Source organism: Dendrobates tinctorius, unplaced genomic scaffold (assembly GCF_039654945.1).
Source record: "Dendrobates tinctorius isolate UK_male_01 unplaced genomic scaffold, ASM3965494v1 ptg000129l, whole genome shotgun sequence".
Lineage (NCBI taxonomy): Eukaryota > Metazoa > Chordata > Amphibia > Anura > Dendrobatidae > Dendrobates > Dendrobates tinctorius.
Window position 1 is genome coordinate 50,836,796 of NW_027361797.1, and position 144,179 is coordinate 50,980,974.

General features: G+C 43.7%; 2 protein-coding genes across 3 annotated transcripts; both read left to right on the plus strand.

Annotated features, from left to right (window-relative positions):
• The first annotated feature begins 4,696 nt into the window (after positions 1-4,696).
• Positions 4,697-78,053, plus strand: LOC141047817 (cytochrome P450 2K1-like). Of its 2 annotated transcripts, XM_073543140.1 has the most exons (9): positions 4,697-4,919; positions 8,652-8,814; positions 26,747-26,896; positions 27,234-27,394; positions 60,478-60,651; positions 66,148-66,289; positions 75,274-75,461; positions 75,622-75,763; positions 77,523-78,053. In XM_073543140.1, the coding sequence occupies exons 1-9, from the start codon at positions 4,725-4,727 to the stop codon at positions 77,708-77,710; spliced, it is 1,503 nt and encodes a 500-aa protein (XP_073399241.1). In that variant the 5' UTR covers positions 4,697-4,724; the 3' UTR covers positions 77,711-78,053. The 2 variants fall into 2 exon arrangements, with proteins under 2 accessions (XP_073399241.1, XP_073399243.1); XM_073543142.1 differs by lacking the exon at positions 60,478-60,651.
• A 33,743-nt stretch (positions 78,054-111,796) lies between these two features.
• On the plus strand, positions 111,797-129,362 carry LOC141047818 (cytochrome P450 2K4-like). Its single transcript, XM_073543143.1, has 9 exons — positions 111,797-112,119; positions 118,799-118,961; positions 121,142-121,291; positions 122,003-122,163; positions 124,182-124,355; positions 126,221-126,362; positions 127,583-127,770; positions 127,957-128,098; positions 128,882-129,362. Exons 1-9 carry the CDS (start codon positions 111,880-111,882, stop codon positions 129,067-129,069), a joined length of 1,548 nt encoding a protein of 515 aa, XP_073399244.1. The 5' UTR covers positions 111,797-111,879; the 3' UTR covers positions 129,070-129,362.
• Positions 129,363-144,179: the final 14,817 nt, after the last annotated feature.

Consider the following 144,179-nt stretch of genomic DNA (forward strand, 5'->3'; position numbering starts at 1 on the left):
GAACCATCTTTCTTGGCCACAAAAAAAACCCAGCACCTAAAGTGACGAGGATGGTCTAATATGACCCTTCTCCAACGACTCCTTAATATAGGATCGCATAGCATCATGTTCGGGTACAGATAAGTTAAAAAGCCGACCCTTGGGAAATTTACACCCAGGCATCAACTCAATTGCCCAGTCATAACTCCTATGAGAGGGCAAAGACGCAGACTTACTCTCACTAAATACATCAGAGAATTCAGCCAGATAATCAGGAATATCATGAGACTGAGGAGAGGTGGAGAAAACAGGAGCGTCCCTAAGAACACACTGACAACCCCAACTCACCACAGACACAGATTTCCAATCCAAAACTGGGTTATGAGTTTGCAACCAGGGGAACCCCAGAACAATAGTGTCATGCAAATTATGCAGCACCAAAAATTTACAATTTTCCTGGTGGTCAGGGGCAACTCGCATTATCACCTGGGTCCAAAACTGAGGTTTATTCTCCGCCAACGGAGTGGCATCAATAACCCTCAAAGGAATAGGCGTCTGCAGAGGCGTCATGGACAAACCACAACATTTAGCAAAGTCCAAATCCATCAGATTCAGATCTGCTCCTGAATCCACAAAAGCCTTAGTGGAAAATGTGGACAAGGAGCAGATCAGAGTAATTGCCAAAAGAAACTTAGGCTGTACACTGCCCACAGCAAATGTGTGTGCAAAACGTTTCTCTCATTTAGGGCAGACAGAAATAGTATGAGAGGCGTCTCCACAGAAAAAACACAGCTTATTACGCCTTCTAAACTCCCGATGTTGCGCCCTAGACAAAACCCCATCACATTGCATAGGTTCAGACATTTGTTCAAAAGGTGGCAGCGCCTCCCGTGTATTTTTACGTTCACGTAAACGCCGATCAACTTGAATGGCTAATACCATAGAGCCATCCAGACCAGAGGGAACAGGAAATCCCACCATAACATCTTTTACGGTCTCTGAAAAACCTTTCCGAAAGAGGGCTGCGAATGCACTATCATTCCATGTAGTAAGGACCGCCCACATTCGGAATATAACTCTGCAGGATCCTGACCCTGGTTTAATGCCAACAGAGTTCTCTCAGCTTGATCAACGGAATTAGGTTCATCATACAACAACCCCAAGGCCTGAAAAAATGCATCCACATTAGTCAGAATAGGATTTTCAGGTGTCAGAGAAAACGCCCAATCCTGGGGATCGCCGCGCAGCAAGGAGATGACAATTTTAACCTGCTGCGCAGAGCTTCCCGATGAGTTAGGATTCAAGGCAAGAAATAATTTACAATTATTCTTAAAATTCAAAAATTTAGACCGATCCCCAGAAAACACATCAAGAGTGGGGATTTTGGGTTCAACAGCATGTGATTGAGCGAGATAGGTGGAAATTCCCTGCACTTCAGCAGCGAGCTGCTCCACACGATCAGACAATTGCTTAATCTCCATTAAGGAAAAAAATCCTCCTCCGGCCCCAGAGAAAAAGAGGAAAAAATGCATAGAAAAAAAATTCTGACACTTTTTTTTTCCTGCTTTTGAGTACCCTAAAATCTGCGGGATGGCTGGTGATTCTGTTATGAATGGGCAGCCGAGGAGGAAATAAAAAAAACAATACAAGCTAAGTCTCAGAAAACCTAAGAGGTTGGTAACTATGCAGACTGCAGACCCCTGATCCTAACACGCAACTAGCAGCAGTCGTGGAGCGTTCCTACGGTGGTCCTAGACGCCTCGTCACAACCGGAGAACTAAATAAGCCTAAAGCAGGAAAAGAGGAAAAACTAACTGCCCCAGAGCAGACCCCAAAGGAGAGACAGCCCCACACATGTATTGACGGTGAAAAAAGATGAAAACACAAACAAAGGCAGGAAAATAGGCTGAGCAAACGATGGGGCCAAACTAACTTGAAAGGACAGGAAAGGAAAGACACTGTCTGCAGTCTGCCAAAAACCCCTACAAAATGTCCAACACAACTGATAGCAAAATTAATCCTGAAGTCACTAGACTTCTCCCACTATATCAGCACTCTGAAATATTCTGAGACAGAGCAAAAAGAGGCCAATCTAATAAGGGACAAAAGAAAGGCAATTTGGCAAATAAGAGTGGAAATTCAGCACAGCCCAGCCGGGCTGGCTGACCACACAAAAAACTGAAAAGACCAACAAGAGCAAGTGTGAACATTAGCAAAAATCAAATTTATCTTAAGAAGACTGGAACAGAGCTGAGTCCTAGACCTGAGAAACAGACTGAATCACCAGCACTAGGATAGGGCGTCGGCTGTCTTATATTCAGTCTGACCCTCCAGAGATCCAATCACTATCTTCCTCACCAGGTGGCAGATTACTACCACTTAAACCAACCTCACTACCTCCTGTCACCACCAGAGGGAGAACGGAAGGGGAACTCTCAACTGGTGGAGCAGAAAATGAGCTCATAACACCCTGGTATTTGACTCAGCTTGGACCCTGATCTGCTGTTTATCTCTTCTCTTTGGTATATCTGCTCCTGACCAGTACTGACCCATTTGACTTGCTTCTGACTCTGTGTTTGCTTATTCCTTTGGTAGTGCGCTACAGTCTAATATCATAGAATCATAGAATGGTAGAGTTGGAAGGGACCTCCTGGGCCATCTGGTCCAACCCTCTGCTCAAAGCAGGATTCACTAAATCATCCCAGACAGATGTCTGTCCAGCCTCTGTTTGAAGACTTTTATTGAAGGAGAACTCACCACCTCTTGTGGCAGCTTGTTCCACTCATTGATCACCCCAACTGTCAAGAAGATTTTTCTAATATCTGTTCTGTCTCCTCCCATTCAGTTTCATCCCATTGCTTCTAGTCTTTCCTTGTGCAAATGAGAATAACACAGTATTCCAGATGAGATCTGACTAAAGAGGAGTAGAGGGCAATAGTGACTTCACGTGATCTAGACTGTATGCTTCTGGTAATACATCCTAGAATTGTATCTGCCTTTTTTGCTGCTGCATCACACTGTTGGCTCATGTTCTGTCTGTGATCTATTAGTATACCCAAGTCTTTTTCACATGTGCTGTTGCTTAGCCCTATTCCTCCCATTCTGTATATGCTTTTTTCATTTTTATTGCCCAGATGTAGTACTTTTCATTTTTCCCTGTTAAAAACCATTCTTCCAACTGGATGTGCAGCCAGTTACGACCACCCTTTGGGTCCGATTGCTAAGCCAGTTATGAATACACCTAACAGTTGCCTTGTCCATTCCATACTTCTATACAGTCATTTTTTCAATAAGGATTGCGTGAGATACTTTTGTACAGGAGGGATTCAAGAAAAAATGTTCCCATTATAAGAAAATGGGTTTCCCATAGTGTTTGCCTATGCATTTAAAGCAAGGCCTGCCTTGCCACAAAGTTACACGCACCCCAATAACCCTTTGAACTGACGTAGTGTATGGCCACATGAAACCAAAGTTCATATTATGCTTATTTTTTTTACTCCCATACAGTTTGCCCATGACGTGAATGCAAAGTCTGCCCTGCCACAAACTTACACGCACCTCAATGACACTTGGATCAGACGTCCTGGATGGCCACATGAACCCAAAGTTCCCATTATTAGAAAATTTGCACTCCCACACTGTTTGCCTATGCATTGAATGCAAGGCCTGCATTACCGAGTATGCTCGCTCATCACTATGTGCTACCTGCTGGATAGCAGGGTGAAAAGTCGCTTCATGCAACAATGCAGTGTGCCATCAAGATGTAGCAGAGCTAGACCTGTCACTGGCCTAATGGATTTTTATCTTCTCAGCAGATAATTAAGGAATATTGTAGTTTATTATTTTAATTCTGTTACAGGAGACAGTGGTTTCTGTGGACTGGGCATTTCCAGGGACAGTGTTTGGCAAAGGCTATATGAGAACCAAACACAAACCGGCTATAGGAATATAATAAAACTCTTTTTATCACACATATAAACAGTAATATATAAGACTACAAACAACATCATAACAACCCCCTGTTGCCACGACATCTTCATCATCCCAGGCTCCCCCCCTACAGTCCTCCTGAATAAAAGACAATACAGATAATATTGTAGATGAGGAGCAACCTTAACTAATATTGGACTTATTATAAAGTCATGTCCTACGTGAAAAAATCTGGCACCATTTTTGCAATGAGGTCCCCTTTCTTCAATGTAGACCACAATTTGGAGTTGCAACTTCTAGGCTTCCATAGATGTAATTGTCAGATGTGTCCAAAAATGGAAAATCTTTTCATCCTCTTGCCCACTAAGTTCTGTTTAGCTGATTACATTGGTAATTTTTTAAAACTTTAATACACAAAATCTAATGCAAAAGACTCGAGCACAATAGATATAAAGTTCATCCTTCTATAACTGCAAATAGATTCATCCAAACATTGGTATGTGAACTTTACACCATGGCACTGGTACAGCTGCAGAACAGATAAGATAAAAAATTGCAAATCATATTCCTTTATCCTACTATGCAATGTCACGCTATAACACACCTTGGCCAACATTCATTTGGATGAAATGTATAATACAATGTATATAAAAACAAGCCAATATTGTCCGACCAAGGTAAATGGCAAAGGGCCAATCAGTTTATTAAAGGTTATTTGTGCCCTAGTAAAGATTAACACATGTAGAAAAAAAGCTCAGGTGTATAAATATTAGGACAGGAGCACAAACAGAACAGACTCTTACCAGTACTTCGTTATGGCTTTTATTGCCTACTTCTTGTCTAGAGCCGATGTGTTGGTATACTTTTCAATTTTCATTGCACTATTCATCTATTGGATAAATGGAATTAAGAAGAGCGCAGCAAAGATGCCCCCTGGACCTATGCCTCTGCCGGTCATTGGAAATCTCCACCTGCTGGACCTGAATAGACCCCATGAATCTCTGATGCAGGTAGGATACTGCACTTATTGTATAGTCAAGGAGTGTTCAACAGTATTTAGCTGGGGGCAAAGGAATTGGAGGTGGTTGCCGAATGAGACAGATATGAATGGATTCATGATGGGCATTAAAGGTCTGGAGGTCTTGTCCTTTGCTGCATCATACACAAACCATTTATGTGAATTGGCGCTGTGTAACTCTTCATTTCCTCTGTGTAGCGAGGCAGAGAAATGGAATACTTTCAGATTTCCTTGAAATAATAGCTAATCATCACTGGAGTTTCCTGCATCTGGACACTTTGTGTTCAACTCATTGTCAAGGGACCATCTAATAAAATAGGAATTGTTCAAATCAAGAACGTCTTGAAAGCTGTAGACCTGTCATGTTGCTGGAGATACATGCCATTATGTTCTACAATCAAGGTTTTCACTGTGTTAATTTACTAAGTTAGTGCCTCGTTCCTTTAATGAAACAATAGAAGAAGAAAAAATGGATTAATGAAAATACCATAGCATTTAATGTATAACCAAATGTAACTCCAATAACATTTCCAAGAGCCACAACTTGTAACGACATGTCATGGTTGAGGCGCTAATATTGGTGGTTGTACTTTGCAAATGACGCAGAAAATTTGGTGGTTGCAGAGTAATATCACAGGGCTCCCTAGGGCTAGACAATGGTGAGCGGGGTGCCAATTTTCCATTGTGTATCTTGGGTGGCAACCTCCACGGGAAGATAGGGCTATTGAGAGGGCTTTGCTTGACCTATTCAGTCTTGGCACTTGGCACAATATTGGATATTAAAACCACTTGGTCATTAAATATTTGGATAACTTGGGAACTTTAATGGTATTTTTTACATTTAAAGCGAACCTGGTCAGCTGTTTTGGCTGCTACAAGATGCGGCCATCGCCTTTCAGGGCTTATCTACAGCATTCTATACTGCTGTAGATAAGCCTCCAATCTGACCTGCAAGATAAGAAAAATAAGTTTTTTTATACTCACCCGGGGGTGGGGCGGTCCGCTGCAGTCCGGTTCAATGGGTGTTGCAGGTCTGGCTCTGGTGCCTCCCATCTTCTTGCAATACCGCCCTCCTGTTTGATTCATAGCTCCTTGGCACTGCGATCCTGCACAGGCGTACTTCTCTGTCCTGTTGAGGGCAGAGCAAAGTACTGCAGTGCGCAGGCGCCGGGAAAAGTCAGAGAGACCCAGCGCCTGCTGCGCAATGAAAGATAAGTAAGCGTGCACAGGAGAGCGATGCCGGGGAGCCATGAGGCAAGCAGCAGGGCGACGTTGCAAGAAGATGGGAGGCACCGGACCTGCAACACCCATTGGACTGGACAGCATCGGACCGCTCCCCCTCCCGGGTGAGTATAATAAAAGTTATTTTTCTTATCTTTCAGGTCGGATCGGGGGCTTATCTACAGCATTGTAGAATGCTGTAGATAAGCCCTGAAAGGCAGTGTCCGCATCTTATAGCTGACAAAACAGCTGACAGGTTTCCTTTAATTGTGAAAAATAAAGGTTATCTTTTATTGGAGGTGAGGAAATCTTTAGATTAGTCAGACTTTTAAAGCAATGAGGGTAATATTCTAATGCTTAATGATAGAATAATAATCAAGAAGATCCACAACCCCTCTAGAAGTATGGATGGCAGACCATCCGGTGAAAGAACCTAATACCACAGAGTATGGTGGAAGATGATGCCGACAGGGTATCAGATGAAAATAATATATGCAGAACACGTGAAAATAGATAAAAACACCTTTATTAAAATGTAAATGGGTGTACACTTAGAATAAATGAAATAAATATTAAAAAGGCATCCCAAATACATGCATAGTGTTGAATTATAGTAAACTTCAACAAGGGGTTAAATAAATACCCGTATCAAACAGGCTCAATACTAGACAGAAAAAATAGCTAAACACTTCTTAAAGCCCCCAAACAATAGTGTGTACAATGTGCAATAACACCAAATTGTGCAAAAAAGAAGAATACAATAATAGATAACAACAAATATATAATGACCACTGCTGTGCATACAAAGTGCAATAAAACAGAATAGTGCAATACAAAATGAATAATAAGAAAAATAGATGGATGATGTGCACAAATGAAGAACGACACTGCTGCGGTGCCACCAATTGTGGAAAAAAGGAAGTGGGAGCTGAGAGTGGGCAAAGAAATACCTAATGAGCCGATAATGAGTGCCTGGGAATGCCTGAGAATGCGCCCCGACGAGCGTTTCGGAGTAGAGCTTCCTTCGTCAGGGGGTGGGTGGAAGGAAGGAAGCTCTATTCCGAAACGCGCGTCGGGGCGCGTTCTCAGGCATTCCCAGGCACTCATTATCGGCTCATTAGGTATTTCTTTGCCCACTCTCAGCTCCCACTTCCTTTTTTCCACAATTGGTGGCACCGCAGCAGTGTCGTTCTTCATTTGTGCACATCATCCATCTATTTTTCTTATTATTCATTTTGTATTGCACTATTCTGTTTTATTGCACTTTGTATGCACAGCAGTGGTCATTATATATTTGTTGTTATCTATTATTGTAGTCTTCTTTTTTGCACAATTTGGTGTTATTGCACATTGTACACACTATTGTTTGGGGGCTTTAAGAAGTGTTTAGCTATTTTTTCTGTCTAGTATTGAGCCTGTTTGATACGGGTATTTATTTAACCCCTTGTTGAAGTTTACTATAATTCAACACTATGCATGTATTTGGGATGCCTTTTTATTATTTATTTCATTTATTCTAAGTGTACACCCATTTACATTTTAATAAAGGTGTTTTTATCTATTTTCACGTGTTCTGCATATATTATTTTCATCTGATACCCTGTCGGCATCATCTTCCACCATACTCTGTGGTATTAGGTTATTAGTCAGACTTTGCAGAGTAATGGGAATATTCTTTTTTCTCAAACATCAGACCACTAACTATCATAGCCCATCTACTGAAGGGTTCTAAGCAGCTCTCAGAACATGCCTTGCACCATCTTACCTATGCAGGGCGCAAATTCTCCTAGAGATCCACACGGTTTCTTTGTTCAGGTCTCCTGGTGAAGGCTACAGTTTCTCACTGTTGGGGCAGGGCTTAGAAAACTTCCAGCTCAGGCCACAGCTTACCTCCAGCCACACTATTTCTTAGCATCCAGGCCATGTCTCCTCTCTTATTGTTTCAGGAGCTATGGCCCTTTCAAGGCAGGCAGACTGATGCATTCCATCTCCCAAGGTCACCACTGAGCTTCTAAGTCCATGTTCCTTCTTTAAGTCAGGGCATCACTCCAGTAAGCTTCCATTCATCAATGGAAGTCTTCAAACAGAGGCTGGACAGACATCTGACTGGGATGATATAGCGAATCCTGCTTTGAGCAGGGGGTTGGACCAGATTGCCCAGGAGGTCCCTTCCAACTCTACGATTCTATGATTCTATGATTCTATGATCACACACTAGCTATTTACAATTCTCTCCCATCAGGATTCATTTTTCAGCTGTTCCGAACAGATGTTTAGGTTTCTTGTTCTCTGAGTTTAGTGTTAAGACAACATACCTTGAGTATGTCAAGATTTTTGCTTATTCCTCCAGCTTCATGGTCTCAACAGCAACTGTGTCTTGGTAGAAGTTTATCTTTATTAGTTCTGTTTGAGTGACATTGTGGTTTGAAAATACAATTTTTGTCTTTAGAGAAGTACGAATCAAATTATTGTTTTAAATAACTAAAAAAAATATATTTTACAGCTTTCTGAGAAGTATGGCGAAATATTTACTTTACATTTTGGACCCAAGAAAATGGTGATACTTGCTGGATATAAGATTATAAAGGAAGCACTTGTTACGAGAGCTGACGATTTTGGAGAACGGGCGATTGCTCCAATCTTCGAAATTGCTTCTAAAGGACATGGTATTTATTCAATTATAATTGTCATGATCCAGGACGGGGTTTCGCTTTGGCCCGTCCTGGTCAGACAGGGGGTTAATTATTTTTGCCTCTCTCTGGCAGAGGGCGGCTATTTAATGCTCACTGGACCTAGGTCCAGTGTCAGTTATACTCCTGCCCTCGGCTGAGTTAAGTGACCTCTTGTATACGTGTGCCTTGTGCCTGATTACTTGTTGCTTGTTTGGTTATGATCCGGTTCTGTCCCTGTTACGAGTTCTGCCTGACCCTCTTGTACTGCACTGCCCTCTCGTGTATGACTCTCTGCTTGTGACTCAACTGCTCTCTGCTCATCCCTTTGGTACCGCACCGCCCTCTTGTGTATGACCTTTGGCTTCATCTGACCTCCCGTTTGCTCATCCCTCCTGTACCTTGTTTGCCCGTACTGTGTATGACCTCCGGTTTGCCCGACTCTGAGTGTTCTACCTTCTCAGTAAGCATGACACTAAGCCCCGCCCCCTTACGGTCACATGACCGTAGGTCCTGTGCCTGCTTTCTAAAACTTCAGCGTTCAGGTCCTGTGCATCTGTACTTTCCAGATGTTCCTGTCCCCGAGGCCCCTATAGTACGGGTGAGTCCCTGCGCAGCGAAGGCTGTACGCCGGCGCTGTTAGGATCCTGACAATAATATTGTGCATTCTGAGAATAAAAAGTTCTACAACGGTGACCTATTAGATTAGTTTAGATTACTAAAGGCTATTTTCTATTCAGTATATTAATTTATTAATACCGCATATACTCGTGTATAAGGGTATGTGCCCAAAGTCAGTAACCGGCAGCGCTTTGGACGCAGCACATGTCCACTCCATCCAAATCGCTGCCGGCTTTTGAACGCAGGTGATTCCGCATGTGTTCGTTGAACCGTGCGGAATCACTGCGTCCCATTACATTGTACGGGTGACTTTATCTTGCGGAGACTGAGCATCTCCGCAAGATAAATAGACATGCTGCGGTCTCAGTAGCGTAGCTACCAGGGGGGCAGAGTGGGCCATGGCCCCAGGCCCAGCACTCTTAGTGGGCCTGCCCGGAGCTACACTACTGTAACTGTATCGGCGTGCACAGTGCGTCCATATAGTTACATTCTGCGGCAGAACAGGGAGAATTGATCTCCCTGCACTGCTGCTCGGCTGCTATGGGGCCCCTGAGCAGGCGGGTGGGCCGGTGCCAGCAGTGGGTCCCCGCCTGTCATTGCAAGTTCAGCTGATACAGCTGACCACATTGATGAGAGAAGGAGCGAGTGCTCCTTCTCCCATCATCCCCCTCTCAGCGTCTGATGCAGTCACTGACAGCGGGCGCAAGGATGTCACTGCCCGGCGCCCGCTGTCAGGAGATGAGCGGGAGCTCAGAGCAGTGCAGGAACCAGGAGGAAGAGAGGTGAGTATATATTTATTTATTTATTTTTATGGGGCTGCATTATATTACAGTCTGCCTATGGGGGGGGTGCTGCCTTACATTACAGTCTGCTTATGGGGGGTTGTGCTGTAGAGTTTGCCTATGGAGGATCTGCATTATACTTTATAGAGTCTGCCTATGCGGGATGCATTATACTATATTGAGGACTATCTGGTGTATTATACTATATGGAAGCTATCTAGGGGGCCATCATACAGTGTGGAGATTACAGTGAGGAGGCCATGTTACAGTGTTGGAGCCATCAAACAGTTTGGGGGATGCTAAGGGGTCAGTATGTATACAGTGAGGGGGCTTTACACTGTGTATAAGAGAGCATCATGCTGTATATAGGGGGAGACTCTGGACATTATTAAATGTAAAGTGGACACTTATTGTTACAGGGGAACTCAGGTTACTGTGACTGTCAGAGAGGCACACAGAGGGAATTATTATATTCTAGGGGATAAAATGTGGGCACTGTTTTCTAGGGCACTTGCACTTGTCATTACAATATTCTAGAGGGTTGCTTTAAAATTTAAAGGGAACACAGTACCACACAGCAGTTGCAGCAATAGGGACATATACGGCAGCAGCAGCTCAGTATTACGGTATCAGCAGAATGAGGAGTTTGTGCAGATTGGGGATAGATGGTGATGGGGCTGGAATATGAGAAGTGAAATGTGTTTTTCCTGTAATCTCTGCAGCCGAGTCCTAGCTGGAAGAAGTTGTGTCGGTCTGGGCCAGATGGAAAAGATGTGAAAAGTGAACAATTCCATCAGAAAGAACATCAGTGGTAAGTCACCATTAATGGTGCAGGGATTGTCTGCCAGGCAATCAAACGCTGTAGCGGATTGAAGAAGAATAGCCCTTTAATGCCATTTAATGCCACCTCACCTTTAGGCTGTGTGCCCACGTAAGCGTTTTTTTTCACATTTTTTAAGCGTTTTTTCCCTGCAAAAATGCTTAAAAACGCATACATTAAGCATCTCATTCTTATGATGCATTCTGCAATTTTTGTGCACATGATGTGCTTTTTTCCGCAAAATAAACGCATTGCGGAAAAAAAAAACGCAGCATGTTTGTTAATTTTGCTGAAAAAAACGCATTTCCAACTATATGTATATATTCTATGAGAATGTGGATGCTCCGGAAAAAAACGCATTAAAAACGTGCAAAAAACGCGAAAAAAAAGTGTTTTTCCTGGGAAGGAGTCCGGTTTTTAGTCAGGAATTTTCTGCATACGTGGGCACATAGCCTTAAGGAGCTCTAATATTAATATATTGTAAATTGATGTACAGATATTATTATGCTTCTGTACTGCTACACTACGGTGTATTAACGCCTGTCCCATTGGTACTGCCACATTATGTGTTTCCATATTGTATTATATTGTATTGTATGCCAGATATTAACCCTCCGTCAGGAACAATATTCGCACTAACTCGTAATGGAACAATGTGCCTGTCAAGCGCAGGCTAGAAAAATGCCTAGAATATCTAATTTTCTCAATTTCAGTGATCTAAAAGTGATCAGAGACCTTCATAGGGATGGAATAAAAGAGACTACATATTATCAGGTGCAAAACAAACCCATTTACTCAACATAAAAGTAATAACTTTGATATACACAAATTTCAAAACTCCTGAGAAGTACACTTTCATTTGTAAGAAAATCTGCCTCATTTATATGAAATATCCACAAACCTTTCTCTATCCATTCATAAAACAAGCTAAATAAACAATAGTAATGACTAAAAACATTACATACCAACCTTATAAAGTGTGATGTGATCGGGACCAATGAGCCTGAGAAGCCAGCACAGCTATATCTTCCTTCCTGAAGCTCTGCAGACCAACTGTGGTATCAGGTTTCACACAGCAGCTAGAGCCAGGAGACTATCTAGAGGGAGGGGGTTTCCTGAAAATCTGGTGAGAAGGGAGAAATGAAAGTAGAAGAGCTGTGCCTGTCAGATCCATTGTTCCTGACGGAGGGTTAATGTATAGATTAGGGTAAGCCAGTGCATCCTTCGAGTTCAATAGTGGAGGGCAATGTTAGTATATAGTGCTATAGACTGGGTAAGCAATAGTTCTGTCGTGGGCCACTAATTTGGGGTACACTAATGGGCCTTGTTAGGTATAGTTGATAGATAGTTCACATAAGGGCTAATAGTAGGAGGAGCTGCTATGGGTTAAGTAAGTGGAGGCTGTCAAAACTAGTCAGAGGGGCCAGCACCTCCAACAAGTCCACAAGGGCTTTGAGCCCAGGACACTATAGCAGCTATGCAGCATTGTTTAAAGAAGAAAAGCATGGGCAAAGTCAGACAGGTGCTGGATAAGACCAGCGCACCTGGAGAATTGCAGTTTATGGCAGCAGCAGGAACGGAAAGGAGAACGTGGTCAAATAGTAATGCAGGGCGCAGAACATTTACTATGTAGCAGATCTTTAATAGGACTGAAGCTGGCAAGTCCGGGGCGAAACAGATGAGCGGGATCCCCTATGTCTTGAGGTCTCACAGTAGTGAAGCTGCAGTACCGCCAAGGGCGCTACTACCCCATGATGCGCGTGAGGATACAAAAAGCAAGAAAGGTAAAGTGCATGAGGAATGCTGTGTGGACTGTAATGTAACTGATGTGTCTGGGACCGTTGAAGAGAAAAGTAAAATTGTTAATTTTTTTTCTTTTGGCGTTGATTTTCCATCGTTGATGGAAGTTGTACCACTGAAGTTTAACAAGTAAGAAAGAATGCAAAATTGTGTATCATCAGATGTGACTGACATACTGGATTGGACTGACACTGTACTTCAACCTGATTTTGTGTTAACCAAGATGGCGGCCATGGAGTTGGTGGGAAATGGCGCCGCAAGTGAAGAAGAAGATGACATAGCCCTCACCCTTCGTGGGTTTTTCCGAGCCCCCTTGGCGCCAAAAGTTGCCTGTCATTACACCCTGGCCCTCCTCTGGTGGGAGTGGCTGAAGAGAAGAAAGCCTCACCCCCCTGCTGCTGACTGACCACAGGGAGGAGGAGTCACCCTTGAGGTCCTACAGTAGTGAAGCTGTGGTACCACCAAGTGCGCTACTCCATAATGCACGTGAGGATACAGAAAGCAAGAAAGGGAAAGTGCAGGAGGAATGCTGTATGAACTGTAATGTAACTGATGTGTCTGGGACCGTTGAAGAAAAAAGTAAAATTGTTGATTTGGCATCAGAACTGGTATCTGTGTCCGTTATATCAACCCTGAGCACTGGAAACAAGTGTGCAGGAGCTGGGTCGCACCACAGTGGAATCCCTGTCCGTGGGCCAGCACCCCAAATGGGTACTCCAGTAGAAGCTGATGGTTTTTCTGTGGAAGAAGGCCAGGACACCAGAGCCCCGGTGTCCTCGGCTGCCACTTCCGTGTCCTGGCCGCCTCTTACAATGCTGCAGCCATCTTTGTTGTGGTCGTGCAGTGATTGGCTAGCCGCACCGCATCATCAGGGGTATAAGAGACCGGAAGCTGCCCTGCTCGGCGCATTCAGCTCCGGATTTAGATAGTGTAGGGAGAGCGGCTGCCGAGATATGGTCAGATTTGGGGATTTATTATTCAATGTGGTGTCTATCATCATAAACCACTCAAATCCACCTAAACCAACAGTCCTTCTAAGGACTAATTCCAGAATATATAGGTTGCAGTGTTAGGTAGGCAGGGTAGAGTATGTGGCTCTATACATATCAGTGCAAGTCGTGCAGGCACTGTATGTGTGTATATACAGTACATATCATTGCATACATCAAGAGGGTCCATTCCCTTCCTGTGTGCTGGTGCTGCTGCTGCAACCTGTAGGATATATTGACCGTATATACCTAGTCCCAGGTCTAATTGGCTTGGAAAAAATTTTTGGCCAGGGTTAACAGAGCTGTTTTTATTGCAAAGTAATCCAGAGCCCTTTTTTTTCTCCATTTGCTTTTTGACAGTGCACAATACAGTCAGATCCTTTTCCTAGCACAGCGTGAAAATCCTGCAATTTTACAGGGGTCCCAAAAATCACTTTTGAGTGTGCAGAGAAATATTTAATTTTTATGTGGTACGGTAGAGTAGATTTTTTTTGCGTGTCTTAGGCTACTTTCACATTAGCGTATTTTAGCACAGCGCTTCGTGCGCAATAGAAATGCATGCAAAAAATGCATCATGCATTTTGCATGCGTTTGGGTTTTTAGGTGCATGCATTTTAACCAGTTTCTAGCCATGTTAACTCTTAAAACGCATGCATTTTTAAACGCAGGCGTGCGCATGTCCATGTGCACAACTGCGTTCCCATAGACTGTCATGCGCTATTTTGTCACATTCCGTGCGCAAGCGTGCACATGCATTTTTTTGACGCTGTTGGACGGACCCAAAAATGCAACAGGTTGCGTCAGGCGTGCCTAGGCGCACACGATGAAAAAACGCATGCGCACGAAAACGCATACGAACGCGTGCAAACGCTAGACCATGCGCCCCCCATGTTAAACATATGTGCGCATGACGCATGCGCATGGACGCGCACGATGTGCTGCGCTAAAAACCGCTAATGTGAAACCAGCCTTACACAATTTCTTGACACCATTTTGCCGAACCCCCAAAAAATACATACAGGCCACATATTTTAGAGTGCGGTATATCTGGGACACGCCTCATCCATCCGTCTGCTAAAAATTTTAGTCATTTTAGCTCAAGATTCAATTTTTTTTTTGCTGTCTGTCATTTTAGTTATATGTAGCCTAAAAAAGCAAAAAATACAGGCCACAGATTTGTCAGTGTGGTATCTTCGTGCCAGCTCATATCTGTGCGTGCTCCAAATTTGGTCAGTTTAGGCCGGTTTTCCATTTTTGTCCTGTGTGTCACTGTAGTTATATACAGCACTATTTAGCCAAAAAAAGCAAAAAATACAGACCACAGATTTGTCAGTGTGGTATCTCCGTGCCGGCCCATAGCTGTGCGTGCTCCAAGTTTGGTCAGTTTAGGCCGGTTTTCCATTTTTGTCTTGTGTGTCACTGTAGTTATATACAGCACTATTTAGCCAAAAAAAGCAAAAAATACAGGCCACAGATTTGTCAGTGTGGTATCTCCGTGCCAGCTCTTATCTGTGCGTACTCCAAGTTTGGCCAGTTTAGGCCGGTTTTCCATTTTTGTCCTGTGTGTCACTGTACTTATATACAGCACTAATGATGAGCGACTTTGCCTTTCTTCGGGACGAGTCGGGTCGAACGAAACCCTACTTTCGCAAAAGTCGGGGCGAACGAAATCGGACGATTATCGTGAAAAGTCGAAGGCCGACTGAAGCACGAAACCCAATGTAAGTCAATGGGGAAGAAAAGTCGGCAGGGAGTGGAGGACAGGAAACACACATACAGTGCACATTTTAATGCCAAAAACATCAATTCTTATTCCTTAAGCTTGTCAACCTTAATTTACTTTATAATAATAGTTAGGCACTGAAAACTGGGGGTTATTTGGCTAAAGTTGTGGGGGGGTGTAGTACTGGCTCCAGATTTTCGTGGGCCCAGGGCCAAAGAGTGTCACTGGGCTCCTTTAACACATGACACAATTCATGATTCTTTGATATGGCAGAGAAATAGCGGTACAGTACAATGAAAAATACTTCAATTCTTACATCACATGACTGATATCCATTTTAAATTCTCCAATAGCTCCAAAAACAGACAGTATATTCCTCCATCCAGTATTATGGCCACCGCATAGTGCGCCATACAGAGTAATGAGGCCCATATATTTCTCCATACAGAATCATTGGTCCCATATAATGTTCCATACAGTATATGATGAGCTCCACATAATGCTACAGTATATGTTGTTCACCATGGATGAAGCTCCAGTGTCTTATGGGCCCAAATAATGCTCCATATATAATGGGCCCCATTTCTAATGCTCCAGTGTATAATGGACCCTGTAAATGCTGCTCCAGTGACTGATGTCCACCTTTGGAATGCTCCAGTGTATGGTGGGCCCCAGATATCATTCTCCAGAGTATCATGCTCCCCAAAAATTGCTCCCAACCTTTAAAACAATTAAATAAGTCTCCTCGCTAGGGAATCCCTGTACTAGTCTGGACTCCTCGTCGTTCCCATCTTCCATCTCTCTGCACTTGGACTGTTTAGGCAGAGGGCGTACAGACGTGATGTCATCGCGCTCTTTGACCAGAATGTCACTGTCAGGAAAAGTGTTTGGTTTCCGGAGGCAGTATGGTTGCAAAGCTGAACCTTAAAGGAATGTCCAGAAGGGCACCACCAGGAGTGGAGCCTGCGGCTTAATTGGACTCAACACGGGCAACCTCAACCATGCCATCCACAAAAAAGCTGCACAGATTGCAAGCTTAATTCCGTTAACGAACGAGACTCAGGCATGCCCCCGCGGTCCGTGTCCAGCTTACTAGAGGGACACACGAGGCTCTGGCACGCGAGATCGGCCAATAACAGGTCTGTCATGCCCTTACATGTCCGTGGCTGCACGCGTGCTACAATGAAAGGACCAGCGTGTATTGCTTACAGGTGCAGATAACACGCTGAACCCCGTTAGTGATGGGGATCTGGGATTACAATTTTTCCCCGTGAACAAGCATTTCCCAGTAAGTGCAGGTCATCCGTAATTCCGGAATTCGGCCTAAACGGCATTCCAGAAAGAATGTGAAAAAATTAAGTGTCCAAACCACAGGTGCTGTAGCTTGCTTAACGGCTGGGCTCCTCTGCTGAGTAGCACACAGTTCTTACATAAACAGGCGGCATAGCTTGGTTCACGGGTGGCCAACTCTGCTGAGTAGCATACACAGTTACTAGGCCCAAAGTATTAAGTGGTGTAAAAGCAGTCAAAAACTGGTTCTTTCATAAACAGGCGGCATAGCTCGGTTCACGGGTGGGCTCCTCTTCTGAGTAGCAGACACAGTTACTAGGCCCAAAAGGATTTTCAGGATAATATGCGGTAAAAAATTATTAGAAACACACACGGTGTAGCTCCTTCACAGGTGTACTACACCGCTGGCTACCAGACACCGCTACTATGCCCTAAAACTGTCTATTATCATTGAAAACCATTATTAATTTGAAAAAAAAAGATACGCTTTTGTTTAACGAAACTTTCTCGAACGGAAACTCGAACAGCCGAATTTTAATCAAAGTGTTGAAGTTCGACGAACGGATCTAACACCGCCCAGCACAGCTAGAATTTGAACTTGGCCAACAGTTCCACTCAAACACCACTCATCTGTAATCAGGAGGCAGACTCAGAAGGTCTCATGCACAGAATGGATTCAAAAAGATTGCAGAAAGTTGAGAAAGGGTACAGTATCACCGGATAACAGGTATATATAGCATAGTTTAAACATTTAAAATCTCCATGTTTATTTCCGGAGTCCGACAAAGACACTCACAGCCTCAGTGTGGATTAGACAACAATCTAAAAAGTAGTAAAAAGGAAATGTTTTTGAAGCATACACCAGTATACACTGTTGGGGTATTTTTAAATGTTCATATATATTTCTGTCTCAGTAAGACAGTCCAGACTCTCCGCAAGAGGAAATTAGATGGATAAAAGTACAGACATAAAGTCGAGTGATTGCAGAAATTTAGGAATTACTAATCACGGGAAAAACTCCTGGGAGAATTCTCAGAGGCGATGCTGACCCTCAATTACTTTGCGTGTGGAGACAGCAAAAACAGTTCTTTGTGAAGAAAGGGTTGCTGTATCGCAGTACCGTTGATCCCATCACCGTTACTCATCTACATCAAATTTTGATCACAGGGAGAGATGTAGACATGGTCCTCACTGCCTATCATGATCTGTCAGGCAACTTTGGAGTGCAAAAGACAGAAGCCACAGGCTGTAGACGATTCTATTGGATTGGCATGAGAGGGCACATTTAAAAGTGTGGGCAGGAATGTCACAAGTCTGTGAGTAGGAAAACTGTGAAAGCTGATGATAAACCACCACTGCATCTCACTGTGAGTCGACGTCCATAAGAAATGGAAGTCATTGATCATCTGAAGCTAGAGCCCGGCCAGCAGGACAGGGCATAGCTACGTCTTAACCATCATCTATCAGTTCACCAAATTTGTAGTGGCAGTCCCAGGGAAGAATTTGACAGCCCACACTACACAGCGGAGGAGCAGGGAGAGGTAAATATTGCAAATGCTGGGGCCCTGCCCAAGCAAGGGGGGCCCACTCGTGGGTGTCGGTACTGGCACTGGTCTCCTCATAGTACACCGGTGTGTCTGATGGCGGGTGTGCACCCCCACCATCAGAGACACTTGATTGCACTATGAGGGACTCTGTGCCAGTGCCGGCACCCAAGAGTCGGCCCACCCACCTGTCCAGGGCAATGGCACTCGCACGGTTGCGTGCGCTAGGTGGTGACCCCGACCATGGGGGGGAGGCAGCCCAGTTAGGGAGGTTTAAAAAATGGCATATGTTGATGTTGGACATTCAGCAGCTGCAAATGGAGGAATTGGAGAAGTCTGAGGAAGAGGAGGACAAAAGCGAGCTATTTTTCTGGCAACCTATGTGTCATCAGGAGAAGGTGGGACAAAATCCTTTGAAACCAACATTTTGGGTCAACAGACGGGTCCTTCTTTCTGTCAGGATTGAGCCAGCAGCACTGAAGACTCTTTCCGATAGCACACTAGCAGCAGGGCAAGACATATGTAAGGCATATTGTGCCAATTCAGGCCAGGCGTCCAGTTTAGAGGCCCAATAGTCAAAGGGGAATGACCTGTGAGGGAGAACATTGATATGGGACGAGAAGTAGTTTGTAACCATAGTTGACAACTGCTGTCTCCTGTCACTTTCAATTGATGCAGTATTACCAGTCGTGTAAGCGGGACTTGAAAAATCAGTCCACAACATGGTCATGAAACCCCTGTCTCCAATGCCACTTCTGATGTGTGCACCACGAACACCTCTTCCATGTTGCCCCCTACGGCTCGTTGGAGAACCATCACCGCTGCTGTGTGCTGGGAATGCATCAAACAAATAGTTTACCAGAGTTGCTTGTTTGTTAGCCAATATTAGGTTAAGGTTCTCCTGTGGCATGATGTTTGGAATTTTCCTTTATAGTGTGGATCCAAGATGCTGGCCAACCAGTAGTCGTCATCATTCATCATTTTAGCAATGCGGGGGTCCCTTTTTAGGATCTGTAAGGCATAGTCTGACATGTGGGCCAATGTTACAGGTGTCAATGATGCACTGCGAGTGCTGGGTGGAGGAGCACTTTCTGGCAAATCCACATGCCTCCAGTCAAGCACAAACCCTGTACCAGACCTTGCCACGCCAACATTTTCTCTTGCCCCACGAGAAGCATCCTCATCCCCTAAATAATCATCCCCATCATCATCCTCCTCCTCCTCTTCCTCTTCTTCCTCCACCTCGTCCAGGAGAGGTCCCGGAGCAGACAATGGCTGACTGTCATCAAGGCTTCCCTCTTCCTCTTCCTCATCCTCCTCGGCTGCAGACGCCTGCTCCTTAATGTGCGTCAAAGTTTGCATGAGCAGACGCATAAGTGGGATGCTCATGCTTATGATGGCGTCGTCTGTGCTTACCAGTCGTGTGCATTCCTCAAAACACTGAAGGACTTTACAAAGGTCTTTCAGCTTCGACCACTGCACACCCGACAACTCCATGTCTGCTCTCAAAGTGCCTGGCCGTGTATCCTCCCACAAATGCATTACAGCCTGCCTCTGTTCGCACAGCCTCTCAACCATGTGCAGGGTGGAGTTCCACCTTGTTTCAACGTCGATAATTAGGCGGTGCTTGGAAAGTTGGAGCAATCGCTGCAGCTTTTGCATACGACTGGAGTGTACGGGCGACCGGCGGATGTGCGAGCACAGTCTTCGGACCTTCTGGAGCAGGCCTGTTAAGTCCGGATAATTATTGAGGAAGCACTGCACCACCAGGCTCAAGGTGTGAGCCAGGCAAGGTATGTGTTGGAGTTTTTTTAAAGGGCTATGTCTGCCACAAAATTCCGGCCGTTATCACTAACTACCTTGCCTGCCTCAAGATATAGACTGCCCAGCCATGACTCAGTTTGTCCCTGCAAGTAGTCGGCCAGTACCTCCGCGGTGTGTCTGTCGCCCAAACACATCATCTTCAGCACAGCCTGCTGACGCTTACCACTAGCTGTTCAATAGTGGGACACCTCATGTGCAACACTGGCAGCTGCGGATGGAGTGCTCGTGCGACTGCGCTCTGTGGACGAACTTTCGCTTCTGGAGGAGGAGGGTCGAACGCCTACACCCAACTGTTTCCTATACCGTGGGCTATGCAGCACTGTCCCACCGCCGCTGTCCCCTGTGGACCCTGCATTCACCACATTAACCCAGTGCGCAGTGATGGACATGTAACGGCCCTGGCCATGCCTACTGAACCATGCATCTGTTGTGAGGTGCACCTTTCCACTCACTGATTGCTTGAGTGCATGGACAATGCGGTCTTTCACATGAAGGTGGAGGGCTGGGATGGCTTTGCGAGAAAAGAAGTGCCGACTGGGTAGGTCATAGCGTGGTACTGCGCAGGCCATGAGTTCGTGGGAAAGCTTTGCTTTCAACCAACCGGTAGGGCATCATCTCTAACGAGATTAGTTTGGCAATGTGGGCATTCAAACCCAGTGTACGCGGATGAGAGGATGAGTACTTTCTTGTCCTACTCATAGTCTCTGGTAGGGTGAGCTGGACCTAAGAGCTGCATATGGTGGAACTAGCGGTGGACATGGTGGACTGAGAGAGGGTTGATGATGGTGATGGAGTTGGTGTTCTTTCTGAAGGCCTAGATTCAGTCTTTCGTAGCAATAACATTGTGATTCCCTGACTGCTTTGGCCTTGCGACGACACATCAACATTTGCTGCTGGTGGTGTGCTAACCGGTGGGCTTACAGTGGGGGAAACGATGTAGCGTTGCTGACTACCTTCTTTGGGAGCAGTTGCACATGTGGTACATGAGGTTTGGTAATCCGTCCACGCTTGCAAGTGCATGGTGGTTAAATGTCTAAGCATGCAGCTAGTATTCAAATTTCTCAGATTTTTCCCTCGGCTAAAGGTCTTTGCACACTTCTTACAGATAACCTTTTCCTGATCATTAGGATTTTGTTCAAAAAAGTGCCACACTGCACTCTTCCTACTATGGAAGACATTTTGAGGCCTTGCACGCTGTGCTAATTTGACCGTCTGGCCTAGCTGTCCTGCAACTCTTTTGGTTTTTGTAACCCTTTTTTGGACTGCTCCGGACCTGCCAGATAACAGCTGTTGCGATGTCGATGCCTGCTGCGGATGCTCCTCCTACTCTTCTGAGCTATTAGCAGCGGCACCCTCTTCCCTCAATGGATGCCAATCTGGGTCAACAACTGGGTCATCCATCACCTCCTCCTCAATGTCATGTGCACCTTCCTCTGTGTCACCATGTAAGGTGGTATAGTATGCGGAAAGGGGCACCTGAGTTTCATCAGGGTCAGATTCTGGCTCAGTACACTGTGAGGACAATGTAGTGCTCTGAGTGAATGTACCAGCAGATAAATCTAGCAGTGGCTGTGCATCAGTGCACTACATGTCAGATTCTTCTTGGACTGGGTAATTCACGATTTGACTTGATAACCCAGGCATGGTATGTGAAAAGAGCTCCATGGAGTAATCTGTAGTGTGGCCTGTCGCATCCTTTACTTTTGGTAGGGGTGAAGGACACAAGGAAAGGTGTAGTTCCTGACCATGATCCTCCAATGACGACTCAGTGCTTTTATTTTTTGAAAGTTCAGAAGAGAAGGCGATAGAGCTGGAGGCTGTGTCAGCAATGTAAGCCAAAACTTGTTCCTGAAGCTCCGGCTTTAAACGTGGTTTACCTACTCCCAGAAAAGGGAGCCTTCGAGGCCTTGTGGAGCCAGATGATGACGCAGACTCAACACCTCCTGCATTAGGTGCTATTGTGCTTTTGCCACTACCAGCAGATCCACCACCACCACCAACACCATTATTACCAGCTGGCAACCCCCACCCACTTCCACGGCCTCTTCCAACTCACTTCCTCATTTTTGGGAAAATGTACCCAAAATACCACCAGCAATTTGGTACTGTAAAACAAGGTACAAGGTGTATATAGTATTGGGGAGATTTTGAATCTCCCTACAGACTTGAGGACACTGAACTATTATCTCAGGCCCAGTGTAGATTACACCTCAATATAACAGGCTGAAATTGGATGGTGTATAAAATGTCTATATAGGACTGGGGAAAATTTGAATCTCCCTACAGACTTGAGGACACTGAACTATTATCTCAGGCCCAGTGTAGATTACACCTCAATATAACAGGCTGAAATTGGATGGTGTATAAATTGACTATGTAGGTCTGGGGAGAATTTGAATCTCCCTACAGACTTGAGGACACTGAACTATTATCTCAGGCCCAGTGTAGATTACACCTTAATATAACAGGCTGAAATTGGATGGTGTATAAAATGTCTATATAGGACTGGGGAGAAGTTAAATCTCCCTAGAGATTTTAGGAAGCTGACAATGATGCTCTCAGTCCCAAGTATGGCAGCAGGCAGCCTAATAAGCAGGACTGCTGCACACAAAAGTGTGGAAAAATTAATGCTTGGTAACTGGGCAAAAAAGAGGATGAAAAGTATTTTTGCTTTTAAAAAAGCAGTTTGCACAGCAGTGTGAAAACAGTAATGCAGCTATCAGGGAGCCTTATAAGGCTACTTTTACACTAGCGTTTCTTTGCGCTGCGCTGTGTGTGCTGTCCAAACGCATACAAGAAACGCATCAAGCGTTTTGCATGCGTTTGCTTATTTTATGCGCATGCATTTTAACCAGTTTGTAGCCATATTGACTCTTAAAATGCATGCGCACGTCTGCGTTCCCATAGGCTGTAATGTGTTATTTAGTCGCATTCCGTGCGCACGCGTGCGTATGTGTTTTTTTGAGACAGGTTGGACGGACCAAAAATGCAACAGGTTGCGTCCGGCGCGCCTGGGCGCACACCACAAAATAACGCATGCGCACGTAAACGCATACGAACGCGTGCAAACGCTAGACCATGCGCTCCCATATTAAAGATAGGGGATCAGGACGCATGCGCATGTACGTGCACGATGCGCTGCGTTAAAAAATGCTAGTGTGAAACCAGCCTAAGGCAGCCTAATAACCAACAGGGCTGATGCACCAAAATATAGCCTCCCCTTGCACTGCACACTAACTGGTGTGTTGTACAGGCAAAATCGCTAGCAGCAGAAAGAGTTTTTTGTATCTTCTTCCCTGCCTAACGCTCTCCCTACAGAATCAGCAGCAGCAGCAGCTCTCCCTATTCTGAGATCAGCAGAGGTAAGATGGCGGTCGGCGTGCAAGCCCTTTTATAGCCCCTGTGATGCCACACAAAGCAAGCCAATCACTTGCATGCCCTTCTCAAAGATGGTGGTGACCGCTGCCTATGTCATCGTGTTGCCCACAGTGTGCGTCCTCCATCATTGGCTGAAAAAGGGCGCTGGAAGCATCTTTTGTAATGCGACTTTAGCGCTCTGGTCGCCGACCTCTTGACCGACCTCACGCTATGGTCGGGTTTCGTTTCATGAAACCCGACTTTTGCGAAAGTCGTCGACTTTTGAAATTGACCAACCCGTTTCGCTCAACTCTATACAGCACTATTTAGCTATAAAAAGCAAAAAATACAGGCCACAGATTTGTCAGTGTGGTATTTCCGTGCAGCTCATGTTTGTGTGCGTGCTCCAAGTTTGACCAGTTAAGGCTGGTTTTCCATTTTTGTCCTCTGTTTCACTGTAGTTATATACAGCACTATTTAGCCAAAAAAAGCAAAAAAATACAGGCCACAGATTTGTCAGTGTGGTATCTCCATGCAGCTCATATCTGTGCGTGCTCCAAGTTTGACCAGTTTAGGCCGGGTTTCCATTTTTGTCCAGTATGTCGCTGTACTTATATATAGCACTATTTTTTACCAAAAAAAAAGAAATACAGGCCACAGATTTGTCAGTGTGGTATCTCCATAACAGACCTCATTTATTTGTTACAAAAATGTGGCCATTTTAGGCCTACATAATGTAGTGTTTTTGCAGTCTGTTACCATACTTATTGACTCAAATCTGATAAGCCAAAAAACATTTTTACCTACAGTCCAGATAGGTAAAAGTGTGGTTTTCCCGCATACGTATCACATACAAGTTGGCTCCCAAATCAGCCATTTGTATTGAATGTGTATAATATTCTAGTCCATTTACAATGGGCAAGGTGCGTGGCAAGGGATGGGGAAGTGAACGTGATGGTGATGGTGCATGCCGAGGCCGTGGCCAAGCTAAAATTGGGCCACCAAAAACACCCACATCTTCTCGCTGGACCTTAGTGTCCGAAGTCCTAGGGGACCGCGGCAAGACAGCACTATTGACGCCCGAGCAGTGTGAAAAGGTTGTTGGTTGGATAGCGGATAATACTTCCAGTTACTTATCCATCAGCACCCTGTCTTCCACACAGTCACGTCACAGTAGCTGTGAATCTGGACCGCATATTCCTTACCCTGATCCTCCTTCCTCCCACCATGCTGAGTGCCCTGAGACCACTGATCCCACACTCGGACACTCCGAAGAGCTGTTGAGTTTTCCATTTGGAGATTCGTGCCTCTCGTGTGGTCCACTTGAAGCGGGGCAAGATGATATTCCATGTAGACAAGCACAAATATTTGAGCAGCCACGGTCACAAGAGGTGGACGATGATGAGACACAATTGCCGGAAAGTCAGGAGGAGGACCAGGGTGCCGAAGTGGAAGATAAGGTGGTGGCTGATATAGTAACAGACCCAACCTGGCAGGAGGACATGCAGAGTGAGGACAGCAGCACACAGGGGGGGTAGGCATAGCACCACTTCAGGCAGAAAGAAACAGTGTGGTGGCTGCAGACAGAAGGCGTGCAACCGTTCCCCGTAAGAACATGACGGAAGTTGCCAGTCCAACTGTTAGGTCTTCCCGAGTCTGGTTATTTTTTAAAGACTCTGCCGATAACCCTAAATAGGCTATTTGCAACACCTGTCATGCCAGCATCAGCCTTACCACAACCAGCATGATCGGGCACATGGGAGCAAAGCACCCGACTTTGCTGGTTGAACTCCAGGCTCCATGAACAGTGTCTGCGGGTGATACCACTGCTTCTTCCACTGTTGTGCGTGTAAGCCAATCCATGCGTGTAAGCCATTCATGTCCATGGTGCATGCGTAGATGCCTCCTGCCCTGCACCTGCCGTTGCCCACAGTCAAATAGCACCATCATTGAGTACATCCACGTCCTTGTCCCAGCGCAGCCTTCAGTTGTCCATACCCCAGTCATTGGAACGCAAGCATAAATACGCAGCCAACGCCCCACAGGCCACAGTACTCAATTCCGATATTTCTCGTCTGCTTGCGCTCTAAATGTTACCTTTTAGGCTCGTGGAGACGGAAGCTTTCCGCAACCTGATGGCGGCGACCGTCCCAAGGTACTCAGTCCCCAGTCGCCACTATTACTCCCGGTGTGCTGTCCTGACATTACACAAGCACATGTCCCACAACATTACCCGTGCCCTCAACAATGCAGTTACTGGGAAAGTACACCTAACCACGGACACGTAGACAAGTGCTTGTGGCCAGGGACAGTACATCTTGCTGACAGCACACTGGGTTGACATAGTGGGAGTCGGGACCCAGTCAGACCTTGGGATGGAACACATGGCTCCAAAATCCCTGTCCTTGTATGCATGGCTCCTCTGTTCCTGTATGCATAGCTGCCCCGTCTCTGTCCTTCTATGCATGGCTCCTCCATCTCTGTCCTTATATGCATGGCAACCCCATCCCTGCTCTTGCATGCATGGCTCTTTATCCCCTAACCTTGTATGCATTGCTCCTTATCCCCTATCCTTGTATGCATGGCTCCTTATCCCCTATCCTTGTATGCATGGCTCCTATAAAAAAAACACATCCTACTTACCTTCCCTGCTTGCCCTTGTTACATCTAGTTCCGGTGCCAGCAGCTCTTCCAACCGAGCGATCACGTGGTGCCGCTCATTAAGGTAATGAATTTTCACTCCATGCCTATGGGAGTGGAGAGGCATGAATATTCGTTACCTTAATGAGCGGAGCCACGTGATCACTCGGTAGGAAGAGCTGCTGTTGCTGGATCGAACAAGATGCAGACAGGGCGCGCAGGGAATGTAGGTAGGATGTGTGCTGGAAGGCTTCGGTTGCAACTGTGCGCCCTTTAAGAGAAATGAATATTCACTGCAGGCGCAGTAAATATTCATTTCTCTTTAGCAGCATTCACAGGCTTTAGCCGCAGCCACCAACTCCTGCCTCCTGTGACCCGCTGCTTCTCCGCTCTCCTTCCCCCGCTGTCTTTCTGGGACAATGACTCGTGTATAAGCCAAGGTGGGCGTTTTCAGCACAAAAAAATGTGCTGAAAAACTCGGCTTATACACGAATATATACGGTACTTGCCAAAGTTTTTCCTATTTAACTATATTTTAGGTATAATATTTTCTAATGGAGAGACATGGAAATCCATGAGGAGATTCACGCTATCAACACTTCGAGACTTTGGAATGGGGAAGAAAAGTGTGGAAGCCAGAATTCAAGATGAATTAATGGCCCTTATAGAAAGCTTTAAATCTCACAATGGTAAGATACGTCATTCACATTTATCTCATAGCTTTCATATACAGTACTCTAACTTCTTGTCTGTTTATTTCTACAAACCAGTCTAGAGAATCCATGCATGGGAAAAATCTGCAGCATCTAGACATATCATTAGGATTTCAGTTGTTATTCAGGCTGTGGGTTTGCGCCAATTCTCTTGGTTGTTTCAGTGATCTACTGTCATTACTGAAGGTAGTTTTAACTTAGGGTTACAAATGACTTTTTACATTAAGTAATTGTTTTATATTTTTAAGTTTTTTAATTCATATTTATACTGTTGTTTATATATTGTTTATATATCTTTATTTTATTATTTTAGGCAAACCATTCGATACTCATGTGCTGATAAACACTGCAGTTTCCAATGTAATCTGCTCTATTATCTTTGGGAAAAGGTATGAGTATGATGACCCAACATTTGAAAAATTAATCAAAATTTTAGATGACAATGCCAAACTGGCCGGTACACCCACAGTGCTGGTAAGAAAACCTTCACATCTATATACATAATTGCCTTTAATTGTCCGTCATCCACTTCCATCTGGATGTCCCCGAATCTCACAATCCACTGCGCCGCACCGGAAGTACGCCCACCGCCATTTTGGTACACCCGAGTGATGCAGCTCGGATCCAGGATGCAGCTGCGATCCCGACCGTCGCTGGGATCCCAGCGGCCGCTCGGATCCAGGCTGCCGCTGCGAGCCCGACCATCGCTGCGATCCCGACCGCCGCTGGGATCCTTGCCGCTGCTTGGATCCCAGCCGCCACTTGGATACCAGCTACCGCTTGGATCCAGGCCACCACTGCGATCCCGACTGCCGCTGGGATCCCAGCTGCTGCTCGGATCCAGGCCGCTGCTGAGATCCCGACCGCTGCTGTGATCCCGGCCGCTGCTCGGATCCCAGCTGCCGCTTGGATCCAGGCCGCCGCTGCGATCACGAGGCTGTGAAAGGGATGTAACAAGTGGGTATAATGAGAGGGGTGTAATGGAGAGGGTGTAATGAGGGGGGAGTAATGAGAGGGATGCCGCCGCTGAACCGCCACCAGGACCCACTGCCAGACTACACACGCCGGATCCCTCCGCTGCCTGCCCACACACCTTCATGCAGTCACAGCCAGCAGGAAAGACTGCAGCTTGAGGCCTGTGCTGGAGATTGGGTGCGGCCACCCTCTGGTGGCGCCGCACACCATCTCCAGCACAGACCGCAAAACACCGTCTTTCCTGCTGGCTGTGAGAGGGGTGTAACAAGAGGGTGTAATGAGGGGGGAGTAATGAGAGGGATGCCGCCGCCAGACCTTTGCCAGGACCCACCGCCTGACTACATGCGCCGGATCCCGCCTCTGCCTGCCCACCCACCTCCGTGCAGTCACAGCGGGCAGGAAAGGCCGCGGCTTGAGGCCTGTGCTGGAGATTGGGTGCAGCCACCCTCTGGTGGCGCCGCACACCATCTGCAGCACAGGCCGTAAAACACCGTCTTTCCTGCCAGTCGTGACTGCACGGAAGTGGGTAGGCCACCACCCCCAGCACCACAAAGCTGCCCCCATCGTGATGTTACTGCCCTCCTGATGCGATAGCATCGGGCACACATCTAGTCTTATATAAAACCTTTTTAGAGAATTCTCAGAAGAATAGTTTCAGGGTCACCTTTAGGACTAATGGTAGTGCAATCATGAGCTCAGACAAATCGACCCAAACTCATCTTTTGGTTCTCACCCAATACCCTCCAGTTGTTTCAGTTATGAAATAAAAGTGCACTGTTACTGAATAGCAGATGATGATCTACAAACTTTATTCCCTAAGTGGGTCCTTACAATTCATGTAGAAATTCAATGGTTTACTGTCTTGTTGAAGAACAGACCTTCTCAGACACTCATCAAATATATACAGTGGTTACAAGATGAACATAATAGGGAGTTTAGGGAAACTGACTGCTTTGCCCTCTGAGGTCCAGATAATTCTTATTGTGGTCCTCTACAGTTTTATTAATCGTTACTCACACAAATTTAGGGATTTTTGGCTTTCGGGTGAAATTTCAGGATGATCTGTTCAATGTCCAACTGTTCAATGTCTCAGTACTTTTTGCACAACTTGCTGTTCTCTAACAAGGAGCTTAACCTCTTTACCCCAAAGGTGGTTTGCACGTTAATATCCGGGCCAATTTGTACAATTCTGACCACTGTCCATTTATGTGGTAATAACTCTGGAACGCTTCCATGGATCCTGGTGATTCTGACAATGTTTTCTCGTGACATATTGTACTTCATGATAGTGGTAATATTTCTTTGATATGACTTGAGTTTATTTGTGAAAAAAACAGTGATTTGGCAAAAATTTAGAAAATTTAGCAATTTTTCAATTTTGAATTTGCATGCCCTTAAATCACAGAGATATGTCACACAACATTCTTAATAATCTGAAATTAAGGAAAGAGAGGACATAGGGCGATAAAAGTGATTTTTTTGGGTGACAATACACGGTTAGTGCACTCATCTTTACAGGTTGTGAACAGTCAAAGCCCCTTGCAGAATGTGAAAGGAACCAGTGGTCGCTGCAGACTCCTGTAGATACCAATGTCACAAAGGAGGAAGAAAAACACCGAGTTTTTCAATGTATCCGCGCGCACCACACAAGGACAGAAATATTCTTCATAGCTTTATTGTGCCGACGCGTTTCGTGGCAGATCTGCCACTTCCTGAGGGCCCTGAGGAAGTGGCAGATCTGCCACGTTGGCACTAGAGATGCGCGACTTTGCCTTTTTTCGGGTCGATTCGGGTTTCATGAAACCCGACTTTCTAAAAAGTCGGGTCGAACGAAATCGGCCGACTAAAGGGAAAAGTCGGGGTCCGACTGAAACACGAAACCCAATGCAAGTCAATGGGGAAGCAAAGTCGGCAGGGAGTGTAGGACAGTAAACACACCTACAGTGCCCATTTCAATGCCAACAACATCAGTTCTTATTACTTCAGCTTGGCAACCTTAATTTACGTTATAATAATAGTTTATGCATTGAAAACTGGGGGTTATTAGGCTAAAGTTGTGGGAGGGTAGGGCTGGCGCCAGGTTTTCGTGTGCCCTGGGCCAAAGAGTGTCAGTGCTCCCTTTTAACACATACCACAATTCATAATGCTCCGATACGGAACAGAAATATAGGTATAGTACAATGAAAAATACTTCACAGCTTACATGACATGACTGATATCTATTTTAAATTCTACAATAGCTCAAAAAACGGACAGTATATTACTCCATACAGTATTATGGCCACCACCTAGTGCGCCATACAGAATAATGAGCTCCATATATTTCTCCATACAGAATAATTGGTCCCATATAATGTTCCATACAGTATATGATGAGCTCCACATAATGCTACAGTATATGTTGGTCCTCATGGATGATGCTCCACTGTCTTATGGGCCCAAATAATGCTCCATAGAGTCCATATATATAATGGGCCCCAATTCTAATGCTACAGTGTATAATGGGCCCCGTAAATGCTGCTCCAGTGTCTGATGTCCCTCATTTGGAATGCTAAAGTATATGTTGGTCCCCATGGACGATGCTCCAGTGTGTTATGGGCCCAAATTTTGCTCCATATATAATGGGCCCCATTTCTAATCATCCAGTGTATAATGGGCCCCGTAAATGCTGCTCCAGTGTCTGATGTCCCCCATTTGGAATGCTCCAGTATATGATGGGCCAAATGGATGATGCTCCAGTGTATGATGGGCCACATATATCATTCTCCACAAAAAATGCTCCCAACATATTAAAAAATTAAATACCTCTCCTCGCTGGGCACTGTTCTACTCTGGACTCCTCAGCATTGCCATTTTAAAGCTCTCTGCACTTGTACTGTTCCGGTAGAGGGCATACAGACGTGATTGTTATGAACGAGTCACCGTAGGAGGCAAAAACAGAAATGCTAGCTAAGTCCAGAAAACCAGAGAAGTTGGCAGCTATCAGATTGCAGACCCCTGAACCTATCAATAACAACTAGCAGTAGCCGTGGGGGGTTCCTACGGTGCCCTAGACCCCTCGATCTCAGCCGGAGAACTACATAGCCTAAAGACAGAAAGGGAAATCTAAACTGCCCCAGAGCAGACCCCAAAGCAACAGGCAGCCCCCAACATATAATGACGGTGAAGCAAGAAGAAAAAACACTAACACAGATAGAAAGATAGACTGAGCAAAAGATGGGGCTCAAGCTAACTAGATAGGACAGGATAGAAAAGCTGCTGTCTGCAATCCGCCAAAAACCCTATCAAAACAAGAGTCAACAGACTGACAGGGAAAAAGGCCCTGAAGACGCTAGGCTTCAAAAAGACTATGTCAGTACTCAGGTATTTTCTGAAGACAGAGCAAAAAGACACAAAGGAATTCAGCTCACCCCAGCAGGGAATGGCAGAATCCAGAAAAGCAAGGCAAAATAAAACCAATACACAAATGCAAAAAGCAAGGCAGAAAACTTAGCTTTTGAGGAGCAGGAATCAGACTGGTCTCCTAGAATCCCTCAGAGAAATCACCAGCGAGGCAGAAGGGTGTCGGCTGCCTTATATCCAGTCAGCAATTCCCGTCACCCAGTCATCCTCTACCAGCTCAGGTGTTTGGTAATCAGCCTCACTACCTTCCTTCACCAGAAGAGGGAGTTCATCAGACCTCAATGGTGAAGGGGAAAATGAACTCACAACAGTACTTCCCCCTTGAGGAGGGGTCACCGAACCCTCATCCACGCCACCAGGGCGATCAGGGTGAGCCCAATTAAAGGCACGCACCAATCTTTTGGCATGAATATCAGAGGCAGAGACCCAGGAATTATCCTCCTGACCATAACCCTTCCACTTAACCAAATACTGGAGTCTCCGTCTAGCCAGACGGGAATCCAGTATTTTCTCTACCTCATATTCCTTGTTACCTTCAACCAATACAGGGTCCGGAGGTGCCACCCCAGGAACAACTGGTTTAACAAACCTCTTCAACGAGGACTTATGAAACACATTATGGATTTTAAATGTGACAGGAAGAGCCAACCGAAAAGAGACCGGATTAATGATCTCCAAAATCTTGTAAGGCCCAATAAATCTAGGCTTAAACTTAGGAGAAGATACCTTCATAGCGATATTTTTTGATGATAACCAAACCATATCACCCACCTTAAACCGGGGACCAAAGGTCCTATGTCGGTTGGAAAACCGCTGGGCCTTTTCCTGGGAGAGAGATAACTTATCCACCACTTGGTCCCAGATCTGGTGCATTCTCTCCACCACAGTGTCAGCACCTGGGCAGGCAGAAGGCTCCACCTGCCCTGAAGAAAATCGAGGATGAAACCCAAAGTTACAAAAAAAAAGGTGACATCAAAGTGGCAGAACTAGCTCTATTATTTAAAGCAAATTCAGCCAAGGGCAAAAATGAAACCCAATCATCCTGATCAGCGGAAATAAAACATCTCAAATACGACTACAAGGCCTGGTTTGTTCTCTCCGTCTGCCCATTGGTCTTAGGGTGAAACGCAGAGGAGAAGGACAACTGAATTCAAAGCTTGGAACAGAAAGTCCTCCAAAATCTAGACACAAACTGAACTCCTCTGTCAGATACAATGTTCTCAGGAATCCCGTGCAAGCGAACCACCTGTTGCAAAAACAGGGGCACCAACTCAGAAGAAGATGGCAACTTAGGGAGTGGTACAAGATGAACCATCTTAGAGAACCTATCACAAATCACCCAAATAACAGTCATTCTCTGAGAGACAGGCATATCAGAGATGAAATCCATTGAAATATGGGTCCATGGCCTCCTGGGGACCGGCAAAAGCATCAACAACCCACTAGAGCGAGAACAAGGTTTAGACTGGGAGAAGTCCCACAGGACTGCACAAAATTCCTGACATCACGAGACAAGGCGGGCCACCAAAAAGACCGACTCACCAGATCTCTAGTACCAAAAATACCTGGATGACCAGCCAATGCAGAGCAATGAACTTCAGACATCACTCTCTTCTTCCACTGGTCAGGAACATACAACTTTCCACTGGGACAATGCTCAGGTTTGTCCTCCTGGAACTCTTCCAGAGCACGTCTAAAATCGGGCGAGATGGCAGAAAGAACTACCCCTTCGCCTAAGATGGTAGCAGACTTGGTCACCACAGGAGAATCAGCCAAGAAACTCCTAGAAAGAGCGTCAGCCTTGACATTCTTAGTGCCAGGAAGAAAAGAGACCACAAAATCAAAACGTGTAAAAAACAAGGCCCATCTAGCCTGTCTAGGGTTCAAGCGTTTGGCCGACTCCAGGTAAATCAAATTCTTGTGGTCAGTGAGGACCACGACATGATATTTAGCTCCCTCCAACCAATGTCTCCACTCCTCAAATGCCAATTTCATGGCTAACAGTTCCCGATTCCCGACATCATAGTTACGTTCAGATGGGGAGAACTTTCGGGAAAAGAAAGCACAGGGATTCATTTTAGATGTTACAGGATCCTTTGGGGACAAAACAGTTCCTGCACCAATCTCAGAAGCGTCCACCTCTACCTGGAACGGGAGTGAGACATCAGGTTGCCGCAAAACCGGGGCAGAAGTGAATCTTCGCTTCAGCTCCTGAAAGGAAGAAACAGCCTCCGGAGACCAATTCAACACATCAGCACCCTTTTTAGTCAGATCAGTCAATGGCTTGGCAATACTAGAAAATTTTGCTATAAATTTCCAATAAAAATTAGCAAAACCCAAAAACTTCTGAAGGGCCTTCAAAGAAGTGGGCTGAACCCAATCATAAATGGCCTGTACCTTGGCTGGGTCCATTTCAATAGTTGACGGAGACAAAATAAATCCCTAAAATGAAATCCTCTGTACCCCAAAAAGGCATTTCGATCCCTTGACATACAGGGAATTCTCCCTCAAGATCCGGAACACCGTCCGAACATGTTCCACATGAGAATCCCAATCCTTGGAGAAGATCAAAATATCATCCAGGTAGATAATCAAAAATTTATCCACAAAGTCTCGGAAAATGTCGTTCATGAAGCACTAAAGTGTCAAAACTAAAGGAACACAAAGAGCGCAATAGGGTCTTATCCGGGTTAGGCTAGTTTCACACTTGCTTTTTTTTGCAGCGCGTTTTTCCCGAAAAAAAACGCATTGAAAAAACGCATACAAAAGCATACAACTGCTGCGTTTTTTTCAAGCATTTTTATGAGCATGCATGAAAAAAACGCAGCGTTTTTATGCGTTTGTATGCGTTTTTAGTGCGTTTTTACCGCGTTTGCGTTTTTTTCCAACATTAGGTGGCCCCTCACACTAACCCAAACCATGACTTTACTAACCCTAACCCTGACCCTAACCCTAACCCTAACCCTGACCCTAACCCTAACCCTAACCCTGACCCTAACCCTTAACCAAATCATACTTAACCCTAACCCAAACCCTAAACCCTAACTAACCCTAACCCTAACCCTAACCCTGACCCTAACCCTAACCCTGACCCTAACCCTAACCCTAACCCTGACCCTAACCCTAACCCTAACCCTGACCCTAACCCTTAACAAAACCATACTTAACCCTAACCCTGACCCTAACCCTAACCCTGACCATAACCCTAACCCTAACCCTGACCCTAACCCTAACCCTAACCCTGACCCTAACCCTGACCCTAACCCTTAACCAAACCATACTTAACCCTAATCCTGACCCTAACCCTGACCCTAACCCTTAACAAAACCATACTTAACCCTAACCCTGACCCTAACCCTAACCCTGACCCTAACCCTAACCCTAACCCTGACCCTAACCCTTAACCAAACCATACTTAACCCTAATCCTGACCCTAACCCTGACCCTAACCCTTAACAAAACCATACTTAACCCTAACCCTGACCCTAACCGTAACCCTGACCCTAACCCTAACCCTAACCCTGACCCTAACCCTAACCCTAACCCTGACCCTAACCCTTAACCAAACCATACTTAACCCTAATCCTGACCCTAACCCTGACCCTAACCCTTAACCAAACCATACTTAACCCTAACCCTGACCCAAACCCCAACCCTAACCCTGACCCTAACCCTAACCCTAAACCCCCTTAACTAACCCTAACTCTAACCCAAACCCCTAAATTCCATGGTTAAAAAAAAAAAACGCATATGCAAAAAAACGCATACATGAGCATGCCAGTGCGCACATATGCGCATCCATAGGCTATAATGGTCATTTTTAGCGCAAAACGTGCGCATATGTGCGCATGCGCTTTTTTGCAGGGCCAAAAAATGCAACATGCTGCGTCTGGAAAATACAAACGCACACCCCAAAAAAACGCAGCGCATGAAAATCGCATACATGCGCTTACAAGCGCGCAGGTATGCGTACCCATGTTAAATATAGGGGAAAAAACGCATGCGCACATATGCGTTTTTTTCAGCGCTAAAAAACACAAATGTGAAACCAGCCTTAATGCTGGAAAAGTAATTTAGATTATACTCACCCTTTTTAGGAGAGGTTCAAGCATGTAGGATCAGTAATCTGCTTGCTGCACGTCCAAAGGTCAGCTCTGTGACCGCTTACACATCAGATTTTGGAATAAATTCTCGGACTTTTGTGCGCTACCAGATAAATTCAACATATTGTTTTCCGCATCCACACTCAATAAGATATATTACAAATTCCGTAGTGCAACTCAAATAATTCTTTATAGGAAAAATTTCATTGGTGGTAGATGATTTTACAGATTTTTCTCTATGAGTAATAATATTACAACAGAGACAGTTTCTCCTTCCACATTTATAAATCCCTTTCAAAGGGGCATGAATTGGATTCAATGTTAATTCAGTTTTTTGTCGACTAGGGGCCACCAATCCCTTAATAGTTGGTGCCCTTCTGAAAGTTATTCCTGGATTATTAGGTAGAAATTTTTGTAATATAGGATCATTTAAAAGTATATACCAATTATCACAAAAAATTTTCCGTATTCTTGTGTGTTCGGCACAATATTGAGTAATAAAATTAGTCATGAGTTTGACTATTTTTTGTCCATAAATGAGAGTGTCTTGTGATATATTGACACACCTATTATAGGCACTTTTGATCAGATTATTGGGGTATTTTTTATCCATGAACCTATTTTTTAAAATATCAGCCTGATCTTTAAAGTCCTCAAAGCTAGAACAATTTTTTTAATCCTCTTAAACTGATTCTCTGGGATATTCCTCAGCCATTTTCCATAATGTCCACTATCAAAAGGAATATAACTATTAATATCCACATTTTTAAAAAAGGTTTTAGTTAAAATGATGTTGTCCTTGATAAAAATAGTTATATCTAAAAAATTGATACTCTCATGTTCATAAACTGAGGAAAATGATAGTCCCCAGTTATTGTTATTAATGTCATGAATAAAGTTATTAATGCTGCTATCTGAGTTATCCCAGATAAAGAAAAGGTCGTCAATAAATCTCTTATACATGATTAAATTATTGCACCACTTGGTATTAAAAATATAAAATTCTTCAAAAACCCCCATAAAAATATTTGCATATGTAGGTGCGACCTTCGAACCCATCGCGGTCCCAAGCTTCTGGTGGTATAAATATCCATCAAATGTAAAATAATTATTTCTCAAAATAAAATCCATGCCTTTTAATAAAAACTTCTTTTGATCTTTAGATAACCTATTGTCTCTTACTAAGATCTTGTTAAAACAGGCTAACCCCAAGTTGTGTGATATATTTGAATATAGTGAGGACACATCCATAGTGAGTAAAAGATAACCTGGTTTCCATTGAATTTGCTGTAGACATTGGATAAGATGAGTAGAATCTCTAATGTAGCTTTTTAAAAGTGGAACATTAGTCACCATAATTCTATCGATATAATGGGATAGGTTGCTCGTTAAAGAACCTATCCCTGAGATAATCGGTCTCCCTGGGGGGTTTACTAAACTCTTGTGAATTTTTGGTAGGTGATAAAAGAAAGGAATTCGTGAATTTTGAACAGTAAGAAATTTTAATTCCTTTTTATTAAAAATGTTCGTTTTTTTGCCCTCCTGGATTAATATTTCATAATTTAGTTTTAATCCTGGGATGATGTCAAATGAGTTTTTACTATAATATTTTTCATCGGATAGTATTCTCATTGCTTCATTACAGTAATCAGATCTATTCTGAATAACTATCCCTCCTCCTTTATCTGCTGACCGAATTATAATATCAGTATTAGTCTTCAATGCCTGTAATGCCAATTTTTCACCCCTACTCAGATTATTTTTATAGTGATATTTGTCTTTAATAGAGGTAATTTCTTTAAATTTCTTTTGTACAACATAATTAAATACATTTAAAAAATGACCCTTATTTTCAATGGGATAGAAATTAGACTTGACAGGTACATCCAAATGAAATCCAGTTTCAATAATTTCATTATCTGAGAAATCACTTTCTTTAGACATGTTATCATCTTTGGAGTTTGATATCTGATTTGATTCTTTTAATAAGAAATGTCGTTTTAATGTTAACTTCCTAATAAATACTTGTAGGTCTAGGAAAAGATCAAAGTCATTGGTTTTATGCATAGGACAGAAAGTTAAACCTTTGGAGAGAACTTTCTTCTCTTCTGTTGTGAGGAGATATGAAGATAGGTTAAAAATATTATTTTCATAGCTATTTTTGTTTTTATTTCTTATTTTACTTTCCCTTTCTTTTTTCTCCCCCCTCTGCTTCCTCTAAAGGACCTTTTCTTTTTCCATTTTTTGGAGAAAAAAAGTTTTTTATATCTTTGATCTGTGTACTTTTCAGTGCTCGTGGCAAAAAAGGAACAGTGGCTGTATTATTTGTGTTGGAATTGTCAATTAAAATCAATTCATTGTTGATTGTATTAGATAAATCATTATCATAAATAGAAAAATCCAATAGTGATATCGGTGTGGATTCAGGAAATTCTATAAGTGCCGGTGATGCAATTTCTATCGGAGTGGGTGTAATAATTTTACTCATATCTGTGTTCGGATTCATTGTGTCAATAAGATTACTGTTGATTTTATTTTCATTTAATCGTTTCATTTGTTCCTTAATGCTCTCAAGGTGGTTAATAGCTTCAACAAGTGGTGCCGTCATTTTAGTGGTCTTAATAGGTGGTGGTTTTAAAAAAATATTTTTATCTATATCTCCATTTGTCATCACTTCAATATTAGTAACAGTTTTTTTGCTCATATTTTTCATATTACATTCATTATTACCATCCACAGTACCTCTTTTATTATTAACAGTCTCTACCGTTTTAGTAGAATTTACTACCTCTATTGGATTCACTGTTTCTTTGTTTTTAATATTATTATCAATATTCTCCACTTGTATAGTGATATCCATTTTAGCAGAGACAGTCTCATTTTTATTTTTTTCATTTTTTTCATTCATTTTCCTATAATCTTCCCTATCTCTCTGTAGTTTTTTTGATTTTTTAAGAATTGTTTCATGCTCTATTTGCATAACATGTGTTATAACATTCGAGTTGATTTTTTTAAAATCTGGATGTTTCAAAAAAGGACTCAATTTATTGGATAGATCTAGTACCTTACTTGTTGCTAGTTCTGCAAGTTTAGATCGTTTTTTGTATAAAAGTAGGATCATCCTGTGCATACAATTGTTTAAATTAGTGTCCCATTGTTGCGTAAATTCTGGGTCATTGTCAAAAGGAGAGTCAAAGACTAACCTTAGTCCACGTGGACAAATGTTCTCCTCTAGATAGATTGATAAAAAGCGAGCATCCAGGCTGTAATGCAGTTCCTCCTTGATAGCTTCTTTTAAGTTCAAAAAGATTTTTCGAAAAGTCCTAGTTTCTTCTTCACTAAATAAATTAGTGCTATCTTCTGTGTGGTTCGAAAATCCAATGTTGCCAATAGTTTGCAGGATCAGTCTTTCCCTCGAAGAAAGTCTGCTTTGAAAGTATTCCATTCTGACTCACAGGAACGGACCCTCTGCTGCTGCACGTTCCTATACACCGGCGGCGCTTTCCAGGAACCGTCAGAGAAATTCCAAAGTGTCAAAACTAAAGGAACACAAAGAGCGCAATAGGGTCTTATCCGGGTTAATGCTGGAAAAGTAATTTAGATTATACTCACCCTTTTTAGGAGAGGTTCAAGCATGTAGGATCAGTAATCTGCTTGCTGCACGTCCAAAGGTCAGCTCTGTGACCGCTTACACATCAGATTTTGGAATAAATTCTCGGACTTTTGTGCGCTACCAGATAAATTCACCAATCCAATATTTAGGAGAAAGATTAATCCATTTATTTCCCAACGCGTTTCGAAATGTATACCATTTCTTCATCAGGGGATGACAATATATGATCAAACAGAACTGTCACAGGTTATATACAGCATGATTTCAAAAAGCGGCGCCAAAAAGGTCACATGTCATCTGGTGCAAATGTCAGGGTTCAAAGTATCACAGTTGAACTAATGCACTAATTAATCTCAATTCATTAAAAGCAATGTTTTTATTATAGAAAAAAATGAAGAAAGAAGAAGAAGAAAAGAAGACCGAAAGAAAAAAAAAAAAAATATATATATATATTTAAAAAAACGAACTCATGACATCTCAAAAAACTTTTTGGCAGAGAAATGTATATCTTAGTGCACTGAACCACAGTCAGGTCATACCTGACAGAGAGGGAGAAAAAAGGACTAGTGGAGAAAAGATAAAATGTTATAATTAAAAATGATATGTATAATTTATTTGACAATAAAGGAAACTTTCTCTTGCTTTTTTAAAAAATGTATGAATCACCAATTAAAAAAATAAAAAATATATATGTGTCCGTGGATACTGCAATTGATTATAAAAAACTCTCACACGTCACTTGAAAAGGAGACGTTGGTTTCATTCATGAATATTCAGAATATCTGATAGTAAGAGGGCAAAGACACTGACTACGAAGAGCTTGCGTAGCGTTCGATGAAAGAAACCAGGATCGCTACCCGTGTTGTCCCTCATACAGAGGGAGAGAAATATAAAGGAGGAGAAAAAGAAATAAACCACTCATCTTCAATACAGGAAAAATAACACTATTTTCTCACAGAAAAAATAATAATATGTATATAAAAGTATGTAGTAAAAATATATAAAAGAAAGGGAATAAATTAATTCATCCACATTATAGAAATAAAATACATGGAATAAAAAGTCGCACATAAAAAAAGGGGTTTAAACATACCAGATTAGATAAAATTCATTCTGGATAACAGATACATAAATTATTAAAAGAGAAAATCATCAAATTTATTCCATTCTAAAGAAAAACCTCTGACATTTCGTTTAAAACAAATGGCTTGAGTGTATTTAACCTATAGATCCAAAATACTTCTTTTCTATTTAATTGCCCTATCCTGTCAGGAAAATTAGCAGGAATATGTTCAATTGGGCTGATTTTTAGTCCACTTGGATCCTTATTATGTTTTATAGTGAAATGTCTAGAAAGACCATGTTGTAAAAAACCTTTTTTGATGTTACATCTATGCGAATTAACCCTTAAATGTAGCGGTTGGGTTGTTCTTCCAACATATTGTTTTCCGCATCCACACTCAATAAGATATATTACAAATTCCGTAGTGCAACTCAAATAATTCTTTATAGGAAAAATTTCATTGGTGGTAGATGATTTTACAGATTTTTCTCTATGAGTAATAATATTACAACAGAGACAGTTTCTCCTTCCACATTTATAAATCCCTTTCAAAGGGGCATGAATTGGATTGGATTTAATAAAAACATTGCTTTTAATGAATTGAGATTAATTAGTGCATTAGTTCAACTGTGATACTTTGAACCCTGACATTTGCACCAGATGACATGTGACCTTTTTGGCGCCGCTTTTTGAAATCATGCTGTATATAACCTGTGACAGTTCTGTTTGATCATATATTGTCATCCCCTGATGAAGAAATGGTATACATTTCGAAACGCGTTGGGAAATAAATGGATTAACCTTTCTCCTAAATATTGGATTGGTGAATTTATCTGGTAGCACACAAAAGTCTGAGAATTTATTCCAAAATCTGATGTGTAAGCGGTCACAGAGCTGACCTTTGGACGTGCAGCAAGCAGATTACTGATCCTACATGCTTGAACCTCTCCTAAAAAGGGTGAGTATAATCTAAATTACTTTTCCAGCATTAACCCGGATAAGACCCTATTGCGCTCTTTGTGTTCCTTTAGTTTTGACACTTTGGAATTTCTCTGACGGTTCCTGGAAAGCGCCGCCGGTGTATAGGAATGTGCAGCAGCAGAGGGTCCGTTCCTGTGAGTCAGAATGGAATACTTTCAAAGCAGACTTTCTTCGAGGGAAAGACTGATCCTGCAAACTATTGGCAACATTGGATTTTCGAACCACACAGAAGATAGCACTAATTTATTTAGTGAAGAAGAAACTAGGACTTTTCGAAAAATCTTTTTGAACTTAAAAGAAGCTATCAAGGAGGAACTGCATTACAGCCTGGATGCTCGCTTTTTATCAATCTATCTAGAGGAGAACATTTGTCCACGTGGACTAAGGTTAGTCTTTGACTCTCCTTTTGACAATGACCCAGAATTTACGCAACAATGGGACACTAATTTAAACAATTGTATGCACAGGATGATCCTACTTTTATACAAAAAACGATCTAAACTTGCAGAACTAGCAACAAGTAAGGTACTAGATCTATCCAATAAATTGAGTCCTTTTTTGAAACATCCAGATTTTAAAAAAATCAACTCGAATGTTATAACACATGTTATGCAAATAGAGCATGAAACAATTCTTAAAAAATCAAAAAAACTACAGAGAGATAGGGAAGATTATAGGAAAATGAATGAAAAAAATGAAAAAAATAAAAATGAGACTGTCTCTGCTAAAATGGATATCACTATACAAGTGGAGAATATTGATAATAATATTAAAAACAAAGAAACAGTGAATCCAATAGAGGTAGTAAATTCTACTAAAACGGTAGAGACTGTTAATAATAAAAGAGGTACTGTGGATGGTAATAATGAATGTAATATGAAAAATATGAGCAAAAAAACTGTTACTAATATTGAAGTGATGACAAATGGAGATATAGATAAAAATATTTTTTTAAAACCACCACCTATTAAGACCACTAAAATGACGGCACCGCTTGTTGAAGCTATTAACCACCTTGAGAGCATTAAGGAACAAATGAAACGATTAAATGAAAATAAAATCAACAGTAATCTTATTGACACAATGAATCCGAACACAGATATGAGTAAAATTATTACACCCACTCCGATAGAAATTGCATCACCGGCACTTATAGAATTTCCTGAATCCACACCGATATCACTATTGGATTTTTCTATTTATGATAATGATTTATCTAATACAATCAACAATGAATTGATTTTAATTGACAATTCCAACACAAATAATACAGCCACTGTTCCTTTTTTGCCACGAGCACTGAAAAGTACACAGATCAAAGATATAAAAAACTTTTTTCTCCAAAAAATGGAAAAAGAAAAGGTCCTTTAGAGGAAGCAGAGGGGGGAGAAAAAAGAAAGGGAAAGTAAAATAAGAAATAAAAACAAAAATAGCTATGAAAATAATATTTTTAACCTATCTTCATATCTCCTCACAACAGGAGAGAAGAAAGTTCTCTCCAAAGGTTTAACTTTCTGTCCTATGCATAAAACCAATGACTTTGATCTTTTCCTAGACCTACAAGTATTTATTAGGAAATTAACATTAAAACGACATTTCTTATTAAAAGAACCAAATCAGATATCAAACTCCAAAGATGATAACATGTCTAAAGAAAGTGATTTCTCAGATAATGAAATTATTGAAACTGGATTTCATTTGGATGTACCTGTCAAGTCTAATTTCTATCCCATTGAAAATAAGGGTCATTTTTTAAATGTATTTAATGATGTTGTACAAAAGAAATTTAAAGAAATTACCTCTATTAAAGACAAATATCACTATAAAAATAATCTGAGTAGGGGTGAAAAATTGGCATTACAGGCATTGAAGACTAATACTGATATTATAATTCGGTCAGCAGATAAAGGAGGAGGGATAGTTATTCAGAAGAGATCTGATTACTGTAATGAAGCAATGAGAATACTATCCGATGAAAAATATTATAGTAAAAACTCATTTGACATCATCCCAGGAATAAAACTAAATTATGATATATTAATCCAGGAGGGCAAAAAAACGAACATTTTTAATAAAAAGGAATTAAAATTTCTTACTGTTCAAAATTCACGAATTCCTTTCTTTTATCACCTACCAAAAATTCACAAGAGTTTAGTAAACCCCCCAGGGAGACCGATTATCTCAGGGATAGGTTCTTTAACGAGCAACCTATCCCATTATATCGATAGAATTATGGTGACTAATGTTCCACTTTTAAAAAGCTACATTAGAGATTCTACTCATCTTATCCAATGTCTACAGCAAATTCAATGGAAACCAGGTTATCTTTTACTCACTATGGATGTGTCCTCACTATATTCAAATATATCACACAACTTGGGGTTAGCCTGTTTTAACAAGATCTTAGTAAGAGACAATAGGTTATCTAAAGATCAAAAGAAGTTTTTATTAAAAGGCATGGATTTTATTTTGAGAAATAATTATTTTACATTTGATGGATATTTATACCACCAGAAGCTTGGGACCGCGATGGGTTCGAAGGTCGCACCTACATATGCAAATATTTTTATGGGGGTTTTTGAAGAATTTTATATTTTTAATACCAAGTGGTGCAATAATTTAATCATGTATAAGAGATTTATTGACGACCTTTTCTTTATCTGGGATAACTCAGATAGCAGCATTAATAACTTTATTCATGACATTAATAACAATAACTGGGGACTATCATTTTCCTCAGTTTATGAACATGAGAGTATCAATTTTTTAGATATAACTATTTTTATCAAGGACAACACCATTTTAACTAAAACCTTTTTTAAAAATGTGGATATTAATAGTTATATTCCTTTTGATAGTGGACATTATGGAAAATGGCTGAGGAATATCCCAGAGAATCAGTTTAAGAGGATTAAAAAAAATTGTTCTAGCTTTGAGGACTTTAAAGATCAGGCTGATATTTTAAAAAATAGGTTCATGGATAAAAAATACCCCAATAATCTGATCAAAAGTGCCTATAATAGGTGTGTCAATATATCACAAGACACTCTCATTTATGGACAAAAAATAGTCAAACCCGATAATAAAAAATTCATGACTAATTTTATTACTCAATATTGTGCCGAACACACAAGAATACGGAAAATTTTGTGTGATAATTGGTATATACTTTTAAATGATCCTATATTACAAAAATTTCTACCTAATAATCCAGGAATAACTTTCAGAAGGGCACCAACTATTAAGGGATTGGTGGCCCCTAGTCGACAAAAAACTGAATTAACATTGAATCCAATTCATGCCCCTTTGAAAGGGATTTATAAATGTGGAAGGAGAAACTGTCTCTGTTGTAATATTATTACTCATAGAGAAAAATCTGTAAAATCATCTACCACCAATGAAATTTTTCCTATAAAGAATTATTTGAGTTGCACTACGGAATTTGTAATATATCTTATTGAGTGTGGATGCGGAAAACAATATGTTGGAAGAACAACCCAACCGCTACATTTAAGGGTTAATTCGCATAGATGTAACATCAAAAAAGGTTTTTTACAACATGGTCTTTCTAGACATTTCACTATAAAACATAATAAGGATCCAAGTGGACTAAAAATCAGCCCAATTGAACATATTCCTGCTAATTTTCCTGACAGGATAGGGCAATTAAATAGAAAAGAAGTATTTTGGATCTATAGGTTAAATACACTCAAGCCATTTGGTTTAAACGAAATGTCAGAGGTTTTTCTTTAGAATGGAATAAATTTGATGATTTTCTCTTTTAATAATGTATGTATCTGTTATTCAGAATGAATTTTATCTAATCTGGTATGTTTAAACCCCTTTTTTTATGTGCGACTTTTTATTCCATGTATTTTATTTCTATAATGTGGATGAATTCATTTATTCCCTTTCTTTTATATATTTTTACTACATACTTTTATATACATATTATTATTTTTTCTGTGAGAAAATAGTGTTATTTTTCCTGTATTGAAGATGAGTGGTTTTTTTCTTTTTCTCCTCCTTTATCTTTCTCTCCCTCTGTATGAGGGACAACACGGTTAGCGATCCTGGTTTCTTTCATCGAACGCTACGCAAGCTCTTCGTAGTCAGTGTCTTTGCACTCTTACTATCAGATATTCTGAATATTTATGAATGAAACCAACGTCTCCTTTTCAAGTGACGTGTGAGAGTTTTTTATAATCAATTGCAGTATCCACGGACACATATATATTTTTTATTTTTTTAATTGGTGATTCATACATTTTTTAAAAAAGCAAGAGAAAGTTTCCTTTATTGTCAAATAAATTATACATATCATTTTTAATTATAACATTTTATCTTTTCTCCACTAGTCCTTTTTTCTCCCTCTTTGTCAGGTATGACCTGACCGTGGTTCAGTGCACTAAGATATACATTTCTCTGCCAAAAAGTTTTTTTAGATGTAATGAGTTCGTTTTTTTAAATATATATATATATATTTTTTTTTTTCTTTCGGTCTTCTTTTCTTCTTCTTCTTTCTTCATTTTTTTCTATAATAAAAACATTGCTTTTAATGAATTGAGATTAATTAGTGCATTAGTTCAACTGTGATACTTTGAACCCTGACATTTGCACCAGATGACATGTGACCTTTTTGGCGCCGCTTTTTGAAATCATGCTGTATATAACCTGTGACAGTTCTGTTTGATCATATATTGTCATCCCCTGATGAAGAAATGGTATACATTTCGAAACGCGTTGGGAAATAAATGGATTAATCTTTCTCCTAAATATTGGATTGGTGAATTTATCTGGTAGCGCACAAAAGTCCGAGAGTTCATGAAGCACTGGAAGACAGAAGGGGCATTATTGAGCCCAAAAGGCATCACCAGGTACTCAAAATGTCTCTGTGGAGTATTAAACGCCGTCTTCCATTCATCCCCATGCTTAATGCGGATAAGATTATATGCCCCCCTGAGGTCAAGCTTGGTAAACCAGCAAGCACCTTTAACTCTGGAGAATAGATCAGAAATCAGGGGTAACGGATACTGATATTTAACAGTAATTTTGTTGAGGGCACAATAGTCAATACAAGGCCTTAATGAACCATCTTTTTTAGCCATGAAAAAAAAAACAGCACCTAAGGGTGAAGAGGATGGTCTAATATGACCCTTCTCCAACGACTCCTTAATATAGGATCGCATAGCCTCGTGCTCGGGTACCGATAAATTGAAAAGCCGACCCTTGGGAAATTTACACCCCGGGCTCAGCTCAATTGCACAGTCATAACTCCTATGAGGAGGCAAAGGCACGGACTCATTCTCACTAAATACATCATAAAAGTCAGCCAAATAGTCAGGAACATCATGCGACTGGGGAGAGGTGGAGAAAATAGGAGCATCACTAAGGGCACACCGACAACCCCAACTCACCACAGACACAGATTTCCAATTCAAAACTTATGGATTTGCAACCAGGGAAACCCCAGAACAATGGTATCATGCAAATTATGCAACACCAAAAATCTGCAATTTTCTTGATGGTCTGGGGCGACCCGCATTACCACCTGGGTCCAAAACTGAGGTTTATTTTTCGCCAAAGGAGTAGCATCAATCCCCCTCAAAGGGATAGGCGTCCGCAGAGGTGTCATAGGAAATCCACAACGTTTAGCAAAATCCAAGTCCATTAGGTTCAGGGCTGCTCCTGAATCCACAAAAGCCTTGGCGGAAAATGTGGACATGGAGCAGATCAGAGAAATTGCCAGAAGAAACTTAGGTTGAACACCACCCACAGAAACTTGTGTACCAAACATTTCTCTCGTTTAGGACAGACAGAAATAATATGCGAGGCATCTCCACAAAAAAACACTGCTTATTACGCCTTCTGAACTCCTGACGTTGCTCCCTGGACAAAACTCTATCACATTGCATAGGTTCAGACACTTGTTCAACAGGTGGCAACACCTCTCGTGCAGTCCTGCGTTCACGTAAACGCTGATCAACCTGAATGGCTAGTGACATAGAATCGTCAAGACCAGAGGGAACAGGAAATCCCACCATAGTATCTTTTACGGCTTCTGACAAACCCTTCCGAAAGAGAGCTGCCAAGGCATTATCATTCCAGGTAGTAAGGACCGCCCACTTTTGGAATTTTTGACAGTACAATTCTGCAGAATCTCGACCCTGGCTCAATGCCAACAGGGTCTTTTCAGCCTGATCAATAGCATTAGGTTCGTCATACAACCCCAAGGCTTGAAAAAATGCGTTCACATTAGTCAAAATAGGATCATCTGGTTTCAAAGAAAACGCCCAATCCTGGGGATCGCCACGCAGCAAAGAGATGACAATTTTAACCTGCTGCGCGGAGCTCCCTGACGAGTTAGGCTTCAAGGCAAAAAATAATTTACAATTATTTTTGAAATTCAAAAATTTAGATCGATCCCCAAAAAACACATCAGGAGTAGGGATCTTTGGTTCAGCAGCATGTGAATGAGCAAGGTAGGTGGAAATTCCCCGCACTTCCGCAGCGAGCTGCTCCACACGATCAGACAATTGCTTTATCTCCATTGAGAGAGAAAAAAAATTCCCCCTACGGCCTCAGAGATAAAGAGGAAAAAATATACACACCTTTTTTTTTTTTGTTTTTTACAATTCTTTCCTGCTATTGAGTACCCTAGGATCTGTGGTATGGCGGGTGATTCTGTTATGAACGAGTCACCGTAGGAGGCAAAAACAGAAATGCTAGCTAAGTCCAGAAAACCAGAGAAGTTGGCAGCTATCGGATTGCAGACCCCTGAACCTATCAACAACAACTAGCAGTAGCCGTGGGGGGTTCCTACGGTGCCCTAGATCCCTCGATCACAGCTGGAGAACTACATAGCCTAAAGACAGAAAGGGAAATCTAAACTGCCCCAGAGCGGACCCCAAAGCAACAGGCAGCCCCCAACATATAATGACGGTGAAGCAAGAAGAAATAACACTAACACAGATAGAAAGATAGACTGAGCAAAAGATGGGGCCCAAGCTAACTAGATAGGACAGGATAGAAAAGCTGCTGTCTGCAATCCGCCAAAAACCCTATCAAAACAAAAGCCAACAGACTGACAGGGAAAAAGGCCCTGAAGACGCTAGGCTTCAAAAAGACTATGTCAGTACTCAGGTATTTTCTGAAGACAGAGCAAAAAGACACAAAGGAATTCAGCTCACCCCAGCAGGGAATGGCAGAATCCAGAAAAGCAAGGCAAAATAAAACCAATACACAAATGCAAAAAGCAAGGCAGAAAACTTAGCTTTTGAGGAGCAGGAATCAGACTGGTCTCCTAGAATCCCTCTGAGAAATCACCAGCGAGGCAGAAGGGCGTCGGCTGCCTTATATCCAGTCAGCAATTCCCGTCACCCAGTCATCCTCTACCAGCTCAGGTGTTTGGTAATCAGCCTCACTACCTTCCTTCACCAGAAGAGGGAGTTCATCAGACCTCAATGGTGAAGGGGAAAATGAACTCATAACACGTGATGTCATCGCGCTCTGTAACCTGAATGTCACTGTCAGGAAAGGCGGAAGACGTCACGGTGGTGGAGCATGGAGAGGTAAGTATTGCAAGTGCTGTCCCACTCATGGGTGCCGGTACTGGCACAGGGTCCCTCATAGTATGCCAGTGTGTCTGATGGCGAGTGGGCCCCCCCACTGTCAGAGACACTTTATTGTACTATGAGAGGCCCTGTGCCAGTCCCGTCGCCCAAGGGTGGGGCCTCACACCTGTTCAGGGCAACAGCACTTGCCCGAGTGCGGCAGGTGTTGACACTGGCCCTGGGCATATGTTGATGTGTAGGCTGGACTTTCAGCTGCTGCAAATGGAGGAATTGGAGAAGTCAGAGAAAGAGGAGGATAAAAGCGAGCCTTTTTTCTGGCAACCTATGTGTTATCAGGGGAGGGTGGGACAAAATCTTTTGAAACCCATGCATGGTTCATTTTAACGAAGGTTAGATCATCCACATTTTGGGTCGACAGACAGGTCCTTTATTCTGTCAGGATTGATCCAGCAGCACTGAAGACTCTTTCAGATAGCACACTACCAGCAGGGCAAGCGAGCTCCTGTAAGGCATATTGTGCCAATTCAGGCCATGTGTCCAGTTTTGAGGCCCAATAATCAAAGGGGAATGACCTGTGAGGGAGAACCTCGATATGGGAGGCAAAGTAGTTTGTAACCATAGTTGACAACTGCTGTCTCCTGTCACTTGCAATCGATTCTGTATTAGCTGTCGTGTGCGTGGGACTTGAGAAATCAGACCACAACATGGTCAGGAAACCCCTGTCTCCAACGTCAGTTCGGCTGTGCGCACCACGAACACCTCTTCCATTTTGCCCACTACGGCTCATGGGAGAACCAGCTCCACTGCTGTGTGCTGGGAATGCCTCAAACAACCTGTTTACCAGAGTTGCTTGTTTGTTAGCCAATATTAGCTCTAGGTTCTCCTGTGGCATGATGTTGTGTAATTTGCCTTTATAGTGTGGATCGAGGATGCTGGCCAACCAGTAGTCGTCATCCCTCATCATTTTGGCAATGCGGGGATCCCTTTTTAGGATCTATAAGGCATAGTCACACATGTGGGCCAATGTTCCAGGTGTCAATGCTGCACTGCCAGTGGTGGGTGGAGGAGCACTTTCTGGCAAATCCACATCCCTCCAGTCATGCACAAACCCTGTACCTGACCTTGGCACGCCCACATGTTCTGTTGCCCCTGAGAAGCATCCTCCTCCCCAAAATAATCATCCCCCTCATCCTCCTCCTCATCTTCCTCTTCTGCCTCCACCTCGTCCATGCCAGTTCCCTGACCAGACAATGGCTGACTGTCATCAAGGCTTCCCTCATCCTGCTCCTCCTGTTGCTCCTCAGCTGCAGACGCCTGATCCTTGATGTGCATCAAAGTTTGCATGAGCAGACGCATAAGTGGTATGCTCATGCTTATGATGGCGTCGTCTGCGCTTACCAGCCATGTGCATTCCTCAAACCACTGAAGGACTTTACAGAGGTCTTTCAGCTTTGACCACTGCACACCCGACAATTCCATGTCTGCCCTCAAACTGCCTGCCCGTGTATCCTCCTACAAATGCATAACAGCCTGCCTCTGTTCACGCAGCCTCTCAACCATGTGCATGGTGGAGTTCCATCTTGTAGCAACGTCTATGATTAGGCGGTGCTTGGGGAGGTTGAGTGATCGCTGCAACTTCTGCATACGACTGGATTGGACGAGCACAGTCTTCGCACCTTATGGAGCAGGGCTGTTAACCCCGGATAATTATTTAGGAAGCACTGCACCACCAGGATCAAGGTGTGAGTCAGGCAAGGTATGTGTGTGTTTTGAAAGGGCTATGGCTGCCACAAAATTCCGCCCTGTTATGATGAGTCACCGAAGGAGGAAAAAACAAAATACCAGCTAAGTCCAGAAAAACCAGAGAGGTTGGCAGCTATCGGATTGCAGACGCCTGAACCTATCCACAACAACTAGCAGTAGCCGTGGGGGGTTCCTACGGTGCCCTAGACCCCTCGATCACAGCCGGAGAGCTACATAGCCTAAAGACAGAAAGGGGAAAAACTAAACTGCCCCAGAGCAGACCCCAAAGCAATAGGCAGCCCCCAACATATAATGACGGTGAAGCAAGATGAAAACACTAACACAGATAGAAAGATAGGTTGAGCAAATGATGGGGCCCAAGCTAACTACATAGGACAGGATAGGAAAGCTGCTGTCTGCCATCCGCAAAAACCCTATCAAAATGAGCCAACCGACTGATAGGAAAAACAGGCCCTGAAGTCGCTAGGCTTCAAAAGACTATATCAGCACTCAGGTATATTCTGAAGACAGAGCAAAAGATCAACAGATCAGAGACAAAAATGGAATTCAGCTCACCCCCGGCCGGGGATGGCAGAACTCCCAAAAAACAAGGCAAACAAAAACAAAACTGAAGAGTACAAAGCAGAGCAGAAAATCTTAGCTTTGAGACGCAGGAATCAGACTGGTCTCCAAGAATCCAGCAGAAAAATCACCAGCCAGGAAGAAGGGCGTCGGCAGCCTTATATCCAGTCCTCAATTCCAGCCACCCAGTTATCATCTAGCTGCCCAGGTGTTTGGTAATCAGTCTCACTACCTTCCTTCACCAGAGGAGGGAGTTCATCAGACCTCAATGGTGAAGGGAAAAATGAACTCATAACACCGCCCATTATCACTGACTACCTTGCCTGGCTCAAGATGTAGACTGCCCAGCCATGACTCAGTTTGTCGATGCAAGTAGTCGGCCAGTACCTCCGCGGTGTGTCTACTGTCGCCCAAAGTGAAGCAACAACAAAAAAAGCCACGTACAGTGCCCTTCTGGGTTGCGAGGACACGCTCCCCAACTACCATTCACGTTCACACCGTGGTTGTGCAAGGGTGGCACAACCCTGTAAGGTGAGCACCCTGTCGATTCAGTTAGGGAATTAATTTAAACACAGGTACACTCATTGTGCCTCTCTTTGCATTTTATTTTTCATACTGTCGCCCAAAGATATCATTTTTAAAACATCCTGCTGCCGCTTACCACTAGCTGTTCGATAGTGGGACACCTCGTGTGCAACACTGACAGATGTGGATAGAGTGCTCGTGCGACTGCGCTCTGTCAACGAGCTTTCGCTTCTGGAGGAGGAGGAGGGTCGAATGACTACAGCCAACAGTTTCCTATACCGTGGGCTAGGCAGCACTGTTCCACTGACGCTGTCCCCTGTGGAGCCTGCATCCACCACATTAACCCAGTGTGCAGTGATGGACATGTAGCGGCCTTGGCCATGCCTACTGGACCATGCATCTGTTGTGAGGTGCACCTTTCCACTCATTGATTGTTTTAGTGCATGGACAATGTGGTCTTTCACGTGTCAGTGGAGGGCAGGGATGGCTTTTCGAGAAAAGAAGTGCCGACTGGGTAGGTCATAGTGTGGGTCAGCGTAGGCCATGAGCTCTCAGAAAGCTTTGCTTTCTACTAAACGGAAGGGCATCATCTCTAATGAGATCAGTTTGGCAATGTAGGCGTTCAAAGCCAGTGTACGCGGATGAGAGGATGAGTACTTTCTTGTCCTACTCAGAGTGTCTGGTAGGGTGAGCTGGACTTGAGAGCTGCATATGGGGGAACTAGCATTGGACATGACGGACTGAGAAGGGGTTGGTGATGGTGAGGGTGGTGATGTCCTAGATTCAGTGTTTACTCGCAAAAATATTGTGATTGCCTGACTGGTTTGGCCTAGCGATGTCACCTCAATATTTCTTGATGGTGGTGTGCTTAGTGGTGGCCTTACAGTGGGGGCAGCGATGGAGCGTTGCCGGGTAACTTCAGTCGGAGCAGGTGAACATGTGCTACCTGAGCTTTCGTAGTCCGTCCACGCTTGCAAGTGCATGTTGGTTAAATGTCTAAGCATGCAACTGGTATTCAAATTTCTTAGATTTTTCCCTCTGCTAAAGGTCCTTCGGCACTTCTTACAGATAACCTTTGCATTATCAGGAGGATTTTATTCAAAAAAGTGCCACACTGCACTCTTCCTACTATGGTACAAATTTTCAGGGCTTGCACGCTGTGCTAATTTGACCATCTGGCCAAGCTGTCCTGCAACTCTTTTAGTTTTCTTGCCAAGTTTTTTGACAGCTACGGGCCTGCCGGATAACCGCTCCTGCAATGACGATGCCTGCTGCGGATCCTTCTCTTGTTCTGACCTATTGTCACCAGCACCCTTTTCTCCCAATGGATGCCAATCCGGGTCAACAACTGGGTCATCCATGACCTCGTCTTCAATGTCATCTGCAGCTTCCTCTGTACCTTCCTCTGTGTCACCGTGTAAGGTGGTATAGTATGCGGGAAGGGGCACCTGAGTTTCATCAGGGTCTGATTTGGGCTCAGTAGACTGCGAGGGCAATGTAGTGCTGTGGGTGAATGTACCAGCAGATTCATCTAGCAGTGGCTGTGCATCAGTGCATTCCATGTCAGATTCATCTTGGACTGGGGAGTTCAGGATTTGACTTGATAACCCAGGCATGGTATGTGAAAAGAGCTCCATGGAGTAATCTGAAGTGTGTGCTGCAGCATCCTTCACTTTTGGTGTGGGTGAAGGACACAACGAAAGGTGTTGTTCCTGACCAGAGGCCTGCACTGACGACTCTGTGCTTGTAGTTTTTGTAACTTCAGAAGAGGAGGCAATAGAGCTGGAGGCTGTTTCGGCAATGTAAGCCAAAACCTGTTCCTGATGCTCCGGCTTTAAAAGCGGTTTACCTACTCCCAGAAAAGGGAACCTTAAAGGCCTTCTTGTGCCAGACGATGACGCAGGCTCAACACCTCCTGCCTTTGCTACTATTGTGCTTTTGCCCGAACCAGCCAATGCACCACCACCACCATCAGTACCCTGTGCCCCCCGCCCACGTCGGCGGCCTCTTCCACCAGACTTCCTCATGTTTGGGAAAATGTACCAAAAATACCAGCAGAGAAATGGTACTGTATGAGGAGCGTACAGCTGTGTAAGGTGTATGTAAAAAGTGAAATCTGCATATATATTTTGGGAGTCACAGACGCTCACCTAGTATGTATTTGACCGTAATCCAACAAGCAGATATACGGTACTGTATCAGAAGTGTACAGCTGTATATGTTGTTGATGAAAATGTCAATCTCCGTATATGTCTTCAAGGAGTGTCACACACACGCTGACTCTGTGTAGATGCGCACTGACCGCAATATGAACACCAGATATCCGATACTGTTTGATAATCGGGCAGCAGTCAATATGGTGTATGGAGAAATGGAAATGTCCGTATATGTATTTACGGAGTGTCACACACACACGCTGACTCTGTGGAGATGTGACCATAACTAAGAACACCAGATATCCGATACTGTTTGACAATCGGGCAGCAGTCAATATGGTGTATGGAGAAATGGAAATGTCCGTATATGTATTTACGGAGTGTCACACTCATGCTGACTGTGGAGATGTGACCGTAATAACTAAGAACACCAGATATCCGATAATGTTTGAGAATCGGACAGCAGTCAATATGGTGTATGGAGAAATTGAAATATCCGTATATGTATTTACAGAGTGTCACACACACTCTGACTCTGTGGAGATGTGACCATAATAACTAAGAACACCAGATATCCGATAATGTTTGAGAATCGGACAGCAGTCAATATGGTGTATGGAGAAATTGAAATATCCGTATACAGTATGTATTTACAGAGTGTCACACACACACTCTGACTCTGTGGCGATGTGACTGTAATAACTAAGAACACCAGATATCCGATACTGTTTGACAATCGAACAGCAGTCAATATGGTGTATGGAGAAATGGAAATATCCGTATATGTATTTACAGAGTGTCACACACACGCTGACTCTGTGGAGATGTGACCATAATAACTAAGAACACTAGATATCCGATACTGTTTGAATATCAGACAACAGTCAATATGGTGTATGGAGAAATGGAAATGTCCGTATATGTATTTACGGCATGTCACACACATGCTGACTGTGGAGATGTGACCGTAATAACTAAGAACACCAGATATCCGATACTGTTTGGGAATCGGACAGCAGTCAATGTGTTGTATGGAGGAATGGAAATGTCCGTATATGTATTTATGGAGTGTCACACACACACGCTGACTCTTTGTAGATGTGACCGTAATAAAAACACCAGATATCCAATACTGTTTGAGAATCGGACACCTCTATACGGTGTATGTATGGAAAAATGTTAATCTCCGTGTATTTTTTTACGGAGTCACACACACATATAGCATATATTTGTCCGTGATACCAGCCGGTACACGGTAGTGTGTGAGGAGCGTACACCTCTAGACGGTGTGTGAAAAAATTTACGCTCAGTATCTACTGTGCAGAAAAAAAGGAATAAAAGGATTTTTGCTTTTAAAAAAGCAGTCTGCACAGCAGTGTGCAAACAGCAATGCAGCTATTAGGGAGCCTTATAAGGCAGCCTAATTACCAACAGAGCTGCTGCACAAAAAAGTGTGAAAAAATCAACGCTTACTAACTGTGCAGAGAAAAGGAAAAAAAATATTTTTGCTTTTAAAAAAGCACTCTGCACAGCAGTGTGCAAACAGCAATGCAGCTTTCAGGGAGCCTTATAAGGCAGCCTAGTAACCAACAGAGCTGCTGCACCCAAATATATCCTCCCCTGTCACTGCACTAAGATTGGCAGAAGTAAGATGGCGGTCGTCAGTCACGGCCTTTTATAGGCACTGTGACGCCACACAAAGCCAGCCAATCACTTGCATGCCCTTCTCTAACATGGTGGGGGCCGCTGCCAACGTAATCGCGTTGCCCACAGTGTGCGTCCTTCATGATTGGCTGAGAATAGGCGCTGGAAGGATTGTGGGAAACGCGACTTTGGCGTTCAAGTCGGAAACCTCATGGCTGACCTCACGCTATGGTCGGGTTTCGATTGGCGAAACCCGACTTTAGCAAAAGTTGGCGGATTCTGAATTTGGCCGACCCATTTCGCTCAAGTCTAGTTGGCACCATAAAGCTCTGAAGAATATTTCTGTCCTTGTGTGGTCCGCATTGAAAAACCCAGTCTTTTTCTTCCTCCTTTGTGACAAAAACACTTAATAAGCAACATTTCCCACATGTTTGCTTTACATCAGCACAATTTTGGAACCAATATTTTTTTGTTAGGCAGTTATAAGGGTTAAAAGTTAAACAGCGATTTCTCATTTTTACAACACCATTTTTTGGAGGGACCACATCACATTTGAAGTCACTTTGAGGGGGTCTACATGATAGAAAATACCCAAAAGTGACACTATTCTAAAAACGGAACCCCTGAAGGTGCTCAAAACCACAGGAATTCTTGGAATGTTTTTTAAAAATCAACATTTTACTTTTTTCACAAAAAAATTACTTCTGTTCCAATTTTTTTTATTTTACTAAAAGTAACAGGAGAAATTGGACCCCAAAAGTTATACAATTTGTCCTGAGTACGCTGATACCCCTTATGTGGGAGTAAACCACTGTTTGGGCACATGGCAGAGCTCGGAAGGGAAGGAGCGCCGTTTTTTTTTTTTACACTTTCAATGCAAAATTGGCTGGAATTGAGATCTGACGCCATGTCACGTTTGGAGAGCCCCGATGTACCTAAACAGTGGAAACACCCCTCAAGTGACACCATTCTGGAAACTAGACCCATTAAGGAACTTATCTAGATGTGAGGTGAGCACTTTGAACCCCCAAGTGCTTCACAGAAGTTTATAACGTACAGCCGTAAAAATAAAAAATCATATTTTTTTACAAAAATGATCTTTTCATCCCCAATTTTTTATTTTTACAAGGGTAACATGAGAAATTGGACCACAAAAGTTGTATTCCAATTTGTCCTGAGTATGTAGTTACCCTATATCTGGGGGTAAATCACTGTTTGGGCGCACAGCAGAGTTCTGAAGGGAAGGAGCACCGTTTGACTTGGCTGGAATTGAGATCGGACGCCATGTCGCGTTTGGAGAGTCCCTGATGTGCCTAAACAGTGGAAAACCCCAATTCTAACTCCAACTCTAACCACAACACACCCCTAGCCCCAATCCTAGCCTTAACAATAACCCTAACCACAAACCTAACCCTAGCACACCCCTAACCCTAATCCGAGCCCTAACCCTAATCCAAATCCAAACCCTAAGCCTATCTTTAGCCCCAACCCTAACCCTAACTTTAGGACCAACACTAACCCTAACTTTAGCACCAGCACTAACCCTAACCCTAACTTTAGCCCCTAACCCTAACTTTAGCACCAACCCTAACCCTAACTTTAGCCCCAACCCCAAACCTAACCCTAACTTTAGCCCTGACCCTAATCCTAACCCAATCCTAATGGGAAAATGGAAATACATTTTTTTATTTTATTATTTTTCCATAACTAAGGGGGTGATAAAGGGGGTCTGATTTACTATTTATAGCAGGTTTTTATAGTGGGGTTTTTTGTTTGGCAGCTGTCACACGCTAAAAGACACTTTTTATTTCAAAAAATTGTTTTTGTATCACCACATTTTGAGAGCTATAATTTTTCCATATTTTGGCGCACAGAGGCATGTGAGGTCTTCTTATTTTTGGGACGAGCTGATGTTTTTATTGGTACCATTTATGGGCACATGATCACTTTTATTACAATTTTTGGGAGGCAGAATGAACAAAAAGCAGCAATTCATGAATTTCTTTTGGGGGGGCATTTATACAGTTCTGCGTGAGGTAAAATTGATAACGTAGTTTTATTCTTTGAGTTAGTACGATTACAGCAATACCTCATTTATATCTTTTTTATGTTTTGGCGCTTTTATACAATAAAAACTATTTTATAAAAAAAATAATTGTTTTTGCATCCCTATATTCTGAGAGCTCTAAATTTTTTATTTTTTTGCTGATTCTGATGTTTCTGTATGGGACAAGATGACATATTCAGCAGTACCATGTGTTATTGCACATTTTGTTCGGCGGTATGATAAAGCATTGTTTTTGCCTTCTTTTTTATTTATTTTTTACAATGTTCACTGAAGGGGTTAACTAGTGGGACAGTTTTATAGGGCGGGTCGTTACGGACGCGGCGATACTAAATATGTGTACTTTTATTGTTTTTTTATTTACATAAATAAATGTATTTATTAGGGAACTTTTTTTTATTTTGGATTTTTTTTAAAATATTCTTACACACTATAATATTTTTTTTTAACTTTTTTTACATTGTCCCAGGATGGGACACTACTATACAAAGTCAGATCACTGATCTGACACTTTGCACAGCACTGTGTCAGATCAGCGATCTGACGGGCAGTGTAGGAGGCTTGCCGGTGCCTGCTCTCAGCAGACACTGACAAGCCACCTCCCTGCAGGACCCAGAAGGACCCCGCGGCCATCTTGGATCCTGGGGCTTGCAGGGAAGAGAACCTCAGAACAACGAGGTCACATCGATGCCACCAGAATGCTGCAAACTTGTTTGACCGCAGTGGGCCGGGGGTTAAAGCACCGGGAGCGGTCCGTGACTGCTCCTGTCATTTAGTACTGGGTGTTAGCTGTGAGAATCAGCTAACACCCAGCCGTGATCGGCCGAGCAACCCTCGTGTGCACGGCCAATCGCGATGACGTACCATCCCGTCCACTGGTTTCATGGACGGGTTAGTATGTCTAACGTCAGAGAGGGGTTAATGGCAAAATTCACATTGAGTGTTTGATCCATGTATTGCCCAATAAATTTTGGGGTTCAATTAAAGCTGGTATTTAAACAGTCCTTCACATTTTGACATCATGAGACCAAGACAGCACATCAACAATACCTCGCCATTGTGAGGCTTCCAGCAGGATGTTCTCAGATGGAAGTGGCCACAGAGCATAGAATGTCATAGAGTGTCTTCAACAGGGTGGAAAAGAGATGCAGAGAGCCTGCAAGAGCTACAAAAAGGCATAGCAGTGGTCATCCTTTGGCCACATCCCTCAATGATGTTTGCTTCATTGTGAACAATGCTTTTCAGAACCAGATGATGAATGCCACTCAACTCCAGGCACATGTAAGGGAGGTGAGATTCACCCTAAGGCCGATGTCACACTTGCAACTGCGATGCGAGAAACTCGCGTGAGTCTCTCGTCTCAATACCTGGCACTGCCGCCGGCACTCGGGACCGGAATGTGCGGCTGTATGTATTTCTATGCGGCTGAACAATCTGGTCCCGAGTGCCGGCGGCATGCCTTGTATTGAGATGAGAGACTCGCGCAAGTTTCTCGCATTGCAGTTGCAAGTGTGAACCCGGCCTAAGTGTCACATCAGACCATTCAAAATCTTTCACATCAGCGTGGTCTGCGTGTTTAAAGACCTGCAAGGGTACCTGATCACACCAATAATACAGCTGAAAAGGGGCAGCATCGCTTACCTGCTGAATGTTCATTTTTTCCCTCCACATTGGTTCAGTTCTGAAGAAGCACCTGGAGGATTACTAAACTTCTTGAATGTGGTTTACAACACTGAGGGGAGCAGTTTTTAAAATGGTGTCACTTTGGGGTAATTTCTCACATGGGCCTCTCAAAGTCACTTCAAATGTGATGTGGTCCCAAAAAAATTGCTTTGGAAATGTTTTTGGAAAAATGAGAAATCGCTGGTCAAGTTTTAACCCTTATAACAAAAAAAAGTCAAAATTGGCTCAGTCACTAAGGTGTGAAATATGTTTTTGCGTTTTGTATAGAAGCATGTAATGAGCATATGCAAAGATAACTGTGAAAGGAGGGGGAGCAGGTCAGCTGTGACATCGCATATTGTGATTGACGGCTTCTGTGTTGTCAGCTGTGTAAAGAGGTGTCACTAGTCATTGTAGTCCTACCTCTGGTGATTTGTAGTCTGCTGCAAACGCTTCCTCAAAGCACAGGAAGTTTGAGTCTTAAAAATCTCCAGTGGCCAGTGTGAAAATTGCAAGAGTACTATTTTTTTTTTAATAAAAATCTTAATAGTAAATATAAAAACAATACATGTAACACAAAAACCTGGTTAAAACAGTAGGTGATTTTCTGATGATAACTTCCCTATAAGTGAATTATTTTTAGGTGAAAAACTAGACACAGTTGAAGCATTACTCTTTCATGAAAAAAGTAGACCCTTTTTCTAATCCTAGATAATACCTATAATTAATCGATTGATGTGATGTGTCCTCTCTTTAATGGAGAGGTTTGTACTATAATATTCTACAGCACTCCACAGAGATCACCATTACTCTCATCAGTTCTTGCCCCTAATCCAAATCTGTCTCTCACTCATATACGCACTAGGACCAATGAGCCTACCCGTATGGTTTTTAGAATATGGGAAAAAAGTGGAGAACCCAGAGGAAACCCATGCAAGCCTACAAGGAGAACATATCAACTTATGTCCCATTTACACAAGTTTTTTTTTTAATTTGCTTTTTTGTTGCAGATAGAACATGTACCTATTATAGTCTATGGTCTTTTTCACATACCCAAAGTCTTGTCTGATTTTGATCCATTTTGTGGAGTAAACTCATCCATTTCAGTGAATTAGTGCTGTGTCCTTTTTCACTGACTAATGGTAGTAGAAGCTTAGGATACTTCTGTTTTTTTTTTTCTCATATGAGAAAAATGGATGACACACCTGAATGGTAAAAAAAAACATCCACACTAACCAAAAATGGATAAAAATTGGAACCACTACACTCATAAAAGTTTTGTAGAGAAAAAAAACTGAACTGGGCCTAATTCAGAGATTACACTTGGCTTGACTGTAATTTAGGTTCCTAGTGATGTAGGGTAGGGTGGAGCGCCACTGACTGGCCGAGCTGCTCCCAATATACACCGTTATTAAACTAGTCTGTACTTTTCCCAAAACTAGCTAAAGGGAAACTGTTGATTTCCACAGCTGTATAATTATTATCCCTTCCTCGGATCACTCCTTGGCTTCCATAAGAAAGCAATGCAGAACATACAAGATGTGAAGAGTTTTATTTCCCAGTGTTCGGTGAATCGACGATTGGAGTTCGATGCAAATGACATCACAGGATTTATTGACGCCTATCTTCTGAAGCAGGAACAGGTGCGTTAATGGTGCATATGTTACCTTAATTTTCCTTTATGAGATCAAAAGGGTGTGATATCAATTACTATCTATTTTGTCAGCTGGTTTTAGGCGACGTGTGACCCTGTGGCCAAAAGTAAAAGTGAAATGGTAAATGCCGAACTATTATACCAACAACACAATCGTATTCAGTCAGCACAGAACGTCTTGTGCTGAGATCAGAAGCACCGATCTCTGGGCACTGCTAGGGTTATTCAGGATGAAGAGTACAATACTAAATGACAGCATGTTTTGGACTTTAAACTGCAGCAAAGGTTTAGGAAACATATGTTCTACCAATCAAAACTGTCCTAGCAGTATAAAAAAGTGTGTGTGGGGTCAATGTCACAATTGTTAAAGAGTTACAGCTCTGAATAGGGAGGCAAAAGATCTATTGTTAGTGTTTCTCTGCAGTGTGTGTTATAAATCCAATCCAAAACCAATGTCTTCTCCTATTGGACTTGTTCACTTTTCTCATATTTTTCATCTGGCCCAGACAACTATTAAGACTTCTTCTAGCCACAATTTGTGACTGCAGAGTTATGTTCACTGACATTTTGCATCCTTGATCTGTATCCATGCCTTTAGGTCCAAAAGCCTGTTACCCTTCATAACTATTAGGCAGCTTTGTAGAAGGATTTGATCAGGACCCCCCTTCCTCATGCCAGCCCTGTAGTCAGTAATTGTACTGAGATCATTGTCATCTCCTGTCATACAATTAGGCAAGTGATGACTAGAGATAGGAGGACACCTCGGCCGAACAGTTACAAAAAGTTTGGGTTCGGGTACCAGAACAGTACACGGACCTGAACCCGGACCCCATTCACTTGAAAAACTCTCATGGTGCTAGCAGGGATGTCACTGAGGTCACCGCAGTCCAGCCCGGCTAGAAACGGAGTCTCACTGACCGGAGGTTACCTCTATGATGTCACCACCGGTTTCTCAGGCTGCGCTCACAGCCTTTCAGTCACCAGTGGTTTTCAGTCTGGACGGACACTTCTTGGCACCGTCCAGGTTGAAAGCCGTTTATCCCCCAGACATAGATTACGGCGTGGGACAGAACATCGGACAGATATGGTATATTGTTTTTTTTTTATTTTACTTTTATTACAGGAGAACGAGGTCTTTGCTGGAATTAAGGTACTGTCACACTTAGCGATGTACCAGCGATCCCGACCAGCGATATGACGCGGTCAGGATCGCTGGTACATCGCTAAGTGGTCGCTAGTGAGCTGCCACATAGGCAGATCTCACTAGCGACATCGCTGGGGACGGGGGTCGCTACTTACCTGTCACACCAGGCGATCCTGCGTCCTCCCGCCCGGCTCCACGCGTCGCTCGTCCTCACAGCAGGAAGCGCCACAGGAAGCTGATGACGAGAAACAGACCTGAACGTTCTCGCGCGATCAGCGGTAACCAGCGGGGGAGCCGGTCGTAGGTAAGTATCACACACAGAGATATCGCTAGCAATATCGCTATAACGTCACTAGTTATAGCGATATTGCTAGCGATATCTCTTAGTGTGACATGCCCTTTAGGCATTTAAATAAAAATTAGCAAAAATACAGGAGACCACACACCATTTTTTTTTTCAGTTATTTATTTACAGCACATGAGCGGCTATTGAAATACTCCCATCTGCCGCTCCTACTCTCACTTTTATTAGCGGCTGCAGGTGTCGGATGATGGGATCAGTAGTCCCATCTGCTGACACCAGTGACCGGAGGTAAGCTTTACACCTCCGATCACAGCTGAGCACTCGCGCTGTCTTTTGACAGTGTGGGAACCGCAGCTCTCTGACCGGCGGAGATGATTTCACCACCGATCAGAAGCGGTGTTTGCCGCGCTGTCAAGCACATGACAGCGCAACAAACACCCGGTGTTCGGGCAGCCGAACCCGAACAGTAACAGGGATTTCCTGGTGAAGTCCGTGTTCGGTGTCCTTGCCCAAATAGTATGTGTTTGGTACGGACACCGAACTTTACTGTTCGAGTTAGCCCACCTCTAGTGATGACATAGGAAATCTAATGGGTCTCCCATCGTGGTACAGCTCCTCTACAGATGGTTTTCTTGCACAGGTACTAACCTACCAATACCAAATGGGGTGGGGTTACCTGGGCCTAGGACCTGCTGTCTAAACGCCCACATGATTACCGCATGGTATATCTCTTTAGTTTGTATTTTTATATTATTACAAGTTATTACTGGAATCATGCCAGTCTTGTATTTGAAATTGGGTTTTAACATCAATTCATCACTTGAAAACACAACTTTGATGACTCAGACCCTGGAGTAACTACAGTTAAACAAGTAAAAGATTTTTTTGTGCTTTTTCATAGTTTTTCTCACTTAAAGGGTACCTATCAGTAATAATGTACTTAACAAACCTGAGGTTCTGTAGAATAGTGCAGGGAAACACATTTTCAGAGATATTTGTTCTGTCATTTCCAGTGCTCTATTGCAACAAAATTCTTGTTTTATTCCTATGCAAATTAAACTTACAATTTCAACGGTAGACGTATTAGTGCACTTGCAGTGCTCGTCTCCTCTGCTTCTCTCCCCCAGCTCTGCCCCTGCTTCTTGATTGATTAACAGACAGGCTCTGTTGTCCGATGTCACCTCTGCTTTCCACTCAAGCGTGGCACCAGCAGAAAGAATAGCAAAAGAATGGAAGACTGCAAGTGCACTGATACGCCAACTGGTGCACTTGCAAGCCTAATTTGCACACAAATAAAACATGAATTTTGGCTAAACAAAGCCCCAGATAATGACAGAGTAGAAAAGACTGGAAATGTGTTTTCCTGCTCTGTCATCCAATGCTTCAATTGTTAAAGTCACATTCTTAGCGAAAGGTTCACATTAATTTTATGAATGACTGGATACCTGTGGTTATACAATATACAATACTAGACACATCCAGAGAACAGTTAATCTGGATGCTAAGTTGTATGCTTAAAAATTATGTGTAAATCAGTTGTGAGGGGGCCCAGGTCTGTAGTCGTGGCTTTCAATAGTGTCTGCTTTAGTGCACCCTGGCCCTCCGCCACATACACACAATGTCCCAGCGGTAGCGTACCTTTTTGTCTGCTTTCCCGTCCATCTGGATCCTCTATGATCCACTGGGGGTTTCTATCTTGAGGTACCACATAAAGAGAGACAGAGTTAAATTCCAGCTTAAAACAAATAATTTTAGTCAGATCTTTTCTCAGCTCGTCCAGTTCACATTTAGGTACAGCAAAAGATCCTTCACAAGACACAACATTTTCTGTCCCTGTGCTGTCCCTCACTTCTTCAGGAATATCGCAGGGTTGTTTCGTTGTTCTCGGTACCGCAGCATTCTGTCTGACCAGTTTAGGAGTTCCCGGTCTGTTTCACCCCGGACACGCAGGCGTCTTCCTATATAGCTGACCGCCACTATGACAAAACTACCCTGTATTCCTTTGCTTCACCGGCAATCGTTACTCCTAGGCCCTGGATGAGCTGGGTCCCTTTACTTAGAGAAAACATTACGTGGCTCAACTGCCCTGTCAGTGCTCTCAGGCCCCACTGCCTAAAAGCCAGGAAGCTCACTAACTTATCCTAGTTGGCCCCTACTAACTTAACCAGTTCCTATTCTGTTCTAAGCTCCTATTCCTATTGCTGTCCTACAATGCCCCTCTCTAGGGGCTAATCCTATCACTACGCTTTCCCTATCTGCACGATACAATATATATATATATAGATAGATATATATATATATATACACACATATACATTGCACTATATAGCTGAACAACATGTCAACACGTACACAAAGCAGCATTACAAAACATATGATAACATAATAAATATAACAGCTCCATAGGGATGTAGGCAAGGGAGAATGGGCACAGATAGTTCTTGAGAACCCCTTACACAGTAACTTTAGTTTCTCAGTATGTGATGTTTATGTCATATTTGCTGTTTTTAGGTTTTTTTTGCTCTGATCTATTATGGCACAGCCTTGATCAGTGACTACTGCCAAGGAGAGTCTGAAATCCAGTGCCAACCTTGACAGGAGCGTGGCGCTACTTTGTCCTTCCCTTTTGATAGCTCTGGTAGCTCTCTGGCTTTGATTAAAGGGAATTTGTCACCCCTTTTTTCGACTATGAGCTGCCGGCACCAACATCAGGGGCTTATCTACAGCATTCTGTAATGCTGTAGAAAAGCCCCCCGATGTTACCTGAAAGAGAAGAAAAAGGAGTTATATTATACTCACCCGGTCCGGTCTTGGTCCGATGGGTGCTGCGGTCCGGCGCCTTCCATCTTCTAACGTGACATCCTCTTTTTTGCTGCATGTCATGGCTCCGGCTCCGGCGCACTGCTCTGCCCTGTTGAGGGCAGAGCTGAATGCTGCAGTGCGCAGGCGCCGGACCTCTCCTGGCGCCTGTGCACTGCAGGACTCAGCTCTTCCCTCAACAGGGCAGTGAAGTGCACCTGCGCCAGAGCCAGGACAGGCAGCAAAGAAGAGGACAGCATCGTATGAAGATGGGAGGCGCGGGACCGGACCGCCACATCCATCGGACCAGACGCCGTGGCGAGTATAATCTAACTTGATTTTCTTATCTTTCAGGTTACATCAGGGGCTTATCTACAGCATTGCAGAATGCTGTAGATAAGCCCCTGATGTCGGTGCCGGCAGCTCATAGTCAAAAAAAGGGGTGACAGATTTCCTTTAACCTCAGAGGATCAACAGAATCCATGCTGTTGTGAAAGTAGGTCACAGTCCCCTGCTGCTGAACTGCTTTGCTCAAAGCCCTTTTAATAGCTCCCATAGTCTATGCTTCCAATGGGTCCTTTGTACTTTAAATACACAGATAAAATAACCTAGTCTTGGCCCTTCAATTTCAGGTGACACGTACTCTTCCTCTGCAGAGTTTGACTGACTTTTCTCCACTTTATGGTCTTCCATCTCTTTCCCCTGTTTTTAGGGGGTCTAATACACTACAGACTTGTCAGTGACTGTTACTTTTAGCTGCCAGTATGCCAGTATGCTACCAAAATGGCACTGACTGTACCATTTTTGTTGACTAAGGCACAGGATCTGCAAAATATAATCGCAACAGATGTTCACGGAATATAAAGCAATTCACATAATGGTTACAGCCTCCCAATGAGGCTACAATCTTGGTAGTTACACCCAGTATTGAGGCATAGAGCTTGGTGGTTACATATCCCCTGATCTATGTGTACGCTGGAGCATGTTGATGTCTCGTCCATACTGATGCACTTCGTTTTCAAATATGACCTGCTTCAATGATATCACAAATTGCCTTAGCACTTCCCATTCAGGCAGCTATAGTCATGAGAACATTTCTGACAACTTGCTTCAGGTAAAAAAGAATGTTAAGCAAAAGGGGAAGGTGCCTACCATATAAGAAACGGAAGAAGGCTATAACTGTCTTGGAACAAGCTGATTATAGCAACATGGTGAAAATTTGTGTTATGTATTTTTAGGAATCAACGAAAGCTCAGACATATTTTAGTGAAGAAAATCTAATTTCTTCTGTCCTGGATCTCTTCATTGCTGGAACTGAAACTACATCTACAACGATCCGCTGGGGAATTTTATTAATGATGAAGTATCCGGAGATTCAAAGTAAGTCTTGCTATAGTTTTCAAAAGTTTTATAAGACTGTAAGTGAAGAGGTAAAGTCTCTAAAGACCACCAAATCATCTCTTCCTGAACGCTACCACTTTATCCAAATTTTCTGTTATTTATTCACTTTTGCATCATATTCTATATACTGTATAATGGCCATCTTTTTGATGACCGCCCCTGTAGAAGTCAAGTTTTAAAAGCAGTTTTGGGTGATTCTCTCAAGCAGGTTTTACAATAATTGTATATTCGAATGATCAATTAAGTTGAGATTATTCTAGTATATATTTTTTGCATTTATTGCATGTTTTATATTTTTTTTAATGTTCTAGGACAGACCTGGGCAAAGTGTGGCCCGCGGGCTGCATCTGGCCCTCTGGCTGTCTCAGTCTGGCCCGCTGACGGAGACAGCCGTGGGGCTGGAAGCCAGAGGTCCGTGGGCCGCCCCGTGCCTGCCCGCTGGCTCTCTCCGTTGTCTCCCTAGGCGCAGTCAACATTGATGGAGTAGGGGCCTCCGTCCACTTCCTCCACCAATCAACATGTCAGCATGTGAAACAGCTGACGCGATGACATCATCTCATCGCATCAGCTGCGTACCTCTGGAGAGTCAGGGCAGCGGAGGCAGAGAGAAGAGCAGAGCGCCAGGGAGCGGGACCAAGGTGAGTATGTGGTGGTCTTTTTTTCTTTTTTTTTCATGTGTATGAACATGTGGATTCTATGGGGTGACATACAGCGCATGGGAATTCTATGGGTGTGACAGCACATGGGGATTCTATGGGTGTGACAGCACATGGGTATTTTATGGGGGTGACAGCACATGGGGATTCAGTTGGGGTGACACAGTAAATGGGGATTCTATGGGGGTGTTATGCAGCACAAGGGATATTCTATGGGTGACACAGTACATGGGGATTCTATGGGGGTGACAGCACATGGGAATTCTATGGGGGTGACAGACAGCAGATGGGGATTCTATGTGGGTGACAGCACATGGGGATTCTATGGGGGTGACATGCAGCACATGGGCATTCTATTGGTGTGACACAATACATGGGGATTCTATGGGGGTGACAGACAGCACATGGGGATTCTGTGGGGATGTCGTGAAGAACATGGGGATTCTATGGGGTGACATGCAGCACATGGGGGTGACAGTACATGGGGATTCATTGGGGGTGACATACAGCACACGGGGATTTGTGGCGCCCCTGAGGGTTCAGTTGCCACAGAGGTACTGCACCTCCTGAGGTGTGGTACCCCACCATCCAGGTTAGTTAGAGGCTCCTAACCACGCTCCAACACTCGCATCCCACACAACACGGTAGTTCAGCAAAGTCACATTGCGGCTCCCTGCTTTAGTGGCTCCCTGCTTGGAACACGAAACGTGCTGGGAGGCGGGTGGAGTTAGAATACATAAAAGAGTGGGAAGGATTAGAATTTCAGTGAGTTCAGAGTCAGTCAGTCAGAGAGACTCACTCAGAGAGGAGTGAGGAAAGGAGATCCCTGGAAGAGGGAAGGAGGAAGGAGGTGCTGCAGCAGATCTCAGTGACCTGGGTCTGCTGGCACGAGAAAGGAAAGAAGGAGAAAGACATTGAACAGAAACCTGATCTTCCATAAGAAGGAAAGACTAGTACGGAACATAGGAGTAAAAGGGAACAGAGGACGTGGGTTAGAGGAAGAACCCTGCCTAGAAGTTCTAAGCGCAAGGCCGGGGCCTGGTCCCTGAGGTTGTATGGACACTAATGGTTCTCCAACAGACACCGGTGGAGTAGTGGGCTGTAAATGCACTACTCCCATCTAAGACTTGGGGGCACAACAGCAACATTGATAGTGAGCCGGGATTCAGGAGCAAGGAGTCCCCGAAGTAGGCTACAGCTGTCTGCCGTACAAGTAGAGTTCTTGGGAACATCCGTCAGGAGGAACTCCAGTGTAACTCAGTACTAGGAGATCTTCACACTTAAAGGCACTATAGAGGAGACGTTCAGAAAGGCACATGTTGGCGGAGTGTTGGAAGGAAGTGTCCTATCTTGCCTGGAGGTCGACTGAGTCCCTGACCCGGAGGACACAGCATGGAGGCAGGCACCTGTGTGTACTACAGACTGTGAGTAAAGCTTTGGAACTACAAGCACTGGTGTCCTCCATTCATTCCTGCGCCAACACACCTGGTACCGCTACATCTGGGTACCAGCTTCTACACTGCCTGCGCCTCTCAGCTACCCCTACATCTACACTGCCCTGGGACTACAGCTCCACCTGTGGGGAGCTTCACCATGTTGGCTGCAACACACCACCAGTCCCAGAGTATCTGCATGCAGCGTCGGCTTAACATCTCCCTTGCCGACCACCACAGGTGGGGTCACGAACTATTCATCAATTCTATTTCATTGTTCTTTCACCCCCTTTTGCCATGGAGCCCCAGGGCCACGGACCGGGTCACAGCTTCCGTGACAACTCCCATTGAGATCAACGGGCCCGGTGCCGAGTACCCCGATAGCCCTGGTCGGGCGCTCCATTCTGGTGTCATGAACAGGATGACGAGACCCGATGCCATCGGGTTCTGTGTGCCTAAGATTTGTTGGACTTAAAACTTTTGAGAATGTGCAGAAGACCCAATTTGATAGACTGTGAAATGAATAATAAAAATGGCCGACAGCCTGGAGAAGAAGGGCGTGATCATATGGGTGGTCCTAAGAAAAGAGCGCGGACTGTCCTGGGCCTCCCGTCTAAACTTCTATGCGACAGCAACTTGGCCCACCCCCCGAGGGGTTCGTATACTGGCTTGGTATGAAGGAGTTGGAAGAAGACGCCGCACCAAGAAGGAGGAGCGGAAGCCAGTGGAGGGAAGGAAGCCGAGACAGGAAGAAGAAGAACGCCAGAACGCCATGATGGAAGAAGAGGGAAGGAGGCCTGCAGAGCGCTGGGAGGTTGAGCTGGATCTCCCCGGCGCCAGGGCCGAAGGCTTGGACCCTGCTTCTAGGCTGAATCGACGACAGCTGAAGGAGGAGATTGCCCAGCTGACCCAATGTTTGCAGCTGAGGCAGGAGGCCTTGTGGAGGCTGAACTGGCAGCACGCCCGGGAGAGGCCTACACCTGTGGTAACCGCCGCTGCTGCACCGGAGCTTCCCCAGGCAGACTCCACGGAGCCTGCAGCTGCCGCCACACCACCGGCAGCATCCGGAACCCCTTCGCTGCCGCCACAGGAGGAATTGTATGAGACCCCGGGAGCCGAAGTGGAGGAAGAGGAGCTCCTGCCCGGACCTGACGCGGCTGCGCCGGTCCCACCAGAGGCCCCTGTAGGCACGGAGCCACCATCTGCTCCACTGAGGTCTGCTGCCACCGGCCAGCTTCAACCTGCACCGGAGCCGAGGCCACACCGCTGAGAGGCACCAGGTATATGCCCTGGCCCACCTAACGGGTTGTGTTGTGAACTCATTTTCTGCTCCACCATTTGAGAGTTCTCCTTCCGTTCTCCCTCTGGTGGTGACAGGAGGTAGTGAGGTTAGTTTAATTGGTAGTGATCTGCCACATGATGAGGAGGATAGCGATTGGATCTCTGGAGTATCAGACTGGATATAAGACAGCCGACGCCCTATCCTGGTGCTGGTGATTCAGTCTGCTTCTCAAGTCTTGGACTTATGCTCTGTTCCAGTATTCTCAAGCTAAGTTTGTTTTTGCTAATGTTCACACTTGCGCTTGTTGGTCAATTCAGTTTTTTGTGTGGTCAGCAAGCCCTGGCTGGGGCTGTGCTGAATTTCCACTCTTATTTATCTGTGTTTGCCAATTTGCCTTTTTTGTCCCTTATTAGATTGGCCTCATTTTGCTCTGTCTCAGAATATTTCAGAGTGCTGATATAGTGGGAGAAGTCTAGTGACTTCAAGGTTAATTTTGCTATCAGAAGTGTTGGACATTATATTGGTAGGGTTTTTGGCAGATTGCAGACAGTGTCTTTCCTTTCCTGTCCTTTCTAGTTAGTTTGGCCCCATCGCTTGCTCAGCCTATTTTCATGCCCGTGTTTGTGTTTTCATCTTGTTTCACCGTCAATACATGTGGGGGGCTGTCTTTCCTTTGGGGTCTGCCCTGGGGCAGTTAGTTTTCCCATTTTCTTGCTTTAGGTTTATTTAGTTCTCCGGTTGTGATGAGGCGTCTAGGTTCATCGTAGGTACGCTCCACGACTGCTGCTAGTTGTGTGGTTAAGATCAGTAATCTGCAATCTGCATAGTTACCAACCTCTCTAGTTTTCTGGGACTTAGCTTACTGTTGTCCTCCTCGGTGACCCATTCATAACAGGGTTGACCCCCGAATTCGCGTTATCGGAGGCTGGCTTGCGGGAATTCGAAATGGGGCAGTAGGAAGAGTCAGCTTGGGGCACTAGACTGTCGGAAATGGGGAGGTGGAAGAGGTCCTTACTGAGAAGGGTACGGCTAGAATAGGCGCGCACGATTCAGAATCTTCGGGGACTGGAGGAGTCAAGGTCGCTTTGGGATAGTGACCTCGGGATCCCTTGGCTGCCGAGTCCCCATGTAGTCGCCTATTAGCGCCAACAAGCTGCGGCATCCCTCGGTACTAGGCCACGCACCAGAGCAACAGAGCCACCCACCCATGAGGAACAGTTGATGGGTATCGAAATGCATCATGGATTCCCTTTACCACAGCTACAAGACCCTAGGCGGCAATCACACCAGCTGCCACAACCATGACTTCTGGCAAGCAACCAGCAACAAGATGAAGACACCCAAAGTTTCACCCCTGGAAGCAGTTCCAGTCCAGAACCCCAGGAGGGGACAATCACTAGTTAAAACGTTCTTCACTTCAATTCTCATTACCCAGGAGGGTATTTGCACAGTTGTGCTTTGTTTCCTATTTTTGTACCAGTTTTCTATTTTTTTTTGCTATCATGCTCTAGTTTTGCTTTTCCAGTGTTGCCCAGTTTTGTTGGCAGCCTTCACACTTGAACTGTGGAGATCATGAACGCTGAATGGTCCAGAACTGTTATTGTACATAGTTTGCACCTCTTTAGGTGCTCTCTCTTGGTTTTACATAGGACTCTCTTCTTGAAGGAAGAATTACCTCGTCATAGGGACATTTCCAGACACGATGGCCGGACCAGTGTCTACTTTTGCACTTATTGATAATGCTTAATGTTATTTCTTACACAGAAGTTAAAAAGTAATAGTGTATGATGAAAAGTATTAATGACAGATTTTATGGAAGTATCTTGAGAAGAAGACATAGTGAATGTTTACAGAACTTTGAATAAAGATGTTGAGGATGTGAATATAGAATCGAAAGTACAGGTGATGAATCAGGTATCCACGGTTGTCATCCTATGTCTAGAAGAGACAGTAGAAAAAGGAAAATGTGAAAGATAGTGGAATGGAGATGTGTTGCTAGCAAATGTGAATTGATATTGAGTTTGCTTATATAGCACTAAGTTAGGTAGCATAATTTAAAATTTAGACAGTTAATTTGTTTGTAACATTCAAGAAACCGTGCCTCCTATATTAGGAATGCAATAAAGGAGAAAAAATGGAGTAGCCATAAACCACATACGAGTATAGGAATAATAAAACGTGAATCTTTATTAACACAAATATAAAACAAATATCAAAATATAAATACACACATAATAGAGGTGGATATAGTAGGAATAATCCAAGTGTGGCGCAAAGTAAACATCCCTGCATTCATAGTGACAATGAACAAAAGAGCCATCTACTACAAATATAATGGAGCATTAACTGAACACCAAGGCATACTGTGCAATCTTATCCAAAGACAGTATCTGTATGTGCTAACACATCCCGGTGTTTACATAACGTAATGCCATGATAGTTTTAAGCGAATTAAAGCTCAAGAAAATATATCAATCAGTTTTGGGATTATACCCAATATCTATAGCGCTCATGCCACTTACCCATGAGGGGATAGAGATGCAGGGAGGATACCGCGCTTAACCCCGACACGCGTTTCGCCATGGCTTTCTCAAGGGGAGGCAAAACGCGCGTCGGGGTTAAGAGCGGTATCCTCCCTGCATCTCTATGCCTTGGTGTTCAGTTAATGCTCCATTATATTTGTAGTAGATGGCTCTTTTGTTCATTGTCACTATGAATGCAGGGATGCTTACTTTGCACCACACTGGGATTATTCCTACTATATCCACCTCTATTATGTGTGTATTTATATTTTGATATTTGTTTTATATTTGTGTTAATAAAGATTCACGTTTTATTATTCCTATACTCGTATGTGGTTTATGGCTACTCCATTTTTTCTCCTTTATTGCATGACATTGGGAGTACTCCACTATTATCTAATTAGTCCTTATTAATTTGGTGGGGGAACCTTGATTGCTATTCAGCTGGTTCCCGACCACATTTAAATAGTTATGAAGTTTTTGAATTGTTTCTTAATACTTTCTCCTATATTAGGAAGTTTAGTATAAGACATGTTTATTCAGTATTACAAAATTTTGTATGTTCCTGTACTGTTAACTCTGTTAAACTTGCAGCCCACGGACGTGCTGTGTTTAACGGGGGAGTGTGGTGCCCCTGAGGGTTCAGTTGCCACAGAGGTACTGCACCTCCTCCTGAGGTGTGGTACCCCACCATCCAGGTGAGTTGGAGGCTCCTAACCACGCTCTAACACTCGCATCCCACACAACACGGTAGGTCAGCAAAGCCACATTGTGGCTCCCTGCCTAGAGTGTAGCAGAAAACCTTTGGTGGCTCCCTGCTTGGAACACGAAACGTGCTGGGAGGCAGGTGGAGTTAGAATACATAAAAGAGTGGGAACATTTAGAATTTCAGTGAGTTCAGAGTCAGTCAGTCGGAGAGACTCACTCAGAGAGGAGTGAGGAAAGGAGATCCCTGGAAGAGGGATGGAGGAAGGAGGTGCTGCAGCAGATCTCAGTGACCTGGGTCTGCTTGGATGGGAAAGGAAAGAAGGAGAAAGACATTGAACAGAAACCTGATCTTCCATAAGAAGGAAAGACTAATACGGAACGTAGGAGTAAAAGGGAACAGAGGACGTGGGTTAGAGGAAGAACCCTGCCTAGAAGTTCTAAGCGCAAGTCCAGGGCCCGGTCCCCGAGGTTGTATGGACACTAATGGTTCTCCAACAGACACCGGTGGAGTAGTGGGCTGTAAATGCACTACTCCCATCTAAGACTTGGGAGCACAACAGCAACATTGATAGTGAGCCGGGATTCAGGAGTAAGGAGTCCCCGAAGTGGGCTACAGCTGTCTGCCGTGCAAGTAGAGTTCTTGAGAACATCCGTCAGGAGGAACTCCAGTGTAACTCAGTACTAGGAGATCTTCACACTTAAAGGCGCTATAGAGGAGACGTTCAGAAAGGCACATGTTGGAGGAGTGTGGGAAGGGAGCGTCCTATCTTGCCTGGAGGTCGACTGAGTCCCTGACCCGGAGGACACAGCACGGAGGCAGGCACCTGTGTGTACTACAGACTGTGAGTAAAGCTTTGGAACTACAAGCCCTGGTGTCCTCCATTCATACCTGCGCCAACACACCTGGTATCGCTACATCTGGGTACCAGCTTCTACACTGCCTGCGCCTCTCAGCTACCCCTACATCTACACTGCCCTGGGACTACAGCTCCACCTGTGGGGAGCTTCACCATCTTGGCTGCAACACACCACCAATCCCAGAGGATCTGCATGCAGCGTCGGCTTAACATCTCCCTTGCCGAACACCACAGGTGGCGTCACGAACTCTTCATCAATTCTCCATTGAGATCAACGGGCCCGGTGCCGAGCACCCCGATAGCCCTGGTCGGGCGCTCCAGATTCTATGGGTTTGACAGACAGCACATGGCGATTCAATGGGGCTGTCGTGCAGAACATGGGGAGGCTATGGGGGTGTCGTAGCACATTGGGAGGCTATGGGGTGACATGTAGCACATGGGGATGCTATGGGGGTGACATGCTGTACATGGGAAGGCTATAGGGCTGCTGTGCAGAATTGGGGATGCTATGGTGGTGACATGCTACACATGGGGAGGCTATGTGGTTGTCATGCTGCACATGGTGAGGCTATGGGGGTGTCATGCTGCACACGGGGAGGCTATGGGGGTGACATGCTGCACATGGTGAGGCTATGGGGGCCTCATGAGGTATATGGGAAGGCTATATGGGGCTTATGTAATATATTGGGAGGCTGTGTGGGGCTCATGCTGTATATGGGGAGGCTGTGCGAAGCTCATGCTGTATATGGGAAGGCTGTATATTATGGGCTGTGGGGGGTTCATACGATATACAGAAGGGGCTGTACTTGGGTTCAAAGATATATAGGGGGTGTCAGCATACTTAATTCTGCTCAATATTAAGTGATACAATTAATATTAATAACTTAATATTGAGTAGAATTAATTTCAGGCTATTGGTTCGGCCCTCTACAACAGTCATGGACTTTCATATGGCCCCTCGGGAAAATTAATTGCCCACCCCTGTTCTAGGATGATGCTGCCACTCACCATAGACAGAGGAGACATGTGATTTTAGGCGGAGTGTGACATTCAAATTTCATCTAAAAAAGCTTTTTTTTTCATAGCCAATAAAAAACAACTTTTAGTCTCAACAAGCTTTAGAACTTTGTTACACAAAAGAGTATACCAGGAATTCTTAATGTAATCTCCAGCAGTCTAACAGAGAAAGAATGGAGCAGCAGTGCTCATGCTTGATTTTCACTCCATGTAAAGAGAATTCCAAAACTCCCTACCTGCTGCACTGATAACTCGGCTACTGTGAGCAAATTCACTTTATTTCTCTTGGCAGCCTCTGGCTTTCAGTCATAGAGAGCGTGACTTCAGTCACTGCTCAGTACATAGTGAGCAGCAGCTGTAACCACACCCCATCACTGACTGACAGCAGATACAAGTCATAATAAAACCCTATACTCTATTATTTAAATGCATTGGTATTGTTTTGCTAGTACAAAATATAAAAAAATAAGTTTTATTTTGCTTTATAGAGAGGGTACAGGAGGAAATTAAAACACATATTAAACCAGGACAGCTGCCGACAGTTGAAGATCGGAGGAAAATGCCTTATGCTGATGCAGTAATACATGAAATTCAAAGATTTGGCAATATTGTCCCATTGAACTTGTCACATTCAACTCCAAGTGATGTGTATTTACGGGGTTACCTCATTCCAAAAGTAAGTTTATAAAAAAAATTCCTTATGCTCAAGTACTGTATACGCTTGCTTATTATTAAAAAGTACTGCTATGGGGTCCACAGCCACCCCAATAATCTAACATTTTTGAAAATTAAATATGTATAATAAAAACAGATATCTGCTGATTTATTGTTCACAGGGTACAGAGGTTATTCCATTCCTGACATCAGTTCTCTATGACAAGACTCAATGGAAAACTCCCAATGATTTCAATCCCAGTCACTTCTTGGATGAAAATGGGAAATTTGTCCGACATGATGCATTTATGCCATTCTCAGTAGGTAAGTAATGAGGAGCAGTAAGATTAAAATCAAATCTCTTGCCCTTTAACAAAATACCCTGACCAAGACAGAGTTGTTTAACAGATCCCCCAAGCATGTGTGCATTTAACCACTTCACGATCTTGCGATTTTCCCCTTTTTGCGTTTTCATTGTTTGATCTCATTCTTCGCAGAGCCGTAACTTTTTTTTATTTTTCAATAAATGTAGCCATATGAGGGCTTGTTTTTGGCAGGGCGATTTGAATTTTTGAATGACACCATTGATTTTACCATATATTATACTGGAAAGCAGGACAAAAAATTCAACTGCAGTGAAATTTCAAAAAAAGTGCAATTCCACCATTGTATTTTATTTTTTTAATTTACAATGTCCACTAAGTGTTTAAACTGACCTAACAATATGATTCTCTAGATCAGTATGAGTATGCAGATATCAAAAATGTATAGGTTCTTTTTTATTAAAGTGGTGAAAAGAAAATCCAAACTTTGTAAGAAAAAAAATCACCATTTTCTGACACTATTAGCATCTCCATTATTCTTGATATGGGACTGGGTGAGTGCTTACTTTTTGGGCTCCCAGTTGAAATTTTTACTCATCCATTTTGGGTAAAAAACGATGTTTCGATTGCATGTTATTGCAATATTGCCGTGACAAAAAATCCCCATAATTTTGGAGTTTTTGTTTCCTGTAACATCACTTACCGATAAATTTACTTTATATTGTGATAGAACGGACATTTATGAAAGCTTCGATTACACATGTGTATTTTTTATTGTTTTAGTTTAAATGGGGCAAAATGGGGGTGATTTTAACTTTTATGTTTTTTAAATGTTTTTAATACTTTTTATTTTTTTTTACATTTTACTTGCTTCAATATTCCCCTTAGGAGACTTGAAGCTGTGATTGCCTGATTGCCTATGATTCAGCCCACCGATTTCTAACATAAATCATCATCTCCTTTGAATGCCGGCAGCAGGCTGGAGATCTTAGATTTACAATGACATGCACGGGGGGGGGGTCTTTTGCAGACCCTGGCTGTCATGACAACCCTTCGGCTCCCAGCAATCACCTGACAGGGGCACTGATGGACGTGTCTTTTGACTGATATGAGGTTAAATGCTGCTGTCAGTGACTAACTTGTTAACAGGTGTGGGTGGATCGTGGCTCCACCCGCGGCTGTTATAGGCACATGACAGCTGATCAGATCAGCTGTTATGTGCGGGGAAAGATGCAGGCTTAATGCCAGAGCCCTTATCAAGTGCAGTGAGAAGACCTCGGACGCACCAATTCCTCCAAGGTCATAAAGGGGTTTAAAGAGTGTAACCAATTGTTAAAAATATTATCATATGTTGTTTGCTCATGCTTTTAGGTACTTAAATTCATGAAGATCAGCATTCATAGCTAAAGAGCATAGCCATATCTGGGGAAAAGAAAGGGAGCAGGGTTGAACTTTTCACCCTTTTTCAAGAACTGGACCTTCAATTGGCATCCTCGTGGAGGATGGAGTACTGTTGTAATATTCTTTGTACGCTGGGGCTTGGTCTAGATATGAAACATACTGGAGCAATGAGCAAGAAACATTTAGTTAACCATGCTTTCCAGGGTGTTCTAAGAAAGTTTTGTGACTTTCTGGATCACTGTCATTCAGCGAGAGTTGTAAATTATGCATTATTTCCAGTTTATTTAATTACTACAACTGATAGGGTCAAAATCTACTTTCAACATGACATTGTTAACTCACTAATCCCATTTCTGCAGGAAGAAGAGCTTGCGCTGGGGAGGGCTTGGCCAAGATGGAACTTTTCCTGTTTTTTACAGGACTTCTTCAAGCATTTACTTTCTATCCGCCTCCAGGAGTTTCCAGAGAAGACCTCAGTCTCAAGCCTCGTGTTGGATTTACATTAGTCCCCACATCATACATGACTTGTGCAAAGCCAAACTATTAGTTTAAGGTGAAAAACAGAGTCAACACAGAGACTGATAGCTTTTTTGCTTGATTATGTTGTAATTAGAGTTGAGCGACTTTTGTTTTTTTAGGGTCGAGTTTCGTTTCGTGAAACCCGACTTTTCCAAAAGTCGGGTCGAGCAAGATTGGCCGACTATAGGGAAAAGTCGGGGTCATCCTGAAACACGAAACCCAATGTAAGTCAATGGGGAATAAAAGTCGGCAGTGAGAGGAGGACAGGAAACACACCTACAGAGCCCATTTGAATGCCAAAAGCATCAATTCTTCTTACTTAAGCTTGTCAACCTTAATTAACTTCATAATACAAGTTATGCACTGAAAAATGGGGGTTATTTGGCTAAAGTTGTGGGGGGGGTAGGGCTGGCTCCAGGTTTTCATGTGTCCTGGGCGAAAGAGCGCCCCTTTAACACATACCACAACTCATCATGCTCCGATACGGCAGAGAAATAGCGGTATAGTACATTGAAAAATACTTCACTTTTTACATCTCATGACAAGGCCCATCTATTTCTCCATACAGAATCATTGGTCCCATATAATGTTTGAAACAGTATATGATGAGCTCCACATAATGCTACAGTATATGTTGGTCCCCATGGATGAAGCTCCACTGTCTTATGGGCCCAAATAATGCTCCAAACATAATGGGCCCCATTTCTAATGCTCTAGTGTATAATGGGCCCTGTAAATGCTGCTCCAGTGTCTGATGTCCACCTTTGGAATGTTCCAGTGTATGGTGGGCCCCATCCATCATTCTCCAGAGTATAGTGCTCCCCAAAAATTGCTGTCCCAACATTGAAAACAATGAAATAAGTCTCCTCGCTAGGGAATCCCTGTACTAGTCTGGACTCCTCGTCGTTCCCATCTTCCATCTCACTGCACAGTATTTCAACCTTGCAAGTGCTGTGATCCTGAGCAAGCAGGGGGGTCCCACTCGTTGGCGACGGCACTGGCACAGGGCCCCTGATAGTACGGTGGTGTGTCTGATGGCGGGTGGGCCGAACCTGCACTTTCATCTGCAGCTTCCTCTTTGTCACCGTGTAAGATGGAACTGTATATGGGAAGGGTAACCTGAGTTTCATCAGGGTCAGATTCAGGCCGTGTAGCGTGCAAGGGGAATGTAGTGGTCTGGGTCAATGTACCAGCAGATTCATCGAGCAGTGGCTGGACATCGGTGCACTTGTGTCGCCCCCAGGAGTACGGTCGCCACAGTGGCATTACCTTCCTCCTAGGGAGTGTGATGTCATGCTTGGGAGCAACAAAGGATCTCTCTAGCAGGTTAACTGATTGGGCGGCGTTATTCCCACGAGTCATGACCCTCCAAACAGCGTTCATGAAGGCAAAGTGTTTGTTTTACGTGGGCAGTATGGTTGCAAAGCTGAACCTTAAAGGAATGTCCAGAAGGGCACCACCAGGAGTGGAGCCTACGGTTTAATTCGACTCCACCTGGGAAACCTCAACCATGCCAGCTACAGAAAAGATGCACACATTGCAAGTTTAATTCCGTTAAAGAACGAGACTCCGTCATGCCCCGCGGTCCGAGTCCGGCTTACTAGAGGGACACGTGAGGCTCTGGCACATGAGATTGGCCAATAACTGGTGTGTCATGCCCTTACATGTCCGTGGCTGCATGTGCGCTACACTGAAAAGGCCAGCGTTTGTCGCTTACAGGTGCAGATAACCCGCTGAACAACGTTAGTGATGGGGATCTGTGATTACAATTATTACCCGCAAACGATGATTTCCCAGTAAGTGCAGGTCAACCGCAGTTCCGGAATTAGGCCTAACCGTCATTCCTGAAAAAATGAAAAACTTACGTGTGCAAACCACAGGTGCTGTAGCTTGCTTAACAGCTCGCCAGCCATTCTCAGGCCCAGTATGGATTACACGTGATTGCACAAAGGTGAGAAAGGGTATCGTATCCCCGGATAACATGTATGGATAGCATAGTGTACACATTCAAAATATATGTCTATACATCAGGAGGCAGGCTCAGAAGGTGTTAGGCCCAGTATGGATTGCACGTGATTGCACAAAGGTGAGAAAGGGTACCGTATCCCCGGATAACATGTATGGATAGCACAGTGTACACATTCAAAATATATGTCTATACATCAGGAGGCAGGCTCAGACGGTGTTAGGCCCAGTATGGATTGCACGTGATTGCACAAAGGTGAGAAAGGGTACCGTATCCCCGGATAACATGTATGGATAGCATAGTGTACACATTCAAAATATATGTCTATACATCAGGAGGTAGGCTCAGACGGTGTCAGGCACAGTATGGATTTGACGGCACAGACTACACAGCGGAGGAGCAGGGAGAGGTAAAGATTGCAAATGCTGGGGCCCTGCCCAAGCAAGGGGGGCCCACTCGTGGGCGTCGGTACTGGCACTGGGCCCCTCATAGTACGGCGGTGTGTCTGACGGTGGGTGTGCACCACCACCGTCAGAGACACTTGATTGCACTATGAGGGACCCTGTGCCAGTGCCCGCGCCCAAGAGTCGGCCTACCCACCTGTCCAGGGCAACGGCACTCGCACGGTGTCGTGTGCTAGTTGGTGACCCCAGCCATGGGGGGGGCAGCACAGTTAGGGAGTTTTAGAAAGTGGCATATGTTGATGTTGGACATTCAGCTGATGCAAAAGGCGAAATAGGTCAAGTCCCAGGAAGAGGTGGACCAAAGCAAGCCATTTTTCTGTCACCCTATGTGTCATCAGGGGAAGGTGGGACAAAATCCTTGGAAACCCATGCATGGTTCATTTTAATGAAGGTTAGATCATCCACATTTTGGGTTGACAGACGGGTCCTTTTTTCTGTCAGGATTGATCCAGCTGCACTGAAGACTCTTTCCGATAGCACACTTGCAGCTGGGTAAGCGAGCTCCCGTAAGGCATATTGTGCCAATTCAGGCCAGGTGTCCAGTTTAGCGGCCCAATAGTCAAAGGGGAATGACCTGTGTGGGAGAACATCGATATGGGAGGAAAAGTAGTTTGTAACCATAGTTGACAACTGCTGTCTCCTGTCACTTTCCATCGATGCAGTATTACCAGTTGTGTGAGCGGTACTTGAAAAATCAGTCCACAACATTGTCATGAAACCCCTGTCTCCAACGCCACTTCTGCTGTGTGCACCACGAACACCTCTGCCAAGCTGCCCCCTGCCCGTACGGCTCGTGTGAGAACCATAACCGCTGCTGTGTGCTGGGAATGCCTCAAGCAACCGATTTACCAGAGTTGCTTGTTTATTAGCCAATATTAGGTCAAGGTTCTCCTGTGGCATGATGTTTTGTAATTTGCCTTTATAGCGTGGATCCAGGATGCTGGCCAACCAGTAGTCGTCATCGTTCATCATTTTGGCAATGCGGGGGTCCCTTTTTAGGATCTGCAAGGCATAATCTGACATGTGGGCCAATGTTCCCGGTGTCAATGATGCACTGCGAGTGCTGGTTGGAGGAGCACTTTCTGGCAAATCCACATCCCTCCAGTCACGCACAAACCCTGTACCAGACCTTGCCACGCCAACATTTTCACTTGCCCCACGAGAAGCATCCTCCTCCCCTAAGTAATCATCCCCATCGTCATCCTCCTCCTCCTCTTCTTCCTCCACCTCGTCCAGGAGAGGTCCCTGAGCAGACAATGGGTGAATGTCATCAAGGATTCCCTCCTCGTCAACATTGGCTGCAGACGCCTGCTCCTTAAGGTGCGTCAAACGTTCTTCACTTCAATTCTCATTACCCAGGAGGGTATTTGCACAGTTGTGCTTTGTTTCCTATTTTTGTACCAGTTTTCTATTTTTTTTTGCTATCATGCTCTAGTTTTGCTTTTCCAGTGTTGCCCAGTTTTGTTGGCAGCCTTCACACTTGAACTGTGGAGATCATGAACGCTGAATGGTCCAGAACTGTTATTGTACATAGTTTGCACCTCTTTAGGTGCTCTCTCTTGGTTTTACATAGGACTCTCTTCTTGAAGGAAGAATTACCTCGTCATAGGGACATTTCCAGACACGATGGCCGGACCAGTGTCTACTTTTGCACTTATTGATAATGCTTAATGTTATTTCTTACACAGAAGTTAAAAAGTAATAGTGTATGATGAAAAGTATTAATGACAGATTTTATGGAAGTGTCTTGAGAAGAAGACATAGTGAATGTTTACAGAACTTTGAATAAAGATGTTGAGGATGTGAATATAGAATCGAAAGTACAGGTGATGAATCAGGTATCCACGGTTGTCATCCTACGTCTAGAAGAGACAGTAGAAAAAGGAAAATGTGAAAGATAGTGGAATGGAGATGTGTTGCTAGCAAATGTGAATTGATATTGAGTTTGCTTATATAGCACTAAGTTAGGTAGCATAATTTAAAATTTAGACAGTTAATTTGTTTGTAACATTCAAGAAACCGTGCCTCCTATATTAGGAATGCAATAAAGGAGAAAAAATGGAGTAGCCATAAACCACATACGAGTATAGGAATAATAAAACGTGAATCTTTATTAACACAAATATAAAACAAATATCAAAATATAAATACACACATAATAGAGGTGGATATAGTAGGAATAATCCAAGTGTGGCGCAAAGTAAACATCCCTGCATTCATAGTGACAATGAACAAAAGAGCCATCTACTACAAATATAATGGAGCATTAACTGAACACCAAGGCATACTGTGCAATCTTATCCAAAGACAGTATCTGTATGTGCTAACACATCCCGGTGTTTACATAACGTAATGCCATGATAGTTTTAAGCGAATTAAAGCTCAAGAAAATATATCAATCAGTTTTGGGATTATACCCAATATCTATAGCGCTCATGCCACTTACCCATGAGGGGATAGAGATGCAGGGAGGATACCGCGCTTAACCCCGACACGCGTTTCGCCATGGCTTTCTCAAGGGGAGGCAAAACGCGCGTCGGGGTTAAGAGCGGTATCCTCCCTGCATCTCTATGCCTTGGTGTTCAGTTAATGCTCCATTATATTTGTAGTAGATGGCTCTTTTGTTCATTGTCACTATGAATGCAGGGATGCTTACTTTGCACCACACTGGGATTATTCCTACTATATCCACCTCTATTATGTGTGTATTTATATTTTGATATTTGTTTTATATTTGTGTTAATAAAGATTCACGTTTTATTATTCCTATACTCGTATGTGGTTTATGGCTACTCCATTTTTTCTCCTTTATTGCATGACATTGGGAGTACTCCACTATTATCTAATTAGTCCTTATTAATTTGGTGGGGGAACCTTGATTGCTATTCAGCTGGTTCCCGACCACATTTAAATAGTTATGAAGTTTTTGAATTGTTTCTTAATACTTTCTCCTATATTAGGAAGTTTAGTATAAGACATGTTTATTCAGTATTACAAAATTTTGTATGTTCCTGTACTGTTAACTCTGTTAAACTTGCAGCCCACGGACGTGCTGTGTTTAACGGGGGAGTGTGGTGCCCCTGAGGGTTCAGTTGCCACAGAGGTACTGCACCTCCTCCTGAGGTGTGGTACCCCACCATCCAGGTGAGTTGGATGCTCCTAACCACGCTCTAACACTCGCATCCCACACAACACGGTAGGTCAGCAAAGCCACATTGTGGCTCCCTGCCTAGAGTGTAGCAGAAAACCTTTGGTGGCTCCCTGCTTGGAACACGAAACGTGCTGGGAGGCAGGTGGAGTTAGAATACATAAAAGAGTGGGAACATTTAGAATTTCAGTGAGTTCAGAGTCAGTTAGTCGGAGAGACTCACTCAGAGAGGAGTGAGGAAAGGAGATCCCTGGAAGAGGGATGGAGGAAGGAGGTGCTGCAGCAGATCTCAGTGACCTGGGTCTGCTTGGACGGGAAAGGAAAGAAGGAGAAAGACATTGAACAGAAACCTGATCTTCCATAAGAAGGAAAGACTAATACGGAACGTAGGAGTAAAAGGGAACAGAGGACGTGGGTTAGAGGAAGAACCCTGCCTAGAAGTTCTAAGCGCAAGTCCAGGGCCCGGTCCCCGAGGTTGTATGGACACTAATGGTTCTCCAACAGACACCGGTGGAGTAGTGGGCTGTAAATGCACTACTCCCATCTAAGACTTGGGAGCACAACAGCAACATTGATAGTGAGCCGGGATTCAGGAGTAAGGAGTCCCCGAAGTGGGCTACAGCTGTCTGCCGTGCAAGTAGAGTTCTTGAGAACATCCGTCAGGAGGAACTCCAGTGTAACTCAGTACTAGGAGATCTTCACACTTAAAGGCGCTATAGAGGAGACGTTCAGAAAGGCACATGTTGGAGGAGTGTGGGAAGGGAGCGTCCTATCTTGCCTGGAGGTCGACTGAGTCCCTGACCCGGAGGACACAGCACGGAGGCAGGCACCTGTGTGTACTACAGACTGTGAGTAAAGCTTTGGAACTACAAGCCCTGGTGTCCTCCATTCATACCTGCGCCAACACACCTGGTATCGCTACATCTGGGTACCAGCTTCTACACTGCCTGCGCCTCTCAGCTACCCCTACATCTACACTGCCCTGGGACTACAGCTCCACCTGTGGGGAGCTTCACCATCTTGGCTGCAACACACCACCAATCCCAGAGGATCTGCATGCAGCGTCGGCTTAACATCTCCCTTGCCGAACACCACAGGTGGCGTCACGAACTCTTCATCAATTCTCCATTGAGATCAACGGGCCCGGTGCCGAGCACCCCGATAGCCCTGGTCGGGCGCTCCAGATTCTATGGGTTTGACAGACAGCACATGGCGATTCAATGGGGCTGTCGTGCAGAACATGGGGAGGCTATGGGGGTGTCGTAGCACATTGGGAGGCTATGGGGTGACATGTAGCACATGGGGATGCTATGGGGGTGACATGCTGTACATGGGAAGGCTATAGGGCTGCTGTGCAGAATTGGGGATGCTATGGTGGTGACATGCTACACATGGGGAGGCTATGTGGTTGTCATGCTGCACATGGTGAGGCTATGGGGGTGTCATGCTGCACACGGGGAGGCTATGGGGGTGACATGCTGCACATGGTGAGGCTATGGGGGCCTCATGAGGTATATGGGAAGGCTATATGGGGCTTATGTAATATATTGGGAGGCTGTGTGGGGCTCATGCTGTATATGGGGAGGCTGTGCGAAGCTCATGCTGTATATGGGAAGGCTGTATATTATGGGCTGTGGGGGGTTCATACGATATACAGAAGGGGCTGTACTTGGGTTCAAAGATATATAGGGGGTGTCAGCATACTTAATTCTGCTCAATATTAAGTGATACAATTAATATTAATAACTTAATATTGAGTAGAATTAATTTCAGGCTATTGGTTCGGCCCTCTACAACAGTCATGGACTTTCATATGGCCCCTCGGGAAAATTAATTGCCCACCCCTGTTCTAGGATGATGCTGCCACTCACCATAGACAGAGGAGACATGTGATTTTAGGCGGAGTGTGACATTCAAATTTCATCTAAAAAAGCTTTTTTTTTCATAGCCAATAAAAAACAACTTTTAGTCTCAACAAGCTTTAGAACTTTGTTACACAAAAGAGTATACCAGGAATTCTTAATGTAATCTCCAGCAGTCTAACAGAGAAAGAATGGAGCAGCAGTGCTCATGCTTGATTTTCACTCCATGTAAAGAGAATTCCAAAACTCCCTACCTGCTGCACTGATAACTCGGCTACTGTGAGCAAATTCACTTTATTTCTCTTGGCAGCCTCTGGCTTTCAGTCATAGAGAGCGTGACTTCAGTCACTGCTCAGTACATAGTGAGCAGCAGCTGTAACCACACCCCATCACTGACTGACAGCAGATACAAGTCATAATAAAACCCTATACTCTATTATTTAAATGCATTGGTATTGTTTTGCTAGTACAAAATATAAAAAAATAAGTTTTATTTTGCTTTATAGAGAGGGTACAGGAGGAAATTAAAACACATATTAAACCAGGACAGCTGCCGACAGTTGAAGATCGGAGGAAAATGCCTTATGCTGATGCAGTAATACATGAAATTCAAAGATTTGGCAATATTGTCCCATTGAACTTGTCACATTCAACTCCAAGTGATGTGTATTTACGGGGTTACCTCATTCCAAAAGTAAGTTTATAAAAAAAATTCCTTATGCTCAAGTACTGTATACGCTTGCTTATTATTAAAAAGTACTGCTATGGGGTCCACAGCCACCCCAATAATCTAACATTTTTGAAAATTAAATATGTATAATAAAAACAGATATCTGCTGATTTATTGTTCACAGGGTACAGAGGTTATTCCATTCCTGACATCAGTTCTCTATGACAAGACTCAATGGAAAACTCCCAATGATTTCAATCCCAGTCACTTCTTGGATGAAAATGGGAAATTTGTCCGACATGATGCATTTATGCCATTCTCAGTAGGTAAGTAATGAGGAGCAGTAAGATTAAAATCAAATCTCTTGCCCTTTAACAAAATACCCTGACCAAGACAGAGTTGTTTAACAGATCCCCCAAGCATGTGTGCATTTAACCACTTCACGATCTTGCGATTTTCCCCTTTTTGCGTTTTCATTGTTTGATCTCATTCTTCGCAGAGCCGTAACTTTTTTTTATTTTTCAATAAATGTAGCCATATGAGGGCTTGTTTTTGGCAGGGCGATTTGAATTTTTGAATGACACCATTGATTTTACCATATATTATACTGGAAAGCAGGACAAAAAATTCAACTGCAGTGAAATTTCAAAAAAAGTGCAATTCCACCATTGTATTTTATTTTTTTAATTTACAATGTCCACTAAGTGTTTAAACTGACCTAACAATATGATTCTCTAGATCAGTATGAGTATGCAGATATCAAAAATGTATAGGTTCTTTTTTATTAAAGTGGTGAAAAGAAAATCCAAACTTTGTAAGAAAAAAAATCACCATTTTCTGACACTATTAGCATCTCCATTATTCTTGATATGGGACTGGGTGAGTGCTTACTTTTTGGGCTCCCAGTTGAAATTTTTACTCATCCATTTTGGGTAAAAAACGATGTTTCGATTGCATGTTATTGCAATATTGCCGTGACAAAAAATCCCCATAATTTTGGAGTTTTTGTTTCCTGTAACATCACTTACCGATAAATTTACTTTATATTGTGATAGAACGGACATTTATGAAAGCTTCGATTACACATGTGTATTTTTTATTGTTTTAGTTTAAATGGGGCAAAATGGGGGTGATTTTAACTTTTATGTTTTTTAAATGTTTTTAATACTTTTTATTTTTTTTTACATTTTACTTGCTTCAATATTCCCCTTAGGAGACTTGAAGCTGTGATTGCCTGATTGCCTATGATTCAGCCCACCGATTTCTAACATAAATCATCATCTCCTTTGAATGCCGGCAGCAGGCTGGAGATCTTAGATTTACAATGACATGCACGGGGGGGGGGGTCTTTTGCAGACCCTGGCTGTCATGACAACCCTTCGGCTCCCAGCAATCACCTGACAGGGGCACTGATGGACGTGTCTTTTGACTGATATGAGGTTAAATGCTGCTGTCAGTGACTAACTTGTTAACAGGTGTGGGTGGATCGTGGCTCCACCCGCGGCTGTTATAGGCACATGACAGCTGATCAGATCAGCTGTTATGTGCGGGGAAAGATGCAGGCTTAATGCCAGAGCCCTTATCAAGTGCAGTGAGAAGACCTCGGACGCACCAATTCCTCCAAGGTCATAAAGGGGTTTAAAGAGTGTAACCAATTGTTAAAAATATTATCATATGTTGTTTGCTCATGCTTTTAGGTACTTAAATTCATGAAGATCAGCATTCATAGCTAAAGAGCATAGCCATATCTGGGGAAAAGAAAGGGAGCAGGGTTGAACTTTTCACCCTTTTTCAAGAACTGGACCTTCAATTGGCATCCTCGTGGAGGATGGAGTACTGTTGTAATATTCTTTGTACGCTGGGGCTTGGTCTAGATATGAAACATACTGGAGCAATGAGCAAGAAACATTTAGTTAACCATGCTTTCCAGGGTGTTCTAAGAAAGTTTTGTGACTTTCTGGATCACTGTCATTCAGCGAGAGTTGTAAATTATGCATTATTTCCAGTTTATTTAATTACTACAACTGATAGGGTCAAAATCTACTTTCAACATGACATTGTTAACTCACTAATCCCATTTCTGCAGGAAGAAGAGCTTGCGCTGGGGAGGGCTTGGCCAAGATGGAACTTTTCCTGTTTTTTACAGGACTTCTTCAAGCATTTACTTTCTATCCGCCTCCAGGAGTTTCCAGAGAAGACCTCAGTCTCAAGCCTCGTGTTGGATTTACATTAGTCCCCACATCATACATGACTTGTGCAAAGCCAAACTATTAGTTTAAGGTGAAAAACAGAGTCAACACAGAGACTGATAGTTTTTTTGCTTGATTATGTTGTAATTAGAGTTGAGCGACTTTTGTTTTTTTAGGGTCGAGTTTCGTTTCGTGAAACCCGACTTTTCCAAAAGTCGGGTCGAGCAAGATTGGCCGACTATAGGGAAAAGTCGGGGTCATCCTGAAACACGAAACCCAATGTAAGTCAATGGGGAATAAAAGTCGGCAGTGAGAGGAGGACAGGAAACACACCTACAGAGCCCATTTGAATGCCAAAAGCATCAATTCTTCTTACTTAAGCTTGTCAACCTTAATTAACTTCATAATACAAGTTATGCACTGAAAAATGGGGGTTATTTGGCTAAAGTTGTGGGGGGGGGTAGGGCTGGCTCCAGGTTTTCATGTGCCCTGGGCGAAAGAGCGCCCCTTTAACACATACCACAACTCATCATGCTCCGATACGGCAGAGAAATAGCGGTATAGTACAATGAAAAATACTTCACTTTTTACATCTCATGACAAGGCCCATCTATTTCTCCATACAGAATCATTGGTCCCATATAATGTTTGAAACAGTATATGATGAGCTCCACATAATGCTACAGTATATGTTGGTCCCCATGGATGAAGCTCCACTGTCTTATGGGCCCAAATAATGCTCCAAACATAATGGGCCCCATTTCTAATGCTCTAGTGTATAATGGGCCCTGTAAATGCTGCTCCAGTGTCTGATGTCCACCTTTGGAATGTTCCAGTGTATGGTGGGCCCCATCCATCATTCTCCAGAGTATAGTGCTCCCCAAAAATTGCTGTCCCAACATTGAAAACAATGAAATAAGTCTCCTCGCTAGGGAATCCCTGTACTAGTCTGGACTCCTCGTCGTTCCCATCTTCCATCTCACTGCACAGTATTTCAACCTTGCAAGTGCTGTGATCCTGAGCAAGCAGGGGGGTCCCACTCGTTGGCGACGGCACTGGCACAGGGCCCCTGATAGTACGGTGGTGTGTCTGATGGCGGGTGGGCCGAACCTGCACTTTCATCTGCAGCTTCCTCTTTGTCACCGTGTAAGATGGAACTGTATATGGGAAGGGTAACCTGAGTTTCATCAGGGTCAGATTCAGGCCGTGTAGCGTGCAAGGGGAATGTAGTGGTCTGGGTCAATGTACCAGCAGATTCATCGAGCAGTGGCTGGACATCGGTGCACTTGTGTCGCCCCCAGGAGTACGGTCGCCACAGTGGCATTACCTTCCTCCTAGGGAGTGTGATGTCATGCTTGGGAGCAACAAAGGATCTCTCTAGCAGGTTAACTGATTGGGCGGCGTTATTCCCACGAGTCATGACCCTCCAAACAGCGTTCATGAAGGCAAAGTGTTTGTTTTACGTGGGCAGTATGGTTGCAAAGCTGAACCTTAAAGGAATGTCCAGAAAGGCACCACCAGGAGTGGAGCCTACGGTTTAATTCGACTCCACCTGGGAAACCTCAACCATGCCAGCTACAGAAAAGATGCACACATTGCAAGTTTAATTCCGTTAAAGAACGAGACTCCGTCATGCCCCGCGGTCCGAGTCCGGCTTACTAGAGGGACACGTGAGGCTCTGGCACATGAGATTGGCCAATAACTGGTGTGTCATGCCCTTACATGTCCGTGGCTGCATGTGCGCTACACTGAAAAGGCCAGCGTTTGTCGCTTACAGGTGCAGATAACCCGCTGAACAACGTTAGTGATGGGGATCTGTGATTACAATTATTACCCGCAAACGATGATTTCCCAGTAAGTGCAGGTCAACCGCAGTTCCGGAATTAGGCCTAACCGTCATTCCTGAAAAAATGAAAAACTTACGTGTGCAAACCACAGGTGCTGTAGCTTGCTTAACAGCTCGCCAGCCATTCTCAGGCCCAGTATGGATTACACGTGATTGCACAAAGGTGAGAAAGGGTATCGTATCCCCGGATAACATGTATGGATAGCATAGTGTACACATTCAAAATATATGTCTATACATCAGGAGGCAGGCTCAGAAGGTGTTAGGCCCAGTATGGATTGCACGTGATTGCACAAAGGTGAGAAAGGGTACCGTATCCCCGGATAACATGTATGGATAGCACAGTGTACACATTCAAAATATATGTCTATACATCAGGAGGCAGGCTCAGACGGTGTTAGGCCCAGTATGGATTGCACGTGATTGCACAAAGGTGAGAAAGGGTACCGTATCCCCGGATAACATGTATGGATAGCATAGTGTACACATTCAAAATATATGTCTATACATCAGGAGGTAGGCTCAGACGGTGTCAGGCACAGTATGGATTTGACGGCACAGACTACACAGCGGAGGAGCAGGGAGAGGTAAAGATTGCAAATGCTGGGGCCCTGCCCAAGCAAGGGGGGCCCACTCGTGGGCGTCGGTACTGGCACTGGGCCCCTCATAGTACGGCGGTGTGTCTGACGGTGGGTGTGCACCACCACCGTCAGAGACACTTGATTGCACTATGAGGGACCCTGTGCCAGTGCCCGCGCCCAAGAGTCGGCCTACCCACCTGTCCAGGGCAACGGCACTCGCACGGTGTCGTGTGCTAGTTGGTGACCCCAGCCATGGGGGGGGCAGCACAGTTAGGGAGTTTTAGAAAGTGGCATATGTTGATGTTGGACATTCAGCTGATGCAAAAGGCGAAATAGGTCAAGTCCCAGGAAGAGGTGGACCAAAGCAAGCCATTTTTCTGTCACCCTATGTGTCATCAGGGGAAGGTGGGACAAAATCCTTGGAAACCCATGCATGGTTCATTTTAATGAAGGTTAGATCATCCACATTTTGGGTTGACAGACGGGTCCTTTTTTCTGTCAGGATTGATCCAGCTGCACTGAAGACTCTTTCCGATAGCACACTTGCAGCTGGGTAAGCGAGCTCCCGTAAGGCATATTGTGCCAATTCAGGCCAGGTGTCCAGTTTAGCGGCCCAATAGTCAAAGGGGAATGACCTGTGTGGGAGAACATCGATATGGGAGGAAAAGTAGTTTGTAACCATAGTTGACAACTGCTGTCTCCTGTCACTTTCCATCGATGCAGTATTACCAGTTGTGTGAGCGGTACTTGAAAAATCAGTCCACAACATTGTCATGAAACCCCTGTCTCCAACGCCACTTCTGCTGTGTGCACCACGAACACCTCTGCCAAGCTGCCCCCTGCCCGTACGGCTCGTGTGAGAACCATAACCGCTGCTGTGTGCTGGGAATGCCTCAAGCAACCGATTTACCAGAGTTGCTTGTTTATTAGCCAATATTAGGTCAAGGTTCTCCTGTGGCATGATGTTTTGTAATTTGCCTTTATAGCGTGGATCCAGGATGCTGGCCAACCAGTAGTCGTCATCGTTCATCATTTTGGCAATGCGGGGGTCCCTTTTTAGGATCTGCAAGGCATAATCTGACATGTGGGCCAATGTTCCCGGTGTCAATGATGCACTGCGAGTGCTGGTTGGAGGAGCACTTTCTGGCAAATCCACATCCCTCCAGTCACGCACAAACCCTGTACCAGACCTTGCCACGCCAACATTTTCACTTGCCCCACGAGAAGCATCCTCCTCCCCTAAGTAATCATCCCCATCGTCATCCTCCTCCTCCTCTTCTTCCTCCACCTCGTCCAGGAGAGGTCCCTGAGCAGACAATGGGTGAATGTCATCAAGGATTCCCTCCTCGTCAACATTGGCTGCAGACGCCTGCTCCTTAAGGTGCGTCAAAGTTTGCATGAGCAGACGCATAAGTGGGATGCTCATGCTTAGGATGGCGTCATCTGCGCTTACCAGCCGTGTGCATTCCTCAAAATACTGAAGGACTTTACAGAGGTCTTTCAGCTTCGACCACTGCACACCTGTCAACTCCATGTCTGCACTCAAAGTGCCTGGCCGTGTATCCTCACACAAATGCATTATGGCCTGCCTCTGCTCGCACAGCCGCTCAACCATGTGCAGGGTGGAGTTCCACCTTGTTGCAATGTCGATAATGAGGCGGTGGTTGGGAAGGTGGAGCAATCGCTGCAGCTTCTGCATACGAATGGAGTGTACAGGCGACCGGCGGATGTGCGTGCACAGTCTTCGCACCTTCTGGAGCAGGGCTGTTAACTCCGGATAATTTTTGAGGAAGCACTGCACCACCAGGTTCAAGGTGTGAGCCAAGCAAGGTATGTGGCTGAGTTTTGAAAGGGCTATGGCTGCCACAAAATTACGGCCGTTATCACTAACTACTTTGCTGCCTGCCTCAAGATGTACACTGCCCAGCCATGACTCAGTTTGTCGCTGAAAGTACTCGGCCAGCACCTCGGCGGTGTGTCTGTCGCCCAAACACATCATCTGCAACACAGCCTGCTGACGCTTTCCACTAGCTGCTCGATAGGGGGACACCTCGTGTGCAACAGTGGCAGCTGCAGATGGAGTGCTCGTACGACTGCGCTCTGTGGACGAGCTTTCGCTTCTGGAGGAGGAGCGTCGAACGCCTACAGCCAACTGTTTCCTATACCATGGGCTAGGCAGCACTGTCCCACCACCGCTGTCCCCTGTGGACCCTGCATCCACCACATTAACCCAGTGCGCAGTGATGGACACGTAACGGCCCTGGCCATGCCGACTGGACCATGCATCAGTTGTGAGGTGCACCTTTCCACTCACTGACTGCTTGAGTGCATGGACAATGCAGTCTTTCACATGATGGTGGAGGGCTGGGATGGCTTTGCGAGAGAAGAAGTGGCGACTGGGTAGGTCATAGCGTGGTACTGCATGGGCCATGAGTTCGCGGAAAGCTGCGCTTTCCACCAACCGATAGGGCATCATCTCAAACGAGATTAGTTTGGCAATGTGGGCGTTCAAACCCAGTGTACGCGGATGAGAGACTGAGTACTTTCTTGACCTACTCATAGCGTCTGGGAGGGTGAGCTGGACTTTAGAGCTGCATATGGTGGAAGTAGCGGTGGACAGGGCGGACTGAGAGAGGGTTGATGATGGTGATGGACTTGGTGTTCTTTCTGATGGCCTAGATTCAGTATTTCGTTGATATAACAGTGGGATTCCCTGACTGCTGTGGCCTTGCAACGACACCTCAACATTTGCTGCTGTGCTGACCGGTGGGCTTACAGTGGGGGAAACAATGTAGCATTGCTGACTACCTTCTTTGTGATCAGTTGCACATGTGGTACTTGAGGTTTGGTGTTGTGTCCACTCTTGCAAGTGCATGGTGGTTAAATGTCTAAGCATGCAACTGGTATTCAAATTTTTCAGATTTTTCCCTCGGCTAAAGGTCTTTGCGCACATCTTACAGATAACCTTGGCCTGATCATGAGGATTTTGTTCAAAAAAGTGCCACACTGCACTCTTCCTACTTTGGCAGACATTTTGCGGCCTAGCACGCTGTGATATTTTGACCCTCTGGACAAGCTGTCCAGCAACTCTTTTGATTTTTGGAACCTGTCTTTGGAGTGCTCCGGGCCTGCCAGATAACAGCTGTTGCGATGTCGATGTCTGCTGTGGATGCTCCTCATCTGAGCTATTGGAAGCAGCACCCTCTTCCCCCAATGGATGCCAATCTGTGTCAACAACTGGGTCATCCATCACCTCCTCTTCAATGTCATGTGCACCTTCCTCTGTGTCACCGTGTATGGTGGTATAGTGTGCGGGAAGGGGCACCTGAGTCTCATCAGGGTCAGAATCTGGCTCTGTACACTGCGAGGACAATGTAGTGCTCTGAGTGAATGTACCAGCAGAATCATCTATCAGTGGCTGTGCATCAGTGCACTCCATGTCAGATTCATCTTGGCCTGGGTAATTCACCATTTCACTTGGTAATCCAGGCATGGTATGTGAAAACAGCTCCATGGAGTAATCAGTAGTATGGCCTGCGTCATCCTTCAATCTTGGTTGGGGTGAAGGACACAAGGAAAGGTGTGGTTCATGAACATGAGCCTCCAATGACGACTCAGTGCTTTTACTTTTTACAACTTCAGAAGAGGAGGCGATAGAGCTGGAGGCTGTCAGTAATGTAAGCCAAAACTTTTTCCTGCACCTCTGGCTTTAAAAGCGGTTTGCCAACTCCTAGAAAAGTAAGCCTTCGAGGCCTTGTGGAGCCAGACGATGACACAGGCTCAACACCTCCTGCATTCGGTCCTATTTTGCTTTTGCCACTACCATCAGATCCACCACCAACACCATCATTACCAGCTGCCAACCCCCGCCCAATTCCACGGCCTCTTCCACCAGCCTTCCTCATTTTTGGTAGAAATGTAGACAAAATCCAACAAACTATATAGTAATGTAAAACAAGGTACAAGGTGTCTATAGGACAGGGGAGATTTTGAATTTCTGCACACACTTGTGGACACTGGACACTTATGGATTGTGTGAGGCCCACTGAATATCAGAGCGCTCTGTCACAGGCTCGATGGCACAGGTGTGAAAAAAGTGACTACAGGATAACGGAGGTTTTGAATTTCTGCACACACTTGTGGACACTTGACACTTATGGATTGTGTGAGGCCCACTGAATATCAGAGCGCTCTGTCACAGGCTCGATGGCATAGGTGTGAAAAAAGTGACTACAGGATCACGGAGATTTTGAATTTCTGCACACACTTGTGGACACTGGACACTTATGGATTGTGTGAGGCCCACTGAATATCAGAGCGCTCTGTCACAGGCTCGATGGCACAGGTGTGAAAAAAGTGACTACAGGATCACGGAGATTTTGAATTTCTGCACACACTTGTGGGCACTGGACACTTATGGATTGTGTGAGGCCCACTGAATATCAGAGCGCTCTGTCACAGGCTCGATGGCACAGGTGTGAAAAAAGTGACTACAGGATCACGGAGATTTTGAATTTCTGCACACACTAGTGGACACTGGACACTTTTGGATGGTGTGAGGCCCATTGAATATCACAGCGCTATGTCACAGGCAGAAATTGGCTAGTGTATCACAAACTACAAGGTGTATATAGAATTGGGCAGAATAGGAATCTCCCTAGAGTGTAGGTCTGTAAGAACGGAACAAGTCCTCCACTTATCCTTCCACAGTGACACACAGATAGCTTCACTGTGGCCGTGATAACAGCCGTTACACGGTACTGAGAGGAGCGTGCACGTACACGGCTGTCCGGTGTACGTAAATTTGTCAAGCTCCGTGTTTTTTAAGTATACGGACTGACACATGCTGTCTCTCTATAGTTTTGAATGGGATCAAACAGCAAATATATTTAACTGTTTGAAAGCTAGACAAAACTAGAAGGTGCAAGTCTGTAAGAACGGAACATGTCCTCGACTTATTCTCACAGAGTGACACACAGATAGCTTCACTGTGGCTGTGATAACAGCCGTTACACGGTACTGTGTGAGGAGTGTGCACCGCTGTATGGTGTGAAAAAATGCACGCTCAGTACCTCAGCAGGACAAAAAAAAAAAATTGGGATTGCTTTTAAAAAAGCAGTTTGCAGAGCAGTGGGTAAACAGCAATGCAGCCGTCAGGAAGCCTTAGAAGGCAGCCTAACAACCAACACCGCTGATCCACAAAAATATAGCCTCCCCTTGCACTGCACACACAGTGACTGGTGTGTTGTACAGGCAAAATCGCTAGCAGCAGAAGCAGTTTTTGTTTCTTCTTCCCTGCCTAATGCTCTCCCTACAGAATCAGCAGCAACCTCTCCCTATGCTAAGATCGGCAGAAGTAAGATGGCGGTCGGCGTGCACGCCCTTTTATACCCCCTGTGACGCCCACCAAAGCAAGCCAATCACTTGCATGCCCTTCTGAAAGATGGTGGTGACCCCTGCCTATGTCATCACGTTGCCCACAGTGTCCGTGGATCCTGATTGGCTGAAAAAGAGCGCAAAGCAAACTTATGAAACGCGACTTTGGTGCGTAAGTCGCCGACCTCGTGGCCGACCTCATCCTAGGGTCGGGTTTCGTTTCATGAAACCCGACTTTGCCAAAAGTCGGCGACTTTTGAAATTTTTCGCCCCGTTTCGCTCAACTCTAGTTGTAGTATATTTAGTGTTGTACTTTTTTTGTACTTTTTTTAATCTCATTATTAAATATCTTTAGCTGAAAGTTGTGTTATTGAATGAAATAAAGCACAGCTCCCAAACCTTAGTAGAGTAAATCTTACAATGGCATCCAATTATCTTAATCATCCTTTAAACTAAAGGAATATTTTTTTTTTATTTTAGCACACACTGATAGGATTTTTTTTCGATTAGGGGTATCTCCTGGCACGAATAAAAATTTTAATGTGCTGTAACTGTGCAGAGTTTATTGTAAGATTTTTTTTTTTTTGCTTTCTCCTGACTTCTTGTGCCTTTAATTTCTGGGACAGAAAATAGAGTAGATCTTTTAGAATCCCCATACAAATTAGGTTAAAGTAAAAAAAAAAACATCTAATCTGTATATGGGCCTCCTGACTTTCCACCAACTAATGATGTCAGGAAACAAACCAAACATACATATATTTTGGGAAGTCAGGAGAGAGTGTTGTTGGTCGATTGAGTGTTGGCTGATCTTTTCTTAGGTTTATTGGCAAGTGTAGATCACCATTCCGGGCCCTTGAGCCTTTCCAAATTCCCTTGACTGATAACAGTGCAAATATTCAGGAGAGGGTAGTCCTGTAAAAGGTCATTGCACACAATGGCATACATAAGAGGAAAGTGCTCTATGGGGCCTCCAGCTATAGTGAATGTTTGTAATTACTGCTGTTATTATTGAGCATAATGCAGGAAAATAATGTACTGGTATATAGATATGTATTATGTATCTGTCATGGGTTTGTCAGAGTCTGCAGAACATCGCTCTGCATCTGACTACAGAAGGTCTCAGCAGTTTGCTTTGCAGACTTCTTCCTGGGCCTTCTGACTTTAGGACCCAATGGCAACTGCACCTGGCTCTAGTTGACACACCTGGACTGGGGTGTATATAACACCCAGCTTGCTGCTGGAAGACATGGTTGTGGGTCGCCCTCCCAGGGCTGTGGGGTACTCGGTACCGGGCCGGTATCAGCGGGATGTGTCACAGCAACGGGGACCCGGTCCGTGGCCCTGGGCACCCAAGTAATGGGGGGAACGTAATGATTTGAATGAATAGTTCGTGACGCCACCTGTGGTGTTCGGCAAGTGAGATGTTAGGCCGACGTTGCATGCAGATCCTCTGGGGCTGGTGGTGTGTTGCAGCCAAGATGGTGAAGCTCCCCACAGGTGGAGCTGTAGCCCCAGGGCAGTGTAGATGTGGGAGAAGAGGAGAGGCACAAGCGGTGTAGAAGCTGGTACCCACATCTAGCGGGGCTGAATGCATTGGCGCAAGAATGAATGGAGGACACCAGGGCTTGCAGTTCCAAAGCTTTTCTCACAGTCTGTAGTACACACAGGGGCCTGCCTCTGTGCCGTGTCCATCGGGTCAGGGACTCAGTCAACCTCCAGGCAAGATGGAATGCTCCCTTCCAATGCTCCGCCAACATGTGCCTTTCTGAACGTCTCCTCTATAGCGCCTTTAAGTGTGAAGTACTCCCAGTACTGAGTTACACTGGAGTGCCTCCTGACAGATGTTCCCAAGAACTCTACTTGTACAGCAGACAGCTGTAGCCTGCTTCGGGGACTCTCTACTCCTGAGTCCCGGCTCACTATCCAAGTTGCTGTTGTGCCGCCAAGTCTTAGATGGAAGTAGTGCATTTACAGCCCACTACGCCACCGGTGTCTGCTGCAGAACCATTAGTGTCCATACAACCTCGGGGACCGGGCCCCAGCCTTGCGCTTAGAACTTCTAGGCAGGGTTCTTCCTCTAACCCACGTCCTCTCTGTTCCCTTTTACTCCTTCGTTCCGTTCTAATCTCTCTCTCTTATGGAAGATCAGGTTTCAGTTCAATGTCTTTCTCCTCTCCTTTCCCGTGCCAGCAGACCCAAGTCACTTAGGTCTGCTGCAGCACCTCCTTCCTCCATCCCTCTTCCAGGGATCTCCTTTCCTCACTCCTCTCTGAGTGGCTTCCTCTCCCAGACTGACCTGTAATCCTAAACCTTCCCGCTCTTTTATGTATTCTAACTCCACCCGCCTCCCAGCACGTTTTGTGTTCCAAGCAGGGAAAGGTGCTCTGCTACTCTCTAAGCAAGGAGCTGCAATGTGGCTTTGCTGAACTACTCTGTTGTGTGGGGTGTGAGTGTTGGAGCATGGTCAGGAGCCTCCAACTTACCTGGATGGTGGGGCACCACACCTTAGGAGAAGGTGCAGTACCTCTGTGGCGTCTGAGCCTCAGGAGCACCACATTTGCTATTTCTATTTCCAGTTCCCTGCTGCGGCATGGAGCTATAGCAGCCAGCTATCTTCTTCTCTGGTGTTTGAAGGACGTCCATGTTTCTCTCTGAGTCTACTCAAGCTAAGTGTTTCCCCTTGTTTGTGAATCCCAACTGTCTTTAGTGTTAGTGGGGATTGACTAGCTATCTTGTCCTTCCAGTTGCAAGGCTTATTGCCAGAGTCAGGCAGGGATTAGGTATCCTGCTCAGCTATAGTTGCAGAACTTATATAGGGACGATAGGGCAGACAGGGTGATGTTAGATCTGCCTAGGGGTCTCCACTCCTCCCTTCCCTAGTGTTCCCTTTCCCCTTATCCCTTTGTGTGGCACTTAGCCTCAGCCTTCTCATCTTCCTCCTCATCACCCAATGTTGCCTCAGAATATTGGCTGAGCTGGGTAGTATCACCCATGGTGAAATCTGGCTCCATACCAACATTCTGGGCACTCAAAGCTTCCTCTTTGAGATTATGCAGTGATTGTTTCAAGAGATACCACAGCGGGATGGTTACGCTGATAATAGCCTGATCACTGCTCACAAGGTTGGTGCAGTACTCAAAGTTCTCAAGAACCTCACAAATATCAGCAATCCACACCCACTCAAAAGTTGTTATGTGTGATGGCTGACTCTCAGTCTGACAGGCATGTTGAAGTTGGTTTTCAGCTACTGCCCTCTGCTGCTCACTCATCCTCGCCAACATATGAAAGGTTGAGTTCCACCACGTGGGCATGTCGCAAGTGAGTCAGTGAATTAGCAAATTCAAACACTTTTGCAGCTCTGTAAGACCAGCAAAAGTGGTAGAGGAATGGCAGGAATGGGCACTAATACAGCGTACCTTCTCAAATAGGTACGGCAAGGCAAGGTAACGTTTCAGAAATTTATGAACAACTAGAATCAGCACCTGAGCCATGCTTGGCACGTGTGCCAGCTTGCCGACCTTTAAAGCTGCCACCATTATCGCAGACGACCAGAATGGGTTTGAGATGCAACGGGACGAGCCACTGATTGGTCTGTTGTTTTAAAGCTTGCTACAGCTCTGATAATGTTTGGAATACTGCTTTGCGTAGGGCACTAAACGCCTTTTTAAGTGGACTAATGTGGACAGCAGAAGGCAGCCTGTGACCACAAAAAGAGTGGGAAAAATGGCCTGGTGCGTGCTTGGTAGCAGGCAGTAGGAAATGTTTGGACTACTGCTTTACGTAGGGCACTAACCGCCTTTTTAAGTGGACTAATGTGGACAGCAGAAGGCAGGCTCTGACTCCAAAAACAGCAGGGAAAATAGACCAGTGCTTTAAAAAGGGCAGCACAAAATGCTAGTACTCTGCATGCTGGAAAAATATTGCTTTGCCTCTAACAAGAGCTGTTTTAAATGGACACTGGAAGAACACATTAACCTCTCCCTACCTAATACACAATCTCTTCCTTCCTGTACTCTGACTTTGTTGTGCGTCTTCAGCTCTGAAAAGAGCTATTTTTTGGGTGGTATTATGGAGCTAGTGACCGGCTCCTTTAAACTGTCCCTGCTCGAGTATCTCTCTCTCCCTACTCTACACTGACCTAGTATATACTGCAGGCAGCCCTGAAAAGGACTTTTGTGTTATCAAGAGGCCTAAAGACTCACCGTAGCAGCTCAGCGATGTCTCCCTATGCTTGTAGAACGCGGGCTCCAGATTCAATGTACGCAAAATGGCGGAGGCAGGGTTAAACAGACCCTGGTCGGCCAGCCAATCACAGTAATGCCACAACCAAGATGTCTGCTGCATTACTGTGATTGGTTAAGAACCCCAGCAGCATGTTTAGTGGCTGCAAAGGAGGCGCCAAAACTGCAGGGTGGGACATCTGAATATAGCCAGGTATTCTGGAAAGTAACAGTCGCAAATATTCATCCAACCATTCAGCGGTTTTTTCATTGAGTAATCCTATGCCAGGTGTAATGATGTAGGGAAAACATTTTGTGAGTCTTGGGTAGACCAAAGAATATAGTGAGAGTGGAAAGTTCTAGGAGATAGTACTTTTTCTCTCTCTACTTTATAGGTTTTACAATAATATGGGCATATCTACAAATGATCAATTAGACTGAGGTAATTCTACTATATATTTTGCATTTATTAAATATATTATATTTACTAAATTTATTGTAAATTCAGCATAAAAACAATTCTGGAAACATGATGCTGCCACCTACCTTAGACAGAGGGAACATGTGATTTTTGGCAGAGTGTGGCATGTAGCTTTCACCAAAAATAGCTTTTGTTCATAGCCTAAAAAGATCCAAATTTTAGTCTCATAAAGCTTCAGAACCTTGTTACACAAAGGAGTATTCTGGGAATTTTCATTTGATTCTCCGGCAGTCCAATAGATAATGAATGGAGCAGCAGTGTCCATGCTTAATCTCCACTGCAATGAAACATAATAAAGTCCCCCGTTCTAGCAATCAGAATGTTTCCAGTAAATAGACAGTCATTAGATGCTTGTTCTAGTTAAGCGAAAGGCACATGTAGTTATTGAGTACATTCAGCTAAAATTGAAATGATTTTAGACTATTTAGACTAGTTTTGTTACTTTTTAAACTAACGCATATAATGGATTGCTATAACCATAATCATATTGGTATATATTTAAAAGGAATCTGTCACCTATTTTTTGGCATATAAGATGCGGCCACCACCATCAGGGGCTTATCTACAGCATTCTGTAATGCTGTAGAAAAGCCCCCGATGTAACCTGAAAGAAAAGAAAAACGAGTTAGATTATACTCACCCAGGGGCGGTCCGGGTCCGATGGGTGTCACGGTTCGGTCCGGCGCATCCCTTCTTCTAGCGATGACGTCATCTTCTTTGCGGGAAGAAAAGAAGAGGACGTCATCACTAGAAGAAGGGAAGCGCTGTACCGGACCACGACACCCATCGGACCCAGACCGCCCCTGGGTGAGTATAATCTAACTCGTTTTTCTTATCTTTCAGGTTACATTGGGGGGCTTATCTACAGCATTACAGAATGCTGTAGATAAGCCCCTGATGGCAGTGGCTGCATCTTATATGCCAAAAATGAGGTGACAGATTCCCTTTAATAGGTAAACATACAGTTACAGCAGGGAAAAAAGAAAAAAAGATCAGGAAAGATGAGAAGTAGTAAGAAGGTAGGCATATCGGGATAGTAAATCAGTTGACAGCCTATCTTGCATTCAGCTGGCCTTGGTATAGGAAATACGAGTTGTAATGAAAGCCTATAATCTATTAAGTTACATTAGCAATTATGTACTGTGTTAGGCAGCGACCCGTGTCAAATGTGAGGGTGCTACGTGTCCACCACGATGCGCACAGTAGCATGTTGAGGACATGGGAGTGCATTGCAGTCACAGGCATAGCTGTGATTGCACTGCAAAATAAAAGTAATTGTTGATCTTGGGCAAGCTATTTGTTCAAGGCAGATTTCAGAAAACCTGCTCTGGGCTTTTATTTTTTAAATGAAATACAGGATGGTAGTGGGCGGTCCGTTTCCTTCCCAGACATGTTTTCCATGTGGCCTATGGCCACAGGTTGCTTGTAAAAGCCCCTGCAGCAAAGGGTTGGGTGTGTCAGTTTGGTCTTGCAAGCGTGCAGAGCAGAAGGTTCTGCGGAGCTCCTCCTGTGGGAGGCAACACAGGGCCAAGCGGAGCCTAAAATCCTGGCACCCCTCAGTGTACATGGAGATGCAGTCGCCCACGGCAATCGGTCTCGGAGGTGGACTGTCTCATTTCTCGACTGCGATCCGGAGGTGGACTGTCTTGTTTTCTTGTTGCGATCCAGATGATCATATTTCTGTTTGTGAATATGCTGATTTTTAAAAGAAAATTTGCTTTGAACTTTGCTGGATTGCTGCCTCATCACTGCACAGTGTGGACACTGCTGCACTACAACTGACAGAAGAAGTAAAAAAATGTTTTATTTTGCTTTACAGAGAAAGTACAGGACGAAATTAAAACACTTATTAAACCATGAACACAGAAAGCCCCACTCAGCATAATTAATATAATATTCAACCCTAAATTTAAATTTATTGACATAAATACACATTCAAAAGTGCCAAACAGAATATCACTACCAAAGCAGGAAAATGCATGGGGATACCGTGTTTCCCCGAAAGTAGGACCCCCCCGAAAGTAAGACAGGGTGGGGGTTACGGGGGGGTCCTTCAATGTAAGGCCTCCCCCGAATGTAAGGCAGGGTTGGGGGCCGCTGTGAAATGTAAGGCCCTTAACTTTGGGCCGCCGCTGTCCCCCATTGGGTCCCCAGGCTCCAGAGGTGTCCTCAGGTGCAGCTGGGCGGGTCCAGCGCTCATGGGGTTAACTCGCCGTGTTAACCCCGCAATCTGCCCAGCTCAACAGCTCATTGGCCGCCCCTGTTCCCCACGTCACCGCCGGCCCCCGGCTCGAGCACTGATTGGTCCAGCAGCTCGGGCTGTAATTGGCCGCCCCAGCCCCACGTCACCGCTGTTTCCCTGCTGATTGGCACAGCGTTCCCTGCAGCACAGGCCTTCCGCACCCACAGCCGCACCGCAGAGGAAAACGTCCAGCATTTAAAAACCAAGTAGGGAAACATGTACTGTATAGGGTATGGGGCTGTGTGCAGTGGGATACGGCACTGTTATGGGGTGTGGGGCTGTGTGCAGTGGGATACGGCACTGTTATGGGGTGTGGGGCTGTGTGCAGTGGGATACGGCACTGTTATGGGGTGTGGGGCTGTGTGCAGTGGGATACGGCACTGTTTGGGGTATAACAGCATGTTAATAAATGTTAATTTATTGGTTAAAAAGAAATTGTCATTTTTTTTTCGGCTAATGTAAGACCTCCCCCGAAAGTAAGACAGGGTGGGACTTTTTGGGGTAAAATTAATGTAAGACAGGGTCTTACTTTCGGGGAAACACGGTAGTAATGAAAAGTATAGTGAAGGAGTACAAAAAAATAAATGAAGTTTGAATAAGTGCAGAACGAGAGCTCTGCCAAGAATTGCACAAGTGTGATTGATATAAACGAGAACAAAGTTCATAAAGATTGTGCAAATGGAGATTAGAAAATGGAAAGTGAGCACCAAAAGTCCTAATGAAATCTAACATTTGCTCTTAGTGTCCACTATAAGGTTTACATCCTCATTTGAGGTGGAGGGTAGGCTTGATATATATTCCAGAGGTACTAAAGTGCTTGCTGTGCATAAACAGGAAGAGATAAAGTGCAGATGTTCGGCTAGTACTTACACAATTGTACAATGGATAGACCCCGAAATGCTGTCCCTACATGTGTTTTGCCGAGTCTTCAAAGACACGGCAAAACACGTGTAGGGGTGGCAGGTCGGGATCTAGTCATTATCATTCACAATCTTTAACCCTTTATGAACTTTGTTCTTGTTTCTATCAATCCCACTTCTGCAATTCTTGTCAGGGCTCTTGCCCTGCACTTATTCAAGTTTCATTTATTTTTTGTGCTCCTTGGCTATACTTTTCATTACTATCCCCATGCATTTTCCTGCTTTGGTAGTGATACACTGTTTGGCACTTTTTAATGTGAATTTATGCCAATAAATTTCATTTTGTGGTTGATTAAACTCTTTGACCCTTTTTTGCTTTATTTACAGTATGCCAAGTGGGGCTTTCTGTGTTCATATTACTTTTTGAGTTCTAACCTGCTACTTATTTTTTTTATATCTGCCTTAGGAAAACTTTTTGTTTAACATTAAATCATGACAGCTGCCAATAGCTGAAGATCAGAAGAAAATGCCTTGCCTTGCAGTAATAGACGAAATTCAAAGGTTTGACAATATTGTCCCACTCAACCTATCACATTCAACTTGAACTGATGTGTATTTGCAGGGCTATCTCATCCCAAAAATGAGTGTATAAAAAATGTTCTTCTGCTCCAGTATTTTTTTGCTTTTTAACAAGTACTGTGTACGTTTACCAATTAGTTAAAGGGACTGCTATGGGGTCCAACACCATCCCAATCTATATATATAAAACTGAATGCATGTATGTGGGTCACCCGCCAGGGCAGTGGGGTACTCGGTACTCGGTATCTCAGAGGGAAGTGTCACAGTAGCGATGACCTGGTCCGTGGCCCTGGGCGTCCATGTAAAAGGGGTTGAGCGTGCCTGATTAAAGTTTATAAGTGGATGATACGTGACGCCACCTGTGGTGATCGGCAATGAAGGGGTTAAGCCGACGCTGCAGGCAGATCCTCTGGGACAGATGGTATAAGGCAGCAAGATGTAATAGCTCCCCACAGGTGGAGCTGTGGTCCCAGGGCAGTGGTAATAGGTGTTGAGGAAGAGAGTGTAGTGTCTGGCACAGAGATGTAGCAATGCTGGAGGGTTTGCAGGAAGAATGCAATGACACAACAGGGTGCAGTTTCCATTACCTTTACTGTGCTTTGTAAGTGCATTCCAGGGTACAGATTACAGATGGAACAGAGGCTGGCCAGCTTGGAAGCAACTTAGGAATCTCTCTATGCAGAAGGGTTGTGTAGTCTCCTTTCTAGCGCTTTCTGAGGTACTTGCAGTACTGTGTTACACTGAAGTTCCACTTGCTTGTTCTCTTTTAGAACTCCCTCGTATGACAGACAGCTGTAGCCTCCTTCTTCTGGCTCACACATTGCTGTTGTGCCTCCGAGTCTTATGTGGGAACAGAGCATTTACAGCTTCCTATTTCTCCGGTTTCTGCTGCCGGAACATCAGTATCCGTACCACCTTGGAGACTGGACTCCAGACCATGCACTACAGCTAGAAGTGAGCCTGAACTCTGCTCAATCCTCCAGCTTGTCTCCTCATGTCCACACACGTTTCCCTCCTCACACAAACTAACTCAACTTCCCCTTCCCGGCTCTCAGAGAGAAGCTCGACAAAAGTGCTGTTGGAATGCTCTGGCTGCTGTCCTGGCTGTTTGATCCTTGACAGGCACGACTACCAGGAATCTCGAGTAGTGGTCAACGATGGTAAGAGCATAAACGTAGCCTGAACGGCTTGGGACCAGCTTCACATGGTCCAGGGCTACCAACTCGAGTGGCTGTTTAGTTATTATTGGCTGCAAAGGAGCTTGCTCGCTGTTACGGTCCTTCCTGCGCAGGTTACATTGTCCACACTACCGGCACCAATTTTCAATGGCCTTCCTCATACCAGCCCAGTAGAATCCCTCCAACTTCTTCCATCCGAAGTGTCCAGCTCCATTGTGGTATGCTTCCAAGACCATTGATGCCTCCCTCTTTGGGACTACCACCTGCCAAACCAACTCATGAGTGCGGGCATTGATACTCCTTCGACACAGTTTTCCCTCATAGATGAACAGCCTGCCTCTTTCCTTCCCCAACTGTTGGGTTTCTTCATGAGCATCTGGACTCTGGGCGTGAATCAGCTTGTGACAGTAGCTCCGTTACCAGGCGGACTGCGGAGTCGTTATCCTGCGTTTCTGCCCAGTCATGATGAGACAATGGATTTACGGTGGCCTCTTTCATGGTGGATCGTCCGTTTCTCACTCCTTGGGCACGTTGGGCCGCAATTGGCCGGTGGAAGGCAGGCAACTCTATTTCTTCGAGTGCCTCAGGGTCTTCTCCTGCATCTGGCAGATTGGGCATTCTGGACAGCGCATCAGCATTGGCATTCTTGTGCCCCGCTCGGTACTTGATGGTAAATTCATAGTTAGACAGCCGGGCCATCCATCGCTGCTCCAGTGCACCTAGTTTGGCAGTTTCCAAGTGAGTCATCGAGTTGTTGTCCATGAAGATGGTAAACTTGGCTGAAGCTAGGTAATGCTTGAATCGTTCAGTCACAGCCCAGACTATGGCGAGGAACTCCATTTTGATGGAACTGTAGGTGTCAGGGTTCATTTCAGGGGGACGAAGCTTCCTGCTGGCGTTGGAGATCACTCTTTCCTTGCTATTCTGTACCTGTGAAAGTACTGATCCCAGTCCAATGTTGCTGGCATCAGTATACAGAACAAATGGTAGGCCAGACCTTCATCTCCTGTGGGAGCCATTTTTAGTCGAGTGAAGGACCTCTCCAATTCCTCATTCCATTCAAATGTAGGACTCTTCTTCCTGGCTTTCTTGGGCTGACCCACCAGAAGATTTTGCTTAGGCGTGGCTATCTCAGTGAAGCCTTTGATGAACCTTCGCTAGTAGCCTACCAACCTGAGGAGTTGACGTACCTCATGGAGGTTGCTGGGCTTCTGCCAGTCCTGGATGACAGTGACTTTGTCAGGATCCGGTGCCACACCTTCTGCACTCACTACATGACCGAGGTACTGTACCTTGGGCTTCAGGAGGTGACATTTGGATGGCTTCACTTTCAGGCCAAAGTTGGACAAGGCTTCAAACACCTCAGCCAGGTGCTTCAGATGGTCTTCATAAGTCTTGGAGAAAGCAATGACATCATCAAGGTACAACAGGACTGTCTCGAAGTTCTTGTGTCCAAGACAGCACTCCATGAGCCGTTAAAATGTCCCTGGGGTGGTGCATAGCCTGAATGGCATGTAGTTGAACTCGCAGAGACCCATTGGTGTTGTAAACGCTGTTTTCTCCTTGTCTGCCTCTGCCACAGGAACCTGCCAATACCCACTAGTGAGATCTAAGGTGGAAAAATAGCAGATTTAAGGGCAGCTAATGACTCTTCAATTCTAGGTAATGGGTAGGCATCCTTATGTGTAATGCTGTTAATTTTTCAGTAATCAACAACACATTCTCATGGTACCATCCTTCTTTTTCACAAAGACTATTGGAGCTGCCCAGGGGCTACAACTGTCTCTGATCACCCCAACCTCCTTCATTTCCCGCAGCATACTTTTGGCACATTGATATTGTGTTGGGGGTATAGGCCGGTACCTTTCTTTAATGGGTGGATGATCTCCAGTGAGGATATGGTTTTGAACCCCTTTTGCCTTCCCAAAGTCTAGAGGGTGTTTACTGAATACTCGCTCATATTCCTGAGTCACTCGGTAAACCCCACGCTTTTGGTATGAAGGGGTGGAGTCAGTCCCCACCTGCAGCTGCTGACACCACTCCTACAGCTGCTTTACAGAGCCATTGTCCTCCACCTGGTCAGATGAGACCAAGGGCTCTGCTGCCTGTATTGCATTGTTACTGACAGTAAGCAGCTTAGCAACTGTGGCATACCGAGGTATTGTGGCCACATCTTCCCCACAATTCAAGAGGCGTACAGGTACTCTCCCTTTGCGGACATCAACTACCCCTCTGGCTGTCAGGACAGTGGACCTGCTATCAGAGTACACTGGCTATACCAAGGCTTGGTAATCTTTTCCTCTGAGGCCTATGGCTGCCCGACACCAAATTAACATTTCACATCTGGGGGGTATCTCAATGGGGAAAGAATCACTCACTCTGACGCTGCCAATTTCTCTGCCAGACAGTTCTACCTGCTGTCTTTGCATCAGGGCCTTGATGTCCTTCTGCAGGACTCGTTGTTCACTGGAACCAGCAGTCTCGGCTACCTGTTGCAACAAAACAATAACCTCGGCAAGACAATTTTCAATCACATTAGTACCTAAGGTCATCATTGGGTTACATTCTCGTCGATCAATGTCTACAACTATCAGACCTTGAGATTTTAACTCTACTCGCCCCACTTTAATGGTAATCTCTTTACATCCTACTTGCGGCAAAGACTGACCATTGCTGGCAACTACTGTGAGTTCATCACTTGGGCTGCGAGTAAGTTCAGAGTCAGCCCAATACCGCTTGTAAAGGATATATAGCATAGTTGTCACCTGAGAGCCAGTGTCCAGAAAAGCGTTCATGGAGATGACTTCAATCACCACTGGGAGGACCGGTCGCTCTCCAACATACTTGGCTCGCCAGTTCTTTGGGCCTTGTGGTCCTACTCCTGGGGGTTGGCCCTCTGCCCCAGGGGATGCCCGTTTAAATAACAGAATCTTGCGGTGTGGCCTGCCTTGTGGCAGTGACGACAGATGGGACATCCGTCCTTGTCATAGCGATCGTTGTCTCTCCCTCAGCGTGGCAGGATCCTCTTCTTCCGTAGCCACGGGACATCCTCTGGACTGGAGGCCAGCTGGATCTTCTCCTTTGAAAACACCTGCATGGACTGTACAGTTTTAGCAAGTGAAGCCATACTTTTGGTCAGCTCTTGGACCTGAAGACGCAATTCTGTAGATGGATCATTATCCAGAGTCTGTGCGTCAGCCCCCACAGGGCTGGGAGGGAAAGATGCTGCTTCTTGGTGGTATGTGATCGCTGGGCACCTAGGGGGCGCTGGACGGCTGACATTTGGTTCATGCAGCACCCGAATAGCCCTGTCTTTGAAGTCTGCAAAGTCTAGGTCAGGGTTTTGTAGGGTTATGATGCGCAACTGTACTCTGTGGGTACTGGATAGGAGTCCCTCGATAAATTGCTCCTTTAACAGTCTGTCTCCATCTTTCACACTGTCTGGGTCAATCTGCTTTTTGGCTCGCAGTGCCTCCTGCAGGTTAAGAGCATAGTCCTGTATACTGTCCTGCGCTCTCTGCTTACACCCAAAGAATCTCATTTTTATTTCAGCTGCAGTGCTGGTGTCAAAGGTGCTTCTTAGCTTAGCCAGAATCTTTTTAACAGTCTCTTTATCAGTGTCCTGCCAGGCTTTTACTTCTCTTTGCGCTGCACCAGTTAGCTGCCCAATAAGGATGTTCACTTTTTGGTTTTCAGACAGAGGATACACCTCAAACAAACTGCACAGTCTCTCTTTAAATTCACTCAGGGTATGTGACTCCCCTGAGTACTGCGGTAACCAGGCCGCTCCCGGTTTATAGGGCATGGACAGCGCCATTATGGGGACTGTTGTGATGGGTGCTTGTTCCTGCTGCGCTCTGGAAGCGGGGCTGGCCGCTGGATTCTGTGGTGCCATTGGAGCCGCAGCTGCGCTGGCCCCTGCATCTTGCAGCGCTGTGGGGGGTTCGGTGGTGTCCACCGCTTCTTTTGCTCTTGCCTCAGACATTCTCCTCCCCCCTAGTTAACCTTGGCCAGGCCCTGGGTTGCACTGGCTTACCGGTTGCCGCTTTGCAGGCTGGATGCTCGGGGGGACGCCGAGACTGCAGTCCTCGGCTTCTCACTTCCCACGCGCTGGCCTCTGCCTGCGCAGCACTTAACTTTTTCGCGCTTTTCGGCTGGCTCCGCCCACGATGGCCCGCCCCTTCGGCTTCCCGAGCGCGCCAAGCGGCGGGGTAATGGCAGCAATTGCGCAGATAGTCTATGGCACACAACACAGTCTCTGGCACACAGGACCCGAGGACACCGGGTTCCGTAAATCCTGTTCGTGATGCCAAAATGGGTCACCTGCCAGGGCAGTGGGGTACTCGGTACTGGGCCGGTATCTCAGAGGGAAGTGTCACAGTAGCGGTGACCAGGTCGTGGCCCTGGGCGTCAATGTAAAAGGGGTTGAGCGTGGCTGATTAAAGTTTATAAGTGGATGATACGTGACGCCACCTCTGGTGATCGGCAGTGAAGGGGTTAAGCCGACGCTGCAGGCAGATCCTCTGGGACAGATGGTATAAGGCAGCAAGATGTAATAGCTCCCCACAGGTGGAGCTGTGGTCCCAGGGCAGTGGTAATAGGTGTTGAGGAAGAGGGTGTAGTGTCTGGCACAGAGATGTAGCAATGCTGGAGGGTTTGCAGGAAGAATGCAATGACACAACAGGGTGCAGTTTCCATTACCTTTACTGTGCTTTGTAAGTGCAGTCCAGGGTACAGATTACAGATGGAACAGAGGCTGGCCAGCTTGGAAGCAACTTAGGAATCTCTCTATGCAGATGGGTTGTGTAGTCTCCTTTCTAGCGCTTTCTGAGGTACTTGCAGTACTGTGTTACACTGAAGTTCCACTTGCTTGTTCTCTTTTAGAACTCCCTCGTATGGCAGAGAGCTGTAGCCTCCTTCTTCTGGCTCACACGTTGCTGTTGTGCCTCCGAGTCTTATGTGGGAACAGAGCATTTACAGCTTCCTATTCCTCCGGTTTCTGCAGAGAGCACATGACTGCGCATATTTGACGGATTTTTGCTGCATCCAATAATGCAACATGTTGCGTTGGCCGGACCCCGCCGCACACCGAAAAATGATGCATGCGTACACTGATGCATGCAAGCTGATGCACACAGAAGCAAATGTGAAACCAGCCTAAATCCTCTGCTCTTTCTGTTTTTTTTTGGTCCAGTGGGCGGTCCTATCGTGACTGACAGCTTTCTTTGTATAAGTGTGCGCACAGAAGTAGCTATCAGTCACTGATACAACCGCCCATTGGAACCAACAGCCCGGAAAGAGCAGAGGATTAAAAAATGGTCAAAGCATATATTATACTGAATGTTTTCTCACAAAATCAATCTGTTCAGCTCCTCCTGCTGTATAACATGGTGCCTGCAGATTGGACTGGATAATCATGGTGATGATTCACTTTAACAAGTCTAGCAAAATGCTCCAAATCTGTTACTCGGAGTAAACCACTGTGGTATATTTTGCTGATAGTCTGCCTTGTGTATTTTCATGCTAAGATTAAGTCAGAAACAATAATAAATTTACAGAGCCACTGTTAGGAATACAATTTTATCCAGATTTAATTGAAAAAAAAATGTCACTACCCAAAACATGCATTAACTTGATTGGTCATCCTGAATGAAAGACAATACAGCTAATACTGTAGGTGAGGAGGAACCTGAACTGATACTGGGCTTATATTGTAGGTCATGTCCTACGTGGCAAAACCTGGCACAATTTTTTGGCACCTCTTTCTTCTGTGTAGACCACTGATGGAGTTGCAGCTTCTAGGCTCACTTACGAGTGTAATTGTCAGACATGTCCAAAAATGGAAAATCTTTTCAATCCAACAATTCTGTTTAGCTGATTACATTCATAATTTTCTAAAACCTTTTATATACAAAATCTAATGCAAAAGAGCATAATAAATGTAAGGTTCATCCTGCTAGAACTGCAAATCAATTAATTTGTGTCTCAAACCATAGTATGAGAACTTTACCCTAGGGCACTGGTACAGGTGCAGAACAAATAAGATTAAAAAAATAGCAAATCATATTCCTTTATCCTATTATACACCATCACTTTATAATACTCTTGGCCAACATTCATTTGGATGAAATACATAATGCTATGTGTGTAAAAACAAGATGCAATCTAAGCCAAGATTGTCTGACAAAGGTAAATGGCAATTTTCCATTTTCCAATGAGTTTATCCCAGTTTATTTGTGCCCTATTAGATTGACCAAGGTAAATGTCAATGGGCATGTGAGTTTATCCCAGTTTATTCGAGTCCTCAGAGATTGACCAAGAAAAATGGCAATTTTCCACTGAGTTTAACCCAGTATAAATGTGCCCTAGCAGATTGACCAATGCAAATGGCAATGGGCCAATGAGTTTATCCCAGTTTGTTCCAACCTTCGGAGATTGACCAAGATAAATGGCAATGGGCCAATGAGTTTATCCCAGTTTACTTGTGTCCTAGTAGATTAACACATGTAAGAAAAAAGTCCATGTGTATAAATATATGGACAGCAGCAAAATCAGAACAGACTCTTACCAATACTTTGCTATGGCTTTTATTGACTACTTTTTGGCTAGAGCCGATGTGTTGCTATACTTTTCAATTTTCATTGCACTATTCATCTATTGGATAAATGGAATTAAGAAGAGCACAGCAAAGATGCCCCCTGGACCTATGCCTCTGCCTGTCATTGGAAATCTCAACCTGGTGGACCTGAAAAAGCCCCACAAATCTCTGATGCAGGTAGGATACTGTACTTTTACTGTATAGTCAATGAGGGTGCAATAGTTTTTAACTGGGGGGAAAAGGAATTCGGGGTGGTTGCCGAATGAAACAGGTATAAATGTATTCATAGTGGGCATTAAAAGTCTGAAGGTCTTGTCCCATACTGCATTGTACATAAACAATTGATATGAATGGGCACTGTGTAATGCTACATTTCCCTGTGGTGGAGCTGCCTAGAATTTGAAAATTTACTCTCATATTTTCTGTGAAAATGATAGCTGATCACTGGAGTTACCTACAGATAGACACTTTTTGATCAACCTATTATCAAGGGGCTATCTAATATAATAGGGATTGTTTGCAGCGAAGAACCTCTCCATGTTATACTGCTGGAGATGTATTCAACCATATTCTGTTGTTATGGCTTTCAATGAGTTAATTTATTCAGTTAGTGCCATGTTCCTTAAATGAGAAAATCAATGAAGAAAAAAATGAATTACCGTAATTAAAATACCACTGCATTTAATATATGGCCAAATGTATCTCCAATACCATGTCCAAGAGCGTTGAACATTTCATTCAAAAACTATGGCCAATATTATGGGGATGGTTTTCCCTACTATGGCCAGTTTTATGGGGAAGATTTATGTGTATATCACACATAATTGAGATTATCAGTTGATCACCATGGAAAAAAAAACCTGTACTGGTTAACTGATCCCTTCTCCAGATTATTTTGGTTGAGCATCCTCTTTAATTTTTATTGTTAGATCAGGGTTTTGTGGAGTTTTTTCTCACCTCTATGCAAAACAAAACAAAACAAAACATGTTTTATCAGTTTTAATTCATGTGCCGAGCCATGGTATTATATTGAATGAATATTAAATACGGTACCTTGTATTACAAGGTACCGGCTGGTATCATTAGACTGAAAGGAGACAATTAACATAGGAAAATGTTCCTTGATTTCTAAGGGCCATGTATCATAACTCCCACTAATTCGCATAGAGGGGCTGAAACATAAAACAGACGGCCCCTTTTGAAATGCAGCTATTTCTTTTTTAAGGTCTAGATGACAAAAAGTATTCAAAAAGCCTGAATGTTTAGGCCAATCATTCACCACTGAGCCTCAATGACTCAAGTGTCGCGCAATCTGCTAGTTTCTACCAGCTATGGAAAATATTATTTGTATAGTCCCTCACATGCAATTTAGTAGGCAGCATTGCTGCTGTTATTCTTTCCAGATGGAGCAGGTATTAATTGGTTGCACGATCTCTGCCTGCTGCACAAGTGTTATGTCTTCTGCTAATGGCAGGGCTTCAAAGTTCAGCTTTCCGATGTTTTTCTGTTATTAGAGGCTATGGAAGTACATGTGAATTGTTAACATCTGAGAAAGTGCAAAATGCATGGATATATGAAATCATCAAATAATAACCAAACTTTTACGCATTTTTCAGGCACTTTCTAAGATTGGTTTTGGTCCTGAGAGCCCCAAAAATTACTGGAAAGATCGCAGAGAAGGTGGATGGCTCACACATCTCCTGCCCAAATGAGCAGATAATGGCATATTGAGACATTTGAAAGACATAGGCTGTCTATTATTAGTTTCAAGTAATCTCATGTTCAGGAGATGTGTACTCTTGCTTGCCACAATGCACACTTCTCTGCCATCTTCTCATCGATTGGTGAGGATCTCAGGACATGGACTGCCTCTTTTCTGCAGGCAGTGCTGCCACTAGGAATTTCAGGGCCCCATACTGGCAAACTTTTTGGCCCACCCTTGAGACTCTGTCCAGGCATCACTCCAGTTCCACCTCCACCCCAGCTGCGCCTCCATCCCTCGAACCTTCCACAGAACCACCACCCACTCTTGGGAAAACTCCACTTCTGCACCACGTCTTCACCAATCACACATTAACAGTTCCCAGTGAACACCATATCACATACATAGCCATCAGCTTTTGTTTTTTTGATTTTTTAAGCAACCACAAAGACAAGGTAGACTCTTTTGGCTGGACCCTACTCTAACCTATAAACATTTGCTAAAATATCTTATACACTTTTTAGGTATATTATTAATTATTTGTCTTTAAGGGAACGTGGCAAATACATTTTTTAAAATGAAAAATAATACCATATACAAGGGACAAATATTGTCACACTTTTGCCGGATCACATATTACCACAATATAGTGACTGAATAATACCAAGTACAAGGACAAATGCAAACACACCATGACCAGACTGCATATTACTACCACATAGTGACTGAATAATAGCACATTCAAGGGAAAAATACTGTCACACCATGGCTGGACCAGAGTTTACTACCACATAGTGTCCAAATACTACAATGTTGATCATTAATAAGAAAAAAAAAACAATACATAGGAACATTATACACAGGAGTTCTGTACATTGTATACAGTGTATAGTGTTAGTGTACAGGTAACACAGTGATCACCAGTGACATCATACACAGGAGCTCTGTATATAGTGTCAGTGTACAGGTAATACAGGGATGACTAGTGACATTATACACAGGAGGTCTGTATATAGTGTCAGTGTACAGGTAATACAGGGATCACTGGTGACATTATACACAGGAGCTCTATATATAGCATATAGTGTACACTGTAAGTGTAGAAGTAACACATTGATTCACCAATGACATCTCTAGTTGAAGTCCTTCATCTTCACTTTACTTTTTTCATCCATCACAGACTGCCATCACTTTTTCTAGCCAAGACTCATCTCTGCAGAAAATAGCACAGTTGTCTAGAGCACATTCCCCAATTTTTTCCCAACTTCTACACTACGCCAGATGAAGAAAAAAAGTTATAGTGTTGCCGTGCACAGTAACAAGACTGTCCCACTGAAAACAGTTTCCTCAAATATAAACTAAATCACAGCAGTAATAATATCTTATAGTTAGCTCCAACAGTAAAAATGTGTCAAATCCTGCTCCCATATGTACTTCATTCTTGACCCCACATGTCTCATTCCTGGCCCCTTGTGTCTAATTCCAGGCCCCATATGTTCTCCTATTGCTGGTCCCATATGTTCTCCCATTCCTTGCCCCATATGTTCTACCATTCCTGACCCCATATATTCTCCCATTCCTGGACCCAAATAATCTCCCATTCCTAGCCCCTTATGTTCTACCATTCCTGACCCCATATATTCTCCCATTCCTGGACCCAAATAATCTCCCATTCCTTGCCCCATATGTTCTACCATTCCTGACCCCTTATGTTCTCCAATTCCTGGACCCATATGTTCTCCCATTTCTGCCTCCATGTGTCTCCATCCTGCCCCATGTCTCTCCATTCTACACCCTTGTCTCTCAATTCTGCCTTATGTCTCTCCATTCTGTCCCTATGTGTTCCCATTCTGCCCCATGTCTCTCCATTCTGCCCCATGTCATCTCCATTCTGTCCCCATGTCGTCCCCATTCTGCCCCATGTTGTCTCCCTTCTTCCCCTGTGTCACCTTCGCTTTGCCCCATGTCTCTCCATTCTGCCCAATGTAATTTCCAGGCTGCTCCATGTTGTCTCCATTCTGCCCCTGTGTCACCTCCATTTTGACCCATGTCTCTCCATTCTGCCCAATGTAATTTCCAGGCTGCCCCATGTTGTCTCCATTCTGCCCCTGTATCACCTCCATTTTGCCCCATGTCTCTCCATTCTGCCCAGTGTAATTTCCAGGCTGCACCATGTCTCCATTCTGGCCCTGTGTCACCTCCATTTTGCCCCATGTGTCTCCATTCTGCCCATCTGTGGATGGATACCATGTTTTGGCATAGGTGGTTTCCTTCATTGGAGACTGCCCTTCCCGTGGTTGTTCCTTCCTGGGGAAAGACCTGGCTAGTCATTGCTTTCATTGAGAAACACGTGATGCTGTCTCCGCGGCTTGGGTTTTGCATGTTTTTGCATATTTCCCATAAGGGATGGGGGCATTGCTCTAAAATCACTGCGTTGAGAAATATGTGATGCTGTCTCTGCAGTGTTGGATGTTGATCTCCATGAGTTCATTCATCCTCATTTTTCACAGTCTTTTACTAGGCATTGCTCCTACTAGCCAGTTTCCTACTCCACACTGATGAGGGGCAATACCCCGAAACAGCTGTCTGTGGATGGATACCATGTTTTGGCATAGGTGGTTTCCTTCATTGGAGACTGCCCTTCCTGTGGTTGTTCCTTCCCGGGGAAAGACCTGGCTAGTCATTGCTTGCATTGAGAAACACGTGATAGTGTCTCCGCGGCTTGTGTTTTGCATGTTTTTGCATATTTCCCATAAGGGATTGGGGCACTGCTCTAGAATCACTGCGTTGAGAAACATGTGATGGTGTCTCCGCAGTGTTGGATGTTGATCTCCATGAGTTCATTCATCCTCATTTTTCACAGTCTTTTACTAGGCATTGCTCCTACTAGCCAGTTTCCTACTCCATACTGATGAGGGGCAATACCCCAAAACAGCTGTCTGTGGATGGATACTATGTTTTGGCATAGGTGGTTTCCTTCATTGGAGACTGTCCTTCCCGTGGTTGTTCTGTCATGATTTGTAGTTTTGCCCTGTCTTGTATTTTGTATAATATGTCATTTAACTTTTCTCTGGTTGTATTTGCTGTAAATTAACCATGTCTCCTTCCCCCAATACTTTGCAATGTCTTGTGATGTACCTGGACCATAATCTAATTTAGGCTTGTGTCAACAGCTAAGTGGAACTTTGGCTATTGTTTTCCTAAGCAGAAGATAACCTACAATACACATCCTGTAGACTAAGTGGAGCCCTTACATTTCTAGAATCTTCAGATGGACCAAACCATTGAATAGTAGGTGTGACCCCTACCCCCCTTCAGATGGGCTGATCCTAGGAGCCCTGACAATACATTCTTGTTTTAAGATCAGTTGTGATTTGAGTGCGGAGGTGGAAGGAGTCAGGAACTGAGTTGAGGCCAGCTCGTGACGTCCGTGGGATTGCGTGGAATCCTGTGGACTATTGCAAGGATTATTGCTATCGCATCTGGCACAAGGACTATCGTGAGGTGCCCAGATTTGTTTCCATTGTGTGGACTTATTGTGGACTTCTCATGGACTCCAAGGACATTATGGATATTTGATGTTGTATGCTCCCTGCCTTAATAAATCTCGTTGGGTCGTCCCTCGGCCTGTTGTCCCTTTTTGCTCTGTTGTATACCCCATCACAGTTCCTTCCCGGGGAAAGACCTGGCTAGTCATTGCTTGCATTGAGAAACACGTGATGGTGTCTCCGCGGCTTGTGTTTTGCATGTTTTTGCATATTTCCCATAAGGGATTGGGGCACTGCTCTAGAATCACTGCGTTGTGAAACATGTGATGGTGTCTCCGCAGTGTTGGATGTTGATCTCCATAAGTTTATTCATCCTCATTTTTCACAGTCTTTTACTAGGCATTGCTCCTACTAGCCAGTTTCCTACTCCACACTGATGAGGGGCAATACCCCGAAACAGCTGTCTGTGGATGGATACCATGTTTTGGCATAGGTGGTTTCCTTCATTGGAGACTGCCCTTCCCGTGGTTGTTCCTTCCCGGGGAAAGACCTGGCTAGTCATTGCTTGCATTGAGAAACACGTGATGGTGTCTCCGCGGCTTGTGTTTTGCATGTTTTTGCATATTTCCCATAAGGGATTGGGGCACTGCTCTAGAATCACTGTGTTGAGAAACATGTGATGATGTCTCCACAGTGTTGGATGATGATCTCCATGAGTTCATTCATCCTCATTTTTCTCAATGTAATTTCCATGCTGCCCCATGTCTCTCCATTCTGCCCAATGTAATTTTCAGGCTTCCCCATGTTGTCTCCATTCTGCCCCATGTCTCCATTCTGCCCCATGTATCTCCATACTGCCCCATCATGTATCTCCATACTGCCCCTATCATGTGGTTTTGCAAAAAAAATATGATACTCTTTAAATAATTGATAATCAGGATCTTTGTTTATTGTTATGAATGCAACTGAAGCCCAAAGAAATTGGTCTAAACTCAAAACACAATAAATGTGCTGATTCATCACAAGCTGCTAAACTGAGTTTCATCAGATACAGTTTTGTATTGTAATCTCACTGAATTATGTTTTGGACGGTATCAATGAATAAATATGTAAGAGGGTCATCAGTTGTTGGTGTCTTTAACCCTAAACATGGTTCCCAGGAAAGTGCAATTATAAACAAAGAAGGGAAAACTTACAGCTTATTCAGTAGGAGGCCGGCCAGTGTAGCACGTATAGTCTCTGAGAGCACAAAGCCAATGGATGAAACACTATACGTGGGCAAAACTTGTAATAATTACGTCACATTGGGGTGCTAAGCAGGGTTGTTATACTTAGAAATTGAGGCAGAGAGCTTGGCAGTTGCAGAGAAAAGGAATATTATATTTCACTTGAACATCAGATCACTTGCAATCACAGTCAAACGACTCAGGGCTTCCATGAAATTCTTATGGAATGCCTTGCAGGGTCTTACCTATGCAGTGTGCAACTACTTATGTCCTTGAAGTCTTTTATATACTTCTCCAGTTTCATGGACTGAAAAGTAACTGTGGCTTGGAAGTTCATCTTTATAGGTCATTTTGATGTGACATTGTGGTTTGAAAATACAAATCTGTCTGTACTATTCAAATAAATGTTTATATACTTAAAACGATATGATATTTTGCAGCTTTCTGAGAACTATGGCGAAATATTTACTTTGCATTTTGGATCCAAGAAAATGGTGATACTTGCTGGATATAAGATTGTAAAGGAAGCACTTGTTACCCGAGCCGATGATTTTGGAGAACGGGCGACTTCTCCAATCTTCAAAATCGTCTCTAATCAACATGGTATGTTATGGATGAGTCACCGAAGGAGGAAAAAAGAAAAATAATAGCTAAGTCCAGAAAACCAGAGAAGTTGGCAGCTATCGGAATGCAGATCCCTGAACCTATCCACAACAACTAGCAGTAGCCGTGGGGGGTTCCTACGGTGCCCTAGACCCCTCGATCACAGCCGGAGAACTAAATTAGCCTAAAGACAGAAAGGGGAAATCTAAACTGCCCCAGAGCAGACCCCAAAGCAATAGGCAGCCCCCAACATATAATGACTGTGAAGCAAGATGAAAAACACTAACACAAATAGAAAGATAGGTTGAGCAAATGATGGGGCCCAAGCTAACTAAATAGGACAGGATAGAAAAGCTGCTGTCTGCAATTCGCAAAAACCCTATCCAAAAATGAACCAACAGACTGATAGGAAAAACAGGCCCTGAAGTCGCTAGGCTTCAAAAAGACTATATCAGCACTCAGGTATATTCTGAAGACAGAGCCAGAGATCAACAGATCAGAGACAAAAATGGAATTCAGCTCACCCCCGGCCGGGGATGGCTGAACTCCAAAAAACAAGGCAAACAAAACCAGAACTAAAGTGTACAAAAGGCAGAGCAAAACTTAGCTTTGAGAAGCAGAAATCAGACTGGTCTCCAAGAATCCAGCAGGAGGATCACCAGCAAGGCAGCAGGGCGTCGGCTGCCTTATATCCAGTCATCAGTTCCTGTGACCCAGTCATCATCTACCTGCTCAGCTGTTTGGTAATCAGCCTCACTACCTTCCTTCGCCAGAAGAGGGAGTTCATCAGACCTCACTGGTGAAGGCAAAAATGAACTCACAACAATGGTATTAATAGAATTATGATAGAACTATAGAAATATAATATTGTGTATTCTATGAATCGTAAAATCCACAATGGTGACTTGTTAGGGGAGAAGAATACTAGAAATCTCATTAATGAACAAATATTATGAATTGTAGAACACCTTAAACATTTACGCCAACTCTTAGAAGTTGCGTTATGACTGTAGAAAGTTGTAGTGACTAGTGGCTATACTTTTGTATTCTTCTTACTCCTACTTCATCATAATCATCATGACTCTACTTCCTTTTCTTCCTTCATTTCTCTTTTTATTCTAACATACATTAAAATGAAGTTGCTGATATTTACTGAACAAATCTAGCAAGCCAAATATTTTTTTTTTACAGAGGTGCTCTAAAAAGTCCTAGAAAGTAGTCACAGTCATCTTTTTTCTTTTAATTACCTTTTCTTTCAACTCCTACTTCTATACATCATCTTCTGTTCCCTTCTTCTCATTCATCTTCCTTATCATCATTCTTATTTTTACTGTTTTCTTTGATTTCATCTTCCTTCTATTTTTTTTTTGTTTATTTAACTCTTCATCTATTTCATTATTATCGTCATCATTTTTATAGCATCTTCATCATCATCTCCTTCCTGGGTTCTTTTCCATCTCCTTTATAATCACTATAAAAATCATCCTCTTTATTATTCTTCCTTCACCTTTTTCTTCTCCATCGTTATCATTATCATCTTCATTCTACTTTTCATCCATCCTCAATTTTTCTTTCTCATCTTTCTTCTTTCATTTTATCATTTTCTTCGTTTGTTTGTTAGTTCAACCAGAGGGAGGGAATCTTAATGAGTCAGTCACCAGATACATGCATTCATCATCATACACACAAATAAGCATAAGAGTCTATACTAGCGCATAGCCGAGTGGCCATGTGACTGTTTTATATCGGGACTTTCCCAGCAGTGGACCAATCAGAGCAGGAACGGGACCTGCGCATGTGACCTCCGACCTTCAATGAGAGGTCGTCCCACGCGCATGCTCAGTAGGCAAAATACAGGACTTAGTCCCTGGAGCGTCTGCTTGCTTCTGACTCAAGCATGGTGTTACAGCAGAGCCTGAAGGAGCAACCAGACGCCTAACATTAGCCTGGGCAAGGCGCCTCGACCAACGTCTCTGCTGAGCAGGAATCTCTGCGGCCGCAGAGGAATGGGAGACTGCAGAGGACAAGGCTTGAGATTCACCCTGTGCAGTGGGGGAATCTCGGCGCCCAACAACCACTTGCTGGATTGTTTAGATGTCACGGCTAATTTTTCTTCAAAATGATTAATCAATTGTTCCCAAAGTTTAATGTTTCCATTCTCATGTTTAACTATGTTTTAGGCATAATATATACAAATGGAGAAATATGGAAAACCATGAGGAAGTTCACGCTATCAACACTTCGAGACTTTGGAATGGGAAAGAAAAGTTTGGAAACCAGAATTCACGAAGAATTAATTCCCCTTATAGAAAACTTTAAATCTCACAATGGTAAGATACATCATTCACATTTATCCCATAGGTTTTATATAATCTAACTTCTTGTCTGTTTCTCTCCAACCCAGTGTGCACTCCACTGTATTGAGCGTGGCTGCGCCTACTAGACATCGGCGCCCACTGGATGGCCTTGCCCATTGGATGGTCACTCCCACTATACTGCCACGCCCTTATCCATACACTGTCTTGGAGTGAAGCCACGCTCACTAGACAGTTTCCGCCCCAGAGTATGCATATAGCATACATCACCAACATTCTCGGATTAGAACCTGGCGAATTCTCGCAGCACACAGCACGCGCTCTAGGGAGATTCAAAAGCAGACTTTTCAATTTAGACCAAACGACCCCCTTCTAACTACATTACTACTGGTAGGAGTTTTGCAAACCCCCATTCAGATATGGTAGACACTTCCACTACATATGTCAAAGTATGCCTCAAAGTTGTCAGGTTTTTGCTCTGCATTTGATGGAAATTTGATCACATTTTGCTATAAGTGGAAATCATCTGCAGCATTTAAACATATTAGTAGGATTTAAATTGTCATCCCGGCCTCCTCCAACGAAATTATGTCTAAAGTGGATTCAGTGATCTCCTGAACATAGTTTTATCCTGGGTTTACAAATGACCTTTCAAATTGAGTAACTTTTTTTTAAGTTGTTTTTTTAATTCATATTTTAACTTTTTCATTTTTTAAATTCTTCTAGGCAAACCATTCAATGCTCACATGCTGACAAGCAGTGCACTTTCCAATGTAATCTGCTCTATTATCTTTGGGAAAAGGTTTGAATATGATGACCCATTATTTAAAAAATTAATCAACTTGTTGGATGAAAGTGCCAAACTGGTTGGTTCACCCAAAGTAATGGTAAGAAAATCTTAAGATCTTACATCTAAAGTTTTTAGTGAAGTCTCATGAGAATAGTTTCAGGGTCACCTTTAGGATCATTGGTACTGCTGTCATGAGCTAAGACAAATAGACTGAAAGGCACTTCTTGGTTATCCCTACCCTTCAGTTTTTTCATTTTTTAAAGAAAAGTGCCCTGCATAATAGATGATGATATACAACCTTGGTTTCCTAAATAGTTCTTTACAATTCATTTACAATATCCAATTAATATTCTGTTTCCCTTTTCACAACTTTAATGGTTTATTGTACTGGAGCAAAACAGTCCTTCTCAGATGCTCACCAGATATATACCGTGGGTACAAGATGAACATAACAGTGAGTTTAGGGGAATCAACCGCTTTGCCCTATAGGATCCAGATAATTCTGATGGTGGGCCTGTATAGATTAATTATATATTGCAAAATGTTCACTCTGCTTTTTATGTAGTACCATATGGTGTGCAGAAGTTATGGCAGTGATAAAAAGAGAAAAGTTCATGACGCCAGGTTCATGACGACACTCAATTAACCTCTGCTTCCTGGTAGTCTGGTGTAATGTGGTGCACTCCAAATAGTCCAGAAAACAGGTGATCATGCAGGGATAATTGCAAATATTTTCTTGTAAAGATTCATAGGTACATCCATCGTATTGGTAACTGTGTGGAGGTTCAATTCTGTTGCAGCAAATAAACTTACTGTGAAGTGAGGTTTTGATTCTCAAAGTCCATGAGGTGCACAGATTCTTCAACTCCTCTTATTTGCATATATTGTATAATCCTTGCCCACAACAATTTGCACCTGGGATCTAGGTTCTTTATATAGGCAAGTGATGGCCTATCTCTCCTGCCTGTTTTTTCAGACTATATGCTTGCAGATGAGAAAGAGACCTGGGCACATAACTTTTCTCCTCAACTCCATACCATCACAACGTATCTCATGTCTGCCGGGCATCATTCCCACCACACCTCTGTCTGCTACTTCAGCAAGAGTACAAGTAATGAGCTGATATGTTTATCATCTATAGTTTGCTTCTAGAAATTTCTTGACAAACACATCTCATTTTAACAGTTTGACCTATTACTAGCCCAGTATTACCTGAGCATATTACTGCAAAAATTAGTCTGCTACACTGTGGCATAAGATATCTCATCCTGGTACATGAACTGCATTAACATTTACTCAGCGCAAAAAAGGGTGATATAAAGACTTTTGTGATAAAAGAACACTGTGTCTGTGAACATTCTGTTGTGCCCTGTTTTGGAGTAATACATACATAATGAAGATAAGGCATCATCTCATAGCTGTTCTTCAAAATTTATAGAACTTAACCCCTTCATGACATATGACTTACAACATAATTCATGTTCCTGACTTAGGTCGGGGGCAGACTTGCGAGTACAATGCGAGAAACTCGCGCATCAATACCTGCTGCCGGCACTCGGGACCGGAGTGTGCGGCTGCATGTATTCCTATGCAATTCCTATGTAAGGTGGTAGAGCTGCTCCCAAAATATGCTATGTAAGGCCACTTGCACACGTCAGTATTTAGTGAGCTTTTTACCTCAGTATTTTAGCTCAGTATTTGTAAGCCAAAACCAGGAGTGAGTGAAAATACAGAAGTGGTGATGACTTGAGTTTCCATAATACTTTTCCTCTGATTGTTCCACTGCTGGTTTTGGATTACAAAACCAGAGGTAAAAAAGTCATCAAATACTGAACGTGTGCACTTAGCCCTAGACTTCATTCACCCGTCGTCAGTATTTGATCAGTATTTTGCATCAGTGTTTGTATGCCAAAAACCAGGAGTGGAACTTATAGAAAAAAACTATGATTTAAAGATTGACACTTGTTTTGTGTTGGAGAGATACCCCTGTTTTTGGCATACAAATACTGATGAAATACTGATCAAAATACTGATGTGTGAATAAAGCCCTATTGAACAGGTCTGTACTTTTTTTGCAAGAACATCTAATGAAGAAAGAACTGTTGATTTCCACAGCTGTATAATTATTATCCCTTCCTCGGATCACTCCTTGGCCTCCATAAGAAAGTACAGCAGAACATACAAAATGTGAAAGATTTTATTTCAAATTTTTCAAAGAATCGACGATTGGAATTCGATGCAAATGACATCACAGGATATATTGATGCCTATCTTAAGAAGCAGGAACAGGTGCGTTGCTTTCTATATTGGTGCATATGTTAACCCAATTTTCCTTTGTGAGATCAAATGGAATGTGATATCATTAAAGAGGTCGTCCAGCCTTAGTCTACAAGTCTGCAGTCAATCTATGTGACTGCAGACTTGTGACACAGTTCTCCTGCATATACAGTATATACAGCTCTCAATGTGTCAAATATATCAGAGGAGGAGGAGGAGAGAGACCAAATTTCTCAATGATTGGTAAAGATGTTGACACAGACAAGGACCTGGCGGGTCATGTGACCAGAGCAGGAAGGTCCTAAAGGCTAGAAATAGTACTCGTGCGAACTGGGGAGCACAAGGCGCAAAGTAAGAATCGGCAATGCCGGGAGCGGGGTCAGACTAACCAAGGTCAGTAACAGGAGGACAGCACAGGACAAAAGGAGTGAGACAAAAACATAGTCAGGAGACAAGCTGAAGTCAATTACCAAAAGGGCCGAACAACGAGGTACAGAATCAACAGGCAATAACAAAGTGAGGGACAGACCGGATCAGAACCAGGGAACATACACGCAGTGCAGGCACAAGGCACAAACACACAAAACACCAGGGTCAACATAACTCAGCCGAGGGCAGGAGTATAATTGACAGAGAATCCTAGTCCAGCGTGGGTATAAATATCCCTTTGAGATCCAAAAGGAGGCCACAACAATTAACCCTGAGAGGACAGGGCATTAAACCCTGTCCAAACCGTGACAGTCAGTGCACTTGCAGTCCTTGGCTCCTCCTTTGCTTTTCCACTGCTGTCAATGCTTCTTAGCAATAGATCAACATGATTGGGAGAAAGAAGTACAGGAAACAAAGGAGTGGGTACACCTGGGTAGTATAACGCATGATACATTGTATAGTCCATATGAAATCATTTAAATACAAAATAGTATTATGCCAGGAAATACATATGCAAAGTCAAAAGAAGTGCTAAGTGAAGCATAAATAAGTTACAATGACAATCCTACATAGCATAAACCTATCTAACAGCATATAGACCACACATCTAGGACTAATAGTAAAGGTAAAGTTACCTTCAGTTTATGAAATCAAGCACCCACCACATCTGATGCGCGTTTCGCAATGAAATGCTTTGTCCATAGTTAATTACCATTTCGACTGTTTTGAAGGGGGAACTAGTCCTCCTTACATCTTGGGCCCCTGTGCAGCTGCACAGGTTGCACCAGTGATATGTCCACCCCTGAACATACATTTCAGGAAAATAGGTCACCAGATAGTGAGAGAATAGCTATAGATGGAAATTTGTTTTCCTGCCCTGTTCCAGGGACATTCTAGGCACATTCTTACTAAAAGATTCACTTTAATGTTATGAATGAGTGAATACCTGTGGGTAGACAATACATAATACTAGAAACATCCAGAAAACAGACTGGAATTTAAAAGGGCCTGTCCACTACTAGAGCAACCTTTTCTCACGCTGAATATTTGCCCCCCTCATGTTAAAATAAAAAAACCTTAACTCACCTCCCATGCTTGCGCCATTCTAATGGTGTCGGCATATCTGCAACATGTATTCAGAATAGGTATTTATTGAGTATAAAGCAACAAACATTATGGTTGCAACCTCTCAATGAGGCTACAATCTTGGTAGTTACGCACAGTATTAAGGCAAAGAGCTTGGTCCAATGTTTAAGCTGGAGCATGTTGATGTCTCTCCCATATTGATGCACTTAGTTTTCAAATGTGCTACAGTAACATCATTATAGATGTCACAAATTGCCTTAGGACTTCCTTTTTTAGGCAACTAGAATCATGAGAACATTACTTCAAAAACCTTACTGTTTCAGTAATAACAATATTATCATATTTGTGTTTCATGTTTTCAGGAATCAACAAAAGCTGAGACATATTTTAACGAAGAAAATCTACTTTCTTCTGTCCTGGATCTCTTTGCTGGTGGAACTGAAGGTCCATCCACAACGATCCGATGGGGAATTTTACTGATGATGAAGTATCCAGAGATTCAAAGTAATTCTTGCTACATTTTTTAAAGTTTCATAAGACTGAAGGTGAAGAGCAACAGTCTTTGAAGACCACCAAATCACCTGTTCCCGAAGGCTACCACTTAGCCTAGACCAAAGTTTCTGTGACATATTTACCTTTCCATCATGTTTCATATGCTGTATAATGGCCATCTTTTTGATGACCAATCTCTATAGAAGTACATTTTTTCAATACAATTTTAAATAGTTTTCTCAATCAGGAATTTGTAAATCAGATTATTTACAAACTATCAATTAGGTTGAGTTAATCCTAGTATATATATTTTTAATTTATTGAATTTTTTTATTTTCTAATGTTCTAGGAAATTGTGCTTAGAAACATTCTAGAATCATGATATTTTGGGGCATGGCAGGGATCGGAAGGGAAGGAGGGACATTTTGCAGCGCAGACTTTGATTAAATGGTCTGCGCTTGCCATGTCGCATTTAGAGAGACCCTGATGTGCCTAAACAGTTGAAATCCCCCAAAGTGACCCCATTCTGGAAACTACACCCCTTAAGAAATTTATCATTGGGCTCTGCGGTCGCCCTTTCCCAGAAGTTTCCCAATTAACGACTTAGAGAGTCCTCTTTGATTTTTTTTAACGGTGCTGATTGCAACAGTACCTCTGACAGAGAGGGTCTTGAAGAGTGGGATGCTGGTGTAAAAATTATCTATGTAGAGGTGATAACCCTTATCCAGCAGTGGGTGCAGCAATTCCCACACAATTTTCCCACTCACTCCCAGGACAGGGAGGCATTCAAGGGGGTCTATCTGGGTGTCCTTCTCTCCTTTGACCCTAAATCTGTGGGTGCACCCTGAGGTACTCTTGCACAGATTGTACAGTTTAATTCCATAACTAGCCCTCTTACTGGGCAGGTATTGTTGGAATTTTATGCGCTAAGAACCTTCATTTTTGTAAGTAATTTTTTTTTTTTTAATTTACCTTTTTTACTTTTTATTACTGTTTACTCAGCAATCATGATAGATTTTGTGTTTGCATGTATATTGGTCTTTACAGAGTGCTGCTGAGTTCCTCCTTTTTGCAAGTTATGTATTCATTGCAGTAGGCACCTATTCATACATGGACGTGCCTGATATAGGAACTACAACTCATAGTAATAGCCTATAATCTATCAATTAAATGCCTTGACATTGTTGTGCTTGTGAAAAAAAATAAAATATTATTTCTCTTTTGCTTTACAGAGAGGGTGCAGGATGAAATTAAAACACATGTTAAACCTGGACAGTTGCCGACAGTTGAAGATCGGCAGAAAATGCCTTATACTGATGCAGTAATACATGAAATACAAAGGTTTTGCAATATTGTCCCACTGAATGTGTTACACTCAACTCCAACTGATGTGTATTTGCGGGGTTACCTGATCCCAAAAGTGAGTTTATAAAAAAATCCTTATGCTTAAGTATTTTGTTTTCTTTTGCTTATAATCAAGTACTGTTTTTGTTTACCTATTACTAAAAGGGACTGCCATGGGGTCTAACGCCATACTAACAATTTCACATTTTAAAAATGAAATGCATATAATAAAGAAATATATTTGGTGATTTATTATTCACAGGGTACAGAGGTTATTCCTTTCCTGACATCAGTTCTCTATGACAAGACCCAATGGAAAACTCCCTATGATTTCAATCCCAATCACTTCTTGGATGAAAACGGGAAATTTGTGAAACATGATGCATTTATGCCATTCTCAGTTGGTAAGTAATGAGGACTATTAAACTCCAAAATTAAATCATTCTATTTGTAAATCAAATGACAAAACACTCCCTAACAAAATGGCTATATTTTCCTAAGAAATAATGTTTTTTTTCTATATCCCATATTTTGTCCTAAAAAAATCACAACTGTTCTACTGTCTTACTAAGATGCTCAGCATATTTATGGGCAACTTTATAATTTTTCAGCAATATAGCCTAGAGTATATTTATAAAAGTCTTCACTATGTTTTGCATCAAATAGAGCAAGAGATGTTTGATGAATCTCTCATTATAGTGAGCATTAGGACACCTGTCCCACACCCAAGCTATGATTATAATATTATGATCCATTAAAATTCTAGTTGCAAGCATGTGTACACTTGCATTTGGATTTTTCCGCAGCATGTTCACAGCAAATTTTTTTCCCCATAGAATAACATTGTACTGCAAATTACTTGTGGACCTGCAGCAAATCCGCAACGTGTGCACATACCATTAGGCTGGTTTCATATTTGCTTTCAGGAGCGCTGCGGATGGCTGCCTACTTCCTCCTTATTTCCTCCCTGAAGCTCCGCCTATGCTCCGCCTACTACTGTAGGCATCCTGCGTTTCCCTGCATACCTATCTTTTACATTGGGTATGCAGGGATATGCGTTGTATGCGGATGCATCCGCATGCGGCGATTTGACGTGTGCGGCAACCGCACGAAAACGCAAAATTAGTGTTAGGGTGAAGTTATAATTTTAACATGAAATGGTTAAATCAGTAATCCCATTTCTACAGGAAGAAGAGCTTGTGCTGGGGAAAGCTTTGCCAAGATGGAACTTTTTCTGTTTTTTACTGGACTTCTTCAAGTATTTACTTTCTATCCACCTCCAGGAGTTTCCAGGGAAGATTTAAATCTCAAGCCTGTTGTTGGATTCTTATTAATCCCTACACCATACATGACATGTGCAAAGCCAAACTATTAGTGCATGGTGAACAGTAGAGACCAATATTTTTGTTGATCATATAATAATATATCTCATTTTTCTAATTTTGTACTTAGTTTAAAATTTCAGTATAAAATATCTTTTGGTGAACGTTGTGTTATTGAATCACACAATGCAGAGCTCCCAAACCTTAGAGGAGTAAATCTCTCAATGGCCTCCAGTTATCATAATGTACCTATAATTCAAAGGAAATGTTTTAGTTTTATTAACACAGATAGGTTTTTTTATTACGTATGTCCTCTGGAATAAATAAATATTTGAATGTGCTGTAACTGTGCAAAGTTTATCTTTTATAACATCAGTTTGAACTCTTTAGACTACCGTCATCTTTAGTTTCTGGCAGAGTAAATATAACTCTTAGGGCCTTGTAGGGAAGCAGGAAATAAAGTCCTGGATGGCAGGTATGTGTCACTGAGGTGTCTGGCCTCAGTGATGTAGGTCCTGAAATAGAGTGTTCCAATAATTAAAGGTTACTGAGAGGAATTTTAGTGGACAGGACTGGATGTTGGGTTGCAATTTAGGAGAGACCAAAAGAGCCTGGGTGGGAAAGGTCACTTGCATACACTCCAGCCCAAGTCTTGCAGGTTAAATTAAAGGCAGCTGGGCTTGTTCAGGTGTGTCTGACGTGTTGGTGTTACCACGATTGCTGACCAAACTGAGCCGAAAGCAGTGCCTGTACTGCTGCATGGATGAGACCGTATTGTAACTTTGCCTGCCCAGTGGTAACACTGTTTTTCTTGTTATTCATTTAAGCCCGGAAAAGGCTGCTTTCTTTCATGTGAGGACTGTTAAAGTTTATAATGAATAATAAGGCTAAGACTGTTTTACATAAGAACCAAGTATCTGTGTGTACCCTGCCAGAGTGAGTGAGTCAATACAGGCCCCCACATATAAGCAGTGGACCAGGATGGGCTTCCCAGGATACAGTGAAGCCGTGAACTAGGAAAGCAGTAAACACTAAACTTGCCAAATGAACTTTTACGGTTAAACTCAGATTGAACGCGCTTCCATCAACCAACAAAATGTAATAGGTTAATTCACACACACCTGGTCAGAACTGACCAAGACCACCGTGCTGCGTCACTCAATAAACATGGAAATTTTGACTACATTACTATAATTTGCCTAGTTGGGCACCTGCCTAGTGCAGCTACCAAGCATTTACCTGGAAAATTGGAACAATCAAATTAAAAACTAGGGGTGGCTGATTGGTGATGGAGTACAGCAGCTTACAAACTTAACAAAATGACTCTCAACCCACTAGGATCTTATTAGTGCCATTCCTGCGAACACCTCTGTATACTTTGGTAGATTCCCATTTAATGCTGTAGACTCAGTAAATCACTAGGAGTTCAACAAGCCGTGTCTGATGGGAACCGTAGCAGTTTCAACGCTGTGAGATGGCAGCTTGAGCCAGCAGCTGTGACCAGCGATAAAACGGTAACTGCCAGTCATGGGCATCAGCTGATGAAAGATTACTACTCTCATCACCCTATGCCTGCTGGCAGGGCTGCCACAAGGAATTTCAGGACCCCATTCTGACAAAATTTTCAAGGCCCCCTTGAGACTCCACCCAGACTCCCCCCCAGCCCTGCCCTCCACCCCTCGAACTGTCCACAGTCCCACTGCTCTCTCTTGGATAAACTCCATTTCTCACCAATCACACATTAACAGTTCCCATCTCCAGATCACACACACAGCAGGCAGCTCTTGTTTTGGCCAAAAGATTTTTTAAATCTGCCACCACGACAAGGTAGACTCTTTTGGCCGGGCCCTACTGTACTCTAACCTATTAAACATTTGTTAAAATATCCAATACAATTTAGATATTTTTTTATTTATGTTTCAAATTTTCAAATGACCAATAATATCACATCCAAAGGGACAAATACCACCGCACCATGACCAGACACCATATTACCACCACATGGTGACCAATAATACCACATACAAGGGGCAAATACCACCACACAATGTCTAGACCACATATTACCATCACATGGTGACTTATAATACCACATACAAGGGACAAATACAGCCACACCATGACCAGACCACATATTACCACCACAGTGACAGAATAATAGCACATACAAGGGACAAATACCACTGCACCATGCCCAGACTGCATATTACCACCACATGATGACTGAATACTACAATACTGATCAGTAATAAAGAAAAATAATACTATCACCATAAGTGCCATTATACACAGGAGATCTGTACTTAGTATGCAGTGTCTGTGTACAGGTAATACAGTGATCACCGGTGACATTATGCACAGGACCTATGTATATAGTGCCAGTGTACAGGTAATTCAGTGATCGCTGGTGACATTGTACACAAGAACTCTGTATATAGTGTATAGTATTAGTGTACAGGTAACACACTGACTCACCAGTGACATCTCTAGGTGAAGTCCTTCAGCTTCGCTTTTCATCTTTCATCCAGCACAGACCGCCTTCACGTCTTCCAGCCAGGGCTCGTCTCTGCAGGAAATAACACAGTTATCTAGAGCTCCACTTGCAGAACACATTACTTAACTTTTTCCCAACTTCTACACTACACCAGATGAAGAAAAAAGGCGACATAGTGTCGTTCTGCACAGTAACAGGACCTCCCCCCATTTAAAACAGTATCCTCAAAAAAATTAAATAAATACATCAGTGGAGTAATAATATCCCTTAATTAGCCCCTATGGTAATAATATCCCCCATCCTGGCTCCCGTGTGTCTCATTTCTGGCTCCAGCCATATGTTCACTCATCCTGCCCTCATGAGTATCCATTCTGCCCCATATGATCTCCTGATCCTGTCCCATCTGTCCCATTATCCTGCCCCATGATCCTGCCGCCCCATCTGTCTCCATTGTATCCAATCCTGCCCCCTGTGTCTCCCATCCTGCCCCTTGTGTTTCCCACTGTGTTTTCTCACTGTCACATTCTGCCCAGTGTCCATTTTGCCTCCTCCCGTGTCCCACTGTCACATTCTGCCCCCTCCTGTGTTTCACATTCCGCCCTGTGTCCATTCTGCCCCCTCCTGTGTCTCACATTCCGCCCTGTGTCCATTCTGCCCCTCCTATGTCTCACTGTCACATTCTGCCCAGTGTCCATTCTGCCTCCTCCCGTGTCCCACTGTCTCATTCTGCCCCGTGTCCATTCTGCCCCTCCTATGTCTCACATTCTGCCCTTTGTCCATTCTGCCTCCTCCTGTGTCTCGCTGTCACATTCTGCCCCCTCCTGTGTCTCACTGTCACATTCTGCCCCGTGTCCATTCTGCCCCATGTCCATTCTGCCCCCTCCTGTGTCTCACTGTCACATTTTACCCCATGTCCATTCTGCCTCCTCCTGTGTCTCACTGTCACATTCTGCCCCCTCCTGTGTCTCACATTCCGCCCCGTGTCCATTCTGCCCCCTCCTGTGTCTCACATTCTGCCCCTGTGTCCATTCTGCCTCCTCCTGTGTCTCACTGCCTCATTCTGCCCAGTGTCCATCCTGCCCCCTCCTGTGTCTCACATTCTGCCCCGTGTCCATTCTGCCCCCTCCTGTGTCTCACATTCTGCCCCGTGTCCATTCTGCCCCCTCTTGTGTCTCACATTTTGCCCTCGTGTCCATTCTGCCTTCGTGTCCATTCTGCCCCGTGTCCATTCTGCCCCTCCTGTGTCTCACATTCTGCCTCCGTGTCCATTCTGCCCCCAGCTTGATGCTTTTAATAAAAATTTTTAAAAAACACGGTCTCCTTACCTTGCCGCTCTCCTGCAACGAAGTTCCCTTCATCCAGCTCAACTCGCCGGTGAATGACAATGACGTCAGGTGCCAGCAATGTGCGTGCTGCGGCTGACGTCAACTGCCAGCCTCTGGCTCCGGCTGGCGGCTTTTAATTATTGACATGCGTGTCAATAGAGTTGAAATGACGCTAGGGCCCGATTTAGCCTGCCGCTAGGGCCCGGTGAGCAGATGAGATGGGGACCGATGTGGGCCCCCTCTGCACAACGGGCCTCATACGCCAGTCAGGGCAGTATTGCCCTAATGGTGGCCCTGCCTGCTGGTGCTGATAAAAGGGAAAGTAGGTGCTGTTGATTCACCAGTATTCATCAGCTGGAGCCTGTGCTATAAATAAACAGTTAAAAAAATGACTTGGGGTCTCTATTTTTGATAACTAGCGCAGGCAAAACAGATAGATGTGGGCTGCAACTCTCAGCTGTCACCTTTATCATGGCTGGTTATCAAGAATAGAGGGGTCCCATGGTTTCTCATTTTTAAATTATTTAAATACAGTAAATAATTTAAAAACGCATGAGGCCCCCTTCATTTTTGACAACCCGCCGAGCTAAGGAAAACAGATGGGGACTGGTATTCTCAGACTGGTAAGGGGTCATGAATATTGTGTGTTGGGCTCTCCATGCATGTGTCATGACTGTCACACAGCTGTGACACATGCAGCTGCAGAGCCTTATAGCTGATCAGCTGGAGCGATCCAGGAAGCTGGTTTCCCTCTGCAGCTTATTCTGTAAGCGCTATAGCTTGCAGAGTAATCCCTGACCCGATCAAATTCGCTCAACTCTAGTTCCAACGGCATGGCCTTAATGTTGTGTTCTAGATATTGCTACATCATCCTCTCCAGTCGTTCACAACGTTTCAGACTTGTACTCTGTTCTGCTGCTGCATGGCTGGTTGAAAAAATATGTGAAACAACTCACAGAAAGTATGCCACTTACACTGCTACTGCTATTGTTTTTGTGTTGATGACTGCAAAGTCTATAACTGCAATTGTGCCTGCTGTGTGCCTGACTACTGTCTCGGGGAAAACCATTCTTAAGATTGTCTACAAGAGTGTTTCGATACTGCAGCATGCGAGCGTCACTCTCCAGGGTGGAGACATCTGTCAATATTTACTCTTATACTGTGGATCTAACAGAGTGGAAACCCAGTAGTCAGCACAATTTCTAGTCCTATCAATATGGGCATCATGTTGCAGATAGTGCAGCAAGAAGGCACTCATGTGTGGGGCTCTTTCATGAGATCTAAGTCATGGTATTTTGGTGGCAGGGTTACACTCATGCTTGTTTCATACGTCCCCTCCCCCCAAACATGGACATTAGAGAGGCAATCATTATCCTCTTCTTCACTTGACTGTTGCATGCCCATCACCCCTTCCTCCTCATCCTCCTCCATTTGTTCCTTGGCTTCAGCACCTTCACTGTCCTGTACCATGGCCCCTCCCTTGATCGCTGTCATCCACCCTCCCATGGCACCCGCTTGTGCGACGACAGTCCGGAACTTTGAAATATTGTTATCCCTTCCACATCCTCCTCTGCTTCCTCCCCTTCCTCTGGAACCACCACTTCCTCCTTCAAGCAAACAGATCAACATAAGTACCAAAGTCATAAACAAATGGTATATGTATATATGACAAAGCCCGGTGGATTTGGTACTAAAGTCATGGACCAAAATATGGACTGATTGCAATATGGAAACACACAAACCAACAGAAAAATATGATCATGAAGTCCAAAGTTAGTATGAAAAAATTCATAAAAAATCCTTTATTATATGAAAGCATACAGGTGAGGTTAAAACACCACATTGCGAAAACAGCAAGGAAAGCTAACGACGCTGACACGTCACACTGACACCTCATCCATATAATGTATTATAGGAAAAATAGCTTGTCATAAATAATCTCCCCTGTGTCTATCTCTGTATCATAGATCATAATAGTAACCCAAATTACTTCTCAAAATCATGTGCCAAGAGATTAATTAGAGTGAGCATCCGCTAGCACATGGATAAATGCCTGCACCAGAGGACACTCACATAGCAATAGCAACTAAATGATAAAGAAACAGTCATACCTAATTAAATGAACAACAGCAGGGGGCAGGAGGCAACAGCGTTCAGTGTCCAAGCGTCTCCCCGACGCACGTTTCGGAGCACCTGCTCCTTCTTCAGGGGGCGTGGTTATGGAACACAATGTTGGGAATCCATGCAAAGAAGAAAGGTCGCACTCGTCGAGATTATAGTTTCACTGATTTATTGACATATCACGTACATGTCAAGTCGGGGGAGTGACATAAGGAGTGCGGGAAAGACTAACAACAGCCGTTTCGCGCTGCTCGAGCGCTTCAACGGGTCAAATCATTTTTCTGGCTTGTATAGCAAGTTGTATTTATGCTTTTGTATGTTGTAATGCATCTCAGCATGTTTTAATTCACTATGTCACTTAGACAGCAGCTGTGGAGGGAGGAGGTACGGAGTGATGTGATTTTCATATGAACCTGGCACTTCCCTCCACTGTTTGACCCGTTGAAGCGCTCGAGCAGCGTGAAACGGCCGCTGTCAGCCTTTCCCGCACTCCTTTTGTCACTCCCCCGACTTGACATGTACGTGATATGTCAATAAATCAGTGAAACTATAATTTCGACGAGTGCGACCTTTCTTCTTTGCATGGATTCCCAGGATTGACTGTTTCCAGGTCTGACACCCGAGATTCCCAGCTGTTGGACTTCGGCAGGCCGCACATCATCTGAAGTTACACGGTAACAGCGGTGCCGTCCGCTTTTTATCTTCAGGTTTATGATTTAAGATTGGACTAGTTCCAGGACTGTGCACGCTTGTTTTGCCTTTCACAGTGATGTTTTAATGGTTTGTACATCATAAACAACCATGTCAGTTAACATGGAGTCAGAAGTTACCACACTGGGTAAAAATTTGCAAGCAGGTCGGGAGGATGTGGACAACTATTTTAAGGAGTGCGAAACTTGTGATGAGGTGCAAACTTTAAGCACAAAATCATTAGAGTTTAAACTCATGAATTTGGCTGAGAGAGAGATAAAGTTGTTTTGGACTAATAATTCCTTAAAGTCATACAGTGATTGTGGAAGAGTACCACGAGGACTACGAGTATGGAAAGATATCTCTAATTTCAGTGATAACACTTCGTTCCGCACAGAATGGGAGAAGATTCTACTGAAATGCTCACAGGATTTGTTGCAACTAGTTATGGTCACGAATTTAAATAATTATGAGTCAGTAAAACATGATCTAGCTAAAGCACAAGAGGAATTAAAATCCAGATTGACAGAAAATCAGTGGACATTGTTCAATAAAAAGATGGACAGTAAACTTCTACCGATACAGGCGGAAAATAAATCAAGAAAACGTGATAAATTTTTACAGGATAAAAATGATTTCGCTAGTGGACAGATTTTTAATTGGAATAAACAACGATCCAATATTAACATTAACTTTGGGCAATTTGGCAAAGGGAAAAATAAACGTTTCTACCACAAGCAGAAACAGGCACTAGCAAGAAAAGATTACCTCACTACATATTCAGATTCTAGCGTGGGGGAGGGGGTTAGTTACAATACTACCTCACCCGACCAGCAAACAACATGTGAAACAGCCCGAGTTGGACCGAATGTCCATTTAGGCGGAGAGTCAGAAGAGGAAGGAGGAAGAGTTTTCGGTCGGTACCGCAAGAGGAAACAGGTCTCTTGGAGACAGAAGCAATAACGGACTCTCAACCATTTTCAGTGATTAATTTGACAGGACATGTTTTGAATGATTCACATTTTGCATTGCTATCTAAAGGTCTTAATTTTTGCATACCACAGCCTTTTGATATGACTGAATTTAGAATTGATTTATTTAAGTCCATCAGGAAGATTCATTTGCATAAACATTTTACAGCAAAACCCCTTAATGATAGTACATTATCTGGGGAAGCACAATGCAAGGTGGGCCCTTTAGGTTTCATGGCTGGTACAGGAACATTAGCTGATTTACATGAAGATGCCAATTTACTATTGAGTATCACAGGTTCAGATAGGGTAACCATTAATGAATCAATCACAGTCGTGTAATAGACCTTTTACAGGGGGGGTTGCTTCACAATACATGCCTCCCATATCCCCGGGCAACCTGATTGATGTGTTTGAAATGCAGGTTATAAAGGATATTGAATCATTGGTATACCCTGTAGTGCCTTCTAATCTGACAGATCTAGAAAGGAAGGCTATGGTGGAAATCAGAGAATGGTCAGATACCATAGTGAGGCCTTCAGATAATGGAGGCAACACAGTATTATTGCCAAGGGACATGTATCTCTCTGAGGCACACTGGCAGCTATCTGATGCAGTACATATACTAGATTGAAGACTGATCCTACTCCCAGGTACATCAGGGAATTAAGGTCGTTACTCAGGAAGTATGTCATGATGAACGTTATTTCTGAGAAGAAGGCAGAGAAATTGCTGCCTGAGTTTCCGACACGCCCCCACTGGTACCACGTACCCAAAATCCACAAGTCCGCTTCTTGTCCACCAGGACGCCCGATCGTATCTGGGATAGGATCCGTTACGGAATCCCTGTCCCAGTATATTGATTGGTTGCTGTGCCCTTTGTTGGGAGAGATTCCATCATATATAAAGGATACTAATGCTTTTTTGCATGTGATACGGGATTTTGCTTGGCAACCCGGCTTCATGCTGGCATCCATAGATGTGGAGAGTTTATACTCACGAATTCCCCAGAAGTTGGGTGTGGATACTATTAGAGAAATATTGAACTCCACAGGCAAGGAGCAGGGCTTTGTGGATTTTGTTTGTGAAGCTATGAATTTCATACTCACTCACAATGCATTCACTTTTGACTCTACGTGGTACCGACAAAATGTGGGTACCGCGATGGGCACTCCGGCAGCATGTACGTTCGCTAATCTCTTTTTGGGTGCTCTGGAAGAAAAATATGTTTATAATGCCAAACAATTTTTTCAACATATTAGACTTTATCTCAGGTATGTGGACGACGTGTTCATCGTCTGGGATGGCACCAGAGATTCTTTTGACAAGTTTGTTAGTCACCTGAATGAGGTGAACCAGATGAACATGCTGTTCACACACAATTTCGGAGGGACACGGCTGGAATTTCTTGATGTCTTGTTGGAAGTTAAAGATAATGAAATATGCACGTCAGTTTATAGGAAACCTTTAGCTACTAATTCCATATTGCGTTATGATAGTTTCCATCCATCACATACCATTAATTCATTACCATATGGTCAATTTTTGAGAGTTTACCGTCTAAACAATACCTCGGAGGGTTTTGAAACACAATCTAGAGAGCTGTATAACAGGTTTAGGCAGCGGGGATATCCTAAGGCTCTATTAGATACAACGTTTGAAAAAGTAAAATCTCAGTACAGTAATAAAGTTGGAGGAGCTGTGCCTCTAAAGAATAGAAGAGTCGAAAATGGTAAGAGATTTACTTTTTGTTTTCGTTATAGTCCCATGGATCGTCAGATACGTGCAGCAATCAGAAAAAATTGGCACATCTTGGAACAAGATAGAGATTTAAGTGACATAGTTTCTAGAGGGCCCCTTATTTCATGTAAGCGGAGTACTAGGATTAGAGATATTCTGGTTAAAAATCGGATTGTCTCACAAGCGGTTTTTCTGACACTGGACGCCGAAAAAGCTTTTGACAGGTTGAACTGGGCCTATCTCAAGGCTGCTCTTGAGAAATTTGGTTTCGATCAGAGATTCCTGTCTACAATATTTGCATTATATTCGGCGCCCAGTGCAAGAATATACGCTAACAACTTCCTATCAGAGAAATTCTCCATCTCTAACGGAACAAGGCAGGGATGCCCACTGTCACCTCTCTTGTTTGTCCTTGCTATTGAGCCTTTGGCCGAGAGAATAAGATCTAACTCTGATATAAAGGGATTTGCCACCTCACTTTGAGAATATAAACTTGGACTGTTTGCAGATGACCTGTTTCTGACGCTACTCGATCCTAATAAATCTATGGCTGCATTGTCCTTGGAACTGGAGCTCTTTACTAAGGCCTCCTATTTCAAAATTAACAATCACAAATCTAAATATCTGACTTTTAATATTAGCAGCATGGAGATTGAGGAACTAAGAAACAGTATGAGTTTACCTGGGAAGAAAGGGGGATAACATACTTGGGGATAACCATCTCAAACAATATATCGCATACTGTCAATACCAACTTGAAAGATATTTTTGAGTCTATCTCTCTCGCTAAAATAGACCTCTCTTTGTTTGGAAGAATATTAACGGTTAAAACAACTATTTTGCCGAAGGTTCTTTACGTTTTTAGGGCTCTTCCTTTGATTATCCCTTATAAATTCATTGGCAAGATTCAGAACCTGATTAATTCATTTATCTGGGGTGGAAAAAAAGCTAGAATCTCACTGAATTTGCTGTACAAAAATAAGAGCGATGGAGGTGCCGGCCTTCCAAATCTATTTGCATATTACCAAGCATTGTTGGTTAAGCAAAGCTGGTTTTGGTTCAGCGGAAATAATCGGCCTGCCTGGCTTAACTTGGAAAACGAAGTGGGTAAACAGGTTACAGCAAGAGAACATTTTTTCAAGTTTATGTTCCACAATCCAAGGATGATTCCCTCCCATCCAATCTTCCACTCTATTGTACATGCCTGGAGAGCACTTTCAAAACCCACAAAATCCTTTAATAAGAAAACGCAGTTCAGGAAATTCCCCTTACATCTTCTAGCGTTAGTTTACAATATTCCTTCGTCTGAGTCCTGGTTAAATTCAAACATCAAAAGAATTGGAAATCTCTTTGAGGGAGATGAATTTTTTAGTTTCAGTAGGATTAGGTCTCAATATAACTTGCCATCGTCTGAGTTCATACCCTTTATTATCTTAAAGGAGAGTGTGCAGAAATTCATGTGCATTACAACTATGAACCTGGAGATGTTGATCTCATTGCTAGGCAACACAAACAACAAAACTGCCTGGAGTCTGAGAAATATATACAACTATTTTAATGGAGATGTGGTCAGCCCGAAAAATGTGTACATGAGGAGATGGGAGTCTGACTTGAATATAGTTATGGCGGATGAACAGTGGGACAGCGCTATTGGGTCAACTTACCGATCTGGTATCTCAATGGCGCTTCACGAGTCATATTTTAAGATCTTAACCAGGTGGTATCTCACTCCTATTAGATTGGCCCATATAAATAAGGAACATTCCCCTCTTTGTTGGAGAAACTGTGGACAACAAGGAAACTTGTTTCACTTATTTTGGGGTTGTACAAAGATCAAAGACCTCTGGAAGAAAGTGTCACTCCACATAAATTCTTTTTCCCAAAACTTTGAAGTCACACCGCAAAGAGCTTTACTATCTCTGGATTTGGAACTTGTTGACCCTTCAGTTAAATTTATCATTATTCATATCTTTTTAGTGGTCAAAAACGCAATAGCGTACTGGTGGAAGAAAACAGATCCCCCTCTTTTCTCAGAAATTCTAGATAAGGTTCACCAGCATAGTTCCCTAGAAAAGAGGTTTGCTCTGATTAATGATGGTATGACTAGATACACTGTGAAATGGAAAGTGTGGAATGCTAAATTTTGTAATACTTAGCTATTATTTATATTGGTTTGAATTTACTAGCTTGCCTTCGTCTGCACAAACATTGCATGATGTCTTGTTATTCTATTTAAATAATTAGCTGTGTATTTGTAAGGTATTTTAACATGGACTTGAGTTCTCTAGTTTTTTTATTCCCTTTTCTTTCCTCTCCCTTCCCTTTCCCTTAGTGTTAATTCCCTTCCTCTCCCCTCCCTTTCAACCCTATATTATTACTAAAATTCAATAAAAATGTTTGAAAGAAAAATCGGATTGTCACAAAGCGTGATACTTGGCTGAGTAAAGGAACACCACAAGGAAATTATAAGTGTGGCCACTGTCCATATTGTAAATTTCATCGCACTGATCGCACATTACATATGGGCGCGGTCACACATACAGTTAGAGATTTCATCACATGCAAGACAGACCATGTAGTCTATGTGATTTTTTGCACATGTCGGTTTTTCTACATAGGCAAAACTATACGTCCACTATATGTTCGCTTTCGTGAGCATTTTAATTCTATTAAAATGGGAAAAGGAGTCCCACGTTTAATTAACCATGTAAGAGATGCACATGGAAATGATCCAAATGTTCTCTCCTTTGCAGGAATTGAGAAGGTGGTTTTACCTCCGCAGGGAGGGCATTTAAATAAAATCTTATTGAAACGAGAATCCAGGTGGATCATGAATACACAGGCCACAGGTCCGCTGGGTTTTAATGATAGAATAGACATGGCTGTTTTTCTATGAAGGAGTGTATATTTGAGGTAAAGACACTCTTTTGTATTTAACTGGTTCTCTTTTCCGTAGCATTTAAATCCCATAATGATTTGTTTCTCGCCTGCTTAGTACGAGTACACATACACATTGTGCGTTTTCGGTAGTAGTTTTTTCCTCTATAACTAAGATCTGTCATTGATAGTTTATTCATGTATTTATTCATAATAAGATATAGTCATGGAGGTATGCAATGTTTTTTGAGTATGCTCAAAAAGACACATTTAGTTGCACACAAAAAGAATAAGAGAAAAGAGAAAAAGAAAAAAAAAATTTTTTTCAGAATTATTATTTTTTTTTTTTTCTCTTTTTCTCTCTTTCCTGTAAGTACAATGATAGTGAGACAGTTTGGTCTCTGGATATATATGACTGTAGATGTTTTCCATAAGAATAGAAAAAAACAATATTTTTTGATATATGAAAATAATAGTAGCCTTTAATACATGAAAATGTTTTGTAATTAATTGTCTCTCAATTTAATCATTTTTCTGGCTTGTGTAGCAAGTTGTATTTATGCTTTTGTATGTTGTAATGCATCTCAGCATGTTTTAATTCACTATGTCACTTAGACAGCAGCTGTGGAGGGAGGAGGTACGGAGTGATGTGATTTTCATATGAACCCGGCACTTCCCTCCACTGTTTGACCCGTTGAAGCGCTCGAGCAGCGCGAAACGGCCATTGTCAGCCTTTCCCGCACTCCTTATGTCACTCCCCCGACTTGACATGTACGTGATATGTCAATAAATCAGTGAAACTATAATCTCGACGAGTGCGACCTTTCTTCTTTGCATGGATTCCCAGGATTGACTGTTTCCAGGTCTGACACCCGAGATTCCCAGCTGTTGGACTTCGGCAGGCCGCACATCATCTGAAGTTACACGGTAACAGCGGTGCCGTCCGCTTTTTATCTTCAGGTTTATGGAACACAATGTGCCACATTATATAGCGCACTGACCGGAAGTTCTATGAGCGCAGCAGCTGCCCGTCAACTCTAGACCGCGCCCCCCGTCCTAGTGAATGCCGTAAACATGCGGGCCCCACATGATCAGACGTCACCAGGAAAGGAGAGCACCATCAGAGTGATTCACAGCGCGCATGCGCAGATACTTGGCGCCATATTGAAAAAGGGCAAATGTGTGGGCAAATACATAAAAATGGAACACCATAGACCATTAGTCATATATAAAAGGGGCACATAAGAATAGCACTAGCCAACATGAAAATCAACGTTGACATAGCAACATAAAGAGACGAGTGACAAAAAGAAAATTGTAACACATAAAGAAGTGGAATGATCAAGCTACGTGACCAACCAGAATTGACACTAAAAAGAGATGGAATAAGCTTACAGGATAAAAAAATACACCATCAGAAAATACATATGTATATACAAAAGCATATCTATCCATATCTCTCTTGCTAGCAAAATTACAGCACATAGTATTATGATGTCTCTCTATATATAATATTTCATCCAAATAGGTTTGACTATAGTATAAAAACCAATATCCATCACAAACAATATGAATAGTTATACACGTATATAACAATGATGATGTACACATAGTGTATATAATGCAAATTACAGTATATAGAGTAAAGGGATACGAAGCAGGCAAAATGCAACCTGGCTGTATATTGCACATAAAATGATGTAAACACTGTCCAACAAATAAAGGCCTCCATCACTCTCCAGGGGAATCTGCGTAGATTCACAGTAGCTGTCATTTTGCAAGATGTCAAAACTCCATGGAATACATAAGTGGCAACACAGAAATAAGAGCACTCCACAAACCACCTAAAATATCTACATAAAAAAATAAAACGAGAATTAAAACAAAGCTGTTAACACAGATAAACTAACTCAACTAACGCCATCTAGATCATAGAAAGGGAGCAAAGGTATTATATTAATTAAGCCCATGTGGATGAAGTGTGTTAAGAGTCCAAATCCAGCGGGATTCTAGCTGGGCCAACTTCCGCGACGTTCTATCACCTCGCGGAGTGGCATCAATACAATCAATGCCCCTCACACGAAGAAGGGAGCCATTGCAAGAGTGACGCAGCCAAAAATGCCGCGGTATAGTTTTTAGGGAGGATGCCTCCTTGTGGTAGACTGCTGCCAGAATGCCTAGAACATGTTCTCTCACACGAACCTTGAAGGGACGTGTGGTCAGACCAAAGTAAATAAATCCACAAGGACATGTTGCAAAATAAATGACATTACGAGTATTACATGTAATACTTTTCCTTATGTCATAAGTCCTTGATCTATCGGCATTGTAAAAGGTATTGCACCTTTCTATATTAGGACAAGCTACACATCGACCACAAGGAGTACAACCTCCCCTGGGACCTGTTCCACTATCCAAGAACGTTGGTTTAGAATTACCCAAATGATGACTTCTAACCAGATAATCGCGTAAATTCTTGGCGCGTCTGGTAGAAATAGCTGGTCTTTCAGGAATATATTTTGACAGAATTGGGTCAGCCCTAAGAATGGGCCAAAATTTAGTAAGAATATCCCTTACTCTAGCCGATTGGGCATGGTAATCAGTGACAAACCTTACTTTATCATCAGTTGGTCGCACCTCCGATTTATATAATAGATCATGCCGCAAAGAATGTTTAGCACGATTGTAAGCCCGGTTCACCATGCGACGGCTATAACCACGTTCATAAAACCTCCTTTTTAAATCCTCTGCTTGAAGTTCAAAATCCAAATTAGTTGAGCATATTCTGCGCAGTCGCAGAAACTGTCCTGTGGGCATAGATTGAATCACGTGTCTCGGGTGTGCAGAAGAGGCGTGCAAGAGAGTGTTTGTTGAAGTAGGTTTCCTAAATATATCTGTTTGTAACACATCCTTGTCATCCCGTCTGAGTGTAACATCCAAAAACT

What these genes read in the sequence shown, in the direction of transcription:
- LOC141047818 (XM_073543143.1), top strand. Translation starts at nt 111,880, where the DNA reads ATGGACAGCAGCAAAATCAGAACAGACTCTTACCAATACTTTGCTATG. An exon ending in TTGGTTCACCCAAAGTAATG is followed by an intron (nt 122,164 to 124,181) that starts GTAAGAAAATCT and finishes TGATTTCCACAG; the next exon opens with CTGTATAATTATTATCCCTT. An exon ending in ATTTATGCCATTCTCAGTTG is followed by an intron (nt 128,099 to 128,881) that starts GTAAGTAATGAG and finishes CCATTTCTACAG; the next exon opens with GAAGAAGAGCTTGTGCTGGG.
- LOC141047817 (XM_073543140.1), top strand. Translation starts at nt 4,725, where the DNA reads ATGGCTTTTATTGCCTACTTCTTGTCTAGAGCCGATGTGTTGGTATAC. An exon ending in CCGGTACACCCACAGTGCTG is followed by an intron (nt 27,395 to 60,477) that starts GTAAGAAAACCT and finishes TGATTTCCACAG; the next exon opens with CTGTATAATTATTATCCCTT. An exon ending in ATCTTCTGAAGCAGGAACAG is followed by an intron (nt 60,652 to 66,147) that starts GTGCGTTAATGG and finishes ATGTATTTTTAG; the next exon opens with GAATCAACGAAAGCTCAGAC.